The 144,179-nt window shown below is 39.8% G+C and overlaps 7 protein-coding genes and 2 long non-coding RNA genes across 10 annotated transcripts; 5 read left to right on the top strand and 4 right to left on the bottom strand.

Moving 5' to 3' along the window:
* The first annotated feature begins 28,859 nt into the window (after positions 1–28,859).
* Positions 28,860–45,993, top strand: LOC138600812 (GRB2-associated-binding protein 1-like). The gene is made up of 13 exons (XM_069672326.1): positions 28,860–29,224; positions 35,821–35,949; positions 36,344–36,509; positions 37,233–37,407; positions 37,792–38,414; positions 40,278–40,360; positions 40,443–40,552; positions 40,639–40,934; positions 42,167–42,238; positions 42,724–42,820; positions 44,271–44,403; positions 44,587–44,721; positions 45,026–45,993. The coding sequence occupies exons 1-13, from the start codon at positions 29,150–29,152 to the stop codon at positions 45,209–45,211; spliced, it is 2,280 nt and encodes a 759-aa protein (XP_069528427.1). The 5' UTR covers positions 28,860–29,149; the 3' UTR covers positions 45,212–45,993.
* A 1,655-nt stretch (positions 45,994–47,648) lies between these two features.
* Positions 47,649–84,377, bottom strand: LOC138600379 (uncharacterized). Its single transcript, XR_011308751.1, has 3 exons — positions 84,320–84,377; positions 79,572–79,627; positions 47,649–47,749 (listed from the first exon to the last, which is right to left on the bottom strand). It is a non-coding gene; the product is annotated as an uncharacterized lncRNA (long non-coding RNA).
* LOC138601104 (sialoadhesin-like) lies at positions 53,090–55,847 on the top strand. The gene is made up of 5 exons (XM_069672684.1): positions 53,090–53,120; positions 53,458–53,714; positions 53,787–54,066; positions 54,239–54,394; positions 55,771–55,847. Exons 1-5 carry the CDS (start codon positions 53,090–53,092, stop codon positions 55,845–55,847), a joined length of 801 nt encoding a protein of 266 aa, XP_069528785.1.
* Positions 69,521–71,093, top strand: LOC138601204 (CD276 antigen-like). The gene is made up of 4 exons (XM_069672784.1): positions 69,521–69,662; positions 69,845–69,900; positions 70,034–70,393; positions 70,533–71,093. The coding sequence occupies exons 2-4, from the start codon at positions 69,852–69,854 to the stop codon at positions 70,829–70,831; spliced, it is 708 nt and encodes a 235-aa protein (XP_069528885.1). The 5' UTR covers positions 69,521–69,662; positions 69,845–69,851; the 3' UTR covers positions 70,832–71,093.
* A 2,022-nt stretch (positions 84,378–86,399) lies between the features above and the next one.
* Positions 86,400–93,086, bottom strand: LOC138601176 (myelin-oligodendrocyte glycoprotein-like). The gene is made up of 4 exons (XM_069672753.1): positions 93,073–93,086; positions 91,610–91,665; positions 91,117–91,476; positions 86,400–86,512 (listed from the first exon to the last, which is right to left on the bottom strand). Exons 1-4 carry the CDS (start codon positions 93,084–93,086, stop codon positions 86,400–86,402), a joined length of 543 nt encoding a protein of 180 aa, XP_069528854.1.
* Positions 93,087–93,220: 134 nt separating this feature from the next.
* Positions 93,221–94,376, top strand: LOC138601216 (uncharacterized). Its single transcript, XR_011308785.1, has 3 exons — positions 93,221–93,694; positions 93,792–93,878; positions 93,961–94,376. It is a non-coding gene; the product is annotated as an uncharacterized lncRNA (long non-coding RNA).
* A 10,621-nt stretch (positions 94,377–104,997) lies between these two features.
* Positions 104,998–110,547, top strand: LOC138601240 (CD276 antigen-like). Of its 2 annotated transcripts, none has more exons than XM_069672822.1 (4): positions 104,998–105,187; positions 106,116–106,171; positions 106,305–106,664; positions 109,445–110,547. In XM_069672822.1, exons 1-4 carry the CDS (start codon positions 105,141–105,143, stop codon positions 109,600–109,602), a joined length of 621 nt encoding a protein of 206 aa, XP_069528923.1. In that variant the 5' UTR covers positions 104,998–105,140; the 3' UTR covers positions 109,603–110,547. The 2 variants fall into 2 exon arrangements, with proteins under 2 accessions (XP_069528923.1, XP_069528922.1); XM_069672821.1 differs by having other exon boundaries at positions 109,442–110,547.
* LOC138601239 (uncharacterized) lies at positions 109,992–121,325 on the bottom strand. Its single transcript, XM_069672819.1, has 10 exons — positions 121,026–121,325; positions 119,436–119,504; positions 118,723–118,835; positions 117,925–118,099; positions 116,001–116,033; positions 115,133–115,212; positions 114,902–114,992; positions 114,719–114,826; positions 113,266–113,430; positions 109,992–111,551 (listed from the first exon to the last, which is right to left on the bottom strand). The coding sequence occupies exons 1-10, from the start codon at positions 121,057–121,059 to the stop codon at positions 111,415–111,417; spliced, it is 1,005 nt and encodes a 334-aa protein (XP_069528920.1). The 5' UTR covers positions 121,060–121,325; the 3' UTR covers positions 109,992–111,414.
* Positions 121,326–127,827: 6,502 nt separating this feature from the next.
* LOC138600915 (FHF complex subunit HOOK-interacting protein 1A-like) lies at positions 127,828–139,482 on the bottom strand. The gene is made up of 16 exons (XM_069672459.1): positions 139,378–139,482; positions 137,363–137,558; positions 137,059–137,280; positions 136,536–136,698; positions 135,474–135,585; positions 133,048–133,149; positions 132,762–132,818; positions 132,592–132,678; positions 132,308–132,475; positions 132,145–132,224; positions 131,723–131,901; positions 131,524–131,635; positions 130,039–131,420; positions 129,319–129,497; positions 129,077–129,197; positions 127,828–128,185 (listed from the first exon to the last, which is right to left on the bottom strand). Exons 1-16 carry the CDS (start codon positions 139,480–139,482, stop codon positions 127,953–127,955), a joined length of 3,498 nt encoding a protein of 1,165 aa, XP_069528560.1. The 3' UTR covers positions 127,828–127,952.
* Between the last annotated feature and the right edge of the window lie 4,697 nt (positions 139,483–144,179).

The raw sequence follows: 144,179 nt of genomic DNA, 5'->3' as shown, positions 1-144,179 counted from the left end.
ATAATTGTATATTGCCATGCAAAACAGAAACCCAACAAACCTCAACAACAGCACTCCCATTATCACCATGATGGTGCAAAATGCCCTCTGCTTTGATTGGTCAACCCTCTTGCTATCTCTGCCCTTGTTTCCAGGTGATGGATGCCTGAGAACACGGAGGACACAGAGGCTGCAAACGGAGCTGACCAACAAGGAAAGGCATACTTGGGAAACAAACGGGATAATGGGAAGATATGGTAAGTGTCTATATGTCACACCCATCCATCCAAAACCCATGAGCCAAATACAGAAGATGCTGATATTTCTGATCCTGATTCCGCCCGTCTTTCTCAGGCCCAGGTAGGTGATGGAATAAACAACAGCCAAGTAGCGCTCAACGCAGGTCAGACAGTGAAAATAAGTCTGTGAAGGGAGGACTATGGAAAACACTAAATAACCAGACATCATTATCTGCTTTTTTCTCATAAAGTCAGCAATGCCGTATAGGCCAGATGCCAGCAGGGTTAAAATCTCCATGACAACCATGTGGTAGGTAAAGATGTCGGTGTGGCTTGTAGCTCTCATCATAGAGGTGGATTGCTGCAGCCTCCATCTTTGGAATCCCACGTGGAGAACAAGGATGGAGAGAGGGAGGAGCAGGAGGAAGTTTGTGGCAGCAAAGGTGCAGAAGATGAGGGACCCAACTAACGAGCTGTAGCAAATAGCGCTATAGAGATTTGATGGATGGGAGGCATTTAGGGAGGAGGACAAGTTGATGGACATGTGTGATCCCTGAAGGTCTCTGAGGAAGAAAAGAAATTTGAGAAAACTGGAAAAGAGAATGATCATGTTTCAAGACTTCTGGCAACTTTGAGTAAGGGAACACAAACCTGTGTTATTAAGTCTTGTTAAAGAGCAATTGGTTTTGGGCATATTTGAAACTGTAATCGTGCCAAGTCTGCAAAACCAAACTACCAAATACCCTTGATCATGCCATCAATTATGTATGCCACTTATTCTGTAGCGTCGCAGGAGGCTGGAGCCGATCCCAGCTGTCATTGGGCGAGAGGCAGGATACACCCTGGACAGGTCGCCAATCCATCTCCAAACAGAGTGAAAAAAATTAACTTCCCCTCGGGGATTATTAGAGTAGTAAATCTGAGTCTTTCGTCTTCTAAAACTCCACACAGAGAAGCCCCTGCCGGCCAAACCAGGATCTGCAACAAGAACCATCATGCTGTGAGGCAACAGTGCTAACCACAATACCACCACTCTGCCCCAAAAAGATACCCTTCAGAGCTAATGGTTTTGGTCTGCCCACAAATTAAATCTAGAACAGCAGCCATTGTAGACAGGTGTGCCTAGCATTTTGGGTTTGGTTGAGCAAAACCAACAGTTTATGGCAGCTATAAAAAAAAACAGCTATGTGGCAGCAACAAAGTACTTTCTACTACTCTTGATATGCCAACAGATGGGACTATCTTCAGGATCTTCTTCCTGTCTTTGCTTTTTCTGTTTCATCCCAGGCACGCTTAATCAATGTGCGGAGGTAACTCCCCATTCAAAATGAGGTTCCATTCATCCAATACAAAATAAAACAAGCCAATTAACTCTGGATAAACTCACATTTACTCTTTACAAGCTGATATGCTCACAAACTGTTTTATTACAATTCACACACGTTGCATCACTTGGAGATTTATGCACACACTAAAAGAAGGCGCCACCTTCTTTTCAGTGCATTTACACATCACTGCATGTTACCTAGTGTCTCATACAAAGATACAAACCATAACCACATTTAACATAGAAACACGTGATGGCTCCAACGACATCCTTTATATTTTCTGGCCCTGTCCTTTTTTCTGTGCTTTAAGTACTGTAGCTTCTACCTTCATAGCTCCAAGATAATTGCTGATAATTTATTGATTTGTAACCTGCGGTGGGAGTTTACAAGCGGACATTACTTTGTACTAAGAGGTCACACGGCAAAAGTTCTACACCAATTATTTTTATATATATTACTACTCCACATGAGAGATCTTAGCAGGTTTAAAAATAACAATCATTTTTTAAAGACACATGCTCAGTAAACCATACACAGTATGTATTTTGAAATTTTAAAGATTTAACTTTTATAAAGGATAGTCATTAAATGTATTAAGGTTCATTAAACAAGACCAACCTTGACAGTTGTAAGGGTTGCAGGTTTTTCCTTTGTTGCTTCCTTAACAAAGCTGGGATGCTGTACTTAAGGGATTTTATGTATAGAGTGTATAGTGGGTGTGTCAAATGCACAGGCTGTTAAAGTCTTTTGCATGACACAAAACCAGGTATAATCATGAATTCTTAGGTACATTTTCTTTCCATGTGCTTTGCCCAGTGGATTCATGGTGCAATGGGAGATGGACTGAGGTCCGAACAACACGTAGCTTGTGCTGTGGTCATCAAGTTTATAACCACAGCTCAAACAGCAAAGTGAAGTCAACAATGCATTCAAGCTCTGAATTTTCAGTCAAGAGCTTACGAATTTTAAAATTATGGTTTAAACATTTACTTTTCTTTTTTGCAGGTGTTTAATAATTTATTCTGATTTCAAGCTTGTCACCTGCCGGAATATTGATAAACAAAGGATTTTAAGTCACCTATGCACCTAAGTCATGACTATGGTAATCACATAGTTGGATGTCATACATAATGTCCTTTTCCCAGTGACACTTGGACATTCAGACTAGAGGAAACAGGAACTGAAACGCTATTCTTCAAATAATTTAATGTCGTACTCCAGGTTCAAAATGACAATGGTTTAAATTAGTGTGACAGCGCTACAGATGTCCAGATTTTTAGACTCTAGTATGACTTCTTCTTTAAAAAATGCTGGACCCCACATTTCCCATCATGTAGTTGAATAAAAAAAACTGCTTCCAGAACTACAGAAGACGACATACAACTGTTTCCACAGGAAGAGAAGGGCAAGAAAACTGAACAGTGTGGCTTCAGTATCCCTCAGAGCCGACTAGAAAAGCCGACTTTTCTGACGGGCTCTTCTGTCAGGAAAACTACATTTAGTGAAAATTTGAAGATATGTCAAGAAAGTCCATCGATGGTTCTGACCTTGAATTGCTTAGATTATTATAGAGCTAAATGCTGACATCAAGCGGCCCTTTAAGGTACTACAATTTTAATAGTAGCTATCTCCCAGTTAGCAAACCAATGATTGATCAAGTCCTTAAACATACAACAATGTGAACGAACAAACCAGACATAAAACATGATGTTTGATAAGCATCAATATTAGCTGTCAAGTCACTTAAATGGTTTTAAAGATTGATTCATGTCCTCAACAAGTTAACTATTCTGTTAAAGTGGTTATTTGCATGACAGTCCAACTGCTGCACACACACACACTCACACACACACACACGCAGATAAATACAAAAACAATAAATGAAAACAAAAAAAAAAGCACTCAAATTCTTTACAGCAGTCTTCTATCTGTAAGCTTAGATTTGAATACAAACATTTAGAAAGTGACTCTGGCTAAATGACATTGCCTGATTTGAATACAGCCAGTCACTGCCTACATGAAGCAATTTGAATTCTGAGTCATGTTGGTCTAAATGGAAAGATAAAATGACTTACATTTGCATTTGTATTTTATATTATACAAAACTGGCACAAATGTATGCTCAGGGAGTGAAATGGTCTGGCTGGTTAGAGTCAAACACAGTTTAAATATAATTTAAACTTTTGAAATAATTTCCTACAAACACGATGTTTACAGTTTCTGTGTGGATGCATATTTCTTCTCATATTTAAGTATCCCCTGTCAACAATACGGCCTGTCTCTTTGCTGATCCTGTCCTGCACATGGGTGTGTAGTATTGTATGATGAAAAATCTCCTGCTTTATTATACCAGGCTAAAGTACTACTTTCTGTGCATCTTTACAGTGTTTCATGTATTTGTGGTCCCAATAAAGAACGTCTTTGTTTATGTCATGTTGATGCAGAGTCAAAACTTGCAGTTTGTAGTCGGGTCTTACTTGATAAAGAGAGTGTGACAATAGTATTTGCCTACAGAAATGAACCATATGAAAAATATCACAAGTCTGAAATGGTTTTGCAACATGCAAAACCCTCAACAGCCCTGAATCACAACACAAGTACCATGTTCGCACACATCAATGTTTTAACATACTATATATTTGAATCAGGTATCAGTTTTGAGCCGACTGTTACTCTGAAACATCGCCTGAGGAAGGTCAGAGATACCTTGAGGTGAGTGTCCTTTTCAAAAATGTCATGACAGGTTTTAGTTATTCATGTTGAGAGCTGCAACTAACAATTCTTTTCATTGACTATTACCCTGCTAGTAATTTTATTTGATTCATTGTTTAGTCACTTAAGTTTCAAAACATTGTGACAGCCCAACAGGAAGTCTTTACAGGTCTTATTTTTTTCAAAATGGAATAATATTGAAAACTCCATTCAAAAGGATGAACAGAGGAGCTGCATAAAGAGTCAGTATAATATAGATAAGGAAGTGATCATAGTAGTAAAATATATATAGCTTGAAATAAGCATAGTAGGTCCCCTTTAATAGTGATTTGTATGTGTATCTGTGTCAGATCTGTGTGGAGTTAAATAACTTTCTCTGATAATGAAACATATGTCAAGTTTAATGCAGCCTTGGTAAAGGTTGTGTAAGGGCTCTCTAAATGATATTTTCCCACTTCTTTTTGGTGTTTTCTGCAACTTCTTTGATTACACCTAATTTTTTCTCGTTATCGCTTCCTTTCCTTCAGGCCTCCAACATGTCAGACAACTCCTCTTCCTCCTCCAGCGTCTTAATCGAAAACATTTTTTCCAACTGCTTTGACTCCAGAGTCGGCAGAATTATCTTCATCGCCTTCACCATCACCAGCTGCCTTCTCATCCTCCCTCTCGTCATAATCGTTCTTTATTTGGGTCACCAACGATGGCGGCAGAAGCGCTCTGCTTTGACAAGTCACTCAGACCATTTTACCTACCACATGGTGGTGATGGAGATAATCTACATCTTGGCCTCCACCGTTTACTGCATTGGTGTGTATTTTGATCACACAATGGTGTTGGTGGTGGCGTCCCACGTTTTCTACATCAGCTCATGTGGACAGATGTCCTTTCACACCCTCACTTGTGTGGAGCGCTACCTGGCTGTCGTTCACCCCATCACCTACATGCACCTAAAAAAGGGCCGTGGGGTCAGAATCAGAAATATCCTCATTTTGTGTGTTTGGCTCCTGGTTTTTGCAAAGATGATTTTGATGGCTTACAACAGTCTTGACATCATTTTAATAGTGTATATAGTGCAACAGGCCTTTTCGTTAGCTGTCATCTCTTTCTGCAGCTTTGCTGTACTCAGAGTTTTAAAGCGATCAGGGCTAGGAGAGGGGGGCTGTAACAGAGATAGGGTTAACCAATCAAAGCAAAGGGCATTCAATACAATCATGGTGATAATGGGAACTTTGTTATTGAGGTTTGGGGGTTGTTTGATCTTCTTTGCAATATACAACTCACCGTTTATAAGTCACAGTATTCGTTGTGTCGTTATTGAATCCAGTTACTGGTTACGTCTGCCCAGCAGTGTAGTATTACCCCTGCTGTTTCTTCATAGAGCAGGAAAATTGACATGCGGTTGGAGCAATGCTGAGTAAAGACGAGGATCGTTATACTGCGGTCTTAGAGTAGGCTGAATAAAAGAAGAAAAGATCAAAGGGATGTTAACATTCCATTTGACAACGCAAAGTTAGTGTAAAACTAGTTCCATCCAGATATAACCTATAGCAAATTTAGACGTACTTTCCACAAATCTTGAAAAACCATACACCTTAATGTGCTGTTCAATTCACTATAGTGTTAGAAATTGGTCATTTAAGATCATTCATCACTGTATTTACGTTCTCTTTGTATGCTGTAAACTGATATTGTTGCATAAAGAACATTTAGAATGAAGTAACTTGAACAATTTGCTTTGATTAAAAAGTTATAATCTTTGTTTTTGTGTGTCTCTTGGTTTGATGTCTTGGTTTTTGAGAAGTTTTAACGATAGATTGTTTTTATCCCCGTTTCAAACAATAGAAATTTCTATACTCAATAAAAAATAATTCCTAGAAGAATGCTAAACAACTGCTCCCTTCCTGCAGACAGTCTGGATGTGACCTGCCCATTGAAACAAAACCTGAATAGGACATTTGCCTGTTCAGGTTTTGTTTCCTTACTGAGATTTAGAGTATAAAGTATCAATAAAACAGATACCTATAATGGCTTTCTGATATGCAAAAAAACCCTGACTATCTGCAGCCCATCCTCATACATGCAAACACAGTAAAAAAAAAAAAAAAGCCCACCCTCGCACACAAGCATCAATATATATAGAGAGAAGGTAGATACCAGAGCACTAAAGTCCAATTTGGAGATACAGTAGACAGAAGGTCAAGACGAAACAGGACTGAAAAGGTAAGTTTCACTTATTTTTTCTTTGTGTGAACTGTGAATAATAGTTTGTTTTTCCTGACCATTTAATCTATGAATCCATCTGTTTCTATTTATAGAAATCACACAAAAGTTATGACATTTTAAATATAGAGCAGCTTAATCCACCGAGAGGAAGCATTAGCAACTTCCTTTGGTCATTTCGCCCTCTCACATAATTTGATATCTTCTGTTTTTGTCTCCACCCTCTTATCTCATCCTTTCAGTTATGTTTTTAAACTCCACCACTTCAAATGCCTCCCTTCTTCCTCCTCACCATGCTTCCTCAAATTCCTCCCTTCTTCCTATCTCAGTCACCTGCTTTAACCACAGATCCAGCTTGTTCAGCTTTACCGCCTTCTCCATCGCCAACATTGTCCTCCTTCTCCCTCTCTGCATTCTCATCATCTGCTTGGGTCTCCAACAATGGTGGAAACAGCGCTCAGCATCCATGGCAGCAACGAGCCACTCGGACATTTTCACCTATCACAGTGTGGGAATGGAGATGATCGGCGTCTTTGGATGCGGGCTCTACTCTTGTGGCATCTGTGTTTATGAGCCATGGTTGGTTTTGACAGGTGTGTACCTCTTTACTGCCACCTCAAACGGACAGCTTTTCTTTCACATCCTAACCTGTGCCGAGCGCCACCTGGCTGTTGTTTATCCAATAACCTACCTGGGCCTGAGGAAGAGGGGCGGGGTCAGAATGAGAAACATTACAATCAGTTGTGTTTGGCTGCTCTTTCTTGGATTGTTTGGTCTAATCAAACTGGCTGCAAATAACAGTGCCCTTCCATTTTTGTTACTCACCGTTCTTTCAATAGCTGTGGTCTCTTTCTGCAGCTTTTCTGTTCTCCATGCTCTGAAGCGTCCAGGGCCAGGGGAAGGGGGCGGGAAAGGGGGGAATGTTGACAAATCAAAACTGAAGGCTTTTTACACCATCATGGCCATAATGGGAGCTCTCGCGTTTAGGTTTGGGGGACATGTGCTTGTGCTTGTGATTTACATCTTCTCTGACTTGAGTGAGAATGTGAGGTGTGTGCTAGTGGTGTCAGGAGTCTGGTTTAACCTCCCCAGCAGTCTGGTGTTACCGCTGCTGTTTCTACACAGAGCAGGAAAAGTACTGTGTTGTAAGAAAAACGCTGAATCAGGGTCAGAGTAGAGCATCTTAAGTTTTACTTGATTCAACTTTAATTAAAGAAGTCTGTTGAACTGTAGTTATATTATCCTCAGGAACCCCAGATTGTTCCCCCTTATTTCTTTGCTTTGTCACCACAGGCCACAGGTCTTAGATGGATTAGACTAGGAAACATATTTTCAAATGTGAGTATGTTGATGCATGTTAGGTTTAAGGGGCCATAAATTAGTTTAAATTAATCAAACAAAAGACATCTTCGCTATATGAAGAAGTGAAGGCTCAGCACGCTGCTTTTATTTTCGCACTCAGTCTGTTCTGGGTCAAGCAACATAAAAATGGACACATTTTATATCAATCATAAATTCATTCTCAGAACCCCTGACACATTTTTTCATTATTATTTTTGTTATTTTGAACATGTACAAAATAAATAAATAAAAATAAAACAAGACAACAAAACAAAAACAATTGAAGAAAAAAAGAAAAAAAAACATCTCCAGTGTGATTCCACCCATTGTACACGTTCAAAAAGGAGTAGGAAGAAGCAAACACTTGTCGGGTCCTACCCCCATGTTCACTCATTATTCATATAATAATAATAATGATGATAATAATAGTAATAATAGTAATATAACAAAATTAATAATATTAGTACCAATTATAAAATTAGTATCAATAATAACAATAATAACAACGACAACAATTTACACTATTTAAACAGATGTGCACAAATACACAGTACGACCCAACCCAAAATGGCTGGTGAACATCAAGACCTCTCCTCCCTGTATTTTGTGAAGATTATGCGTTTGTAACGGTTTTTAAAGTGAATCATGTTGGACACATTTCTTTGTTTATAATAAAAAAACTCAGCTAAGTTAAAGACTAAAGACCAAAGTCTGCTTCACAGTCTGTTTGGGTATTAGGGTAACTAGTGACTCACGTAGACAGACAAAGGATGTGGACTTAATGACACTTTGATTTGAATAAGCAATCGGTTTTACGTTACAGCTCATTTGAAACTTGTCAAACATTGAATATTGGATGCATTAGGTAAAGCATGGTTAAGAATGAAGGCATTTTATAACACCATAAATTGTATCGAAAAAGAAATATACAGTGTACAGTATATATTTTCTCTGAATGTGTTGTTGCCTGTTTAATTAAACAAATGTACTTCTGTTAAACTCTGGCACAGGAGGTTGTTTGAATAATTTGCGGGGTATTTTTTAAACACACAAAGGAAGTGTCTTAAAGCTAGGTAATGGTGCGGTGTAATGAAGGAGACTGATGACAGACTGCAAACTAAGGTAACCTAATAAAAAAAAAAAAGGGTGCACGGTGATTGAGCGCTGTTTACAACATGCAAAAGCAAAAGCCACAAACAACTCAACAGACACACACATGATTATTAACATCTACTGTATGCAGACGACACAACAGTTCACAGTCCAGAAAACACACGGCACACAACATCAGAAAGATTGAAATTTTAAAACAACTAACCAGGTGAGTGTATTTAATGATGTCACCATACATGTTGTTGAATGCTTTTTATATAAAAATGCATGTAAAATAAAATAAAATAACGCTAAGTAGGTAAATCCTAGTAACCATAGTAATAAGATTAGTTAAAACGCTTTATGAATGTCTATTTTAAAGGTTGCACAGATTCTCAAAATGTATGCATGTCTTTGTTTGTAGCCTCCTGAGACCCGAGCTTTTGTTTGGTATGCATTTTTAATTCCTCCTACCTTTTTGGGATTAAAAGGAGCTAATAAGTATGAAACCTAAGAATTATCTTTGTGTTACATTGAAAAAGTCCCAAGTCCTCATGTAAGTACCTTGTGTGTAACGGTGTTGTAGCTTGTTGCTATTGATAAAATTAGTCAAATTTGTCTGCCATATCAAGCTACAACTATTAATATGCATTAAATAAACAAGTTTCAATCATAAAATCTGAAGAGGTTTTGTACCTGGTTTTCTGTAGAGACCGACTGTAACAAATTTTGGTCGGGATCACAGCCATCTTGAATGTACACTGATCAGTGTAATTTGCTTTTGTGGTGGTGGACAAAGTGTCCATGAATGAGACCAACGGGTCTAAGTTTCGCAGAATTAAATATTATGGTGCTGTGAAGCCAAAATGTAATGTCCCTGTTGTTTCAATTTTTTTCATATAAACAAAACCTCTTTCATCAATAACATTTTTATCAATAAAACTACCTCATATCATGTTATGGGATATGCTGTACATATAAGGATATTACTCATTCATGTGGAAAGATACAGTCAATCATAACATATAACAATCATTGTCATAACAACAAAGCTTAAAGAAAAGTTTTAAGCCTAATAGAGGGTGTCTCCCTGCTTAATACAAACTGGTAGATAAGTCCACAGAAAAAGGCCCTGATAATTTAATAATTCACCCTTGAGTACAGGACATCACTATTAATGCACAATGGAGAAATCCAAAATGACCTATTGCTTTAGCCTAACCACAAACTTTTTCTAAACCTGACCAAGTTGTGTTTTTCGGAAACTAATCAAACTGTAATCATTACACAACATTAACCACGTACTTTGTTAGGTGTCCTTTATAAAACCTTTACATTCAGGCAATAAAACTACTTACTACTTCGTATATTTTCCTTCAACTAACCAATGTTGACAATTTGCTGTCTGTGTACCGTTCGAAACCATCTCAGGTGAAAGTCCTGTGTTTGACCTGTTTGCTTTTCTTGTCAATCCCAGCACATTGGTAGTTGCCAATCAAAGCAAAGCTCGGCAGGACTAGAGTGAAGTCTATCGGAAAAAACTTCCATTGAAATACCAAAATATTAAACTTATCATGGTTATGTTTGCCACGTAAAGTATTGGTTAAGGATAGGGAAGTATCAAGGTCTTAGTTTAGTCCTTAATGGACTTGAAGCACCAGATGCACCAGGTTTAATAACATGAATTGCTACCATATACATGACATTTTTTCAAGACAGGTTTGTAAAGTTATTGGAGACATGTGTGAAGGAATGTTGTCACTTAATCAAGAGCAACATGGTCTGACATACAACCAATTTGATCCAGTGAGAAATATCTCAAACTACTGTTAAGATTCAAAATATGACCTGATTTTCTCTCTCTCTTCTTCTTCTTTCTCACACATTTTCCCTGCACCAGGCCCATAGCTATGGCACTGAACTCCTCCACCTCCTTAAATGTTCTGCCACTTTATTTGACTCATGGGTGCTTCAGAACCCCAGCTGGCATCTTCAGCATCACCGCCTTTACCATCTCCAGCATCCTTCTTGTCCTTCCTCTCTGCATACTCGTTCTCTACCTAGGTTTCCAACGGTGGCAGCAACAGGGCTCCAGACTGACACTGAGCCACTCTGACCTCTTTACCTACCACATGGTTGTCATAGAGCTTATAAATATCTCAGGTTGTATCCTAATCTGTTGTGGTGTCCATGCTCATATCCTGGAAATGCAGTGGTTGGGTTACAACCTCTTTGCCATAAACCTTTCTGGACGGATGTTCTTTCACATCCTGACCTGTGTGGAGCGCTACTTGGCTGTTGTTCACCCCATAACCTACCTGAAACTAAGGAAAGCGAAGGGGATCAGAAATATCACCACTGGCTGTGTTTGGCTCCTGAACATTGCAGGGACAGGTTTTATGTCTATGGCAGACCAAGTTTTCATGGTCATCGCCTCATTAATGTTTACATGTTTCGCCTTAATTGTTATTTCTTTCTGTAGCCTTTCTGTTCTCTGTGTTCTGATTCGTCCAGGGCCAGGGAAAGGGGGTGTGGGCAGACAGCAGGTTGACCAATCAAAGCTGAGGGCATTCTACACCATCATCGCCATACTAGTAGTGTTGTTGCTCCACTTTGGGGGAAATTTGCTTTGCTATGCTCTGTCTGTCTCACCACTACTGAGGGAGTCTGCAAAGTGTGGTGTGGGGGTGTCAGGAGTGTGGTTCTCCCTGCCCAACTGTCTGGTGTTACCGCTGCTCTTTCTACAGAGAGCAGGAAAACTGCTATGTTGCAAAAACAATGGATGAGGACAAGCGCCAGGTTAAGATATAGTTTAACATCTAAGAACAGAGAACAATCATTAAGAGAAATAAACTCTGATGATGACTCTCAATCCATGGTATTTTGGTCACATAATGAGAACAAGGCAATAAAGCTACTAGGTAAAAATAGATACAGAATTATACTTATTTAGCCATCTATAGATGCAGTAAGAGGAGGTCTAATCAGACCCAAATGATAGCACAGTTGGCCAGGACATGTCCCCTTATTCACTGCACTCACCTGTTAAGTGTCCCATTTAAGCATGACAATGACAACTGTGGGAGATTTGATAGTCAAATCATTTTATACCAGGATTTTAGGTAGACCGAAGCAACTGCTCATTTCTAAGGTTGGTTTGACCAAGGAATTTGTGCCATCAGAAGGTTCTCTCAGAAAAGCTTCTAAAAATGTAGATCCATGAATTGTTTGCAAATGTTGACAGCTGACATGTATTAACATAACGTGTTAAATATGCACTTCAATGATGTACTAAAACTGTGGCTACAAGTTTTCTTTTTTTAACCAATGCTTTTTTCTTGAGACTCTGTAAGTTTTCCCAAAATGTCACACTTCCATGCAAAAAGAAAAAATCTCGGCTATACTCTCAATATGTCGCGCTAACCAAATTATCTTGCTTCCTACTACACCCCTCTTGGATGGTAATGTGTTGGCTGTGTTAGATGTTACGACTGCCAAGCTATGATTGGACAACCACTGTTCAGGTTAAAGCATATCTAAGTCAAATTTTTGTCTGACGGAGTACCAAAACTGTGTTTGCACAAAAATAAGGTTTTGTATATCATTGAACTCTTGAATTTTAATCGATCATTCTCACAGAAGTTGAGTTTCTTGGATCATGTGAAAATTTGCATTGGATTTTGGAGAGAAATGATCACTGTAATAAAGAATAGAAATCATGTTTTGTCCAGTCTTTTGTGTATAAGATAACTTCTATTATTTATGAATGTCACATATCATGTGTCTGTGTTGTTTAATTATGTTGCAAAGTAGAATGTGTTGTGTAAAGAATAAATTATAAATATATTGGTTCATTGTCTTAATGTTTTATTCTCAAAATGTTCTTTTGTGTATATGGTGGGTGTCCATGTTGTCTTTGAAGATAGATGTTAAACATTTGGAGAGCAGTTGGTGCTTAGACAGCCTAGATTAAAACATTTCAAGTTTTGACGGATAAAATACAAAATCACTATGCAACTTTTGTGCAGGCAACCCTGTTAATGGAACCCAATGTGTGTTCATGGGAAAATAAAATTTGCCAAATTGTATTATAATTATATCAATTTATTTTACAAAATGCAAACGCTTACATCACTACTACATCATCATGTTGTTTTTTTATTTTATTTTATTTTTTCATTTACACGTAAAACGATAAAATACACAAACACACACATTGTTTTTGGAGCCAGTTCAGAGGGAAGGTAGATATTTATATTGATATTTAAGAGACCTAAGATCATTGTATCTTGCTTTTACATATTCCAGTGGTTTGTGCTTGTTTTGTTCTAGATTCAATTTAGAGATTTCACTAACTACTTTATAGCAGTTGACTGCCTGGTACCAGAACACATTTGAGTTACCGTCCTGTAACTTTATAGAGCCTAAGCTCCTTGGAAAGGAAGCTCTGGACTGAGTTGAAATCGTTTTTGTTTTTTTTAAATATAGTCCAAAAAATGTGTATTTTGTTGTATTAAGAAAATGTGTCTTCATTACGTCTGATGTTTTTTTCTCGTATTTTCTCTCATTTTTTTAGTAAGTGCATTGCAAATAGATTCTATTACTATTGTTAAATTGACATGGTGGGTTAGAATGATAACAAAAAAACAAACTGGTTGACTTATGCAACTGATGAGGGTTGGAAGTCTATAAAACAAATCAAAATGTTAATTTTAGGAGTAATTATTGGAAAATGACTGTGAGATTGATAAGGTATGGAAATAACAAGGGACACAGTGAGACGTGTCTTGTGGTCTTAATGACTGTTTGATTTGAATAAGCACCAGTTTTAGGTAACAGCTCATTTGAATCCACTTAAATGGACATATAGAGTGATGAATAGGATAGGCTATAGACATTTCTCAGAAAGACTTTGGGTTTACAAGCATCAATTAATAATCTGTAGTGGACAGATATATTTTAAAATAATGGCAAAAACAAAATTGTGCCGAAAATAATCGTCATCTTTGGATAATCTGGAATCTTCTCTACAACTAGTCCTTAAAATAAAAAAACTAAACATGTTTTGTTATGATTGGTTTAGTTTTAAATGTCATGACCCTTGAACACAGGTTTTCCAAGCTGATTTGAATGAGAACCAGATTTATTACACATTTGACTGTCGTATACAAATCCATGTTATGGAAATGTTTTGCTTAACTTAATATAAAAAACAAAACAAAAATAATGTTAAAGCCAAACCCTCCAATTGGATTTTATATGATACATTTCTTGTTTGGTTTGGGCACAGTTGTCTATATTGTAAGCCCTGATTCCACCATGTTTTCCAGTCACATTTTCAAAATTACAAGTTACAATTCCATTTTGGGGCCTTCTGTGTTCAACATTTAATGCTCCCACAAGCACAGATGATGACAAATATCTGTCCATAATTATGCAATTCTGCTATTTATATATATAGAATTATATAAGACTGTTGAATGGTAAATGGACTGTGCTTCTAAAGTGTTTGTCTAGTCTTCTGAACACTCAAAGTGCGAGACCTACTCTACCAGTAAGCCACAGCCACCCGATACACAGTAGGTAACTGAGGTCCATTACAATTTCTCGGTAATTAAAGGGTATAGGATTAATCCGTAATTGGATGTGCCAAAGTTTCCTAAATTATACAGGGTAACAATTTAAAAAAGAAAAATTAAAAGTCAGGGTTTACCTTCCGTCGCTAAATTTGAAGACTCCTGGTATCTTGGTATGGTCATGGAGCTATATTTTACCATCCACATCAAGGCCATTGCAAAATCAGCCCAAAATCACATACAGAACATTTTTACATCATTAAGTATTTTTAATATAGAAATACGTTTTTGATGTGGTGTTTTGTATCTTGTCTTAATGATGTTAAGTCTTATGTAAAACACTTGAATTGCCTTGTTGTTAAAAGGTATTATACAAATAAATTTGCCTTCCCTGAAGTGTCCTTGGTGAAGACACTGTATCGTAACCAATACTGCTTTTCCACGGAAAATTTGCCTTCTAAATGCTGACACCATAATTACCACATTCGTTTTTCAACATGCAAAATGCCCACTATCCTACTCATCACACAATTTAATATTTAGACAAGATACCAGTGTCCAGCACTCAGTGCTTCTGAAGACAAACGGAGAGGAAGATTGGAGATCCTGAAGTGCTCCTGACCAAGGTTTGCATCCTTTAATTTTATCTTTCGCTTTTTAGTAAGTAATGTTTAGTTTAATTAAATTGTCTGAATGAAGCCATCTTTTGCTTAAATATTATAAGAATGTACATGCATTTGATGAAATACTGCAATAGGCTATTTAATATTGCACTTTAGGAATGGTAACCCCACATAACCACAAGAAAAGACAATACATTTTTATTTCATATGTTGGTTTATTTAATTGCATTGTTATTTTAATGCTAACATTTGTGGAATTTATAGTTTAACAAATTTACAGATTACATGTGAGATGTACATATATCCAACATGTGAATTCATAAACCATCAACGCATAATTTACTTTCATGTTTTTGTTTTATATGATGTCGGCAAATGGTATACCAAATTTTTCTTAGATTATGAGTTGTTGTTCTGATATGAGGGGATCTTTGCGTGAAAGTGCGGGTCAGAAACCCTTATTTCTGATTATTCCAACAACTCATAAATGCAAGGTAAGTTAGGGTTCAAAACATTATTACTGGGATATTACACTAAATTAACCACGTGAGCTGTTGTGGGATGCAACATCTTTTCTAACCTAGTCTCGATCAGAGACTGGCATTTGTTTTGTTTTTTGTATTATTTAAAAAAAATCTTTTTTGATAAACACTATGGTCATATTTTTTATACTGTTTTCATTATTGCTCTTTTATACTTCTTTATGCTATCTTCATCTTTTCAGGCCCATGGATATGTACATCAAGACCTCTTCCTCCCTAAATGTCTCCCTCCAGTCTCCAAACCACAACTCTTCTCACCATCCCTTCTATGACAGCTGCTTCAACTCCCCATCGGGTTCCCCCATCTTCACCGCTTTCACCATCACCAACATCCTTCTCCTTCTGCCTCTCTCCATCTTCATCCTTTACCTTGGTTTCCATCAATGGCGGAAACAGCGCAGCAGCGAAACTATGAATCCCATAGATGTCTTCACTTATCACATGGTCGCAATGGAGATGATTGGCATAAGTGGGTCCATTGTCTGCTTCTGCGGTGCCTTCACTGATGAGGGGAAAATGATGTGGGTGGGATGTAACATGTTTGCCATCATCTCATGTTTAAAAATGTTCTTTCATGTCCTCACATGTGTCGAGCGCTATGTGGCTGTTGTTCACCCCATGACCTACCTAACTCTGAGTAAATCAGGTGGGGTCATGTTCAGAAATATCAGCATTGGGTGTGTTTGGATATTATGCTCTGGCCTGGTTGCTTTAAGGCTCCTTCTGAAACAAAACTTCACTATGATCCTGTTTTTCTGCAATTTGGTTTTCTCTTTAATTGTCATCTCTTTCTGTAGCCTTTCCGTTCTCCGCGTCCTGATGCGTCCAGCACCAGGAGATGAAGCTGGAAAAAGTGGAAAGGTTGACAAATCAAAGCAAAAGGCTTTCATCACCATTACTGCAATAATGGCAGTGCTGTTGTTGAGGTTTGGGGGGAATCTGGTGTGCATGGCTCTGGCGAACTCATCTGTGTTGAGCAGGAGTGCTGGATGTGTGATGACGATGTCAGGAATTTGGTTCTGTCTTCCCAGCAGTTATGTGCTACCACTTCTTTTTCTTCACAGAGCTGAAAAACTTCTGTGTTTGAATTACAAATCGGATTCTGCATGAGGACCTTAAATGAGCACAGAGTCATTTTATGATTGATAGAGACTGTCCTTACATGGCAGCAGTAAATGTCAAGTCAGGACATACGGTATGACAAGCAATAAAATCTGTTAGGGGCAGCTGTCATGTATTCATGTAAGTAAACCAAAAGTGTAGAACAATTAGTTCTAAATATATGTGGGTGAAGGGACGTGTAGCATGCCATCAGTAGGGTCACTCATTTTTAATGCTGCGGTGGGTCATATTAGATAGGAGGAACAACCTAGGTAGTTGTATGGTTGGAGGACTCATTGCAGTGAAAACAGGGATGCGGGACACACTGGTGGCTGGTAGTAATAGCACAAACCCTGAAGCAATGGTTTGCAACTGGAAAGGGTCCATTGTTTCTTTTCAATACCCATCTCTGACCTTGTTCTCTATTATCATGCTGCCATCAGCTATCTCATAAAGGCATGCAAGGACCCCAAAAAATTTCACGAGATGTATGTGTGTGTAGTGAATAATTACTTATGTACATATTGTTTTATTGTTTTCCCTTCTAACTTGAATATTCATATACAAATGTTTGTTTTAGTTTATCATGAAGGGGGTACAACTCTTCTTTCTTTGAGCTTATCTTGATATAACATTATGCATTCTATAATCAACAGCTGTTTCTGTTGTGTTTTAGTTGGCCTTTTACAACTTGACTCTTCATTATTATGCATGGGTACAGGGTACTAGATATTAGAGCCCGACAGATATTGGATTTTTGGGGCCGATGCCGATTCCGATATCAGGGAGTTAAAAAATTCCGATATCGACATATCGGCCGATATATTCACATATGTTCAAAATGTATCTGAAATTAAAATATTAAAATTCCAAATCTGAAAATGTATTGTCACATTTGCATGACATACAAAATTCAAATAAAATAGTGTTTCTGTAGCATCTTAAATAGCACTGTACGGAGGAGTAGACGTGTAAGCTTGTTGTTTAGGGTGTAACCGCTGTGAAACTAGCAGACAATAAAGCTTAAAGCTCCTGTGCCTTTGTTACTATCAAACTTCAAACTAACTGAGAGCCAGACTGTACACACAGGATCTCGTCTGTGCAGTTTAGATGCACAGAGGGTAGAAACAGCGGTGCTCTGAAAGCAATCTTTCTTTGGCTGATTACTGTGATTTTAACATGAGTTTGTTGTTCACAAATCTTAGTGTTTTTAATGTGTCTGTTTAGAACTTATGTTCTGTATATGTTGGTATTTGTCATTTTTGTGCTGGTTTATAGTTTAACCATGAGTGAGGAGGCTGTTACATCTCTTGACTTCAGCCGTATTTTGTAAAAAAATAAAAAGAGAGCTCATGTAGTTAAAGTTAAATCTGCGCCCTCTGTTTGTCAGAAGGATCAATGGCTCTTTCCCGCAGTACTGCAAAAAGTTAAATTAATTTATATCTGAGCATGTCGGAGGACATTTACGCCGACACCGATACATCTGCGAATTGCGAATATCGGCCGATATAATCGGTTGAACGATAAATCGATCGGGCTCTACTAGATATGATTTTAAATCTGTACATGTACTTATATCAAACCATTCAAACAACATTTCATAATTTATTTGTAATTATTCTGTAAAGCAAACAAAAACACATACATGTATCATTTAACAGAAAACTGAAGGTATACATTAAGAGAACACAAAATGTTTAGTTACCACATGTCAAAAACACACTTTTTTATACAACTGATCGAGAAGCTTTTTTGATTCTGCCATGGATGGTCCTTGTTCAGTAATGATACTACAGCAATGTTAAAAGGGTTTGTCTCCACACTGATTTGCTCTTTGTCTCTATGATGTTCTTTATCTCTCATTTAGGGTTTTAAAGTTTGGTGTAAAATCTGTTAACCCTGATGTGTTGTTGCATCTCTACTAAACATTTACACAGTGGCAATGATCGCTCAGTTTAAACCAGCTACACTTGTACACATTTAGAATTGCACAGACAAAAATGAATTAAAAGTGTGTTGCGGTTATGGCTGGTTTCATTATTTTCACTTGTGATTGGCCTGTTGTGAAAAAAATAAGCTCAGCTAACCCTTCCTTGGCTGGATTTTTCTTTAAAGAGAGAGAGCTTAGCCTATGCCATGGACCGATGTTGACACTACAGTTAAGTTCCAACTTTAACTTGGAGATAATTGCGGGTAACAGGTTGCTTCAAATATAACTTTTTTTTTCATATAAGAGAGGGTCCTGCAGTAGACCCTGGCAGGACTCTGCTTTGAAGTTATTTAATGCAAATCATGTAGATTTCTTATCCTCATTTGGGTTTGTTTTTACAACATCCTAATATTCCTGCTCTCTGTAGGAATAGTATAGGTAACACAAGACTGCTTGGAAGAGTAAACCAGTATTCAGAAATCATAGCTACACATGTAGAACTATGTCCTCTTAAATTTAAAACAACCCAAGCTATACAGTAAATAGACCTCAACAACAGCACTGCTAGTATGGCCACAATGGTGTAAAAAGCCCTCCGCTTTGATTTGTCAACCCTCTCCCCACCTTGTTCCCCTGGCCCTGGACGAATCAGAATACGGAGAACAGAAAAGCTGCACAAGGAGATTACAATCACAGACGAAGTCATGAGGACGAAATCCAAAGTTAAGGAAACAGAATAGAAACTCAGACTTGTTGCTCCAGAAGAAAGCAGCCAAACAAACCCAATGCTGCTATTTCTGAATCTGATTCCTCTCTCGCTCCTCAGGCTCAGATAGGTGATGGGGTAAACGACAGCGAGATAGCGCTCCAAACAGGTCAGGATGTGAAAGAACGTCTCTCCATACCAGGTGAAGGACGAAAGACAGTACCCCAGCCTTAGCAAATCAAAATTGATCATAAAGATACCATAAAAGCACAGGGTGCTCCCTAAGGCACCAATCAGTTCCATGGTGACCAGGTGGTAGGTGAAGCTGTCCGAGTGACTCAGAATTGTTGCTGTGGAGGTGGAGCGCTGTTGCTGCCATTGCTTGACACCCAGGTAGAGGATGAGTATACAGATAGGGTAGAGGAGGAAGAGGTTTGCTATGTAGAATGTAATGAAGATTACATTGCTTGGTGTGGAGATCAGGCAACGGTTAAAAAAGATGGAGTCATTGGCGTTTACGGACATCTGACAAAAGACAAAAATCAAATGAAGCAAAGGAAAAATCTGAGGTTCGAGACTGCTACTTTTAAAAGTATGTTCATAGTAGGTACAGCAGTGAACAACTTAGGTGTTTGTTAAATTGTCGTAGTTTTATACCAGACCCTAAGCAACTAAAGACTTTATACCACTGTTCTTACCTGTAGGTAAGTGAAACAAGCCATAATAATAAACTGACCTTCATGTGTTAAATTGTTGGAAATCCCCTCTTTCTACTCAGTGCTGTCTTTAAAATATAGAATGGGCAGTGCAAGTTTCCAAACTGCTAGATAGTTTTTCTTGTACATTTTGGAAAATGACAGTTTTGAAAAGTAAAAAGAAAACCAACCTTATGTTTCTGATCTTCCTCACAGTGCGTCTGCTGAATAGCTGTCCAAATTTCCTTCATTGGCTGCCTATTACAGCCTCACTGCACCTCTTGTGCTCGAATTCATTTTAAATTGGGGTTATTTGAATAAAGAAATGTGCAATGACAACCTGGGTGACAAATGGATCTGTTGACTTCGAACAATTTCGGTACGCATAAAAAGGAAAATAGAACACTGTAATATACATAAAGGTGTTTATGTTTGTATGTATTGCTGCTGCCTGTTTTGGCCAGGACACTCTTGAAAAGGAGATTTTTAATCTCAAGAGTTTTTTAAATGGTTTTTTGTTAATGTAAACTTAAATTAACACATTCAGACATAGCCACTTTTATAGACCTACTCGGTATCAACAATATTATAATACTTTTATTTCTTTGTTTGGGTACAGTATCACAATATTATGCTATTATTGATACATTTTTAACATAACTGAAATCGTGTCACTTTAAAAATGTTTAACCAACTGTATTTTCCCCCCCAAAATAAGTGAAATAACAACTCATATGATGTGAAGAAAAAATCTAGTGTGTATTCAAATCAAATAAAGTCAACTGTCTGTGTGCATTGTTGTGAAATTTAAATTATGCTTTTTACCTTTTCATATTTGTGTGTACATATAGTCGGGCAAGTGTGCTGTAAATCAAAACGTCAACAGTCTCTCTCCACAGAAAGTATTACATTTATAGACAGCTAATTCAAGCATGTGAGCTCTTAAAACAATTACTGTGCAATAACCCTGTATGCCATAATATCTACTATATATCATATACAGTGTAATAAAAATGACAAATATAATATTTATTTTCTGCACAAGACTATGCAGGCTCTACATAATGTTCAAAAACACCTATATATTTACAGTATGTATTAATGTGCTGCATATACACACACCTACTGTGTTAAACTGAGTTAAACAGGGATTGAGAGAATGTAAGGATGGTAAATTTGATATGTCTTTATTTCCTTAATAAACTCTGTATCAGTATTTGGAAAGAACCAGAACTGGGCAGGGCAAATGTTTTACTTCCTAACCTAATCGTCATTGGCATCGCAGCCCCCCCGCCCTACACTCCAACCCCACCCTATTTTTTATAGTTTTTTTAAACTGAAGTTATTTATTCTAAAGCAATTTCATACAATCTATTTGCTCATTTGATATTGTTCCTACAACACACTGCAAACCCTGCTTTGTGCAGAAACAGGAATGGTAGAAGCAGACTGCTGGGGAGATTAAGCCAGATCCCAGACGACATCATCATGCACTGATTATCGCCCAATTCAAACAGAGCAGACAATATTATCATATATCATTACTGCTGTGGCGGATGAGCGCCGTTGAACACCCAGGTAAATGATAAGGATACAAAGAGGGAGGAGGAGGATGTTTGTGATGTAGAACGCAGTGTAGATTAAAGAGCTTGGAGGGCAGATCAAGCACATTTTTAAAGGAAAGTTGGAATTGATGCAGGAAAGATTAGGATGACGAAGGGAGTCATTGTTGGAGGAGGAGGAGGAAGAGTTAACCAACATATCTGGAAGAGAAAAAGACATGACAATCAAATACAGCAAATTTGTAAATCAATCGATTCTAGAGAGGGACCTCTCAAATGGTGCTGGCTATTTGTAGCTAAAAGCTATATAAAAGCTTGATATAAACATGTTGTACACAGACAAAGTAAGAACATTTCTGGTGAACATTCTGAAAAATGTTTTAAATATATAAAAATTGCTTCATTAAGTACTTATAGTGCTTTATGTTGCCAATGTATAACGGATCAATTATAACATAACAATTAGACATTTCCCATCCGATCCAAAAGTCCATCCCTATCCATGAAACTTTCTGGAACCTCTCTTTTAGTCCTCCTCTAATTTATGAGGCAAGCAAATCTCCAATATATTTTTTCAAACACAGAAAATGCTGATAATGAAGCATTTTACAACACAAACAAGAATAAAAGAGCTAATTACTGTCTGCAGTTTGTTATAGGTTAGAACTTAACTGCCCTCTCTATTTGGTTGGTGGGGACAATTTAAGTTGAAATAACCAAACAGTGCAGTCTAATGCAACACTATGGTTTTAAAAGTAAGGTACAGTTAGTCAGGATAGACGGTATAGATGCTTTGAATGACACCGTTCTTGGCTCTACAAAATATTAAACAATCTTGTGGTTCTGGTTTTATATCATAGTACACTGAATATCTCTGGGTTTGGTAAGGCTGACATCATTTAACAAGACATTTGAAGATCTAGAAAGATAATTTGATAATGACAATAATTGTTGGGTTAAGCACTTAATATTAATAACTATAAAATTCATGGAAATTTTAAGGACACCCACCTTGTCAGTTGTATGTAATTCTGACCTTCCTCCAGGTGTGTTTCAGATTCAGAGATGGCTCAAAACTGATAACCGATCCAAATATACAGTATTTTAAAACATGAGCTTGTGTAATCGTTTCTACGCGGTTCATTTCTGTAGGCAAATTTTTTCTCTTCACATTTACGTTTATGAACCATAAACTCTGTTGCAAATATTAAGACTACAAAAACATGTAGGCCTAAAACTCTAAACTCTTTTTATAACAGAGATGTTTCTGGAAAATGTTAATTTACTATTTGAGTTTCTAATTATGTGTGTGTGTACAAATGTCACTCATTTAATCCATTAAGACAAAAATTCCACAGAATTCAAATTACCTTAATGTTACCAATGTCAGGTGTGTATTCAAATCAAGGAAACTGCTGAAGTCACAGCTGCTGTTTGTCATATCATATTCAAATACACGCACGCAAGGCAAGACCACTGTATTTATACAACACATTTCATACCTGAAGGCAACCCAAAGTGCATTGCAGAGTACACAGGCAAAAGCACAAGAAAATAGAACAAAGAAAGAAACTTTCCAATTAACGATTACTTGAAAAAGAACATTTTTTCTTGTTCGGTGTTTAAGGGGTTGCTGGACTTTCTTACAAATAACCACATTATCTTAAGAGTAACTGTTTTAGGATCACTTCAGGACTTCAGGAGATCACTAGTCTTTTAACTTGACAGTCTGTGGGTTGACTTTTTACTTCCTGTAAATTGATAGATGGTTGATATCAACTTTATCTCTGAGTGGTGAGAGGAATTTGTTTTACGTTAGCTTCAACATGGGGGGGTAAGGTTGCTTGGTGTATGGTCAATTGTCTCAAAGCAAACAAAGCACAAAATATATATTTCTTAAAAGCACAGGAGAAGCACACTAATGCTGTCGCATGCTTTTATTTGTTGATCAAAATGTTGGTAGAGGATCACAAAGTGAAAAAAAAAACAGACAGGACATTAATTAGGTTAAAATGTGATACAAGTAGCTTTATAGGCTTCTCTTAATAATGTAACCCACATGTCACCGAACACAGTCCAAGGTTTTGGTTTCTCAGTAATAGTTCTGTGATCTAACACAGAACTATTACAGCACTCTAAACTAGGGATGCACGATATTGGATTTTTTTGTCGATATCCGATATGCCGATATTTTACAACTCATTAAGCCGATTACCGATACCGATATTTTTTCCCCGCACACCTAATTGCAGAGGAATTGGATTTAGCGTACAGTATAATGGAGATACTCTTATCACATTTGTTACAACAGTCGGGGTGACGGGTCTTGATATGGTTAATCAAGTTTGTAGTGTTGAAAGACTTTGCCTTGGCTCCTCATCGCATCACCGAAGCTGAGCAGTCATTGCAAATAGCAGTTTTGCTCTCTATTTCGGACACTTTGAAAAACTTCCACACCACGGACATTTTGGCTTCTAACTCTCTCATGCTGCAGGTAGACACACGTGACGTCATCACGCTGCGCCACGCAGGTCTTCTTCGCGCTGGGGACATTGCGCCGAGGTCAGGCATTTAATCAAGTATGCAGCAGCCCATTATTTTATCGGTTAATTATATCGGCGTGTTGGCCGATATCCGATAACGTGCCGATAATATCGTGCATCCCTACTCTAAACTAACCGGACGCTTGTCCTGACTCAGTGCCGTTTTTGCAGCACAGTAGTTTTCCTGCTCTCTTTACAAAGAGCAGCGGTAACACCAGGCTGCTGGGCAAAGAAAACCAGACTCCTGACAAAAACACATCACACATTTCTCTCTCTCTCAGCTTTGATGAGGCGTAAAGAGTCGTGGAAAGCATTATCCCCCCAAACCTGAACAACAGCACTCCCAGTATGGCAATGATGGTGTAGAAAGCCCTCCGCTTTGATTGGTCAACTCGCTGTCTGTCCCCACCCCCTTCCCCTGGCCCTGGACGAAGCAGAACACAAAGAACAGAAAGGCTGCAGAAAGTGACAATAATTATAAAAAAGATAGCCACAGAAAAAGAGAAGATAGAAATTACAGTTTGGTCTGTCATCCAAATGAAACCTGACCTTAACAAGGAAAGCAGCCAGACACAGCAAACAATGATATTTCGGATTCTGATCCCCTTGGCCTTCCTCAGACTCAGGTAGATCATAGGGTAAACAACAGCAAGGTAGCGCTCCAAGCATGTCAGCATGTGAAAAAACACCTGTCCAGTTATGTTGAGGGAAAAAAGGTAGGTACCGAACATCGTCATGTCTCTCAGATTAGCATGGATACCACAACAGATGAGTATGCTGCCAAAGACACATAACAGCTCAATGACAACCATATGGTGGGTGAAAAAGTCAGAGTGGGTTTTCTTTGAACAAAACCCATGTCGTCGGGATCGTTGGTGACCAAGGTAGAGGACAAAGACGCAGAGAGGGACGAGGAGGAGGATGCTGGCAATGGCAAAGGCAGTGAGGATGAAAGCACCAACTGTGCTCTTGAGGCAATCGTCGAAGGAATTGATGTTGATGACAGAAGATGGAAGAGAGTCATTAGTGGTGATGGAAGAGTGGACTGCCATAACTATGGGCAAGAAGCAGGGTTGGAGTTAAAGTGAAAATTGTAAAAGCGTGAAGAAAAACTGCTTGTCCCTTTATTGACACAGGTTAGAAACCCAACACACTACAGTAGAAACACAGATCTACCAATCTGCTTTCTTGACAAATGAAGACTATTTAACATTATTATAAGTTGTCAACCAATTCCTAAGCGGACCACCGTCTGCTAAGCTGTGACTGCTTTGCTACATGCGCTGCAGACAGCGCTTGGAGTACTGTAAACAATGGAATCCAAGCACAACTGCAATTGCAAGTTTTTTTCATTCGATTTATCAGAAAACTAATATGCCGATACAAGTATATCTGTGATGGACTTATAAACAATATATTGGTTGAGTTCTTTTAAAAGTTAATATATTTTACAGCTCACTTTCCATACATTAAATATAAGTATGTACTTTGCTGTATGCAAGACTGATGATATTGACTAACTTTTATAGTTAGATATAGATTACATCGAGAGTCTCTGAGTTAATTACATGAAAAAATATGGTTAGTATTTCATGATTATCGTCTTTTTATTTATGTCGTCTTTTTATTTATTTATTATAACCTTTTATGGTCTTTCATTGCTTTTATTTTTATCTAATTATTCAATTTATTTTTCTCTTAATTTGCATTGCTTATTGCTTGAATTGCCTCTGTTCCTGTTTTCTTCTTTTGAATACCCTCGGTTTGGCCTCATTGTTGAAAGTTCCTTAAATCTGTTTTGTATTCCGTAATCCTCCCGAGTTCCTGCCTTTGCTTTGTCTGTCAAAGCAATTTGTAAACATTCTGTTTTTAAAGGTGCAATATAAATAAAGTTATTATTATTATTATTATTATTATTATTATTATCATCCATGTAATAATGATTTCGTCTTCAAAGCATAATATGGTCTTGAGAGTGATTTTCATAAGCGTAATAAGGCTGAAACAATTAGGCCTAGTTGATGTATTAATAAGTAGAGGAGAGAAAAGTAATCACTATTTTATAATTAATTAATCAGCTCAGAAAAGCGAAATGACCTGCCTTAAGTTATTAATATAATACAAACATCCCCTGGTTCCATTCTCAAATGACTTGGCATATTATTATACGTTACATCATTGTAAACTGATGAGTTTTATCTTTATCTTTTTTGTGAATAAAACAAGTCATTTGACTCCTGATGGGCTTTCACAATATTTTGAGCGTTTTAATTTAGTTTTAAACATGAATAACCGAAAGGTTACATTTTTAAAAAGGACACCCACCTTATCAGTAGTATTTGATTTGGACCTTCCTCCAGCTGTGTTTAAGAGTCAGAGACGGCTCAGGACTGATATCAGATCCAAATATACAGTATATTTAAACATGAGCGTGTGTCTGTCTGTGTTTGGAAATTTGCTCGTTGCAAAAACAATACAGACTTGCAATACTTTACGGTCAATTTCTTTAGGCAAATTTTTTACTCACTCTTCTTTCCAGTAAAACCAAAGCACAAACGATTTTACAAGTGTTAATGTCTGCATGAATCTAACACCTGAAAAATAAACAAATTCATCTATTCATTTTCTTTTTACCAGAATATGTTGTATATGTTATTTAGTCTATCTTAGCTGTGGTTGTTTTGAGTTAGATAATATACCTTACAAATGTACTTTTATGTGAGCAATGACTTGTCTATATTCAAATCAAATAGTGCAAAGAGATTGATTTGAAATTACTTATTGTATTAGGATTCATTAACCTATCTGCGATATGCTTCAAAGTAAATATGCCGGAATTAGCACAATAGCTAAATTCCATCCATAGTCCTAAGGCAGGTAAAAAAACATACAACAAATACAGCCTGGACAGCTGTCTGTATTATTTTATTCAAATGTTAGAAAATAAAGGATTACATGGTAAAGAATGTCAGTAGTAATGTTTTTTTGTGTTGTTTAAGGGGGGTTGTGGGACTCTCATGCAAATAGAGTTTATAGGCTTGTATCATGGAATATTTTTTCTTATCAGTTGCTTAAAGCCAACTATCGTGTTTTATCTAATATGTAATTGCTTTTATTTCACTTTATTGCACATGTTTTAAGACTTGATAAAATATTGCTTTATTCTTTACCAATTGGGGGAAAAATTGCTATTAAACCAGTAGTACTTAAAAAGGCCACTAGATGTCAGCCTATATCACAAATTGCAGCTCTCAGTGTTAGTGGAGATATCGGGAGATGCCACATGGGTGTCAGATCAAAACAGTAACTATAATGTCATATTGTCAATATATTGTATATTGTTAAGTGTCAAGGCTATGATAGCTTAGAATGTGAATGGTCCAAAAAGGTTCATCTCGTCTTTAGTGAACTTTTGTAATTGTTGAACTTATTAATACTTTTGTTATCAATAGACAATGATTTTTTTTTTTACCTTGACATGTTTCTACTGCTGTCGAGTCATGTGTCAGCTGTTGTTTATGCACGGTTGATTGTCCTGTCACGCCCGCTGCTGTCCGACTGCTTCCTGAGAATAGCAGAGATCTCAATGGCCCCGATCCAGCAGCGGTACTTGTTGCTCTCTGACTAAATGACCTTGGCCTTTTCCCAGTTTGAGATATGATTTTCCTTTTTGCAGTGGTCCGATATGGCTGTCAGGGAAGCCGCCGAGACCCGGAAACGGGCCCAAAGGACAGTGAACCGGGACAAGGGGGCATACATGTTGTCCCACACCTGGGATGCTGTTCTCATGAAACGATCGGACAGCAGCGGGCGTGATCGTGACATCGAAACATGTCACTTGTCAAGGTAAAAAAAACACCTTAAAATCATTGTCTATTGATAAGAAAGGTATTAATAAGGGTGTGAATGATTTACATTAGTTGTTGATGGTCAGTAAATAACAACAAACCATTGAATGGCTGCTGAGGCAGAGGGGGAGAATAAACAAGGTTTTGAGGCCTGATATTTAAGCATCCACCTTGACTAGTGCTCTTTTGGCTCATGTTCCACAAGCTAAGATAAAGAAAGGTTATAAGAGATAATTTGACACAATTAGCTTTAAAAGTGTATTTTGCCATCTGCTTTTTTTTTTAATACAAGGAGACTAAACAAGAGCGTATTTCTTGTGCTGTTTAATAACTATGTAATCTATTCACTTTCTATGTGCAATATGTGAGTCATTGTTTTTTTCATGTAACAACAGAAAATTATAATTTTTTATTTTGAAGCAAAGATCAAACCTTTTCTGAAGAACAGCGAGTCTTTTTGAGCATGAGAAAACTGTCTCTCTCACACAGACGTACACACATATAAACAGGGGGGGTTTCCTGTTATACTTAGCAACAGCAGAAGGGGAGGAGTGAGGAGAAGGAGGTGGATGGAAAAGTGGGAGGAGAGGAGAGAAGGAATGTCCGAGCGAAGGCATTGTTTTCGGTTGTTGCACGGCCAGAGAGAGAGAGAGAGAGGAAGGAAGGGAATGTGGGAAGAGGCAGTCTGCTGGGAAGTAGAAAGCCTCTCAGAAGGGGGTGTGACTCAGTTGTAGACAGAGTAGCTGCTCCTTCCTGTAAAGACCGAAGCTGAACAAACAGACCTGAGTTAATTCATCACAGAATAAGTTCACCGATTGACTGGAGGCTTCTTCAAATAATTTCTCAAAGGATTTTTAGTTTAGTTGACAAACTGTGAGTCTGATATACTGATTTGAAGGTTATCGGATTGTTAAGAGGATTGGAAGCATTGATGATTTTGCTGCCCAATTTACCAACCTCACACTTGATTAGTTGAGTCTGATTGATTGCTGGGAACTCTTATTGACTTGAAGTTTGTCAACACTGACACCAGATTGGATGCCTGATCAACTGATTGGAAACCCAGTTGATTGATTGGAAGCTGTGTTGGAGCCGGTTTTGTTGGCATCAGGATGAGCGGAGCAGAAGAGGTGGTGTGTGAAGGCTGGCTTCGAAAGTCACCACCAGAGAAGAAACTACGGCGTTATGTGAGTACTTCTATTTAAATAAAAAATTGCTGAGAATAAGTTTAACTGAAGCACAAAAAAAAGACTTACATGATATCAAAATAAGCACATTTCTAAATACTTGCATGTCTGCTGTGTGTTTAGGCTTTTATGGTGTCTGTGCTTTGCTCAAGCACACATCAGTTGCTACAGTTATCTCGATCTTTACAGTGCACCGACAGTGCACAAAAACTTCTGAGGAGTGTTTAATTAAGCCTGAAGATTAGCTTTCAGCTTCATCACTGTTTACACAGGCATTACCTAAAGTTGCAGAGTCAACATATAAAACATTCAGCAGAAAACAGCTGCCTGCCAATCCACCTCGATAGTTTTAGAGACACCCGAAAACTGTAGGTTCAAATCTGAAAACCAACAACCTGGCAATGTGCCTGGAATGGACAACAGAGACTTGCTCTAATAAGTGAGTTAGACTAAACTAAAAATTTCAGATACATAAATAGATATTTTGAATAAAAAGTTGCCATACACCAAAATCGAATAAATCCGCAAGCAATTCAAATCAGCGCGAGGCTTTTTCTCAAACAGCAGCACAGCATGCTTTCCAGTAAAGAAGCAGCTTAGGCATTTATTCACGCACACACACACTGCATATCTGGCATGCCTTGCCAGTGAGTTGAGCTAATCTCATCTCTCCTCTCCATACTTTCCCCTAATCTTTCTTTCCAAAGAAAACGTTGGCCCTTTTGTTCGTAGACCTCTACATCTGTATTTCTTAAAAATATTAACTATTTCTTCCCGCTCCCTTATCACTTTCCATTCAGTGTGTGTGAATGGAACACCAAGGGTGAAGAAGGAGTTAATTTGGCAGAAGAGAAGTTATTGTTTAAACAGAAAAAGAAAGAACTTTCTTTGACAAACACAGTCAGATAGACAGACGGGGTAAGAAAGAAAACAGGGCCCCAAAAAAGAGCCCATTGTTCAAAATGTGTATACTTCCAGCCATGATGGTATATACAACCTACTGTGTACACACACACACTGTCCTCACAGCTGTGTGTCTACTGTCAACACACACTCACACGGAGCACCATATAATGGCTGCACCAGGCTGTGCTCAAATGTTCATATTAAGTATCGGGCCAGAGTGTACCTCATCATACCCTCCCTGTTCTGTCGAAAGCTGTGTGTGTGTTATGTAATAAACTAATCACTCTCAGCTGGGCCTGGTTGTAGGAGGGGGCGTCCCTGAAGATTTAGAAGATTTGGAAACACGGTCACACACCCATGGACTGGAACAGAACCAAGGGGAGTGATACATTTGGTACTCCGTCATTGCAAAAACAAACATCACAGGCAAACACACAGATAAGGTTGAACACAGTGTCAGGAAAGCTGTATATGTAAATGAAAGAGAGATGCTCATGTGTCACTGATTTCACTGTGCTCCTCAATTTTAAATAAAAACACAGGTAAATGCTACACCCATTGCAACTGTAGAAATATGTCATTTCAATTTAATGCAGCGTTTACAGCAAATGCCATCAAACTGAAACTGTTCTGAGGTCTGCAGTTTAGAGAACCGAATGTGATGGTACGAGGAGGAATAGTTTCTTAAATGAGGAAATGACTTGTGGGCAATCTGTTGTTCAATTCTGGTAGTTATTTTGGTTTGAACACAGGATGGAGGAAGTGATATTTTAGACCCATTGTGCCCTCTTCCTGTCGAGGTCAGAGGTCAAAAGAGGAAACAAAGTGAAAGTAGGTAAAATCAGAGACAATAGGTGGAGGGGGATTTGAGAATTTGTTTTGGGGGAATTAATGTTTTAAGTTGGTTAATTTCAGGCAGCTTACTGTGTAAAATGAAGTGTCAAATGTAATTTTACCTTAAAGACAAGCAGCAATCAAATCAGCCTAAAGTTGAATAATGATATAAAATTAGAAAATAAATTCAGGCTACTAACATTATAAGGAAATTCACTGTAGAAAAAGTAAATACAATTTTAGTGCAAAATAAGTCTCTCTATCTTGAAATGAAATAAAGACAGATTAACTCTTGCTATACGTACATAGTTATGTCTAAATATTAACACCAGGTTGTAATCATTATGTAACCAATTGAACTAGCTAACACACTGGTGTCCCTGCAATCTAACTAAACTAGCTTACTGTCAGATGTAAATGTTAGCTTAGAAACTGGAAGAGGTAAATGTTACAAAATTAAATAAAACAGCTTACTGCCAGGTGTAACTGATACACAGCTAACTGAACTAGCTAACTACCAGGTGTAACTGTTGTGTAACTAATGTTACAAGTTAACCCCCAGCTCTAAGCAGCTAGCTTACTGTCAGGGGCATCTGCTACTTAACTATCTAAACTAGTTTACTGTGAAGTTTAAAAGATAACTTAACTAGCTAATTGTCAAGTTTAACTGGTTAACAAACTGAAGTAGCTTACAGTCAGGTGTAACAGTTATGTAACTAACTGAACTTGCTAACAGTTATGCGCAACTGTAGCATAGCTTACTGAATTCTGAACTAGCAACTATCCAGAGCAAATGTTAAGTAAATAACAGACCTTACTAACTGCAGAATGTTACTTTGACGCTCTAACTAAAATAGCTAACTGCCAGGTGGAACTATTACTGAACTAGCTAACTAATGCATAACTGGTTGTAAACTGTTAACTTCTGAACTAGCTAACTGTCAGATGTTACTGTCACATAACATCCTGAAATAGCTGACAACTGAGTGCAACTGTTATAAGTTACTGTTACACATCTAACTGGCCTAGGTAACTGTCAGGCTTAGCTACTACACCAACCTGAACATGCTTACTGTCAGTTGTAACAATTCTATAACTTACTAAACTACCTAACTGTTAGGTGTAACTGTTTCAAAACTAACGCTAGCTAACTGTCATGTGTAACTGTAGCATAGATAACTGAACTAGCAACTACCGGGTATTATTGTTACGTTACTTATTAAACTAGCAGGCTGCCAGGGGTAGCTTTTATGTGACCAGCTGAACTAGCTAACTGTCAGATATGCTGGTATGCAACTAGTTACATCTAAACAGGCTAACATTTAGGTATAACTTATGTAAGTAACTAACCAAGCTAACTACCTTGTGTAACTATTACATAGCTAACTGAACTATCTAACTGGCAAATGCAACTAAACTGCAAATGTAACTTGTATGTGACCAACTCAACTAGCTCACTGCCAGCTGTAACTATACCTAACAAATTAAAGTAGCTAACAAATGTAAAAGTTATGTTACTAACAGAGTTATGTTCCGAACAGAATTAGCCAACTGCCAGGGGTTACTTAAGAAGAAGACTACCAGGTGTTACTGACAAGTAACTAGCTATTCATGCTATCTGCCGGATGTAACCATCACTTAACTTACTAAACTAGCTAACTGCCACCTGGGCTGTTGTGTAACTAACTGAACTATGTAACCATCAGGGTTAACTCTCAGGAACTAACTGAGCTAGCTAACTATTGTTGGTAACTGTTGTATTATTCAGGTAACTAGCTTACGGTCGGTGTAACTATTCTGTAACTAAACTAGCAAACTGCAAGGGTCCACCATTACCTAAATAACTGAACTTGCTAGCTATCACGTTAAACTATTATCTGACTCACTGAATTAGCTAACTGTTAGGTGTAACTGTTCTAAAACTAACTGAACTAGCTAACTGTATGGTCCAACTGTTATGCAACCAACTACACTACCCAACTGCAGGGGCTTACTGTTTATAACTCAGTAAACTAGCCAACAAGCAGGTGTTAATGTAATGTAACTTACTAAACTAGCTAAACATCAAATGTAACCATAATATAGCTCACTGAACTAGCAACTACCATGTGTAGTATTTTCAAAAGAAGGAAAAAAATACTCACTGAAACTTTGCTGGAGAAAATATCAACAAAGGCTCTTTGAGTCTTAATGCTGTATTTCGCATCCACAGAATCCAACCCGGTGGCATTAAGTAACTATATAGAATATAGTTAATAAATAGAAATGGTCATCTTTTAGCTAATGGTCTGTTTTGGTCTTGTAGACCAGACAGAGGCATCAGAATTACGTTAAATCAGTTTCATAATCACTTAAAATCTAACAGTATTTTTTAAGAAAAGTCAGGGATGTATAAGGTGTTATATTCCATATTTTTATCCAATTACTTTGTAATATTGATTTTGAAAAGTTTGCTATCAATAGCCCTTACTGGATTAAATGAGTGGCTTCACAGTAGCAGGTGAGAAGTCACTTGATTTCACATCCTGAATGCAGGCCTGTGCCATGGCTTGGAAGCAAACAAACATTGAAACATGCTACCAAGAAACGAAACAGGTGTAATGTGAATTTGTACTCACGAGCCCCTGGGATGTTACCTGAAGCAACGGGGGAGAGGTGGAGAACAGGCGAGGCATAGTGGTGATAGGCAGTGGATGGATTTCCTAAGTCCAACATGGTGGGCTAAATGAAGCTGTACACACAAGTTACTCCTCACAGGTCATATCTAGATTTCACAAACTTATCAGAGGTAGTTTTTTAGCAAACAACACAAAAACACCATTAAGTCCACAACGACTAACCAGTGACAAGGACTGCTACAACACTTATGCCGCTAGCATGCTACTGCCCTAACCGCGGCTAACGCGCTAATCGGAATTAGCGCAATAGCATGCTAACGCGATAATAACGATTAGCATCACAACTTTTACAAACTGCATCTAATTGTTAAAGTGTTTAACACTCACACCAACGCAATTACCTTTCACACATTGACATTATTCCCTGTCAAGGCGGTATTGTCCTCTGTTAGCCGAATTAATTTAACTTACATGTATTTCTCTATCTTCAACTGTGTTCACATAATTAGCTTGGCCTACTTTGTTACAGGCAAGCAGTAGCTGTAGCAGCTATTTGTTCCTCTACACATCTTGTTAATCGTTCAACATGGCTTAAACTTGGATTTAAAAAACAGTGAAAGGGTACCTACTTCTTTTATGTTCGTGTAACTCCTGGGAGCTTGGGTGCAGACAGGCACAATGACCCCAGCAAAGACGATGCACTTGAAGCAACACCAGTTTTCACCGGTTCAGTCATTATCAAGGGGACAGACACATTTGATTTAGACCAACGTTTTTAAAGTACAGTGAGGAGTTTTTTAACTTGTCATGAAACAGACTGAAGTTAGTACTTTTATAGGTTTTCCTAACTGCCATCCAAGGAAGAGTTTCTTATAGTAGTAATCTTCTATTATTGTAAGTCAAATATAGAAATTACATTTTTATTAAGCCTCTGTGACCTAATGAAAGTTCATTTCGGCCATGCAGCTACATTAATTCAGTGAAAAAAAACAATTAGTATAAACAATCTGCATTGTGGGCTGAGAGTAAGCATCTATCATGTGCTGTGTGCCTCATGCTAACATTAGCTATAGTTGCTAATAGCTACACAGTTGAATATTCCTGTTTACTACAGTAAGGCAAGATGACTCTGCTTGTACCACATTAGAATTCTATTCAAATTATGGCCGTTCATTAATTATGCTTGCATCATACATTTAGTAACTAGCATTTTAGATTATATGCCCTTTGTAATTGAATTGTTTTCCTGTTGAAATGTCACTTGTTATTGTTTGGTTAAAACAATCTTTAGCATCTGTGCCTTTTAATCAGATGTAATAGAAATAACATCTTTACCATAGTTGCTGCCACCCACTGAAGACGACAGGGCAAGACAGCGAGGGGGACAGACAGAAAACACATCCATTGTGATCTCTTACTGGCATTTCCTGTCCAGCTATTTCCTCTTCCTGTACGTGTTTGGGGGTGGGGGGGAAACATGCTCGACAGTATTTAATTGCTGTGCACTTTGATCACACGCACACTTGGGCATGCCTTTGGAATCACGTTGGTTTTGTTGAGAAACACAATGAAACAGGGATCACAAGGGATAGATTTGTTTGTTTTTTTTGCACTGTTGGGAACTCACACAGACACGTGCAGACTGCAAAAACAAAGCTCCCTCCTTTGCTTGAATCCCCATCTTTGCACTTTGTGAATTAAAATCATTCTTCACGCTCTGCCTCACACCTTTAAATAATCATGACGTGACTTTTACACACACTATCTACACATTAACACTTACCGAGCACACACAAGCACACAGATGGTGAGTCATGTACGAAACATGAGGTGTCATCCCGTAGATGGCTCATGGGAGATGGACCCTTCCCCCTTCCCATAATGTTTAGCGTTAATGGCAACAACCTGAGAGGAGTGTCAAACATTTAGCAAATTCCCTCTGTGTGTGTGTGTGTGTGTGTGTGTGTGTGTGTGTGTGTTTAGTTAACATTCATGTGCACTAGAGTGTAAAACTCTTGACATAGGACAGAGACACCTCTCAAAGTTCAAAATTTACTTAATCTACCAAAACTTTTGTTTGTTTGATCTCATATGATTGTTTTTTAAGGTTTTCAACATTCACGCTGGGGGTTTTCATGCACAGCTGATGTTTAATTCCAAGTCAACAAGGAATAAAAGACAACTTAGTTAAATACTTTATTCCATTTGATAATAAGAAGTGTCTCTCTCTGTCTCCAGGCGTGGAAGAGGCGTTGGTTCGTGTTGCGAAGCGGTCGACTGAGCGGGGAGCCAGATGTCCTGCAGTACTACAAGAACCAGCAGTCCCGCCGACCAATAAGGACCATCAACCTGAACCTGTGTGAACAGGTAAACAGACAGGTTGTCAAGTTGTCAGTAACACAGCGTACTCAATTGCAGGACGTTTAGCCTTTAAAGGAGCAATCGGCACCTGGAAAAAGCCACTGTCACATGACATCGGAGGCGGGCGTCTTAGATTGAGGAAGTGTAGTTTAGCAAGCTCCCTGGCCTCCGCCAGATGACGCGTTTAACGTCGTCTGGCGGAGGTTTTCCAGGGCCCATTGGAGAAGCGGATAGCGCCCTCCAAAGGCACAGAGCCAAATTGCATTTTCTTTCTACCATAATGGCATTAGCTCCCCATAATGGCATGATAGGACTGAGGTTGAAAATCGGCGAACTGGCCCTTTAATGCTAACTGAATGCTCCAGCAGCCATTTATCTGTCTGCGTCTGAATCCGTTCAGGTGGACGCTGGCCTGTCGTTCACAAAGAAGGAGCTGGAGAGCAGCTTCGTGTTCGACCTGAGGACGGAGGAGAGGATCTGGTACCTGGTGGCCGAGTCTGAAGAGGACATGAACCGCTGGGTGTCCTCCATCTGCCTGCTCTGCGGCTTCAACCCGACAGATGACGGTGAGGCAGCCGAATGTTCCTCTCACCTTTCGTGTTCTGCATTTGAATTGGATGTGTGGGTTGTGGCTGAGTCAGTGTGAAAATCAGTGGGAGGAGAGCGAACATGCAGGAAAAACATTTTCTCAGGATTGTGAATGTGGTGAAATATTTAAGAATATCATAAAATATGGTGTTTTTTATTCGCTTTGCTTCTAGATTGAAAAGAAGTACTGTGTTGCATTAAATTGTATAAGTGCACCTTGTTTTCAGTATCAAAATCGATACAACAGAACCAGAAATATTCTTTTCTTTATTCTTTCTTGTCAGAACCTAGCACCTACATTACCCACAATGCAACTCAACTGCTGACAGCTCAGTCAGAGATGCTGGTGTGTCTTGCTAGTAGCAGCTAATTGAGTAGGTAGCCTAAAGCATGAAGAGGGGTGGTCCAGAGAAAAAATCATCCTGTCCGTTTTTTTATTTTTTGTTCAAACCTGTAGTTTTCAAACTGTTGCTGACTCGTGTGACATCACTTGAGGCCGACTTTGTAGTTCCTTCTGGAGACACAAAACTTTATTTTCAATTCTACTAAGACTAACATATTCATTTAGTTATCTCTGCTAACCTGCCAAAACTACAATACCCATAATGCCCTGCAAGGAGACATGGATTTGGAACAGTTTATCTTCTGTTTTAATTCATGCAACGAGTGACATAATCTTCGTTTAATTTTTTTTCCTGCAGTTCCAGACAGACCATCTGTGTCCGTTTCGTCTTCCACCAGAGGCACCACCAACATCACCATGGTAACAGGGTCAGTCCCGCCCCCCTACGACCCGGTGAGTGTGCGCAACATGGAGCCTGGCGGCAACGCAGAAGAAGACTACCTGTGGTTATCACACTGCCAGAGTCACATCAGGTAAACACACAAATGTGCAGCTCGATACAGGAAACAGTTCATTCATGACCTCCAGTGTCTTGTGGAGAAGCTACTAAAACAAGACAAACAAATAATAAAACATCAGAAAAGTAACTAGAATTATATCTTGTAATGTTAAATAAAATAAGGATATATAAAAACACAAATTCGACAGCTGAAGATGAATCTAGACTCTCAGTCAGACTTGCAGGTTCAGACATGTTGAATCTAAGATCGAGGATTAGAGGTTTATTCTGGTCTGGATCACACCCACGGGTTGACACCTATTTCTCTCTTCACCTGTAAAGATTTAATTATATTTCAGTGAAACGTCCCTTTAAATCCTGATTTACCTGATTAATTTTGGTACCTCTTCATCCCCAGGCCTCCTTTAGGTTCCTCCACCTCCCTTGAAACCGACTACAACGACAACCTCTACCCTCCTGCCTCCGCCACTTCCTCCTCCTCATCCTCGTCCTCCTCTCCTTCCCTCCTTCCCAACGGCGTCCCGCTTCCTTCTTCCTCCGGCTCCAGGACGGCTCCTTGGAAAGCCGCCACCATGACGGGCCCTTTCAGCCAGTCTCTAGATGCCAGCATGACCTCTGACCTCCAGAAACGAGCCGACAGACTTCGTTGTCACCCGTCTCCTCATCCGAGGAAGCACTCCCTCGACATCCACCTGCGACCTGTAGCGATACCTGATGATGTAAACTCCGCCACGCATATTCACTCCTACACCACCAGCGGTTACCAGGTCCCTCGTGCAGCATCCACCCCGTTACAACGCCCCCCTCGCCGCCCATCCTCCACCCCCAGTGTGGACTCACTAACCCAGTCAGAGCTCCACAGCTCCACCCCGACTCCTCCTCCACGCCCACCAAAGCCTCCGAACAGCGCAGCCCAGGGGGAGATCTCATCTTTGGGTACGCTTCCAAGATCCACCTCAGAGTCAGAGCGGAGGGACGGATGTGTGGACTCTGTGACTATACCAGGACGCACGCTGACAGGTATGAAGAGAACAGACTGTCCTGATATGATCCCCAGTTTGTCATTTTTACACTTTAGATTTTGTATGTAAAAACAAGATATAATGTGTTAATTATAGTGTTTCCCCACCCAGCAGGACTCAAATGATCTGTCCAGAAGCCCCTGATCTTCCTGGTCGAAAATCTGCCCTTTTGTTTTTTAGCTGCATCACTGTAGAGCGATTCAGGAGCAACAGCAACCCTGCAGCCTTTAACAAAGTTTTTACCACTAGCTAGAAGACTTATAGTCTCCCAAACACACAAAATCAGTAATTACAACCTCTAAAAATGTAAATTTAAGCAGTTTAACGTTAAAAATCTGTATTTCTCCAAAGCTTTTCGGTGGCTACAGGACGTCAGGAGGGGACTGCTAGCTGAGCTGCTGCTAACTATTTTGTCGCTGCTTAGCTAGTTTGTGGAGTCAGGACTACTTCAGTGTTTATTGTTCACAAGTTTTTTTTTAGTGTTTTCTGAAGCTCCTTTTAGTTATTTGGGGTCTGCGAGCCTGAAGCTTAGCTAGTTTTTAGGTTAGGTTCCTTCAGTGTTTATTGTTAAAGAGGTTGAATTATTAGCAGGTCAGAACCAGTAAAAACACTGAATTAAGCAGTGAAAAATCAGCTCCTTGTGGGGCTTTGAGGCCTGCAAACCAAGCTGCTGATTAGCTAGTTTTTAGGTGAGGATTACTTCAGTACCCATCGTTGAAGAGTTGAATGGATTTAAGTTATTAGCAGAGGTCTCCTCTTCTCCAAAACAAACAGACCTGGTAATTAAAACCAGTAAAAAGCACTGAATAAAGCTGTTAAAAATGCTGGAGGGGCTGCTAGCCAAGCTGCCGCTAACTTTAGCTCACAAGCTGACTAAATTCCTTTATCCGGTTAAAAGATATACTTAAAAATGAAAGTGAAGTGACTTAAACAATTTAAACAATCAAGTATTCTGTCCTTGTTAATTTGTTAGCTTTAGAGCTGCTAGGTAGATTTTGTTACGTTTGGAGTGTGGCTAGCTAGCTGGTTCCCTCTGCTAAAGTCTTTTGAAGCTACACTCTTGACCCTAACAAAAGATGGTAGCCTTACAAGTAAAGAGGTATAGTTTATACCATCATTGTATGATATTTAACACATAATATAATGCTGTTTTAGGATAGTATACCCTTAAAACTCTCAAATTTAAGATGCTAAATATACAAGAGGCACAAACAGATGCTAACTTCCTGTCTGGCGTGGCTGCCCCAGCCTTTTTGGTACCTGTTATGTAAATCAGTTCTTTCTGAAATAACTCAACAGAGATGGACGTTGGCCCCACTTCAGTATAAATTTACAATGGCTGTGAAATCCCTCCAGGAAACCGCGCCGTCACTGTTAGCCTGCAGAGAGTTTTAGGCCTCGTACGTCAGAGGAGATCCGAGCACTCATGTTTTTAAACGGCTTTATTGTGCAGGACTGGCAGGATTATGTCCTTACAGCTCAGACAACGTGTGCCTGTTAGGGACATAATTTGCTTGGTTGCATTTAGAAGACTTGAAACACACTTTGCACCTTAAGAGCACGAGGAGTGTTTTAAGCCAAATCTCTGCTTCCAGCCTGGTTGGGAGAAATTGACGTTGCACAAAAACAGGCAATTCGCTAATGTTCCTTATATAATGGAGACACAGCATTGCAAAGAATGTAATAAGGACATGATGCTTTGCTGCACAAATGCTGCGTCAGGAAGGTTTCAGATTCATTGTTGGAACTCTTGCATGGCACTGATATTTCCAGCCTTTATGCTAAGCTAAGCTAACTTCCTGGCTCCAGCCGTGTACGTTTTGCACAGACAAGCGTATCAAGTATCTCCTCTGTGTTTCAGGTTGCGACTCCTTCTACATCCCTCGGTCGTTGTCCGACAGAGCGAGCATGTTCGAGTTCAGTGAGAGCTTCAACAACTACTTTGTAAGTTAAAACAATTAAAGTATTTTCATGTTTTTCATCTCATTCTGTGCGTCATTTCAAAATAAAAGCCTCTTTCTTTCAGTTTAATAAAGGCATGGTACCTCTGGGTAGCGTTTGCTCCGAGGACGACGATGTGGATGAAAACTATGTTCCTATGAGCGCCGCTACCACCGAGCCTCCTGTTGCACCACGGTTAGTCACATGCTGTGTTAATTTAATGATTTATTTTGAAAGGATTCAAAACGATAAGGCCTTTCTAAATCCTTTTTTATTTTCAGGGTTCCTTTTCCTCCTCCTTCCGACTCCTCCGTCCACCTCCAGGATACCAACTACGTGCCCATGACGCCCATCGCGCCTTCCCTCCCCATTCATCCCACCCCTGCCACAGGTGACCCGGCGTCCCTTGGGAGGCAGGTTCCCCCACCTGCCCACATGGGTTTTCGTAACTCCCCCCTGACTACCCTCGCTCCCCACACCCCGCCCCTCCGGAGGAATACAGTAAACACTGGCAGAGGAGTGAAGGTGGAAGCCATGCCTCCGCCGATTCACCGCAACCTGAAACCACAGCTCAGAGGTGAGGCTGCGTTAAATTCCCCAAGTGCTGCTTCAGATCTGGAACTGTCTCTTGGTCAACCTTTTTGTTTCTGTCAAACAGAGGTCTATTTCATTCAAAAATATGCTGAAAAATCTGCGCGAGGAAAATGTGCAAAGTTTTCTAAATTGAAGTCAACAACTGAATGCACATTTGTCATCAAATTTCATTGATATGAACATTTTTATTACTATTTTTTCCCACAATTCTAGGCTATAATGTGTAACAAGTGTTTCAAAACAAACCCAAATAAGGAATCAATCAGTTAACAAATTTTTTTTTTTTGTTATTCTGGTTTGCACAGAAAATAAAATCTACATCGTGCATGTTAACAGTAGGAATTTTAATGATACCACTTTGAAGGGGTCAAAAGGTGATCAAGCTTTTTCTGTAATGGCACCTCAGCTCTGAAACAGTCTTCCACTTTAAAGCCGCTTTCCCACTGGTCAAAGAACCCGCTTACACTCTGCTTCTTTGCTTAGTGTGAAAGGTTACAATCGGCATTCAGACCCGGGTCAAGTGACTCTGCAGTAGACCCGGGTAATTATCGCCTCGGCTCCGATCGGCATTGATGGGAACACAAAACCTGTGTCGACACGCTAATCTCCGCCCCCTTTCCGGCATGATGCTACGCTCCGTCGGTAACTTCTGCGACTCTTTGTCATCTCGGCTACAAATTCCGCCCTTCTCCGTCCGAGCAGTGCTCGAACATCGTTCCACATATGTCGGCGCCAAGTTTGATAAACAGACTGAATGAGTAATAGATACAATAAAGACCGTAACATCTTCACTGTTTACTAACCCTGTCTCTGGCGCGTTTGTGAGGTCAGACGGTGGCGCAGCAGAAAAGAGACAGGAGGATTCACTGGCAATGGGAAAAGAGACAATCGGCATCTAAAAGCAGGTCTTCCTGAAAAACCTGCATCAACGCGTTAATTTTAGTGGGAAAGGGGTGTTTGTATTCGCTCCGCGGACACTTTTTCTGTTTTTTAGACTCATTTTTATAAGCTTGCCTTTTTAACTGACTAACTTTATTCGAGCTCTGAGAGGGGGAGTTATGTGTTTATTCATGCTACAGCTTTGCTCTGATTCTAAACCTTTATTTCAATTAATTTAAATCAAGAAACTGTTGTCTTCTTCATTCTTTTGTACACGTTCAGTACAAACTCCTGGTTGATGCTTTCTGGTCTTTCTGGTGTTGTGTGTCGCTGCAGGAGTTTCTGCCGGTCAGCCTGCGGAGAGGACGGACGGTCAGGCTGCTGGAAAGCCCAAACACAAAACAAGAGGTACGAACTGAACACAGACGTCTGTGAGTCTTAATCAGCAGATGGAGCCACTGAGAAAACGCTGTCCCCTGATAGAGATCGTTATAAACCATAAGGAGAAATGTGCGTGTGATACCACAGAATAAATCCTGTTTGTGGACTTGTTTCTGTCCGACTGTCCAAACCACAAGCCTCTCATGAAATATCTGCAAGCGTGAGGTTTCTGTTCCTCAAATAGTCGATGTTTGTCTCCATATTCGCCCTCTATGTCTCTCACTGCTCTCGTCCCTTTAGCCTCTTTTAGTTTTAATTATTTACCTGCTTCCACTTTGCTCGACAAGGCTGCAGAACAAAGTCATGACAGCTACACGCTCGAGCTCCGTATATATAGAGTTGTAGCTTATAGAAATGTTCACATTGAATATTAATAAAGGTTCACAGTGAGGGAGCTGTTTGTGTAACACTCAAACTGCTGCTTTATTGAAATTCCTTTCTCTTTTCCCCAGTGAAGCCAGCTCCTCTTGACATCCCTGCAGTGCAGCAGGACTGGCAGGAAGTCCCGCCCCCTGTGCGCTCGCCTGTCACTCGCACCTTCACAAGAGAGTAAGTGTGTGTGTGATAAAGGAGCGGCGGCTTCATGTTTTATTTGCTGCGTCAACAGAAAACTACCTGACACGTCAATATTTAATGTCACTGCACAGGCAGAGAGAGAGGTTACAGGGAGCTGTGCTGCACTCTGCTGCCCCCTTGTGGTGCTGAGGGAGCACTGCAAGGGGGTAAAAGTACAAGTAGATAAGTGCTCATTGATGGATTGATTTAACTCATATTATTCTAACAGCTATTTTAGTAAAGACACTGTATTAAACATATTAGGGCTGTTATTACAGTTATTGTTTCCTCTCTAAACTATTAATTATCAATAACTTTAACTTGTATTATTTTAACGCTTATTAAACCTGCATGTTATTCTCTTGATAGATTAATTTACTTTTGTCAAAACAGTTAAAAAAAGAGTCTAATCATGATTTTCCAAGAAGCCAAAACCTTAAATATTAAAGTCACTGCAGTAAACTGTTAAGACGATTAAAAAAAGCAGAATTAAAAACAAGAAAATGCAGAAGTTCTCTTTTTTTATACTCTCAAAACAAAGCCGGAGTAGCGGAGTAATTTTCCAAAGAAAATTCAAAAATTCCAATTTTTTCCAATTCGTAAATTTGGCCCCAAAAAAAGGCAAATTTTTGTGAATAAAACTTTTATCAAAGCCAAATCGATTTAAAGTATTTAGTTTATGTTCTGTGTGTAATGCAGGTTTTTTTCCTTCTAGTATCCCTCATGAGGTCGTAGTGTAACTTGCATGTGTGAGGGTAACAACTGGGGCAAACGTGTGTTTCTGCAGCAGAGGGTCGCTCAGTCTTTCTCCTGTATGAAGTCTGCTTCTTGTGTGCAGAGAAAACTAAATATGCTCCGAGCTCCGTGCCATGCACGCCTGTGTGAGCAGCAGAGCCAACAGGGCAGAGAAGAGACACGGGTGAACTGAGAGGGAGGGGGCCGCGAACCACAATCTACTTTTTGGGGGAGTCGAGGCTCAAAAAGGTTCCTATGAACACGATTTTACTACTAGCTGGGTTTTTTTCGCAAGTTTATAATGTCAGAATTTTAAATTTTAAACGGCTTTAACTTCAAAATTTTTGGGGGGCAAATTTTCCACTTAAATCCCGGAATTTTTGAGGGTTTTCTGGCAAATTTACAACTTTAACCTCAGAAATTTTGCTTTCTTATTTTTTTGTTGTTGTTCTTTTACAATGGCCTCCCTCTCCCTCGTATACATCAGAGTCAGTAGTTTTATTATTGTTTTTATTAATTCTCTGTTATTGCTCTCTTTTTAACCGGGACCTGAATATGTGGTTTCGTTCTCTTTTTTCTGTTTCTGGAATGACGATAAAACGTCCTCAAATCCTGGGATCCTTGAATCCTCATTAGGGAAAAGCAGAACGTTTGGATTCTTGACTAAAAACGACTGAAACGTTTAATTGTGTGTGTTTTTGTGTGTCAGTCCATCCACTCGTCGCTCGGTCAGACCAAACTCTGCTCAAAGCTCCTCCCCCTCCTCCGACTCTGACGACCCGGACGACAGCTACGTAGCGATGACGTCGACCTCCAGCCTCAGTTTCAGCACTGGGGAGCCGGTAAAACACCTTTCTTCCTTCCTTTGCTACTCTCTTCCTTTTTTGCTTCTATCCGTGCTGCGTTTAATGTCTCTCCTTCCTTTTAACATCCTTCCATCGTTACTTCCCTTCTTTCCTCCTCCATTTTCTTTCTCTTCTGTGTCACTAAACTTTATGTGTGTGTGTGTGTGTGTGTGTGTTCAGTCTCTGAGGCTCATGCTGCACCGTGCGTCGGAGGGCGGAGTCAGCAGCCCCATGCTTTGGCGAGCGAGAGGCCACAAACAGGTGGAGTACCTGGACCTGGACCTCCACACTGGGCGATCGACAACAGCAAGACAGGTAACACTGCTCTCTCTTTCCCTGTGTCCTTTCAAAATAAAAGTAAACATAGACATCACGTTTGACGGGTAGGATTTTTCACCACTAGAGGGAGCCAAGTCAACACTTTCTTGATGTGTTTAAGAGTTACATAAATAATGTTTTGCTTCCTCTTTTCGTCAGTATATTTGATGCATTAGACTTTTTTTTGCATTTAACTGCTCTGTCTTGGGCTGCATCACAGTTCTGCCTGCATCCATCAACCGACAGAAGCAGGTGATTGACACTTTTCTCTGTGTGTGTGTGTGTGTGTGTGTGGAAACAGAAACGCAGCCCGGCAGACGGTGAGAGCGGCGACGGCGAGCTGGCCGGAGCAGGCGAGGAGCGTGCGCGTGGCCAGCGTACACGTGTGGACTACGTGGTGGTGGACCCCAAGAGGACCAAGGCCCTGAGGAACACCAGAGAAGCATGGCATGATGGGAGGATGTCCACCGAGAAAGAGAAATGCTAGGAAACGCACAAACACAGAAGAGCAGTTAGGAAGCTTTTAAACTGTTAGAGGACAAAAATAGAAGGTGATGAATTCTTTACATCCTTTGTCTCGTAGAGGATGTTTAAATGTGGAGTTTTCTTTCAGTGTGAATGGCTGTGCATAAATATGGCCGACGCGTCTCCACCTCCTCTCGTTGCACAAAAGTGAAGCTTAAACAATTGATTTTATAGTTTGACTCATGTCCCATCTGTTAACATGGAGGGGGCGGGCTTTATGAGCTGTACTGCAGCCAGTCAGCAGGGGGCGATAGAGAGGTTTGGGAGCTGTCATGTCGGCCATCTTTTAATACAGTCTATGGACATTTCTCTATAGGGTGATGAACATGAAGCATCTGTTCAGCTTGAATTCGTCACTTCCTGGTGGACAACAGGCGGAGATAACACTTTGATAATTCAACTAATTAGCTTAAGTCTGTCGTCATTTGTTCTTCTGGAATGAAACTCTTATTTCTTAAATTAAAACACCAGCTTCAGAAATAGCTCCTCTCTCAGACCGATCAGGTTCTTACAACAGCAAACAAAGAACCTGAACGTTCTCGTTCTTTTATTCTGAGAACTTTTCCTGCTGAAATCAGTAAAAAGACGTTAAAGACTCAGAATGAAGTGATAATGATCTCATGTAATCGTCCCAGCCGCTCCGTGAGAGGTGAATGATCGTGTCTAATCAAATGATGGATGTAACGTTTCTGCTGAATCATTCTGTGATTTCTGTGACAGAGTCAGTGAATAAATGAATAAACACTTCACATCACTCTCTGGGCTCCGAGTGTCTTTATTCATTTTCCTGTGACACCAAATATTGTTTAAATGTGTTTATATGTCTGTAAATACTTTAATCTTTTTGTAATCTCTCTTTGATCAGTGAATCAAATGTTAAACATCGTTATAAAAACACATGAACTTCTTCTCTGGTCTTCAATGTGGCCTGTGAAGCAGTTTGTCTCTTGTTAATAAAGTTTATTATTAATGTCTTTGTTTTTGATGAACTCTTAGAGATGTTTCAAAATAAAAGTCTTACACGCAGTATGAATAAATAGGTATTTATTACAAGTCTGAACACATTAAAAACAGTATGTTATCTGTGGTGAAGTCATCTGTGCTTTTGTCTGATGGTCGGCAGGATAACAGAACAAATACTGTCCTGGTTTTAATGACACTTGGTGGAAAGTTGCAGCTTGGACCAGATAAGAACCCACTAAACTCTGGAGAGGATCCGACATGGTGAGTTCTGTAGCTGAACTCACCACTTTGGTCCAGTCTGTTTGGAACCAAGTGCTAACTATCAAATGTTAGCATGCTAACTATGTTGTGTTTCGGTCAAAGCCGCACTGTTCATTGATTATGTTAAAGAGTTCTTCTGAGTCGTCTTACCAGTCACATCAAGTTGGCATCTGCGAAGGCTCACACCATAGTCTGTTTTCACTTCAGGTGTACCAGCCCGAGTCATCAGTCCTGAGTGAGGACGCGTGGAGTCTGATTCGTCCCTCTGTGAGGACGTCTTTGTCACACTGGACTCATCGCAAAACTTTAGACTGTTTGTCTTCATCTGAGCGTCGAGTTTGTTTCTGTCTGTAAACTTAAAATCACATCGATTTACGTTTATTTTCCAGAAACGTCCATTAAAGAGCAAAAACAGTTTAAAGTATAAAAGAATAAAAATAAATATTAACAAAGACTCAATCTGGTCTTGTTTGCTTTTGTAGGTCATTGAGGCTCCATTATAACCAGTTCATAATTGTCCACAGGAGCTTTAAAGTTGTTTGTCACCTGTTCCCTCTGATCATCTGCTGAGCGGTCACTTTCCACACATCCATCTCTGGACTTCAGAGAATTAATATTTCTTGCATGGCGCGGGCGAATGAACACATAGTAACAAACACACGGCACAACTATCAGGACCGGGACCAGTATCAGGCAGAGACCGATCCATCCCCACCTCCATATGTTTGTTTCCCCAGCTTCAGTCTCAGGTTTGGGTCGATCCCTCGCTGCTGTGAAGAGACCAAACAAATCAGTGTCACTGATGAGAAGAAGAAACATTTCACTGAACATAAAAACATTTAAATCTCCACATGACTTCTCTTCTGCTGAATGAAACGTGTTAATAAAGTTTAACTGAAGTTTAACCTCAACTTACCAGTCACACTGAGGTGGTGGCTGCCAGAGCTCACACCATAGTCTGTCATCACTTCACAGGTGTACCAGCCCGAGTCCTCAGTCCTGAGTGAGGACACGTTGAGTCTGATTCGTCCCTCTGTGAGGACGTCTTTGTCACACTGGACTCGTCCTACAAGCTCTCCATCCTTCGCTGGGACCTCATCACCTCCATGTAGATCAAACAGGACTGAGACTCTTTGACCCTTGATCATGTTACAGGAGATAAAAAAAGAGCGGAGGGAGCTGCCAGGTTTGGTGGTGAACGTCCACTCCAGTGTGATGTCATCGTTCTCCTCGGCCTGATAGGACGTCTGAGTCACGTTCACTTCAAATGTTCCTGCTGAGGAGACAGAGAGGGACGACTTTAACATGTGAGCCTTTAAACATGTTTAATAATGAAGTGTTGAAGTGTTTCAGTGAGTCTGAAAGTGTCTCTGCTCTTTGTGGAGAATAAAGTGAAGGTGTAAACTAACCACAGACACAGCAGGTCAGCTTCAGCAGCAGCAGGATTGTGCAGATCATCTTCTCCCTGTGAGACAGAGGTGAACACACCTGAGGTCAAAGGTCAGTCCTCTCATGCGGGACAACAAACACCTCAGCAATTTTCTTTTAGCCCAAACTAAATTCTCTCATTGTGTTCATCAAAGTTTTGTGGTTGTTGACAAATTTTATAACCCAAAGAAGAAAAATAAACTCTTGTAAAGTTTCCAGATACAAATCAAATGAATTGTTGTGAGGGGACAGAAAACTTTAGGTAAAAACAGCGATGAGACGAGTCTTCAAACAGCATCAGTCACATGTCACAGGAACAATGAACTCATGAAGTCTACAACACACAAACTCCTTTAACATGTTCAGAGCTAAGTTCTATGAACAATATAGAAGTATAAGGATATATAAACATAATATGAGCACAAACATGAGAACATAAACTTTAATATGGTAAAACCACATGATAAAGATTTGTTTTACTTTTGAGAAATGAGAAAGCACCGCTGATCCTCTATGTTCGAGCTGAACCCTGCCTTCACAACAACTTCCTAAAATAAAACATTTACCATGTTGTCTGTGTGATCAGTGTCGTCTTAAATAGTGAACAGTGCTCATTTACTGTTTGTTACATGTTTGCTCCAACGTTGACACAGATCAGAAATGGTTCAAACTCGCCCTGAAACATGTCAGCTTTAAAATAGATCAGGTGTAAAAGTTCAGGTGTTCTAAACAGCAGCTGTAACAGGGCTGAAAGACCTTTAGTTTAGCTGATGTTTCCTCCTCACATATATCACTTAGTATTGTTTTTACTCTGGATTCAAGTTCCGCTTCTTTATCGTCACAAACACTGTGTACTCCACTCCAGTGTAACCATATTTTATTTTTGCAAAAGAAAGTTTTCAGGGTATCGCATAGTATCGTTTCTTTTAAGTAAAGTAATACTGGATAGTGTCATAATGCAGTCATTTTTGGTGTTGTACTCTACAGGGATATTCTCTTACACTGGACTCAGTCCCACAATCTTGAAGCCTCGCAGATATGACCATTTCAGATGCTGATTTCGGCGTCTTTGGCCCACATGAACTCAGCCGTGTTGCGTTTGCTCCAAGTCGAAGATACTCTGGCTCGTACGGAATATGTCTGTCCGTGAAAAACTGTCGCTTTACGGTTATTCTCATTTTGACCTCACCGCATTTTACTTCAAGACCGACTTTTTCTCGTGTTGATACATCACTCTCTTCAACATTGGAAACGCCGCTGGCAGACAATAAAACCGTGAAAATGGAGACGTATAATGTGCATTTTACACGGGTCATCATTTTGAAGGAAAATAAGCTAGCGATGTATTAATTAGCGGGAAATAATTAAGAGTCAGGTGTGAAATGTGCTGCTGTCGCGTGCACTTGATGATGCTTGACATTATGCCCGTTTCAAAGTCTGCTGAAAAAGTAAAATGTCGACAGTATCTGATGATCAGACAGGACGCGTTTTAGCAGCTGGGGGCGGCTTTTTTGTCACTGTTGAGTGATTGTCAATGAGAGGGACGCTCTTTGCGCACTGCTTTTGCGTTGAGGAGCGCCTCGCGTTTTTGAGGAAACGCTCAGAGCACCTCGAGTTGAAAAAACTTCAACTCAAAGCAGAAAAGCGCCCGACGTCATGGGTGTTTTTTTTCTCATTGTCCAATCGGATGAATGGAGAGGCGGGCCTTCTGTGTGGCTGACGACATTCGGTTGATTTCCATGGAAACATCAAACATGGAAGAGAGATTAGTGGTGGCTGTTGTGGGATACCCGTAGCCGTAAAGGACCATGATGTCAACAAAAAACAGCTGGCCTGGAGGCAAATAAGCGTTGTTCTTGAAATTTCGGGGAAGTTGTTTTGATTCATTTCAACTGTAGGCTAAAAATAGTTAACTTATTCCTAGTTTAATGTTCCAGTTTGTGGTTTCTGTTGTGGTTTGTGTTGTGCGACCGTTTGCTCACTTTCAACATCGTTCTCTGCAAACTGCAAGACATATGAAAACAAACTGAGTCTCAACTACTTTCTAATGTTAAGGGTTAATGTTAGGGAGCTGACTAGCTGTTCGCTGACATCCTTTTTTATCATGTGTTAAGTGGAGGAAAGCACGAAGAAATGGAAATATCTGAGAGATAAATATTTGAAGGCAAGGAAGGCAGAGAACGAGGAAAGGAGTGGGGCAGAAGGAGGCACTCAGAAGAGGTGAACATTTGTGGCAATCATGTCATTTCTGGAGCCACACGTGAAGGAGAGACCAACAACTTCAAACTATGCAGTTAACACAGGCAGCCATGACTGTACTGTTGAGTCTCTTCTTCTCCTCAAGTTGAGGTGCATAATTTTGCAATCTTTGACAGGGTAAACACAGGGGTAAATTAATCAAATAAATTATGGTCCCATTCCATTTAGGTGTGTCACAGCTATTCCAGATTCATGAGACGTGATGCACAATACCAGGGCCCTGACTCTTAATTGAATGGCACTTTAAATAAAGTTATTAATCATAGCAGTGTTTGCCCTGTGACTACATGTAAAAATGACAGCTGTAAAAAACACCACAGTTTAACACTTGTGTATGACATTCTCTTAGGTGGATGACCCACTACCTGGGACCTCTGACCTGTACCATCTGTCTGCTATACCACCTACATCCAGGGTATCAGAATCGCTCAGCACACCTGCACGTCCTTCACCCAGTGCACCCAACGCTATGGAGACTTCCGTCCGACACACTACTGCCAGAGATACACGGAGGGGTTGCAACAGGACAGGAGACCTATCTGAGTACCAGAGAGAACTGCTAGCAGCTGAAAACAAGCCTCTTGATGAGGACGAACATTTTTTTATGAGCTTGATCCCTGCAGCAAAACGCTTGCCACCAAGAAAAAGAGCTGAAGTGAAAGTACAATTTATGCAGATCCTAATTGAAGCAGAGTTTGGCAATGATGACTAATGAAAAACTAAACCAAATCATCAAACTCTGCTTCAATTAGGACTTTAGTTTTTGTCTCTCATCTCATTTTCTCTCTCCCTGTCTCTCTCTCTCACAAGACGCACACACTTTACTATAACAGGCACATAGATGATTGTAAATATTCATTCTAAAGTCCGTTAAATTATTAATACTTTTAAATTTTCTTGAATATAACCAAATTGTAAATACTAGCCTAGTTTCACACTTTTTAATCTTTTACTGAAATTATTTATTTGAATTCTTTTTTGTACAATTATTGAAATTATTGTAAATACTACTTTGTCTTTCCCTTACTTTAAAAAAAATATTAAAAAGAAACAGTTGAATCACTTGATATGTCTTCATCATGTTGGCTGTAGTTTGCTGTTAAAACACATCTTACTTTTGAGAATGTACTGTGTTGTCAGAGGGGTGGTAGATGGTATTAAGACATAGCTGCATGTTGCCAGGACACTTCACCAGCCGAGGAGGAGAAGTAGGTGGCAAACTTCTTTCTCACAGCCAGCGCTTCTCTGGAGGCGTTGTTGCTGCCAACCTGGGTGATACCCTGCATCCCAGCTGATGGCTCAGTGCACAATGCTGTGCTGCTGGGGTCTTTGTCATCAGCATAGTGCCAGCGGATTAAGTTGTGAAGGATGCAAGTTGCTTTCACGACAACTTCAGCAGACACTCCAAGGACTCTCCCGTACAGTCGCCACTGTGAAGCCAATATGCCGAAGGCACACTCAACCATTCTCCGGGCTCGAGACAGGCAGTAGTTGAAAATCCTCTGCTCAGGTGGTAAGTTGTGCCCAGGGAATGGCCTCATCATGTTCCTCCGCAAGGGAAATCCTTCATCTCCCACAAAAACAAAAGGTGTGGCTACTCCAGCTCCTGGTAGAGGCGCATCTGATGGGACGTCGAGGGCATCATGACGGAGTGCTTGGCCAAAGGCTGATGAAGAGAGCGTACCTCCATCACTGCTCTTGCCATATGCTCCCACATCGATCATTCTGAAACGATATCTTGCATCCACCACTCCCAGCAGTACAACGGAGAAGGAGCCTTTGTAATTGTGGAACTGGGAGCCACTATTTGCTGGGGCTTGGATGGTGACATGTTTCCTATCAATTGCTCCAACACAATTTGGGAAATTCCACAATTTCTGGAAGTCGTCTGCAATGGCCCTCCACTCCTCTGTTCCAGGGAATGGCATGTATTCTGTTACCAGACATGACCGGAGTGCCTCACACACCTCTTTCACAATGCCACAGTGTTGAGAATCCAACCCTGTAGCTGAAGGCAATAGTTTTGTAGGAATCCCCAGTGGCCAGAAATCTGTAAAGTAAGAGTGTGTTATAGTTAGAATGGGTAGTGCAAGAAATTACACTTAATATCAATTCAATAATTTGAGCAATTCTGTTAATACATAGCACCAGGCCTGGGTCAACTAATACTTGCAACTCTTTCAGCCTGCTTTTGACGCTAGTCGGGTGGGATGTATCTATGCATAATTCATACTATGTTAGCGAGATTAAGGGGGAATTTACTAAAGGATTGTGCGGCTCTTGCGCACACAAAACCTTTGCAAACGAAGCTCCGTTACAGAGAGTAATACTAGTAAACACCTGTTGAGTCTGGACTTTACAATGAACTGTTAAAAGAGCTGCCCCCTCCTCTCTGTGCTCATCATCGATCTGTGCTTAAACCCTAATTGGTCTTGTGTCTGTCCCAAACAACGTGTTTTTCATGCTTGTCTGGTACGCCTGCCACTGGTACCGTCTAATGGTCATACATGTCTATCCTTAGTGTTATCTAGGTATGAGGACGTGTTGGTTTCATTTTTTTTTTTTGGCTGCTACATTTTGACGGTTCCTCAGAAATACTCCTACGTGATTTATAGGTCACTTCTTTTGTGGAAGTAGTGATTCTGTGGTTTTCAGGTTAAAGTTTCTAAAGCAGGTGATACAGATCAGAAGCTTTTCAAAAGTAAGTGGGAGATGTTCAGATCGGGTGACTCTACAAAGGCTAAGGCTAAAAGCTAACTTCTATCTAAAGCATGGATTTATTACTTGAAAAAAAAGAGAGCAAACACGTTTTCAGAAGTTTCACCGAGGGTCAGTGATTTTCTTTATAATTTCCTGTTTGTTCAGGATGTGGTTGACTTCCTGTTAACCTGACTCGACTGACAAAGGCAACATACTTCACATACACATAATGGAGATCACACCGCTCTGCCTGATGCTCGGTAAGTAAAGTTACTTTTTAATACATGATCCAACCTTTCCTTAAATTCAAAGCTTGGATAAAGAACAAAGCTTGATGTGTTACTGTGATGTAGTGCAAACACTGTCTCCTGCTCACCCTTTTATTGTGAATTTAACAGCAGTTTAAGTCTTATATATTTAAAAATGTTCAAAGTTATTTTGCTTATTTTATTTGAAGTGTTATCTAAAGGGAAAACATTGATTATAAATACAAAAACATGATCAATGTTTTACATTGTACCATCTAAAAAGTGCCTGCAGTAAACACAGATATGCCTTCAGACGTAATTTGACTCAGCTCATAATGATTTCCTGCAGCCACACTGAGGCTCACTCCCAACAGATCTCAGTTCTTCCAGAATGAGCGCCTCGACATGAAGTGTGAGGTGTGGGCCCCCTCCAGCAGCTGGACAGTGAAAAGAAACAACTCCCACAGAAAGTCTGAGCCATGTACGACTGGCTGGGGGATACCAGGTGAGTCCTCCTGCTACACGAAGTATCCCGACGCAACTGACACCGGAGTGTACTGGTGTGAGTCTGAGAACGGGGAGTGCAGCAACATCATCAACATCACAGTGACAGGTAATACCAAATATGCATGTTTGGCATCTGCTTGATTGTTACATAACTCGAACTCTACTGATCAGACATCCTTATATATTTCAACCGGCGTTGTGATCCTGGAGAGCCCCGCACTTCCTGTGACGGAGGGAGATGAAGTGACGCTTCGCTGCTCCTACAAGGAAGAAGAGCAACGTGAATCTACATCAAATTTCTCTGCAAGTTTCTTCAAGAATGGTGTTTTTATTGGTACTGAGCCTGCCGGAACGATGATCCTGCCAGCAGTGTCCTGGTCTAGCGAAGGCTTCTGTAAGTGTGAACACCCCAAGAAAGTCCAATCACCGGAGAGCTGGCTGGCAGTGAAAGGTGACATGAAACTCTGCACTTATTATACGTGTGTGATTAGGACACAGACTAGCCTCCTCAGGGCTTAGTTTCCTCCACATACATGATATTTAACAACATTCTCTTCCAGTGTCTCAAAGAACCCCATTATGCTTCATGTTTAATGCTTCGACCCTTGTTTTCTTCTTCACAGCTCGGCCTACTGGTGTCCCCACTCTTCCTCCTCCTCCTCCTCCTCCTCTTCCTCCTCTCATGCCTCTGCCCAAGGTGGTGTGCACCATCCTGCTGTTCATCCTCTACACTCTCATACTCACAGTGTGTATATACATGTACCGACAGAGGGCTCGAGGTAAGAACATAATGATCCCTTTGTTGACCAACATCTCTTTTGGCCCTCTGCATAGGGGTCAGGGGTCAGGGCCAATCAGAGAGAGTAGAGATCAAAGACCGTATATGTGTGACTTTGGTTTGTTAACTGACGTTTTGAAGCCTCGAGTTTGGCATTTTGGCTGTTGCCATGTTGATTTTATGGAGTGGCAGTGTTTTGATGGAGACTGGAGCTGGAGAGTGAGTGGGCCCACAATGCCCACAATCTTTGCCAAAGGCTAACTCATTAGCTTATAAGGCTTATAAGTTAGCGACATTTTGTCAAACAAAATGAGACTTTTGGTAGATTTTTGATGGTTGCTGACCGGAGTTTTTGGCTAAAAACTTTAATGAACTGCTCAATCAATCTCCAAAAGGCTCCAACAGCACAAACATGGCCCAGAGGTTATGTCCAGTGACTGAATGAGCTGAGGTGACACCTAGCAGACAGCTAGCAGCTCCCAGCTGTCCCTCAAAGAGGCCCCTAATGATGCATCACTTTAAGCCTTAATATAATGTAAACAGGTGCGTTGTATAAAGATTCTCCTCGTACAGTTGTCATGAAGAGAGAAATGAGCTATAGAAAGCCAAACTGTTTTTTGTACCAGGCTGTAAACATGTTTATTTCTGCTGTAAAGTTTAACATGGGGCTCTATGGGGACTGACTCACTGCTGGAGACATTTGAAATTCAAATGTCGACCCTGTAGATTAAGCATTTTCCTGTTCACTTCCAGGAACTATTTATGGTTTTCTAATTTTTGTTTAAATTGTGGTTTTAACGATGGTTTGGAGTTTTGCATACTCCTTTGTGTATTCTTAATGAACCCTTATGTGTTTTAATGTTTTTTGTAACCAAGTCTATGTGTTTGTGTTTTCTAAATGTTTTTCATCTTACCTGGCTGCAAAACAAATTTCCCCTCAGGGACAATAACGTTAAAGTTGAAGTTGAGGAGACAGCCTCAAGTGGACAAGAGAGGAACTGCAGTTTTTGGCACTTTGGCATTGGCCTAATTTTTGAGTCCCAGTTGTCGTTACTTAGAGTAGACATGTAAGTGTTTGCGATCTGAAAAAGGTTTCAATCTCATCTGTAATTTGGTCATGAGAAGATAAGCCCTTCAGAATACGTTGCTATGGTGATATACTTCAGTAAACTCACAAATCCCGGATAACCACGGGGCAACAAAGCTGGTTATGAGCAAGGTCTCTTTTGTGGCTAAAGAGGTGACGCCAGCAGCAACAGAGCTGGTTGTCACAGCAGCAACAGTGCACCACTATTGGTAGAAAACAGGAAGTGACGCTGAAGCTTTAACAAAGGTTTTTTACTCTTGAAAACTGACTCTTTCTTTGGTTTCCTGCAGCTCGTGCTAAAAGAGAAGCTTCTGATCATCTCTCACTGCACCGAAGAAGAAGAGATACTCCTGTTGAAAGCAGGTGACGGGATAGAGGTCAATATTTTGTGCACCACACACTAAAAACTGCTGGGTTAAAAAAGAACCGAAATTTAACCCCACCCCTTAACTATTGGACAGAACACATGCTGTGTTGGTTTGACCCAAGTGCTGGGTTGTGTTTTTAACCCAACTTCTGGGTTGTTTAAATGACCCAATCAGGGGGTGAAATTAACTCTATTCCTGGGTAAAATAACCCATATGCTGGGTTATTTTTTTCCTCATTAAATATTATTATTATTATTATTATTATTAACATTACTATTATTATAAATATCTTACATTTTTGGCAAAAGGACTTACACTCCGCTCTCTGGGGTGGTCTGAAGACTTCTCCTCTGCCTTGTAGATGGATCAGGGAAGACAGCTGGTTTGACCTAGAATTTGAACATAAAAAAAAGTGTTGTATTAACAGTCAAATAGTATGGAACATATAAGTAATATTTCTGAGGCAGTATTTTTTACTTTACTGCCCTGAGAGACATACATTTCAAACTGTAACAGAGATGAAGGCAGAGCTGGGGGGCGGGAGGGAGCTAGCGTGCTAACTATCTTACTATCCAGTTCGCTAACTAGCACGCTAAAGTTAGCTGATGCTAATGTTCAGTGAGACAGTTAAGTCAGTTGACTAATAAAGCCAGGAGACAGACGCAAATTAAAGTGACAACTTTAATAATGAGTGCAGATAAGCTATATTGTGGTTATCAGCTAACATTAAATCAACCGTAAACTAGCATCTAGTAAAGAGCTTCAAGCTAGGTCGCTAGTTAATAAATGTCACAGAATAAAAACCGCTCAATGATACCTTTTCATATTTGTACAGTGAAATGAGTTAATGACCACAACTTATTAAAATAAAGATAAAATATTAATATTAACCTACCATTTCATCTTTTCATCTGTGTAGCCTGTGTCTCAGCCTCTGTAAGAGAAGGATCCAGATCCATCCAGTTTAAGTGGGAAAATGAACAACCCAGCAGTTGGGTCAAAGTGACCCAACCAGCTGTTCTGGCGGGAATTAACCCCAAACATCCCCTATGACCCAGCCTGAACAACCCAACAATGTGTTTAAAGTCACTAAACAACCTAGAATTATGACCCAACACAGTTAACCCAACAATGTGTTTACAGAAACAACCCAGCACTTTTTTGAGTGCAAGTAGTCAAAATAAAGCGTTTTATGGTTGAACTAAGAATGATGGAGCCTGAAGCTACACATGTAATTTTGTTTGCTTTTATTACTGCTATCTTTATCTGTACTGCTCTTTCTACATTCAAACTAAGAAATCAATAAAAGATTGTTATAAGTTGTCTTTTAGTACGCAGGCTCAGTTCTGCCATTTTTACCAGCAGAAAGCTCAGAGGAGCTGATCGTTGTAGAGCTGAAACATTTCAGAGGCATCAGCCATTCAGGATGTAAAAATGGATGTCATTATTATCCATGTTTTCATTTGATATCTGGTACATCATCATCTTTTCTCCTTTCAGAGGAGAGTTCATAACGACACTGAGATTGTCTCTCACATTATTTTGCTCTTCCGTTTCCCGGCTTGATCGAGTAACATTCATCCTTGTAAGTCATGGAATAAATTAGTGCATCATGAGAATCCATACACGGGATGTTCACTGTGGTGTCTCTCCCCACCACTGTTGCTTCACCACCAGCAGAGGCCACCAGAGAGCAGGGCGGAGCCGGCACCAGCTGGGCACGGTTTGTAATCAGACCTACCTACACTGCCAGCTCACCCAAACCTGGAGGTGGCCCAGCTGAAGACAACAGTGATTAGAGGCTGCTGGGAGAAGAGGAGAGGAGGAACAGACAGAAGCAGAGAAGCAGGGGAGCTGAAAGGACTGGAAAAAAGTTGGGAGAAAAGACACAGAGGCCCTGCTAGACTCTGGAAGCAAGGTGAGCCTGGTGAGGCCGGAGTATGCCGTGGAGCCAGCCCTGGATACCGTCCAGGTGTCCTGTGTCCACGGCGACCCTATCCCGTCACCCTGGTAGAGAGCTGGCTACCTTGCTGAGAGCTGGAGTTGCTGAGAACCTGCCAGTGCCGGTCCTGATAGGAAGAGACTGCCCCTTGTTTGCAAAATATTGGGGGCGCAGAGCCCAGGCCCCCCAGTGGAAAAGAACCCGGAAGAAGGGTCCCCAGCCTGCATGTGCTGCACTCACGAAAGAAGCAAGCTCCGAGGAATCGGAGGCCTCGGCATATGAGGATGCCCTGCTGATCCATTACATTAGTATATGGTGGGCAAGCCAGGGAACTTTTCTTGAATGTGAAAGGCTGTATTACCCTCCCTCCTTGTGTAAAGTTCTGGGAACTAAGCAGCTGCTGTATGACAGATAAACATATTTCCTTTATGAACATTAAAGAAACAGAACTTGTTTATGAGGTTGCTCCTTTGTTTGTACTGGTGATGATGTCACAACAATCACGAGATTCAAAAGAGGGGAAAACAACTGTTGTATTTTCTGTTGTTTCACCCAGTGTTCATTTTCTCTTCAGTGATGTATGGGTAAGTTTCTGGTGAAACAGTTTCAGGGAACTTTTAAGCAAATTATTCACCCCTTTCATTGGTGTGCTGACATGGTGATTTTTTTCTTTTCTTTTTTTTAGATCCCAGGTTTTTAGCAACAAAGGTGACATCTAAAACAGCTTTTAAAAGATTTCAGGTCTTAAATAGAATTTTAAAATAAAGCCATGAACCTATTATTGCTAAAATAGTTACATATATAATGTTTATGTATGAAAGAAATTAGCCTCGTTTTTAGTTTGTAATTCAGTTGTTAGTCATTTTTGCTCCTGTGGGAGCGACAGGCGGGGGCCATGATGTTTAGATGTCTCAATCTTGTTAACCGGCTAGCTCAGAAACAATATGAGGAAATATCTTCAAATTTTACACAAACTTCACCTTGGACTCAAGGATAAACTTCTGAAAGTTTTATGGTAAAAGGTCAAAGTTCAAGCTCGCACACACCTTCCATCCCTCCAGTCATGAACACAATATCTCAGCAACATCTGAAAGCAGTTTCTTTTTATTTTTTAACACAGAGAGAGATGGTAATATGCATCTCCTGTAAATGATTACTTATGCTGCTGATATGTTTTCAGGGTAATATATTCTTAGATATGTTTCCAACATACAATTGTATTGCCTGTCCCAGACACAGTTACCTGGGCAACCCTTGGTAAACTTAACTGCTCAGCAAACTACCTCGATGTGGTAATTCTCGTATAACCTGTAAATCATCAGCTCATTCAGTCGCCGTCAAGGTTTCCTGAGGGCGTGGACTCAATGAGGGAATCCCTGTGGCTGACGTCAGACATCACATGAAGGGAGTGGAGGGAGGGGAGTGGAAGGATGACGTACGTAGGTTTACCCATTTCGCACACATAGACCTTCTGTGGTCGAATATAGAACCAAAGAATTTCTACAATCATCTAAAACTACAGGAGACAAAGCCAAAGTGTTATTTAAAGCTGCACCCTTTGAAAATGATTCTATAAACGATTAAGTTACAGAAAGTTTCTTTCTTGCAGTTTATCAAGTTTGTTTCCAGATGCAGAAAAGCTCTAAGAGTCGAGTCCAGGGGCTGACGTGTCCCGTCAGACGCTTTCTGGTTTCACTGTTGAGTAGAAGGTCGGCACAGCGTCCAGATCTGTGGAGGAAGGACAGACACACACGGTTACCTTCAGTACTGTGTTTATGTGTTCATGTGGAAAAAACAAACTTCTGGTTTAAGTAGAAAAATAATAGAAACATTATGATATATTTCCCTGTTTACTGGAGTTCTTTCACATATGAACGTTATGACCACATTATTTTTTATTTTATTATTCTGTGCTGGCACACTGACAGAAACCAGAGTTTCACAACTAAAGCAAAGTTCTGTGGGTTTTCTGTGAAGTTGTGAAACAAGTTCTGCTTCAAGTGTGAGCATGCACGTTTAGACTTGAAGTCTTCTCCCACTACTGGAACAGTCCACCTGCTAAATACAGAGAGAGCACTAATAACACATCTTAAAACAACAACTTAACATATGGCCAAACATAAACGAAACGCTCTGACTCGACACACTCTCACTCCTACACACGTCTGTTACTTCTCAAATATATTCATGCTGATATTGATGTAATATTGTACTTGTTGAGGTATTGTATAGGTGGCATCATTTGCTCTAACCTAGATTGAGATTAGCTCGTTGGCAAATTTATATTGATGTGTAAAATATGGATAGATATGCAATGTGCCTGTGGGAAAAAAAGGTTAAAAAAATACAATATGTAGCTTTATAGTCAAACATTTTGAATTGGAAATAAATAAAACCATACCATAGAAACATTATACAAAAGTAAATCTATGTGTTTTTATCAGTGTCACATGTCAAAGTAAAGTAAAAATAGAAACAGGGTCAGTGTAAATGTTAACTCAGTGACTCATCAGAGTTTCTCCAGTGCAGCTATGGCTTTGGGCCAACTTTTTTTTCTCCTTTATTTTACTGTCACCTTGGAGACTGTTTCCGGAGTCATCTAGCTGAACCAATAAGAGCTGGTGAAAAGTCAGGACTTCCTCCAACAAACCCACATGCCACAGCAGTGTAATCTAACAGCCATTACATAGTGGAAACAGTGACTCAGTGAGACTTTAAGGCAGAGAGGTGAGTTGACATAGATTTATTACTCCGGACTAAAGTTTCACGTTTGCTCGGTTTGTAGTTCAAAACCTCATCTGAAAATTGTTTTCTGTTATTTAGGCAAAGAGGTGTAAAGACATGAACATGAGAGTGCTTTCTGTTTACCTGTGATCCTGTTTGGTTGCGCTCCCTGTGTGATGATTACATCAGTGTACGGGATATCAGGGTCCACTTTACCTGCAACACAACAGCACACAGGCAGCTGACGTCAACAGTTACAGCAGATGTAGAATGAGTTAAATTTATGAAGATTCAATTCTGTTTTTTCCAGGGCGGTTAAACATAATGTCAGAACACTTTCTGTGCCTTTTTTGTGTATAAAGCTTGTTATCTGTGACGAATACATTTCCTCATTTCAACTTCCTGAATCCCATGCTGCTAAATAAAAACGGAAACATTGTAGAAACCCTGTTTGGTTGGTTTGTTTTTACATTAGGAAGTCTGAATAAGAACTAAAATCCTGCAAACTGTTACAAAAATCCACATACTGATGTTAGCTTATCATGTCTGAACGCAGAGAACATATGGCAAAAATTATTAATCTGTGACTATCAATATAAATAATTTGCTATGCACGTGGATTGTCTCTGTCCAGAGATGTGACATAAAGAGCGGGAAAGCACTTGGTAGGATGGTTGGTGTTTGGATGGGTCAAACACAGGACCTCCACCAGGGAGATCAGAATGACTCATATTGTTTGGTTACAATTACTCTCAGGAGAAAACCTGTGCGTCAACTACATACGACATACAGCAAACTTTGGCAAAGAGAAATGGTTATGTCTTGTTGTTTTAGGGGGTGATGGAGGACAAAAGAGTGTAGCTAATGCTAGGCTAACGTAACTTTAGCATTAGCATTGAAAGCTGCGTGTTTACATTAGCGTTAGAACCGCAGCAGAAGACAGATACAAGAGAAATACAAGTGTGCAAGATTGACTTGGTGCTTTCTCCATAAACCGGCTGGCTATCTCTGACAGTTGTCTTCTCACATGTGACTGTTCTTTTTTTAACGCAATGTCACGACGATTCAGTCTCAGATTCATAGCTAACGTTGACGTCTTTTCAGTTGAACATGAACTTTAGTTACGCAATAAGTGTAACATACTTACTTTCTCCCAATCCATAACCAAAGATCGGTGTTGACTTCGACCAAAACCATGTTCTTTTCTCACTGTAACCTTTAGCTCTGCTTTTTAAATGTGTTTTTATTATTGCTAAATTCACTGTGAAGCCCAGCACATCTTAACCACAACTGTGAGACTACCCTTGATTCTGTTGCCCCCTACAAAAACAAGAAGTCTTTTAAATGATGAAACAACACAAGAATTAAAAAGGGACTGCAGAAGAAAAGAAAGACAATGGGAAAAAAATGGTTTAAATGTATTTTATGAAATTTGGAAAGATGCAATGAAAAAATATCAAAAAGCAATGAAAGAAGCAAGAGCGTCCTTTTATTCTAATTTAATTTTATCTAATCCCTCTAACCCCAGAATTTTGTTTAAAATTTTAAGACTCTGTAAGCAGCCCCTCCCCCTGTAATTTTAAAGATGCCTCAAATGAGCCATGTGAGAGATTTTTAAAATTCATTACAAATAAAATCAACGACATTAGGCAACAGATTATCCCCCCTGACCATGTTTTACAACCCCGCACACATTAATTAATAACTATTTTAGCAATTTTACCCTATTTCAATGCCAATTTTATCAGAAATTTTATCTCGTATGAATCCAACCACCTGCAGCCTTGACGCCTTCCCTTCTAAATTTCTCAAAGAAGTTATGGACACGGTTGGGCCCTGTATTTTATTAATTATCAATAGCTCGCTTTTAAATGGTCATTTTCCTTCTGTTTTTAAACATGCTGTGGTCCAACCTCTTTTAAAGGAACCAAATCTTGATTCTGATGTTCTTAGCAATTTTAGGCCAATTTCCAAACTCCCTTTTTTATCCAAAGTTTTAGAGAAGTGGTTTCAACACAGATTTTAGCTTTTATGAGTCAAAATAAGATTTTTGAGAAATTTCAGTCAGGTTTTAGAGCATTGCACAGTACGGAAACTGCCCTCCTCTAAATAACAAATGATCTTCTTTTAGCTGCAGATAGAGGAGACAGCGCAATTTAAATTCTTCTAGATCTGAGTGAGGTATTTGACACAGTAGACCTTACTATTTTAATCATACGTCTCGAGATCTGGGTTGGCGTCAAGGGACCTGCTCTTGGTTGGCTCTTGGTTGGTTTTATTCCTATCTTTTAAACAGAACCTTCGCGGTCACCATGGGTAACCACTCATCCTCCACCTCTCAGATTGCCTGTGGTGTACCGCAAGGTTCAATTTTAGGTCCACTCTCTCTTTACATTGCTACGCAGACGACACACAGATTTACCTTCCGCTGAGACCTGGTGACCAAAAAAGCCTAGCTGCTGTTTTGAACTGCCTCAGGGACATTAAAAGTTGGATGGCACAAAGTTTTTTGCAGCTCAATGACCCAAAAACAGAAATCATACTCTATCATACTCTCTACTCATAACTACCCCAACTCGCATATCAATCAGATTGAAAGTTCCCTTGGCCCACTGTCTTCAAATATCACACCCACTGCAGGAAACTTAGGAGTATTTTTTGATTCAGATTTAACATTCCAACAACACATTAAGAAAGTCGTTCAGTCCTGTTTCATTCAATTAAGGTCCATTTCCAAACTCAAATCAATTCTGTCACACGCCGACCTGGAAAAAGTCATTCATGCACTAATCTTTTCTCAACTCGACTACTGTAAGTCACGTCTTTCCGGTATCAATCTTAAATCTCTCTCGCGCCTCCAACTGGTCCAGAATGCAGCAGCTAGGCTTCTTACTGGTTTTAACAGACGACAGATTTTAGAATTGATTTTAAGATTTTAAGATCACTTTTAAAGCTCGTTTGGGTCTTGCCCCGATTTACATTTTAGAAATGCTGACCCCTCATGAGCCATCTGGCGCCCTTAGATCCTCGGATGGGGGCCTTCTGGTCTTTCCAAAGTCGAGGCTCAAATCTAAAGGTGACCGTGCTTTTGCCGTCAGAGCCCCTCGGCTTTGGAACGCCCTGCCTGAGGAGATAAGGCGTGCAGAGTCGGTGACTTCTTTTAAATCACTTCTTAAAACTCATTTTTACAGACTTGCTTTTATGTGATGTTTACCTTTTTAAATGCATTTTGAAAATGTTTTATATGCATTCATCTGTTCCTATTCCTACCATCATTTATGGCTTTAATTTAATTTTAATTATTGTACTTATTTTTCAAAACCTGTGCAAAAGACTCATTCTCAGAGCACACGTAGAGGGTTGAATGCAGTTCAAAGAGCTGCAGCGTCTCTGTGCTAAGGTGCGTTTCTTTTTATTTAATTCAAGTCATTATGCAGACATTCGGGGCAAGTTTGGCCCCTTTCTACGTAAATGAGCCTTGTGGCAAAAAGCACCTAATTCACAAACGCCAGAGCTAACAGCACCGCGCAGTTAGAGAGAAAATACTGTATTACCACCTGCAGAGAGTTGGTGGTAACTGCGGTGATAAGGGCTGTCATGCTCAGAGTCTGTTACAGTCTGTTAACCCTTAAATGGGCAAGCACATTTCAATATTTTGGAAAATTAATTCATTGCTATTTTCTAATGTATCTAGGCTAACATGACACAATTTCATGATTTTTTTGAAAATATGTTTTTTTTTTCCAATTTTCACTCTGTATCTCCCGAGATACCTCGTCCATTTAGGGTATAAATTTACCATTTTCCCCTTTTAAAACATTGTATGAACAATTAATTAGCTAGTTTCTTTCATGTTTTCCATACAAAGTTTTAAAAAAGTAAAAAAAATTGACTCACTTTGCACTTCTGACACATGATGGAGGTCCACCTAAGTATATGTAATTTTACACAAACTCGTGTTTGTGTGTGTGAATGTGTGTGTGTGTGTGTGTGTGTGTGTGTGTGTGTGTGTGTGTGTGTGTGTGTGTGTGTGTGTGTATGTGTGTGTGACAGAGAGAGAGAGAGATAGAGAGAGGGGGGGTTCCTTCCCTCCACTCATTTGCTAACACACATCACTGTGTATTATTGCAGACAGACACATACAATATGCACAGCAAAACTAGATCTTTCAAAAAACAATTTGCAGTACTCCTTGAATCATTACCTAAACATCTTTTGTCGTTTATTCTGGTTTGCTGCCTCCTCTGCCTCATCACTAGAGCTACCATTCAAATCGTCACTGCTGCTGTTGCCATCCTCACACTGTCATCTGTATACAGTTCATCTTCCTCATCTTCCTCGCTGGTTCCCTCCTCTGAATCTGATGAACCATCAGGTGGCAAAACTACAGTCTTCACCTCGCTCTTTCTTGAATTGTAGAAACTGCTGACAGAAATCCCCTGAAAACATGCGTACACTGGTGAATTAATCAATAATACACATTTAAGAGTAAAATAAAGAGTAATCAAGATTTCACACCTTTATATTATTGATCATCTGTAGAGTCCAGGCCTCAAAACATAAGTATATCTGTGAGTGATTATCCCTGTTTTATATCCTTATCTGGGCAATGTATCCTCCAGGATACAGACATTCAGTGCCTAATTATCAAAGTATTACTTTTCAACAAGAACATATAAAATCATTCTTAAAAAACTATATTTTCTTAAACAAAATCCCACCAAAATATAATAAGCATGAAAAAGTAACAACACTTACCACATGGCCAGTGTCTTTGTCCAAATAGGCTACCATCTTGGATTTTGATACAAATTATAAGTATATTTTTGAATGTTGGCATGAAGTCACATGACCTGAGTACTTGACCCATCCCCACTTCAGTGTTTGTCATGAAATAAAGTGAACCCACTTCATGCCCCTCCCCCCACAGCCTGTCAAATGACCATTTGAGGGTTTTAATATATAATATATTAATATATATATTAATATTAATATTTTGTCATTATTATAATCGGGAGACCAATCAGTTTGGGGCTGTGCGAGGCTCAACCCCAGCACACTTTGTCCACATGTGATGGTGATTATTATATGGACTAGCTGCTGTTGCACACTCATTTAAAAAACATGACACTGCGTTACAGACAGTTAAACTAGTAAACACCTTTCGAGTCTGGACTTTACAGTAAATGTAAAAAGAGCTGCCCCCGATCTGTGCACGGAGCTCCAAATGTAAGAAAAATGTCATACTATATATTTAATAGAGTCAGTGAAATGGCAGAAACAGAAGAGGCCATATTTTTTCAGAATGAATGTGATCTGACGGAACATTCATTCTAAAAGCTGCAGCTCTAAAATGATGGACCATATGGAAAATGTTTTATTTAATTACCCGCGTGTAAAGGCAGATTATTATTGTGATTAAGTGTTCTCTTCTCAACATATATTTGAACAGTTATTACCTTAGATCTTAATACATATAGACAGACAGAACATTGCATAACTGAAAACAAAGCTGACGACATTTACATGTTATTTATTCTCATACAGGTTCAGAATTAAGGAAAACAAAATAACAACATGTTAGTAATCAAATGTGCGTAAGTAGGCTATGATCTTAAGAGTCCATAGATTTTGTTCTTAGCCTGTCTAAGAACAAATAAGAAAACATTGGTGAATGTCAGAATCTTCTTGAAAACTGGTTTAATGGGTTGGTTTAAACTTTTATTCAAACCCATATGTGGCAGCCGGAAATCTCAGTCCGTCAGGTGCTGAGTCAGGCACACAGGAAACTCAAATTGTATTTTAATGATTCTAAAACTGATTCTAAGACTATGATTGAATCTTTCCATAAGGTGGCTCCATAAAGGAATGTTCAGAGAGCCCAAGAAGCAGAATTCTCATCACTAAAAACCAAAGATAGTAGCCTAAATGCAGAGTCAGGTGTTTTCAAAAAAAATTGCCTGCACTCTACGGGAGTGTGCATACCTCAAGCTACCTTGAGCTGTGTACGCTCTGGTGAGTTGCATGAAATACTTGGTGGGAAGATACAACCTGGCGAACACCGGAAACTGTAATGTTTCACCTGTTGTAGCTGTACCTGTAGCAGCACTAATTTCCTTTTATTTCAGGATGATCTCATAGTCTTACAGCAATTGTAAATCGTTCCTGTGATGTGATTGAGTACCAATTATTCTTTGTCTCTTATTAGGATACTCTCAGTGAGAAGCTGATTCAATAATTCGGCATGACTGAGGGCGCACCCACATAGGAGGTAAACACCTTGTTTGTACAACTCCTAAGATACATCAAATACAATTGAAAAAGTCTCCATCCAGGTTTCTATGACAACCGATGACAGCCTGCTGTAACACCTGAACACACGAGTAGGTAAAAGAAAACACAGCTCAAAAAATTCAAGCAATAAGTGACACAGTCCTTCCCCAAAGTGTGGATGCAGTGACTTTGAAGAGTACTATAAAAGAATATTTATGGGTGATAGCGATAACATGGATAGGCTACAATCAAAACACAAACCTAAATAAAAAACTAAATTAAAAAGAAATAAAAAACTATCAAAGTGAAGGGATTGAAGGGATTGGGGCGGCTGTGGCTCAGTGGTAGAGTATATCATCTTTCAATCAGAAGGTCGGAGGTTCGATCCCCAGCTCCCTCAGGCTACATGTTGTAGTGTCCTTGGACAAGACACTGAAGCCAAACGGGTATGAATATGATGATTATTGATTGACAGATGGGCACTTTACGTAGCAGCGTCTGCCATCAGTGTATGAATGTGTGTGTGTGAATGGGTGAATGTGACATGTAGTGTAAAAGCAGCTTTGAGTGGTCGCAAAGACTAGAAAAGCGCTATATAAGTACATTCCATTTACCATTTACCATTAAATACAGCACTGAGCTTTGAAATTAAATCCCCTCACTCCAGTGGAGACAGGAAATGTGTGTATGCCCTGCATGTTAACGTTCATCACATTCAAATGTTTTCTAATGTCCACTGAAAAAGCAAGATCTGTAACCCTGTCTGGCTTATCTTACTCTGCCACTTGCTTTGTTCTCTGTGCCATGAATTGAGCAATCTCTGTGCGTGACTGAAAGAATCTTTTGAGCACCGCTCCTTGGCTCAACCAGCTTACCTCAGTGTGAGGGCAGCTCAGGCCATTGCCGCTTGTGTGACGCCAACCCCTCTCTAACGCCCCCTGCTGACTGGCTGCAGTATAGGTCATAAAGCCCGCCTCCTCCATGTTAACAGATGGGACACGAGTCAAACTATAAAATCAAAATATACGTCAAATACATTTTCCTCAAACATGGTTTCTGTCATTATAGTTAGTTCTTATCATGCCGATTTATGTCAAAGTGTTCATTTTTCGGACAAGTTTATTTTTAATTAGTTATTTGATGCTGTCAAAATGATGATTGACAGCTCTGTTTACAAAATACCCCTCCTGCAGCATTCTGTTCTGGATTAGCAGACTAGAGGACGAACGGCGAGAGTAAACGCAACTAAAACAATAACTATAGTCATTGAAGTCTCCATACCTGTGAATGTTAACCTCAGACCAACACAGAGAAGCTGTTCTGCTGTCAAACACGCCGGCGAGCGGGATCCTGTGTGTGTGTTTTGGTTAACGGAAGTGGCTACGGTGGTGCCACCTGCCGATCTCTACTGCGCTAACTCTGGCTCCAAATTACATCACCATCACAAGATTGCAGCGTCTATCACAGGGGCTATTTTGGCATCACTTTAGTACAATGGGAACAGCTGGAGACGCATCCTCCATCTATATACACAGTCATTGGTCTAAACATTTTATTAAAGTTAAAATTCTCCTAATAATTACACTGTGCTGTCGGTTTACCCCACAATAAGAGTTATCAGCCAGTTTTCATCACTTTGTAATGTTCCATGACACATTTAAAATAGGATTTATGTAGGCCTTTTCTGTAGGCCTCCTCCTTGTCTTTCCACATGTTTAATTATGTAATTTAGCGTGTAGCCTCTATGAAATGATTTCATAGACACAAATTGAGCTTAATCCAGGGCAGAAGATAAGAAATATATTTTTGTCCAGTACAAGGTTTAGGCCCAGTTTATGTCTGAAATGATCTCAGAATGTACAACAGTGGCCACAGTTGCGTTATCACTGTCTACGGCCAATCAACAGTTTCCCAAAACCACACGCACAGTGCCATAACCCCACCTATCCCAGCTCCAACAAACACCATCACCTCAGCTGCAACAAATGCCACCAACCTGGTGGCAACAACTCCCACTGCCACCCTCTCAGCACCAACGACCTCCAGCACCCCAGTGACAACAACATTGTATTTTTACTGCTGATGTATATTGGTTCTAAATATATGTAATCATTGTCCTTGATTAGTAATAAGTGGTATTTCAGTACAACAGTGCCTTAATTGCTGTTTTACATTTGTCCAATAGGTGGCACAGTCGCAAAAACACAAGGATCCGTGAAATACGGTCTGGAAACTGCAGCCTCCAGCTCTGCAGACACACACTGTTGGAGGGCTTGAGAGTCTCGTGTCTTTCGTTTCGTAAACTAAACCCGCAGCACAGTCTCTGAACCAGCGGCTCACTGACACAGACGCGCTGCTGTGGTGATCGGTGCTCCTGCTGAGCTCAAAGTGCAGAAGAGATCATGTTAATATGAAATGATCCACATGATGATTGAGTGTGTCGGATACAGAAAAGTGAAAGGGACCTGACTTTGTACATTTATGCACTTTGCGCACTAGGACACCATTTGTGCTACAATCTAACTCGATCCGAGCATCATGACGATAACACAGTTTGCTTAAACACTGATCATTGTAGACATGTAAAGTAAATACAGCCTGTGAACAGCCTGTTTATACAGACTGTAGAATAGTTTCAGTCACTTTGAGAACTATTAAAATGATGCAGTAAAATGGTATTTCATTGTGTGATGTATTTTCTGTTGTAGTGTGGATGCTGCTGAGCTTAGCCTCCTGAGGAGAGGAACAGAAGGAGGAGAGGAACCCAGAACACACACAACCTACAACATCCCAGCAGAGAGCACAGAGGACGGGAGGGACAGTGAACGCCCCTTAGTCATGAACAGAATCAACGTGAAGCTACAAATCACTTCAGGTACGATCCAGAGGAATGTCTGCAGCTTCCTGTGTTGACTGTTTGATCTCAGGGTTCACAGTGCTGTGCAGTTCAGGCTCTGCTGTTACACCAGTCCATTTGCACCTCAGACTGCAGCTGTTTGTTGTCCCGCATGAGAGGACTGACCTTTGACCTCAGGTGTGTTCACCTCTGTCTCACAGGGAGAAGATGATGTGCAGGATCCTGCTGCTGCTGAAGCTGACCTGCTGTGTCTGTGGTTAGTTTACACCTTCACTTTATTCTCCACAAAGAGCAGAGACACTTTCAGACTCACTGAAACACTTCAACACTTCATTATTAAACATGTTTAAAGGCTCACATGTTAAAGTCGTCCCTCTCTGTCTCCTCAGCAGGAACATTTGAAGTGAACGTGACTCAGACGTCCTATCAGGCCGAGGAGAACGATGACATCACACTGGAGTGGACGTTCACCACCAAACCTGGCAGCTCCCTCCGCTCCCTTGTTATCTCCTGTCACATGATCAAGGGTCACAGAGTCTCAGTCCTGTTTGATCTACGTGGAGGTGATGAGGTCCCAGTGAAGGATGGAGAGCTTGTAGGACGAGTCCAGTGTGACAAAGACGTCCTCACAGAGGGACGAATCAGACTCAACGTGTCCTCACTCAGGACTGATGACTCGGGCTGGTACACCTGTGAAGTGATGACAGACTATGGTGTGAGCCTCAGCAGATGTCATCTTAATGTGACTGGTAAGACGACTCAGTTAAACTTTATTAACACGTTTCATTCAGCAGAAGAGAAGTCATGTGGAGATTTTTAGTGTTTTTATGTTCAGTGAAATGTTTCTTCTTCTCATCAGTGACACTGATTTGTTTGGTCTCTTTACAGCAGCGAGGGATCGACCCAAACCTGAGACTGAACCTGAGACTGAAGCTGGGGGAACAAACATATGGAGGTGGGGATGGATCGGTCTCTGCTGTGTACTGGTCATGGTCCTGATAGTTTTGCCGTGTGTTTGTTACTGTGTGTTCATTCGCCTGCGCCATGCAAGAAATATTAATTTTCTGAAGTCCAGAGAAGGATGTGTGGAAAGTGACCGCTCAGCAGATGATCAGAGGGAACAGGTGGCAAACAACTTTAAAGCTCCTGTGGACAATTATCAACTGGTTATAATGGAGCCTCAATGACCTACAAAAGTAAACAAGACACATTACAGGCGCCCCCCCTTTTATCAGATAAAAACACTGACAGGTCAAACATATAAAAACAAATTAAGCTTTAACACAGGGTCAGCTGAGGATGTCACCAGAAAAAAACAAGAACAAAGTGACACCAGAACAGGGCCGTGCAGAGACCTTTGGAGGGGCAGGAGCTCAAAGTTAAAAGGGGGCACATGGAGCACGAATTTGAAACACCATACAGAAACATACCTTACAATATAACTGGTTGAATTGTAGCAACCCATATTCATAAAGAATGTAACATGGAATCACAACATACCATATCATTGTCCACACCTCATATATTTGTTAGAGGCCAGTGCAAAGCAAAAGTAGTCTATGTTTTACCTGATGGAGTACACTGAACAGCTTCTGTTGAAGGGGTTGGTGAGGAGGCTGCTGCTGCTGATATTGCTGGAGGTGGGCTGTATTGATCTGAGAGTGTAGACACTAAAAAGAGCATGGGAGAGATAGTAGCTGATTAAGCAAGTGTTATGTGATCATGACAAGATGCAAAGATAACTAACATTGAAAATGGCTCACTGTGACTGACCTGCCATACTGCTAATAGTTTGGAGGAGACTACTTGCTGAGAGAGGCTGCAGCCAAGACTGCTTGAACTAAACAGAACAAGTTGCTCATTCATAAACTGAAAGGGGAACATTAATGGGGGGACGAGAATAAAGGAGGGGTGGAGGTACAGCCTATATCCACAAAACCATAATTCAAGCTTTGCTTTAATTTAGGACATATGAAGATAATGTATTAAGTTGAATTTAGATCACCATTAGACACTGGACTGTTTAACTGTGGCTACTCTTCCTGGAGTCCTTGCTTTTCAGTTTTAATCAAATTGGAGTACATTTACCCGGTGGGGATGTGGAAGGGGGTGCGTTGCATAAAAAGTTTGGGAACCGCTGCTTTAGATCACACACTGGGTAACCGCTGCTTTAGACACTGGGTAACCGCTGCTTGTGTCATTATCCTGTTATCCTGCCGACCATCAGACAAAAGCACAGATGACTTCACCTCATTGTGCAAGAGATCAAAGTCACATGTGGATTCTGTTACAACGCTCTGCCTCAGATAACATACTGTTTTTAATGTGCTCAGACTTGTAATGAATACCTTTTTATTCATACTGTGTGTAAGACTTTTATTTTGCAACATCTCTAAGAGTTCATCAAAAACAAAGACATTAATAATAAACTTTATTAACAAGAGACAAACTGCTTCACCGGCCACATTTAAGACCAGAGAAGAAGTTCATGTGTTTTTATAACGATGTTTAACATTTGATTCACTGATCAAAGAGAGATTACAAAAAGATTGAAGTATTTACAGACATATAAACACATTTAAACAATATTTGGTGTCACGGGAAAATGAATAAAGACACTCGGAGCCCAGAGAGTGATGTGAAGTGTTTATTCATTTATTCACTGACTCCGTCACAGAAATCACAGAATGATTCAGCAGAAACGTTACATCCATCATTTGATTAGACACGCTCATTCACCTCTCACGGAGCGGCTGGGACGATTACATGAGATCATTATCACTTCATTCTGAGTCTTTAACGTCTTTTTACTGATTTCAGCAGGAAAAGTTCTCAGAATAAAAGAACGAGAACGTTCAGGTTCTTTGTTTGCTGTTGTAAGAACCTGATCGGTCTGAGAGAGGAGCTATTTCTGAAGCTGGTGTTTTAATTTAAGAAATAAGAGTTTCATTCCAGAAGAACAAATGACAGACTTAAGCTAATTAGTTGAATTATCAAAGTGTTATCTCCGCCTCTTGTCAACCAGGAAGTGACGAATTCAAGCTGAACAGATGCTTCATGTTCATCACCCTATAGAGAAATGTCCATGGACTGTATTAAAAGATGGCCGACATGACAGCTCCCAAACCTCTCTATCGCCCCCTGCTGACTGGCTGCAGTATAGCTCATAAAGCCCGCCTCCTCCATGTTAACAGATGGGACATGAGTCAAACTATAAAATCAATTGTTTAAGCTTCACTTTTGTGCAACGAGAGGAGGTGGAGACGCGTCGGTCATATTTATGCACAGCCATTCACACTGAAAGAAAACTCCACATTTAAACATCCTCTACGAGACAAAGGATGTAAAGAATTCATCACCTTCTATTTTTGTCCTCTAACAGTTTAAAAGCTTCCTAACTGCTCTTCTGTGTTTGTGCGTTTCCTAGCATTTCTCTTTCTCCGTGGACATCCTCCCATCATGCCATGCTTCTCTGGTGTTCCTCAGTAGTTCACACGTGTACGCTGGCCACGCGCACGCTCCTCGCCTGCTCCGGCCGGTTCGCCGTCGCCGCTCTCACCGTCTGCCGGGCTGCGTTTCTGTTTACACACACACACACACACACACACACACACACACACACACACACACACACACAGAAATGTGTGAATCACCTGCTTCTGTTGGTTGATGGATGCAGGCAGAACTGTGATGCAGCCCAAGACAGAGCAGTTAAATGCAAAAAAAAGTCAAATGCATCAAATATACTGACGAAAAGAGGAAGAAAACATTATTTATGTAAGTGTTGACTTGGCTCCCTCTAGTGGCGAAAATCCTACCCTACAAACGTGATGTCTATGTTTACTTTTACTGTTTTTTACGATTGAATAAACACTAAAATCAAAAGTATTACACAATTATCAAAACCTTACACTCAAGGAGCAAAACTCGGCCCAGATTTGCACCACTATAAGCACAATAAGTCAGCTCACACTTTTTGCAAAACAATACACACACTGATTTGCAAAACACTAAACACACTTGTATGCATTACACACAGACGTACATCAAGATGTCACTTCCTTGCAATTCTAAAGCACTGACTGTCAAATTACCACACCTATGTGCCAATTGGTTAAACACAGCCATCAGGTGCGCAAACACAAGATTGCTTAATTGTAGACACACCAATCAGGTTTAAGCACTATAAATATGCAGCAGGTGAGTTCACCTGTCTTCAACCAAAATGGAAGGAAGGAGAAGAGTGTGGGTGAGAGGGGGAATCGGAGGAGGAGGAGGAGGAGGAGGAGGAGGTAGAGGAGGAGGTAGAGGAAGAGGAAGACCTGCAGCAGGAGGAGGTGAAGCTGAAAGAAGAAGAGGATCAAATTTAAGCAACGAAATTCACGCAACTCTTGTGGACCATGTAGTGAACCATGGATTGACGCTGAGGGAGGCTGGACTGAGAGTTCAGCCAAAGCTCAGCAGATACACAGTGGCATCTGTCATAAGGGCATTTAGACAAGAAAACAGGTGAAAAATAACCTGTTTACAGCTGCTTATTGTATGCACCATATCAGCACTTTTGATACCCCTTCCTGTGACATTTTACACTTGGTTACATGTATTTTGTTCTACATAGGATTGAGGGTCGAGTACGACAAGGAGGAAGGGCGCCCATTTTTACACAACAGCAGGAGAGAGAGATTGTAAACATGGTTTTGGCAAATAATGCCATAAGGCTCCGTGAACTCCAGGCCAACATTATTGGAGACCAAACCATTTTTCATAATGTGAATCAGGTCTCTCTGTCCACAATAGCACGCATCCTGAAGACACATCAGGTGCAGATGAAGCAGATATATCGAGTGCCTTTTGAACGGAACTCGGAGAGGGTCAAACAGCTGCGGCATGAGTATGTGGAGGTATGTATTGTTCACTTTAGCACTCTGATGTTGCATACTGCACACATAACCTTTTTACATGTAAATGTACTGTACACTAAATCTATGCTGAACTACACAATCTTGTCTTTCACTGTATTTCAGAGAGTTTTACAAATGGATGCTGAGCCAATTCCACATGAATTCATATATATTGATGAGGCAGGGTTCAACCTCTCAAAGGTGAGAAGGAGAGGAAGACACATAATTGGCCAGAGGGCAATTATCAGTGTCCCGGGGCAACGTGGGGGTAACATCAACCTTTGTGCTGCAATTACCCAGAATGGGGTCCTCCACCGTCATGCCAACATGGGTCCATACAGAACACCTAACATCCTCACATTTTTGGACAGATTATACAACCTCACAGCAGTTAACAACATGCACCAGATGCAATACGTTGTCATCTGGGACAATGTATCATTCCACCGCTCTGCTCTGGTCCAGAACTGGTTTCAGCAACATCCACATTTCACAGTCCTATTCCTGCCACCGTGTTCTCCTTTTTTGAACCCAATTGAGGAGTTTTTCTCGGCATGGCGGTGGAGGGTTTATGATCTCCAGCCCCAGGCTCGGGTACCCCTCATTCAGGCCATGGAGGAGGCCTGTGACCAGATTGAGCCCACAGCCGTACAAGGATGGATTCGGCTTTCAAGAGGATTCTTTCCACGCTGTCTTCTGAATGAGGATATTGCCTGCGATGTCGATGAAATTCTCTGGCCAGATCCAGCTAGGCGAGGAGACGACCTGTAGCAATTTCTGTACTGTGTTTTCATTCTTTTTTTTGTACTGGATAAAATGTTATGTTTGTCAGAGGCATGAAAACTGGGACATGTTTTTTTGTTTTTTTTGAGTCTCCATGTCGACTAAATTGAGTATATGGAGAAAAATAAATTACATTTTCATCAGTCTGCAGCATTGGTCTTGTGTGGTGTCTAATGCATACAAGTGTGTTTAGTGTTTTGCAAATCACTGTGTGTATTGTTTTGCAAAAAGTGTGAGCAGACATTGTGTTTATAGTGGTGCAAATCTGGGCGATGTTTTGCAAATGCACTGTGTACTTCACCTACACTACTCTATTCACTCAGAAGCAGAATTAGCCAGAAGTGTTTAAGGTTTTCAACAGCAGTGTGTAACTGGTACAAACAGAATTAAGTCATATGCAACGTGTGTGTTTCATATGGTAACAAAATATGGTTTTGATAAATTAGTGTTTAGTTTTTACAAGAGTGTTTCATTTTGCAAAGGATCTGAGGTGTTTTGCTAATTGGGTTTGTGGGTGTGCTGATTGTGTGTAGTGTTTTGCAAAACAAAACGATCAAAATTGTGTTTAAGCAATCGAGAAAAACTGTATAATGTGTTGTCATCAGCGTGACACTGGGACTGGCATGTTGTGTGTACCATGAGCGCCCTCTGCTGGAGCCCTGCAGGTGTTGATGTGTAACAAGCTCTGCTAGAAGACATTCAGATGAGTTGGTTTCTCCATGTGCTGTGTTTGACACAATCTCCACATTCGATATCAGACACATGATGATGTTGATGGTCTGTAGCTTGTGATCGTAGCCTCATCATGAACCTCCGTGCTGTCGCTCACTTACCCACAGTTAGCTGCATTATTTACTTCTGTGTTTCAGCATCTGTTGGAGCTTCTTGCTACAAAGGTGGCTGTGAGAGACGTTTGAGATATGTTTCTGTTGTTGTCACAGTAAACACAGTGTTGGAGCCAAAAGTGATGTTCATGCCTGGTTCATCACACAATACAAGCGAGAGTAGGCCTACACACCTGCTACACAAACAAGTGATTATATTGTGCGCACAAGACAAAACTGATCACCGTTTGAGACTTCAGGGGCTCCGTAGATTTCTGCTCCCAGTTTGTATGAACAATAAACCAATAAAACCCTGTTGTCATGTGTTTAACCTAAACCATTCTGTCTTCCTGTCCATCTGCTCATTTTGTGTTTCTTTCTGTTCCCTTGTTTTATTTCACGTCGTTACAGCAGCTGCTGATGAGCCCCAAACTCAGAGACCAACAGTGAGACCAGAAGCACAGAGTCGGGGAAGGACTGGCCTCTACGCTGGACTGGGACTGACAGCAGCAGCTCTACTGGCTCTCTGTGGCGTCACAGCTTGCAAAAAAAAAAAACGTCTGTGAACAGTTGGAAACAAACCCTCAGGAGCTCCAGGAAGTACGAGTCCTCGGAGCCGGACTTCAACGCTTGAACCTTTAAGACAGTGGAAATGGTTGTGGTTTTTTATCTTATTCTATTGAAGCCTGATTCTGACAAATGTTTACCTGTAGCCTTGAGCAGTAGCAAATATTTGTGCTATCACAGTAGTCACTTTAAAATGACACTCTTCAGCACTGTTTGTCAAAATATAATAAAACTAGCGTGTTGCTAGCAAGCTAATAAAAATCTGTCTCTTGTAGCCTGTTTCTGTGGTGCAATGTGTCAAAGTGATGTTTTAACTGCACAACTAGAGAGCCACAGCTACTGTAAATATGTAAGCTAACAAACTAGCAAGCCAGACAACTCAAAAATGTTTAGCTGTAGCCTTTAGCATTAGCAAGCCTCTCTGTTTATTTAGTTGTCTCTTTAAAATGAATGAAGAGTGATATTGTCACTCTTTAAGCGCTGTTTTTGAAACTACAAAAATATGTTGCTAGCAAGCTAATAATAATCTGTCCCCTTTAGCCTGTTTCTGTGGTGCAATGTGTCAAGATAATATTTTAACTGCACAACTAGCCACAGCTACTGTAAATATGATTTCTTTATTAAATATAGTTATTAAAGACATTTTAAATCAGAATTGTGTGAGGTACTTAATGTATCCATGTATGATACTAAAAGTTGAATTGCGTTAGGACCAACCTGGTCTCACAAAATTACGTGAAATGAGCACGACTTCTTAGCACCGAATTCCGTGCTGGCTGCACGTAGAGGCGGGAGCTGCTGGGAGACATTTTGGGATCAGTCACAGACTTGTGATGTAACAACACCAACATCTTTTACTTTTTCTGAACACAAATCGCTTCGGTGCAGTCAAATTACTAGTTTGGCTGTACTGGATATTTGATATAGCACATATATCTTTATAAGATAAGATTGACTTTATTGATCCCCCATTGGGGGAAATTCACTTGTTACACAGCTCAAAGTAAAAGACAGGATAAAACATGTGATGAAGACGAAAAGGCAATAAAAAACAAAACAAATCACACAGATAAAATATAAAAACAGTCTTTGTGATCAGCTGTAAGTAGCAACATTTATCCTTAATACCAGAGTCAACACATTTGAAAGTGAATGGAGCTATAGTGACTGGACAAACTGTTCAGAGCGGATTTAAAAATAATGACAGCAGAAAACAAAACCATAAAATCTACAAAAACAAACAAAAAAGAACAAATAAATGCTGAATCATTTTCACCTCCACAGTCAAAATCAACACAATGTTAATAAAAGGCCTGGGTCGGGGGGCAGACAGTCTCTATAACATTAACTTTGTGGCTGGCAAACTGCTCACAGGGAGGCACAGAGGAGCGTGTAGGACTACAGCTCTGCCTCCTGGTCTCAACTCTGGGTTGTCAGATTTTACGTCTAACAAACGTACCCATATTACGAGACAAAAGAGCTGCACCATCCAAAGTGGGATGAATGCAGTCTCTTCCGATCAGACCAGGCTTTCCCCAGAATGTCTGCCAGTTACCTTTGAAGCCCACATCGTTTGCTGGGCACCACCTCGACAGCCAGGGGTTGAATGATGACATGCGGCTATACATGTCATCACTGGTCAGATTAGGCAGGGGTCCAGAGAAAACTACAGAGTATAAAGTACAAATATAAAAAATAATATGTAAACTTAAAATCACATCGATTTGTTTCAGGCGACCAGAAACGTTCATTAAAGTGCAAAACGTGTTTAAAGCATCAAAGAAAATGTTTCAGCATTCAATTATTGACATGAGGTGTCCAAATTAGAAGCAGTGAGACGTGAGATTCCATGAAAGAAAAGGACTTCATTCACAGTTGCACCTTAACTTGTCGAGTGGTGAAGTCTGTGTTTAAACAAAAAGAAAAGTAAATAATGAAAAAGGGTCAGTTCTATGTTTCAACAACAAATATGTTCTCATCAACACCTGTTTCCTCTGATCATCTGCTGAGCGGACACTTTCCATCTCTGGACTTCAGAGGATCAATTTTTCTTCCAGAGAGCAGACGGAAGATTGAAAAGTGACAAACACACAGCCCGACTATCAGGGCCAGGATCAGTACACCGTAGAGACTGATCCACGCCCACCCCAATATGTTTGTTCCCCCAGCTTCAGTCTCAGGTTCAGTCTCAGGTTTGGGTCGATCCCTCGCTGCTGTAAAGAGACCAAACAAATCAGTGTCACTGATGAGGAGAAGAAACATTTCACTGAACATGAAAACACTTAAATCTCCACATGACTTCTCTTCTGCTGAATGAAACGTGTTAATAAAGTTTAACTGAAGTTTAACCTCAACTTACCAGTCACATTGAGGCGGTAGCTGCCAGAGCTCACACCATAGTCTGTCATCACTTCACACATGTAGATGCCCGAGTCATCAGTCCTGAGTGAGGACACGTTGAGTCTGATTCGTCCCTCTGTGAGGACGTCTTTGTCACACTGGACTCGTCCTACAAACTCTCCATCCTTCACTGGGACCTCATCACCTCCACGTAGGAGAAACAGGACTGAGACTCTGTGATCATTGATCATGTGACAGGAGATAACAAGAGAGCGGAGGGAGCTGCCAGGTTTGGTGGTGAACGTCCACTCCAGTGTGATGTCATCGTTCTCCTCGGCCTGATAGGACGTCCGAGTCATGTTCACTTCAAATGTTCCTGCTGAGGAGACAGAGAGGGACGACTTTAACATGTGAGCCTTTAAACATGTTTAATAATGAAGTGTTGAAGTGTTTCAGTGAGTCTGAAAGTGTCTCTGCTCTTTGTGGAGAATAAAGTGAAGGTGTAAACTAACCACAGACACAGCAGGTCAGCTGCAGCAGCAGCAGGATCCTGCACATCATCTTCTCCCTGTGAGACAGAGGTGAACACACCTGAGGTCAAAGGTCAGTCCTCTCATGCGGGACAACAAACACCTCAGCAATTTTCTTTTAGCCAAACTAAATTCTCTCATTGTGTTAATCAAAGTTTTGTGGTTGTTGACACATTTTATAACCCAAAGAAGAAAAATAAACTCTTGTAAAGTTTCCAGATACAAATCAAATGAATTGTTGTGAGGGGACAGAAAACTTTAGGTAACAACAGCGATGAGACGAGTCTTCAAACAGCATCAGTCACATGTCACAGGAACAATGAACTCATGAAGTCTACAACACACAAACTCCTTTAACATGCTCAGAGCTAAGTTCTATGAACAATATATAAGTATAAGTGTATATAAATAGAATATGAGGACAAACATGAGAACATAAACTTTTAATATGGTAAAACCACATGATAAAGATTTGTTTTACTTTCGCTTCTAAAGGGAAATGAGAAAGCACCGCTGATCCTCTATGTCTGAGCTGAACCCTGCCTTCACCACAACTTTGTGTCTTTTGACTGTGTAATCAGTTTTTTCAATAGTGAACAGTGCTCATTTACTGTTTGTTACATGTTTGCTCCCACGTTGACACAGATCAGAAAATGGTTCAAACTCGCCCTGAAACATGTCAGCTTTAAAATAGATCAGGTGTAAAAGTTCAGGTGTTCTAAAGCAGGCTTAAAACAAAACATAGAGCACTCTACACATGGACAATGACATGCGTATGGCACTGACAGACATTAAGCCCAGGCTTGACAAACTGTGTAGGAGCCACCAAGCCCATCCCTCCCACTAGTGTAATCTCTGTCTGTCACTCCCAGACACACACACACACACACACACACGAGAGGTTTGATTTCTTTTGTTCTGTTCTTATCTGTCAACGGTTTGTTGAACAGTTTATTATTCAGTGGGAATATACAGTGCTGAAAAGATGTTCGTTAATAATTTTCTTATGCTAAACAAATGTAATAATTATTGAATAGTGAATAAAAGTAAGAAAATACATTCTAAAAGTTGATGTTTATTTACATATTTTGTAGCATTGTCTGTGGGTTTGGGGGTCCCCGGCCAGAAGCTAATGCTGTTTGGGGGGCCTTGGCATGGAAAAGTTTGGGAACCCCTGCTCCACACATATATCACTTATTATTGTTTTTACTCTGGATTCAAGTTCTGCTTCTTTATCGTCACAAATGTGAAGGAAATTTTTATGTTAACCTGTTTGATCATGTGTTAAAATTTCTTAATATTATAGAGTTAATAATCATGGTATAATCAGCCAAGGTTAATTTTAAGGATATGTACTGTCTATTCCTCTCCAGGGTCTTGTGCATGATTTACTGTTGCTCCTTCTGTTTTAGAGAGATAGTTGGTGGCCTTGTCTGGGCTGAGAGCTCCAGGGCAAGGGGTAAACTCTAGATAGTCAGGCGCTTCAGCTAAAGTCATAACAATAACACATTAGTTGGTCTCTGTGAGAGGGAGTTCTTTCTGTAATGTATAACATACTCTGTGAACCTTGAGTCTGTGTCAGTCAGTCAGACAGCTGCGTTCTGTGTAGTACTGGTCTGACCCAGCTCGAGTTGTTAATTGCTTTTACTCATCTTTTAATATTCTTCAATTAAATGACATCAAAAGACAACTTTGTTTCCCTAAGAACTTTAATGGTCTCGTCATCAGAAAATTGCCACCACAACTTGGCGACGAGGATGGGATTCGACGCCTAATCGGACTCCGTCGGACTGGCTGAAAAGCGCAGCTGACCGCCTCGGATCCTGTCGAAAGGGAAAAGAACCAGCCCAAAACCGCGTGCAAAGAAACAATACAACGGTGAGAGAAAATTTTAATTATCAACAGCTGACTCAAAATTTGCTAAAATTTTCCATCAGGCTCCACCCTCATTCAGTACATTCGATCTAAAGGTGTGTAGCCCTTCAGCTGAAGCCTATCAAGAAGACACACTCGCACTGCTGATGTTCCTAGCAGAAAATGGCCACATAGCAAGTCTCACAAAACTGCAGTTTGCTCAAACTAAAGAAACCTATCTGGGACATGTGATCACAGCAGAGGGCAAATCCCTCTCTCCCAAACGTGTTCAGGCTGTATTGGAGCCCCCAAACCGGTAACAAACAAACAAATGATGAGTTTCCTTTGCATGACGTCATATTCCTGACAATGGATCCCTAACTACTCTGAACAACAAGCTCCTCTCTCATCTTTGATTCATGACAACAACTCTCTGCCCATGATAAGATCACGTGGACACCTGAAGCCCAACAGGTTTTCACTGATTTAAAATCCACACTTACAAGTGTTCCAACTCTAGGTTTACCTGACCCTGATAAACCATTTGTACCGTTTGTACATAACAAAGCATAATAATAATCTCTCTCTGTGTCAGAGCTGCAGCAGCTGCAGGAAAGCTGCACTAGCCTCTGGATACTCAGTAGAGTACTCTGATTTGACTCTTATGTTTCCACATGCTGTCACACACATTCTGCACACTCAGAAAACATCACATCTCTCTGCGCAGCGCTGGTTTAAGTATCACACTACCTTATTGGACATCCCTAACATCACTGTAAAAAAAAGTTCTGTTCTTAACCCCGCCTCCCTCCTGCGCACTGAGGAGGATGGAGAGGCTGATGACTCACATGATTGTGTTCAAGTTTTACAGGAAGTTTGCTCTCCCAGAGAGGAACTGACAGATGTACTGATTCCAAATGCTGACCTCGAGTTTGTCGTTGGTTGCTCTGCCTCATGTGATGAAAAAGGGAAGAATCAAACAGGGTTTGCAGTAGTTACACAACATGAAGTTGTGATATCTGGTAAATTACCCTCACACTATTGTGCTCAAGCAGCTGAACTTGTCGCCCTCACAGAAGCCTTTAAACAAGCTGCTGGTAAATCTGTTAACATCTACACTGCCTCTCGATACGCATTTGGAATAGTGCATGACTTTGGTGCCCTCTGGAGACACGGAGGATTTTAAAATCCTCAGGTAAACCTGTTTCTAACCGTTCTTTTTTGGTCTCATCACTCCTTGATGCTGTTTTGCTCCCCTCAGCAGTTTCTGTAAATAAGTGTGAAGCACACACACGACGTGATGATGCTGCTTCTCGTGGAAATGCGTCAGTGGACGCAGCTGCGAAGGCAGCGGCCCGCTCTGGTGATGTATTTAACATGTTCTCATCCTCACATTTGTCTGACACTCCACCTGATCTAACAGCCTTCACTCACATGGCTACACAATCTGAGAAAACACTTGGGTCAAAATCTGGTGCTAAATTCACAAATGGCATTTGGCAACCTGAAAGAAATAAAGGCTGAAAAGCCAAAATTTGAGACGCTGAGGAAGACAACTGGGAAGTGAGCCTAGCGCCCCCTACAGCTGCGTTGGAACCTAAAGTAAGAGGCAGGGGTGAAATATGTGCCCTCCTCCAACAGCAGCGTGCCAAGCTCCATCTCATTAGTGGCCTTTGGTGCTGCCCCAGAATGGATCGTCAACGACGGTGGTGACCATTCCGGCAGCCTGGAGATGTTGTTTAACTTTAGTTTAGTTTAGTTTATTAGTTTATTTCGGACATGTAAAAGGAAACAAGAAAACAAAACAGTAATGGACAGACATAAAAAATAAATAAATAAATACTTTACCATAGACAACATGAAAATTGAAAACAAAACATGATGTTTAGATTTCCCCTATTCGAAAAGGAGTGGGAAGAAGTGAAACTTTAGTAACATTGATCGTCATTTTTCCTTTGTTATGGTTTGAAATGCAGCAGAAGACAACCAGAGTTGATAACCTGACTAATAGTGTGACACACACACTTGACCTGACCAATAAAACAAACCAGAATAGTGCGTGAGTTTGATTAAACAGCTGACGTTCAAAGCACTGATCCAAACTGACTCTGACCTCCCTAATGACCCCCGCTCACCTGACCTTTTCCCTTTCCCCAACTATGACACAGACATGATATCACACATGGGTAAGTATTGACAATTCTCACAGGACAGCAGATATCACAATGATTTTTACCATGATTCTTTTACTCCCCTTCTGTGTGACGAGTGTAATTAAACCTCTAAAACAGGGTTTACATTATGATGTTGCTGAAGGCTAATATACTCACATACACAAATTTAATTATCAGTTAATGATAAAAAGTGGAGAGTTGTGAAGGAAATTTTTATGTTAACCTGTTTGATCATGTGTTAAAATTTCTTTAATATTATAGAGTCAACAATCATGGTATAATCAGCTAAGGTTAATTTTAAGGATATGTACTGTCTGCTCCTCTCCAGGGTCTTGTGCATGATTTACTGTTGCTCCTTCTGTCTTAGAGAGATAGTTGGTGGCCTTGACTGAGCTGAGAGCTCCAGGGCAAGGGGTAAACTCTAAATAGTCAGGCGCTTCAGCTAAAGTCATAACAATAACACCTTACTTTGTCCGAGTTGTTAATTGCTTTTACTCATCTTTTAATATTCTTCAATTAAATGACATCAAAAGACAACTTTGTTTCCCTAAGAACTTTAATGGTCTCGTCATCAGAAAATTGCCACCACAACAAACACTTTAGTTACGTTCAGCAGCGGTTCACTGGACAATTCAAAGACGCTCAGATGAAACTTTGATCCTCAGTGAACTTCTTATTTTAGATAAAAACACGACAACATACCTTGTGTGTCTCCGGACTGATGAGGACCAAACCGCGAGAGAAATCATTTATATTGGAATGTGTCACATCTTGCATGCAGCGAATTAAATAATCCAGGAAAAGAGGCGGGACAACACGATAGACCTATGTTCGTGGTGGCTATTTGAAGTTGAGATGTGCAGAGAGAAGTAGACGCAGTTTCCCTTCCTGGTAAGATTTATGATCTCATATGCATTTATAGCGGTTTGATTGACAGACGTCTGCACACATTTACAACTTGAGACTGAACCTGAGAGAACAAACACAGAGAGTCGGAGATGGATCATTCTCTGCTGTGGACTGGTCCTGATAGTTGTGCTGTGTGTTTGTCACTTTTTCTTCATCCTTTTGCGTTCTGCAAAAACATTAGGCTCTAGAGTCCAGAGAAGGAAAGTGAGGTGAAGTAAAAAAAAAATAAATTAAAGCCATAAATGATGGTAGGAATAGGAACAGATGAATGCATATAACACATTTTCAAAATGCATTTGTAGCAGCATAGAAATATATTTATTTCTTTATGCAGTGTGCTGCTTCAATTAATGGAGCGACACTGGTGGCCAATTATTGAACTAGGGGGAAGCATTTAAGCAGCGACTACACCCCTGCGTCTTTCTTTTGCGCTCCCGTCTGTCGCTTCCGGCTGCGACAGAGCGACTGGTGTGCCCCCTGGCGCGTGCGTGTCTCTCTGCCGGCTACTGTGGTGAGTGTTCTCATCTCTCTCTCTCTCTCTGCGTTTTTGTGCATGCTCATAGCTGGCCAATGCAAGTGTGGTCGCAGGTGAGATGCTGGTAGCTGCCTGGGTCTCTCTCTTCTTTCCTCCTCTCGTGTGTGTGTGTGTGGGTCTGCTGCTGCTGAGAGGTATGTAGATCCATCAACGTAGGTCGCAACCGCATTGTCAGCTAGATTGTAAATGCTAATATTTCTGACAGGTGAAATTGAACAGAGTGGCTGTAAATACCGCCGCTATACATCACGTCACCATCAGCTCAGCTGACGAGGAACGCTGCTGCTTTGTTTCGAGGATCCTACTGCTGTTTGCCCAGGCTCTGCTGTTCGGAAGTTGTTTGGTTGTCCGTGTCTTGCCCTGCGTGCTGCTCGTCTGGCTACCTGCTAGAGTTGGCTGCTTCACCTCCTCACTCAGAGGGAGACGGACGCCATCCATACCGCTTATTGGCGTTTAATGTACATTTTAATGTTTTGTGATCGAGTGGTGGGGATTTATATCCCTTTTTGTTTAGATTAATTTGTATAAGTGTACTCCTGTTGTTTGGTTATTTGGATTTAGTTGGATTACCTGTTCCTTAGTACCTTTCTTTTCCTGTGGGTGTGTAGGTAGTTTCCTTTTTGTGTGAACTGAAGTTGTTTGTTTTGTTTCATTTGGGTAGTTAATTAGTATAGTTTGTTTAATTTGTAACCTGCAGATTAGTTAGTATAGTTTTGTTATATTGTTTGTTTTATTGTTTCGATGCCACTAAATGTGTTATTCCTTTTCAGTTGCTGAGGGCCGGTGGTGGTACTGGTGATCCGGGTGGCGGTATTCCCTCCTTTGTGTGCTGTGCTCCCCTGGGATTTGGTTACTTCACCATCGTGTGTGTCACATGTGCCTGGGTGATTTGTTTGGTTTGTTTTGGTGGATCCCTCCCCCCTTCACTAGTCCCCCGTCCAGCTGGTAAGCTTCAGCACCTGATTGGGTTTTTCTTTATTCCCCCCCCCCCCCCCCTTTGTGTGAATGTGTTTTAAGAAGTACTTTTAAAAAGTGATTTAAAAGTAAAGTTTGTAATGTAATTACTGGAACCACGTCTCTGGCCTCTTGAGTATACAAAACTGTGTCCTAAGTGTGGGTAAAATAAATAATTCTCTGGGTGAAACTCCCAGAGTGGCGTTGTCTGGCAACCTAAATATTCAATGGATTTGATAACGGTCATATCATTGGACAGATATTGTTCCAATTCTCTTCCACTCGCTGTCACTGCCGCACATTTAAAAAGGTAAACATCACATAAAAGTCTGTAAAAATGAGTTTTAAGAAGTGATTTAAAAGAAGTCACCGACTCTGCACGCCTTATCTCCTCAGGCAGGGCGTTCCAAAGCCGAGGGGCTCTGATGGCAAAAGCACGGTCACCTTTAGATTTGAGCCTCGACTTTGGAACGACCAGAAGGCCCCCATCTGAGGATCTAAGGGCGCCAGATGGCTCATGAGGGGTCAGCATTTCTAAAATGTAAATCGGGGCAAGGCCCAAACAAGCTCTAAAAGTGATCTTAAAATCTTAAATCTTAAAATCAATTCTAAAACGGACAGGGAGCCAGTGAAGGGAGGCAAGGATAGGAGAAATGTGATGTTGTCTGTTAAAACCAGCAAGAAGCCTAGCTGCTGCATTCTGGACCAGTTGGAGGCGTGAGAGAGATTTAAGATTAGTGCGTGAATGACTTTTTGTTTGGAAATGGATCTTAATTGAATGAAACAGGACTGAACGACTTTCTTAATGTGTTGTTGGAATGTTAGCATGTTTAAAAACAGAGGGAAAGTGACCATTTAAAAGCGAGCTATTGATAATCAATAAATACAGGGCCCAACCGTGTCCATAACTTCTTTGAGAAATTCAGAGGGGAAGGCGTCAAGGCTGCAGGTGGTTGGATTCATACGAGATAACATTTCTGATGAAATTGGCATTGAAATAGGGTAAAATTGCTAAAATAGTTATTAATTAATGTTTGTGGGGTTGTAAAACATGGTAAGGGGGGGATAATCTGTTGCCTAATGTCGTTGATTTTATTTGTAATGAATTTTAAAAATCTCTCACATGGCTCATGTGAGGCATCTTTAAAATTACAGGGGGAGGGGCTGCTCACAGAGTCTTAAAATTTTAAACAAAATGCTGGGGTTAGAGGGATTAGATAAAATTAAATTAAAATAAAATGATGCTCTTGCTTCTTTCATTGCATCTTTCCAAATTACATTTGACAAAATACATTTAAACCAGTTTTTTTCCCATTGTCTTTCTTTGTCTTGTTTTATTTTCTTTTTATTCTAGTTCTGTGTTAATTGTTCTGCACCAAAATCACCAAAACAAATTCCTTGTATGTGTAAATCTACTTTGGAGTAAACCCCCATTCTGATTTGTTTGTTCAGCTATACTAGATTACTGTTCACTCACAACACTTGCAGAGACCGGATTAGCAGCCGCTTGAACATCATCAGACTATTTTCTGGTGAAACTGTAATTGTTTTGTGTTTACAACATAAATGTAACTTTTTGTTGGACTTATACATTTATGTTCCTAATCATGCTTCCGAATAAAAACTTATTTCAGTGGAATAAACACGTTCAGTGAGTGATTCATTATCAGATAAAAACATTGACAGGTCAAATATATAAAAACACATGAAGCTTTAACACAGGGTCAGCTGAGGATGTCACCACAAAAACACATGAACAAAAAAGAGCTGTTTGACAAACACCAGTCATCTGTTGCTGCTCCCTTCATTCTCCTACAATCACACCTTCAATCTGCACATTAAAACCACAAACAAGTTCACATGTTAGAGTCAGGTCACAACTGTGGCGTCATTCATGGAGAAAATGTAAGAAAAAGTCCTGATAGAGATGTGAAGGAAATTTTTATGTTAACCTGTTTGATCATGTGTTAAAATTTAGAGAGTTTAGAGTTAATAATCATGGTATAATCAGCTAAGGTTAATTTTAAGGATATGTATTGTGTGCTCCTCTCCAGGGTCTTGTGCATGATTTATTGCTCCTTCTGTTTTAGAGAGATAGTTGGTGGCCTTGTCTGGGCTGAGAGCTCCAGGGCAAGGGGTAAACTCTAGATAGTCAGGCGCTTCAGCTAAAGTCATAACAATAACACCTTACTTTGTCTCTGAGAGAGGGAGTTCATTCTGTAATGTATAACATACTCTGTGAACCTTGAGTCTGTGTCAGTCAGTCAGACAGCTGCGTTCTGTGTAGTACTGGGGTCCGTTTCACAAAGCAGAATCAACCAACTCTGAGTCTAACCCTGAACTCTGAGTTGATCTTCTCTGAGATAGGAAACTCTGAGTTTGTTAACCCTGACCCCTAACATGATGCTGACTTCACAAACATTATAATTCATGTTGATTAAACTGAATTGTATTAGTTTAAAAAAATAAAAAATCCAATAACTTACGGCGTCTTATTTGAGTGCTCTTGGGAGTGGTGGTGGAAAATGTAAAAATGATGACTTTGACACAGTTTTGTCTTTTGATTTTTTTTGATCATAATTATAAAAGACTTTTGCAAAGCGGTCAGAGCAGCACAGAGACGCAACGTTTTTTTATTTTATTTGTAACCGCTCAAACACACACGTGAGACGGGCTGAATGAATGAGGAAGTCGAACGAGGGTTTTATATGCTAGAGGGAGGAGACGGTGCGAAACTCTGAGTTTCCTGAAGAAAACCTGCTTCGTGACCAGGTTAGGTTCACAGACTCAGTTACCATAGTAACCAACTCAGAGTTAAAGTGACCTCTCTTTCTGAAACGGTAAAACCCAGGTTTCCCTCATTTCAGGGTTAACAAACCCGGGGTTTTCACTAAACCCGCTTTCTGAAACTGACCCCAGGTCTGACCCAGCTTGAGTTGTTAATTGCTTTTAATCATCTTTTAATATTCTTCAATTAAATGACATCAAAAGACAACTTTGTTTCCCTAAGAACTTTATTGGTCTCGTCATCGACTTATTACAGTGTATAATCCCCATGGGGGGAACAAATGTACAAATGAACTTTAACACAGGGTCAGCTGAGGATGTCAGCAGAAAAAAACAAGGAACGACATGAAGTAAAACTAAAAGGACGTCTTGTTTCGAGACAGCTTTTCTGTGGTTACCCATCAGTCATGAGAAGGTTCTCTGTTGTACTTTCATGTCACCGTATGAAGTGACTCATTTTTCAGCATAAAACTGGTTTGTGGTTTTCTGGACATAAACACGTCGCATACGAATGTGTAACTGCCTGCAGATGAAGGAATGAGAATACAAGTTTAAATAAACCTGAATTTAAACCAGAAATTAGTTTCACTGAATTTGACTTAATGAGCTTAAAAACAAATAAACAACGTAAAATATTCAAACAGTAAACAACACAAACAATGTGGAGCTCTTGTCAAAGGTCACAGTAACAACACATCACATGTACAGAGTGATCTGTGAGAGGTTCAAGTGAGTAAAGCCCCACAGCCAACAGTCATCACGTCTCAGTGACAAAAGCCCTTTTTACTCTGCGGTTTGATCACAGCGCTCAGCGCATTGTTGTGATCTGTTGAATATTTTGAAGATCTTGATTATTTGTGCAGGGTTAAACTTGATGCCTTTAATGTGCATATAAATAGGCTATGTTGTTTGTCTTTAAAGTGTCGGGAGTTGGGGTACATCTACATCATCTGTCTTAGAGAGATAGTTGGTGGCCTTGTCTGGGCTGAGAGCTCCAGGGCAAGGGGTAAACTCTAGATAGTCAGGCGCTTCAGCTAAAGTCATAACAATAACACATTACTTTGTCTCTGTGAGAGGGAGTTCTTTCTGTAATGTATAACATACTCGGTGAACCTTGAGTCTGTGTCAGTCAGTCAGACAGCTGCGTTCTGTGTAGTACTGGTCTGACCCAGCTCGAGCTGTTAATTGCTTTTACTCATCTTTTAATATTCTTAAATTAAATGACATCAAAAGACAACTTTGTTTCCCTAAGAACTTTAATGGTCTCATCATCAGAAAATTGCCACCACAACAGCCACCTTTGTAGCAAGAAGCTCCAACAGATGCTGAAACACAGAAGTAAATAATGCAGCTAACTGTGGGTAAGTGAGCGACAGCACGGAGGTTCATGATGAGGCTACGATCACAAGCTACAGACCATCAACATCATCATGTGTCTGATATCGAATGTGGAGATTGTGTCAAACACAGCACATGGAGAAACCAACTCATCTGAATGTCTTCTAGCAGAGCTTGTTACACATCAACACCTGCAGGGCTCCAGCAGAGGGCGCTCATGGTACACACAACATGCCAGTCCCAGTGTCACGCTGACGCCAACACATAAACAGTGTTCACACAATGAAATGAGCAAATCACTGGACACATGATGTCAAGTGGAATCATTAACACGGCTGTATTTGCACAACATAACAAGTTAAAGAATATGACCCTTTGGGACTTCAGGGGCAAAATATTGGTGAACAATTGATGTTGTTAGAACGTGAAACGCTTCATGTTACCACATGATAACTTCTATTTCTATCACATTAAATGTTTCATGTTGTAACAACAGAACTGGTCTCGGGCAGAGTCAGTCTCTCTCCTTCCCTCTCCCTCTCTCGTGCTCTCTCTCTGTCTCTTTCTCTCTCACTCTCTCTCACTCTCTCTCCGCCTCTGACTTCCTCTCCCTCTCTCGTGCTCTCTCTCTCTCTGTCTCTCCCTCTCTCTCCGCCTCTCTTTGCTGCCTGCCTGCCTTTCTTCTTCTCTGTCATCCTTAATAAAATATTTTGGGGTTTTTCTCTGTTGCTTGGACAAACGAGGCAGTTTGAAGAGGAAGACTTTTGTGTTCGGGGTCATTCTTATTCAACTAAGCATGTCTGATGATTCATGATCCTGTTCCAGTCTGTTAGGAACCAAGTCGGGGCTAATTATCAAATGCTAACATGCTAACATGCTAACATGCTGAACTCCAGTATGTTGTGTTTAGGTCTACACACAGCTGTTCCTTAGACCCTGGTTTTAATATACTAATGTGTTCATGACATCAACTTACCAGTTACATTGAGACGGCACCTTCCAGAGCTCCCACCATAGTCTGTCATCACTTCACAGGTGTAGATGCCCGAGTCATCAGTCCTGAGTGAGGACACGTTGAGTCTGATTCGTCCCTCTGTGAGGACGTCTTTGTCACACTGGACTCGTCCTACAAACTCTCCATCCTTCACTGGGACCTCATCACCTCCATGTAGACGAAACAGGACTGAGACTCTGTGACCATTGATCATGTGACAGGAGATAAAAAGAGAGCGGAGGGAGCTGCCAGGTTTGGTGGTGAACCTCCACTCCAGTGTGATGTCACCGTTCTCCTCGGCCTGATAGGACGTCTGAGTCACGTTCACTTCAAATGTTCCTGCTGAGGAGACAGAGAGGGACGACTTTAACATGTGAGCCTTTAAACATGTTTAATAATGAAGTGTTGAAGTGTTTCAGTGAGTCTGAAAGTGTCTCTGCTCTTTGTGGAGAATAAAGTGAAGGTGTAAACTAACCACAGACACAGCAGGTCAGCTTCAGCAGCAGCAGGATCCTGCACATCATCTTCTCCCTGTGAGACAGAGGTGAACACAACTGAGGTCAAAGGTCAGTCCTCTCATGTGGGACAACAAACAGCTACAGTCTGAGGTGCAAATGGACAGGTGTTACAGCAGAGCCATTTTACTGCATCATTTTAATAGTTCTCAAAGTGACTGAAACTATTCTACAGTCTGTATAAACAGGCTGTATTTACTTTACATGTCTACAATGATCAGTGTTTAAGGAAACTGTGTTATCGTCATGATGCCCGGATCGAGTTAGATTGTAGCACAAATGGTGTCCTAGTGCGCAAAGTGCATAAACCCACGACGAAACAATACTAGTTATTAACACAGCAATGTAAAGAAAAAGATTCACTTGATTGATCCCCCATTGGAGGACAGATAATAAAATACAATAACAATGATAATAATAAATACAAACACTTTGTGTTTTATGGACATAAACACGTTACATCTATTAACAGATGAAGGAATTAGAATCAATGTGTAAATAAACCTGTTCACTCCATTTAACTAACAAAAACCTGTCGTTGTTCAGTAGGCTCTTACTGATCGTCAAATATTTTAGATCATAATAATAGTTCTAATAAAACAACCGGAGAACATACCTTATGTGTTTTCATGGGTCCGTGAATCACACCACGAGCGAAGAGGAATGTGTGTGCAAGATAAGCAGCAGACTTGTTAGCAAGAACTGCTATCTTTGGCCATTTTCAGTCCTACTAGGACTGAAAGCATGGATCTATAATAAGACCTGGATATGGCGCCGCCTCTCAGCAGACACGCCGATTTTTCCCAATGGCCACTCGTGGTATTGCAACAAAAAATCCCATGGGGCCCAGAAAGCATTTTTCCCATAGACCGCAATAGTAAAAGAGAAGCCTGTAAAACTGTTCTCGGGACACCTCCAGCTGTAACCACTGTTAATTGCTAATCTTTGTATTCCATATTTTTAAGTCATGGACTTTAAAACCGTCAAAAAGGTTTCTAAAGACCAGAAAAGCCCCCCCAAAGTCTCATTTTCCATGGTGACGTCACAGCTGTGTGCGTGCACTCCCAAGCGCGGTCGTGCTGCGGGGTACCGGATGCGATGGCAAACTCAAACTCGAAGCGGAATTTCAGCTCTCAATCTCAAGGTAAATGGCATCAATACAACTATTGTCATCCATATATTATTATATTGATCGTTCGCGCCATTGTGGTTAGCGTCTTTGAGCCAAATCCAGTTGTCGGTATAAAAAAAAAAAAGACCGACAGTCGTCTTGGTTAACACGGTCGATGTCTTCATTCACTACAATGATTATTGTTGTCAGAGTTAGAGACGTGTAAGTTATGTTTGTATTGTATTTTGTCGTGTTACATCGTCATGCATCCTGTATCTCCGCACGTCGTTGTCGTATCACCTCGATACTAACGTTGTTGAGGCCATTTCGGCTAAGTTTTTTATATACAGAATATAACATTGCCCTATTTCATGAGCTTATTGATTATTTATTAACATCTCGTGGAGGGAGGGGTCAGTTACTAAAAAAGAATGGGGAGTTTTGCTGTGTGGTAGGCTAAATAACAATTTCACAGTAACAGTGTTTTGTTTACAGTATGACCTTATAACTTATATATACTTCTAATGAAACTTGAATTATTACACACAACATGACCCTTACTGACCCTTACTTTTACCTGTTGTACCCTTCGTTTATGTATTTTTGCCCTATATTCCATGCTTAATCGCTATGTTTTATTAGTAGTTGTGAATAAGTTAATTCCACATATCTATACTATATTAACATTGACTTTGTTCTGTCTTATCTTACCTTATGATGGTAGCATTATGTGTTAAGATGGTGGGATTTGATAGTGTACATTTTTTCTCCTCTTTGGCCACAGATGGCTTCAACACAACAAAAACACAGGACTATGGGTGATGATGAATGGATGTGACGCCTGCGGAGGTTTGCTGCCGCAGGTGTTTGGCCGTCCGATGCAAGAAACAGGCCTGCTCCCCGCCAGAAGAAGTGGCATGACCTCTATCAGAAGGTAGAGTTGTATAAAGCAATTAGCATACAGTTATAAATGATGAAGCTAAATGTTTTTAAAAAGACACTTGCTTATTTGTTGTCATGAAATATTACAGATTGAGGAATGCCCAATGCAGCTGAGGGGGCAGGCAACTCTGTTCAAGGGCCCACAGACATGTGACTGTGGTTTCAATACTAAGAAGGTATTTGTAAACTAATATCAAATTGTCATGTGCAGATTGTTGATGTTGTATTCTTTATACTAATGTTTCTGCTTCTCTTTAGCCTCCCAAGAAAGTGTAGCCACCGAAGAAAGCGGCCACAGACCATCTACTGTCAGACCCACGCAGGGATGCCACTGGAGCAGTGGCTGGAAGACATTTAGTGGAAAAGGGCAGACATTTGTATTTTATTCTTTTTTTTTGGTATTGTATTTATTCACTATTGTGTTCTTTGCACTACTGGAGTCATTTGATTAATAATTTTTGGCATAATTTTTCTTATTTATTTTGTTGTGTTCAATTAATTGTCGTTCTATAATGTTGTGTGCGTGTGTGTGGAGATGGGGTGCGTGAAAGAGAGGGTTTGGGGGGTGGGACGTCTTTGTTTTCACTGTGTTTTCTATTTATAATAAATATGTGGTTTGTTTCTACAACAATTCTTTCATTTGACTTATTTAAATCTCAGTGTAAAACCAGGAGTCAAACAAGGTTTTGCTTTTTGCCCCACCATGCAGATGATAACACAATACAGTACCATAATATTGTGACTATAAAATTACTTAGATGGAAAAGAGACAATAAAAGCTAATATTTTCAATTCATTAGTTCGGAATAATGTCTTATAACTTATACAGTTCTTTGAATTAATGTCAATAAAACTATAAAACAATAAAACTAAAAACTGAGGTGAAATGAAAATCACACTATCACTTTCCTGCACATCATGAATGCATAATAAAATACAGAATGACAAATAGTATTGATTTCACTAAATCTGAATACTAATAAGTGTTTTCTTATGTCATATAACTCATATAACTCATTTAACTTATTTCACTTTTTTAATCTAAACAATCCAAAGCACTTTGGGTGAAATTTGTGTTGATCCAGGCAGGGATTGAACCTGCGACCTTTGGATCCATAATTCCTATTTACAGAAACCACAAATATTCAACATTTGGGTGATTTCTGGAATTATTATAAAAAATTATGAGCTGGAGGGGCTTTTCACATGCAGAAGAGCCATTAAGAGTCCTCATTTTCTCTCCTTTTCTCTCTTTTTCTCTCTTTTTCCTCTCTTTTCCCTCTTTTTCTTCCTTCCCCCTTCTTCCCCTTCTTTCCTCTTTCTTCCCCCCGCCATACAGACTATTGTTCCCCAGCTTGTTCAAAGACAGAAACTCAAAAGCCTGGTCTGCAGGCCTACTGCAGGTTGGCATTTAGAAACAACTGACGGACCTTGGAGGGGCAAATTCTGCTACGCCTGTCAGAGATGATCTGTTCCGTTTTGCTGAAAACTGCAGCATTAAAAACTTAATCTGTTTAACCACTAGTGGTGCTACTGACCAAATATTACACACGGTTTGTTACGACTCCTCGCAATGCCAAAGGGTTACTTTAGGTCAGGTATTCCCCATGTAGGTTGAGCAAACTTCTGAAGGAGCGTGAGGACTGGTGTAATATTGTATTAATTACACCAAGTGGGATTTTTCACTTGAAAATCCTCACATGGATCTGCTTTCTGTCCATGTGATCTGTTTCTGAGCCTCTGCATGTCACTCTAACTTTTCTTTACAAACTAGATATTGTGCGTTTACTTCTGACCAGATATAAAATCCAACCTGATTCAAAACAATTCAAGTGTTTCTACACAGGGACAAACACTGTGAGTGTACACAGGGCCGGCTCTACCTAATTTAGTGCCCTAGGCGAGATTACTCTCCGGCGACGTCTGGACTTCCTTGCAGCAAAAGCATCTATGGTATCATCAAATGACACCTGCCTAGACACTTCACGGTTGATGCTTATCAGTGCAAGTCCATTTAACCGCTCTTGAGCCATGGTGGATCTCAGGTAGGTTTTGATTAGCTTCAATTTGGAGAAGCTCCTCTCTGCAGCAGCCACTGTCACAGGAATGGTGACAGCAATCCTCAGGGCCACCCACATGTTAGGGTAAACTTCCTTCAGTTTCTTCTCCTGTAGGAAGCTGAGAAGTTCAAACGTTGTCATTTTTCCTTTTTCCATGTCTGGGAAACTCTGCAACTCCTGTGCCAGTTCCTTCCAGTCCAGGTCTGACTGTCCATTACAGCTTAGGGTGTTGCTCAGTGTTTCACAATGTCTTCTTAGTTCCTCATTGGGCAGGTCAGGGAAGTTGACAAGAACACCAAATGTCTTCTACATTCATCTTGCCACACATCTCCTTGGCACACACTTGAGCTGAAGCAACCTCTATAAGTGCATCTCTGACTCCTGCAGCCTGGTATCTCACAGCCTCTACACTGTTGATTCGACTCTCCCATCTTGTATCTGACCAGGATTTCAGGGTTGTGGTCACATGTTTTTTTAAAATGGACCATCGCTGAGTGGAGGCAGAAAAAAGTGTGAACAGCTTCTGCAGGTAGCCAAAGTAGCAAGTGGCATCTGCAGAGCTTTTTGCTGCATCAGCTACCACCAGATTCACTGTGTGTGCTCCACATGGCACAAATAGAGCCCTTGGGTTTTTTTCAAGAAGCCTGGCCTGGACTCCTTTCTTCTTCCCTTTCATATTTGCTCCATTATCATAAGACTGCCCTCTACAGTCTTCAAATGGGATGCTGAGCTCTTCAAGTCTCTTGAGAATGAGGGTTGAAAGGCTTTCTCCTGTGGACTCCTCTGCCTCAAGGAACCCCATAAAATGCTCTTTTATGTGTGGGGTGTCTTCAATTGATCGCATTGGTGGAAAGATAGTGGAGGCAATGGTCAAAGAAATTCGACAGATCAAATACTTTTCAATAATTTTGGATTGCACCCCTGATTTAAGCCATAAAGAGCAACTATCTGTCATCATTCGACATGTTGCAGTTGAGGACAGTTTAGGAGGGGCTTCATGCCGCTCTCTCTCTATCACTGCGCACTTCCTGTCACAGTTACAGCAAAAGGAGAAGAGAGGTGCATTCAGGTCCAGTTGGAAAACTCAAAGTCCATGTTTTTTACAGAGGGGATGGTGAGAAGTTGGCCTCTGCACCATCTCAATAAGTGTTGATTCAAGATTTGATGTGTATATATTGTACGTTCTGTTCTTTCATTAGCTTAACCGACTCGTGTAATCTGTGAGGGCAATTCTCCTCCTGAAGATAATTTGTGAAGAACAAGCAAACTCAATGTTATGAATCAAGTCTCTTTACTTACATTTTACATGCAGCATGGAGAGAAGTGCGAAAGTTCTGGTACTTCACTCAGCCACATGGCCTTCATCAGCAAGATAAGATGATCCTTCTCTGCTCTCCAGGGGAAACCAGGGGAAACCGGGGTTCACCAAGTCAACGTCATAAAATAAATTGCCCCCCCCATATAAATTAAAATTTAGACAAGTTGCCCCCTTGATGATCCCTGGAAAATTCCCACAACACACCGGATGCCAAAGCGCCGTGAATAGCCACGAAGCGCCAAGAAGCGGAGCCAGTTTCCTTTCGGCGCCCATGTAAACCAATTGTGTCACACCAGACGCTGCGGCGCGCACCTCTGCGGCCGGCTCGCGCCCTGCAACGATCGTTTCGGCGTCTCGTCTATTTTTTGCACTGACAGGAGGAGCTGCTGCTGTGCTGTCTGCTCTTTACCTTGTATTCATTCAACCTCCGACTGTCAAACAGAAGTTACAGGAGTCACGTGATCAGCTTGGCGTTCAAGGCCGTGGCTCAGAGCAAGAGTTGCAGCAGGTTGTCTTTTGATTGGTAGATCCCTGGCTCCACTTGTCCTGACCATAGACTGTATAAAAAGATGGCCGACATGACAGCTCCCAAACCCTCTCTATCGCCCCCTGCTGACTGGCTGCAGTATAGGTCATTAAGCCCGCCTCCTCCATCAAATCCATTTTTCTCGAACATGTTTCTGTCATTGTTGGAACCTTTCATGTCTGCCATGATTCCTCTATGTTCTGGGAGGAGCAACATGCACACCTGTGCTGGCTGGACTTAATTATACACAGCTGAATTTCATCTCCTCACAATCAAGACTCCTATAAATGGGGAGAGAGCACGTTGTTCAGTTTGCTCTTCAACCAACCAGACATGTGTTCTCCTTTGCCTGTCAAGTGCTTCAAAGGTGAGTTATGAGCTAAGGACTATTAGTTTGATGATGCCATTTATTTGTTCAGCTCAATGTGACTTTATTTAGTATATTATTGATATATTGATATCTTGTATTTACCTGTGTTTAGAGCTTAAGTTGATTTGTCAGGCTAATGTTAATTCACATGTTGATGAGAACATATTTGTTGTTGAAACATAGAACTGACCCTTTTTCATTATTTACTTTTCTTTTTGTTTAAACACAGACTTCACCACTTGACAGGCTAAGGTGCAACTGTGAATTCTTTCATGGAATCTCACGTCTCACTGCCTCTCATTTGGACACCTCATGTCAATAATTGAATGCTGAAACATTTTCTTTGATGCTTTAAACACTTTTTGCACTTTAATGGACGTTTCTGGTCGCCTGAAACAAATCGATGTGATTTTAAGTTTACATTTTATTTTGTATATTTATACTTTATACTCTGTAGTTTTCTCTGGACCCCTGCCTAATCTGACCAGTGATGACATGTGTAGCCGCATGTCATCATTCAATCCCTGGCTGTCGAGGTGGTGCCCAGCAAACGATGTGGGCTTCATAGGTAACTGGCAGACATGCTGCGGAAAGCCTGGTCTGATCGGAAGAGACTGCATTCATCCCACTTTGGATGGTGCAGCTCTTTTGTCTCGTAATATGGGTACGTTTGTTAGTCGTAAAACCTGACAACCCAGAGTTGAGACCAGGAGGCAGAGCTGTAGTCCTACACGCTCCTCTGTGCCTCCCTGTGAGCAGTTTGCCAGCCACAAAGTTAATGTTATAGAGACAATGGCTGCTTCCCAAGTCTCTTATTTGATAGCTCCTCGCTCCTCGCTCCTTGCCCAAACCGGAAGTAGTTCCGGAGCCGCCATATTGAGGACTGTCTCAAAGCTCTTATCGCTGCTCGGAGGAGCGAGGAGCGAGGAGAGAGGAGGGAGTTCCGAGGAGCGATAAGCAAGGATACACGAGAGCAGCCTCTACGGAAGTCTTTTACTGGCCGACACGCCCCCTTATTACAGATCAGTTAGTGATTGGACGCTGCAGCAGATCGGACTTATGTGAAACTTCACAACATCACCGGAGTTTCATATCGCAGAGAGGAAGAAGCGGACCTTAATACAGACTTTACAGGGCGCCTTGAAACAGACTATAAACAACGTCGGTACAATGAGTTGGTATCTGACAAGCTGAGATCGTTTAGAACGAAATATTGATCATAACTTGTCGTAAAATATATAAAATGCAGTGAATAACTGAAGATTTGATTTGTTTTCTGAGTCAACATCTGAGAAAAAATTAGTTGTCTAAAAATCAAAAGTGGCAAAAACAGATTCATTTCTATTAAATTTAATCTAAAAAAATACCTCTTGTCATGATCAGTTATTTCCCTGCTAACTTTTATTACAGATGAATGAATGAATTCAGAGGGAGCAGGAGAGTCTCTCTGTCAGCAGGTAACACTACGTGTGAGAGTGATCATCAGTGAGGTCGGGTTTGATCAGCGTGACGTGATTTCTATTTATCCTGAAACTTTGAGCCTAATCAATAATGTTCGTAGTTCATGAACAGACAGTATTTGGGCTTATTAAATAATTAATTCAGATCAGATTATCAGTGATCGAAAATGTAAATAATGAACAAATAATATGAAGACACAGTGCTGTAGGAAATGTCCGTATGGCTCTGCAGCAGGAACACAGACTGCAGCCTGTTCTTCATGTACAGGTGTTTGTTACACAGGTAACAGGTTACAGAGAGAAAGCACTGTTACTGTGTGTTTTATTAGAATTAATACAGAGCACATGTGTGCAGACACAAACAGCTGTTAAAGCAGACTGACAGCTGATCCAGCGGTGATCAGCTGACGCGATCATCACAAACGGACGTCGCAGCACGTGACGCTTCATCGAAGGACGTCTCATGTCTCTTAAAAAACAATACATTATCTTCATATGTCCTAAATTAAAGCAAAGCTTGAATTATGGTTTTGTGGATATAGGCTGTACCTCCACCCCTCCTTTATTCTCGTCCCCCCATTAATGTTCCCCTTTCAGTTTATGAATGAGCAACTTGTTCTGTTTAGTTCAAGCAGTCTTGGCTGCAGCCTCTCTCAGCAAGTAGTCTCCTCCAAACTATCAGCAGTATGGCAGGTCAGTCACAGTGAGCCATTTTCAATGTTAGTTATCTTTGCATCTTGTCATGATCACATAACACTTGTTTAATCAGCTACTATCTCTCCCATGCTCTTTTTAGTGTCTACACTCTCAGATCAATACAGCCCACCTCAGCAATATCAGCAGCAGCAGCCTCCTCACCAACCCCTTCAACAGAAGCTGTTCAGTGTACTCCATCAGGTAAAACATAGACTACTTTTGCTTTGCACTGGCCTCTAACAAATATATGAGGTGTGGACAATGATATGGTATGTTGTGATTCCATGTTACATTCTTTATGAATATGGGTTGCTACAATTCAACCAGTTATATTGTAAGGTATGTTTCTGTATGGTGTTTCAAATTCTTGCTCCATGTGCCCCCTTTTAACTTTGAGCTCCTGCCCCTCCAAAGGTCTCCGCACGGCCCTGTTCTGGTGTCACTTTGTTCTTGTTTTTTTCTGGCGACATCCTCAGCTGACCCTGTGTTAAAGCTTCATTTGTTTTTATATGTTTGACCTGTCAATGTTTTTATCTGATAATGAATCACTCACTGAGTAAGTTTTTATTGTGAAGTGTCATGTCTGGTCTTTTTCCTTTAGTTAAGTTACCATTTTTGTCTCGTTCTTTCATGTTTTGTAATTTCCTGTTTTATTTTGAGAGTAACCTGTTCCCTCTTGTTTCAGATCACTTTACTTCCTGCCCCTGCCCTGCGTCTGGTGATTGTCTGGCCCCTCCCTCCTTGGGAGCACTTATTCCCAAGGATCTCAACTTCATAAGGAGCCTGTAAGTCTGTAATAAAAGTCTAATATAATAATATTTTATAAGTCAATGAATAAATAAGATTTATACACGTAAACATTAAAACAAAAAAAACAAAAAAATCAGGTTGGGGGGTTGTGCCTGTAATGTGTCTGCATACCCCTCAGAAAGTAGCTAGTTGTGCCCCTGAATATAACAAATAAACTGTGAACTTAAAATCACATCGATTTGTTCCAGAAACGTCCATTAAAGTGCAAAAACAGTTTAAAGCATAAAAGAATAAAAATAAATATTAACAAAGACTCAATCTGGTCTTGTTTGCTTTTGTAGGTCATTGAGGCTCCATTATAACCAGTTCATAATTGTCCACAGGAGCTTTAAAGTTGTTTGTCACCTGTTTCCTCTGCTCATCTGCTGAGCGGTCACTTTCCACACATCCATCTCTGGACTTCAGAGAATTAATATTTCTTGCATGGCGCAGGCAAATGAACACACAGTAACAAACACACAGCACAACTATCAGGACCGGGACCAGTACACAGCAGAGACCGATCCATCCCCACCTCCATATGTTTGTTCCCCCAGGTTCAGTCTCAGCTTCAGTCTCAGGTTTGGGTCGATCCCTCGCTGCTGTAAAGAGACCAAACAAATCAGTGTCACTGATGAGAAGAAGAAACATTTCACTGAACATAAAAACACTAGAAATCTCCACATGACTTCTCTTCTGCTGAATGAAACGTGTTAATAAAGTTTAACTGAGTCGTCTTACCAGTTACATTAAGATGACATCTGCTGAGGCTCCCACCATAGTCTGTCATCACTTCACACATGTAGATGCCCGAGTCATCAGTCCTGAGTGAGGACACGTTGAGTCTGATTCGTCCCTCTGTGAGGACGTCTTTGTTACTGGACTCGTCCAGAAAACTTTAGACGGTTTGTCTTCATCTAAGCGTCGAGTTTGTTTCTTTTTCTTTTGATTTTCACTTATTTTTGAAGTTGTATCTGTAGTCATCAATCTTTTCTTTGTTTGTTCAGCCATATTAGATTACTGTTTATTAGCAGACGCTTAGCTCCGCCTACCCTCTCTGGCAGACCAACCACTGCTGGCTGATGGAAAACGCGTCACTAACTGGGCGCCGCTTGTGATTTTCTCCAGAAAAGTCGCCACAGACACACAGTCCATAATAATACTATATACTGTATGCAAAGGCTTTCATCAGTGGGCCATGGGCTCCATCACCATTGTGTTACCTCATTAAGAGATAGATAGAGACTGAACAGACATTTATTTACATGAACATCTTTAAGATTATTACTTTAAATAGCTGAAAATCAAATAGAATCAAGGAAAAGATGGAAGTAGGGAATGTAGTATGCTAGCACTGTAAGTCTGATTACACTAGCTGATATGAGCCCTTCTTACATTTCGCTTCTGTCACAGCGCCGAAACAAACATCCACCGTCTGCAGGCTATGTTGCATCAAGTTTAACCCTGCACAAATAATCAAGGTCTTCAAAATATTCAACAGATCACAACAATGCTCTGTGCACTGTGATCAAACCGCAGAGTAAAAAGGGCTTTTGTCACTGAGACATGCTGACTGTTTGCTTTGGGGCTTTACTCACTTGAACCTCTCACAGATCACTCTGTACATGTGATGTGTCGTTACTGTGACCTTTGACAAGAGCTCCACATTGTTTGTGTTGTTTACTGTTTGAATATTTAATGTTGTTTGTTTGTTTTTAAGCTCATTAAGTCAAATTCAGTGAAACTAATTTCAGCTTTAAATCAGGTTTATTTACACTTGTATTCTCATTCCTTCATCTGCAGGCAGTTACACATTCATAGATGTGACATGTTTATGTCCAGAAATCCACAAACCTGTTTTATGCTGATGTTTAACAAATGAGTTACCTCCTGCAGTAACATGAAACTACAACAGAGAAACGGTTTCATGATTGATGAGTAACTGCAAACCGACGTCCTTTTAGTTTGACTTCCTGTTTGCTTCTGGTGTAACTTGGTTCTTGTTTTTTCTGGTGACATCCTCAGCTGATTTTATCTAATCCCTCTAACCCCAGAATTTTGTTTAAAATTTTAAGACTCTGTAAGCAGCCCCTCCCCCTGTAATTTTAAAGATGCCTCACATGAGACATGTGAGAGATTTTTAAAATTCTTTATAAATAAAATAAACGACATTAGGCAACAGATTATCCCCCCTGACCATGTTTTACAACCCCACACACATATTAATAACTATTTTAGCAATTTTACCCAATTTCAATGCCAATTTTATCTCGTATGAATCCAACCACCTGCAGCCTTGACGCCTTCCCCTCTAAATTTCTCAAAGAAGTTATGGACACGGTTGGGCCCTGTATTTTATTAATTATCAATAGCTCGCTTTCAAATGGTCATTTTCCTTTTGTTTTTAGACATGCTGTGGTCCAACCTCTTTTAAAGAAACCAAATCTTGATTCTGATGTTCTTAGCAATTTTAGGCCAATTTCCAAACTCCCTTTTTTATCCAAAGTTTTAGAGAAAGAGCGCAATTTTTATTCCTCTAGATCTGAGTGCGGCATTTGACACAGTAGACCATGCTATTTTTCTTGGTTGGTTTTATTCCTATCTTTTAAACAGAACCTTTGCGGTCACCATGGGTAACCACTCATCTCCACCTCTCAGATTGCCTATGGTGTACCGCAAGGTTCAATTTTAGGTCCACTTTTATTTTCTATTTATATGCTCCCACTTGGTAACATTATTCATTGCCACAATCTCTCTTTACATTGCTACGCAGACGACACACATATTTACCTTCCGCTGAGTCCTGGTGACCAAAAAAGCCTAGCTGCTGTTTTGAACTGCCTCAGGGACATTAAAAGTTGGATGGCAGAAAGTTTTCTGCAGCTCAACGACCCAAAAACAGAAATCATACTCTTCAACTACCCCAACTCGCATATCAATCAGATTGAAAGTTCCCTCGGACCACTGTCTTCAAATATCACACCCACCGCAGGAAACTTAGGAGTATTTTTTGATTCAGATTTAACATTCCAACAACACATTAAGAAAGTCGTTCAGTCCTGTTTCATTCAATTAAGATCCATTTCCAAACTAAAAGTCATTCACGCTCTTTTCTCGACTCGACTACTGTAAGTCACGTCTTTCCGGTATCAATCTTAAATCTCTCTCACGCCTCCAACTGGTCCAGAATGCAGCAGCTAGGCTTCTTACTGGTTTTAACAGACAACATCACATTTCTCCTATCCTTGCCTCCCTTCACTGGCTCCCTGTCCGTTTTAGAATTGATTTTAAGATTTAAGATTTTAAGATCACTTTTAAAGCTCGTTTGGGCCTTGCCCCGATTTACATTTTAGAAATGCTGACCCCTCATGAGCCATCTCGCGCCCTTAGATCCTCGGATGGGGGCCTTCTGGTCTTTCCAAAGTCGAGGCTCAAATCTAAAGGTGACCGTGCTTTTGCCGTCAGAGCCCCTCGGCTTTGGAACGCCCTGCCTGAGGAGATAAGGCGTGCAGAGTCGGTGACTTCTTTTAAATCACTTCTTAAAACTCATTTTTACAGACTTTTATGTGATGTTTACCTTTTTAAATGCATTTTGAAAATGTTTTATATGCATTCATATGTTCTTATTCCTACCATCATTTATGGCTTTAATTTAATTTTAATTATTTTACTTATTTTTCTAGTTCACCTCAGTTTCCATCTCTGGACTCTAGAGCCTAATGTTTTTGCAGAACGCAAAAGGATGAAGAAAAAGTGACAAACACACAGCACAACTATCAGGACCAGTCCACAGCAGAGAATGATCCATCTCCGACTCTCTGTGTTTGTTCTCTCAGGTTCAGTCTCAAGTTGTAAATGTGTGCAGAAGTCTGTCAATCAAACCGCTATTAATGGCATGAAGTATGAGTTCATAAACCTTACCAGGAAGCGAAACCGCGTCTACTTCTCTCTGCACATCTCAACTTCACACAACCACCACAAACTTCATAGGTCTATCATGTTGTCCCGCCTCTTAACGGATTGCTTCACCGTGCCACCTCTGGTAGCTTTTCAGACATAAAACACATACGGGTCTCTCTTCATCTCCTACCATATTCGCTGTAAATCCAAGAGCAAGATAAGCGTCAGTGTTGGAGTAACGGCTCGGTCTCTTGTCAACACCAGTTTTGCCTGGATTATTTCATTCGCTGCATGCAAGATGTGACAGATTCCAATATAAATGATTTCTCTCGCGGTTTGGTCCTCATCAGTCCGGAGACACACAAGGTATGTTGTCGTGTTTTTATCAAAGATGTAAAAGTTCACTGAGGATCAAAGTTTCATCTGAGCGTCTTTAAATTGTCCAGTGAACCGCTGCTTAACCTAACTAAAGTGTTGGTGACGATAAAGAAGCGGAACTTGAATCCAGAGTAAAAACAATAATAATTGATATATGTGTGGAGGAAACATCAGCTAAGCTAAAGGTCTTTCAGCCCTGTTACAGCTGCTCTTTAGAACACCTGAACTTTTACACCTGATCTATTTTAAATCTGACATGTTTCAGGGCGAGTTTGAACCATTTCTGATCTGCGTCATCGTGAGAACAAACATGTAACATACAGGAAACGAGCACTGTTCACTATTTAAGACGACACTGATCACACAGTCAACATGGTAAATGTTTTATTTGAGGAAGTTGTGGTGAAGGCAGGGTTCAGCTCGAACATAGGGGATCAGCAGTGCTTTCTCATTTCCCTTTTAGAAGCAAAAGTAAAACAAATCTTTATCATGTGGTTTTACCATATTAAAAGTGTATGTTCTCATGTTTGTCCTCATATTATGTTTATATATCCTTATACTTCTATATTGTTCATAGAACTTAGCTCTGAACATGTTAAAGGAGTTTGTGTGTTGTAGACTTCATGAGTTCATTGTTCCTGTGACATGTGACTGATGCTGTTTGAAGACTCGTCTCATCGCTGTTGTTACCTAAAGTTTTCTGTCCCCTCACAACAATTCATTTGATTTGTATCTGGAAACTTTACAAGAGTTTATTTTTCTTCTTTGGGTTATAAAAGTTGTCAACAACCACAAAACTTTGATGAACACAATGAGAGAATTTAGTTTGGGCTAAAAGAAAATTGCTGAGGTGTTTGTTTGTCCTGCATGAAAGGACTGACCTTTGACCTCAGGTGTGTTCACCTCTGTCTCACAGGGAGAAGATGATGTGCAGGATCCTGCTGCTGCTGAAGCTGACCTGCTGTGTCTGTGGTTAGTTTACACCTTCACTTTATTCTCAACAAAGAGCAGAGACACTTTCAGACTCACTGAAACACTTCAACACTTCATTATTAAACATGTTTAAAGGCTCACATGTTAAAGTCGTCCCTCTCTGTCTCCTCAGCAGGAACATTTGAAGTGAACGTGACTCAGACGTCCTATCAGGCCGAGGAGAACGATGACATCACACTGGAGTGGACGTTCACCACCAAACCTGGCAGCTCCCTCCGCTCTCTTTTTATCTCCTGTCACATGATCAATGATCACAAAAAGTCAATCCTGTTTCGTTTATATGGAGGTGATGAGTTCCCAGTGAAGGATGGAGAGTTTGCAGGACGAGTCCAGTGTGACAAAGACGTCCTCACAGAGGGACGAATCAGACTCAACGTGTCCTCACTCAGGACTGATGACTCGGGCATCTACACCTATGAAGTGAAAACAAAATATGGTGAGAGCCTCGGCAGCTGTCGTCTCAATGTGACTGGTAAGTTGACCAGTAGAACTTTTTATTATTTTTTTGTTTGTTTTTTATTTGCATTTTTAGGAATTATTTAACAAAAAACAGAAAATACATAAATACCTATACAAAACATAAAAAAACAAGGGTAGTAAATAAATAATGATAACACGTTAAGAAAGTTAACAAAAAAAAAACAAATAAACAAACAACAAAAAATACAAAAAACTTATACATTATTTCATAGGATATTATTAAATAAACCCATAGATATAGATTTAAGTTAAAGGATACTTTATACAACAACTAGGTATATCATAAGCACACACAGATTTTAATACCCATGATATCAACAAAATCGTACATGCTCATACACATGAGTGTGTGTACCCAAACATAGTCACACACACATTCATGTGAATGGTATAGAAAGAGAAAACACTTCTATGCTGTCAGTCACATTATTTCAGCTGTCATCTAATCAAACATCATTAGGAACCTCATCTGTTATATATCTCAACCATTTTTCCCATCTTTCTTCAAAAACACGCACTTGATTTCTAACTCTCATGGTAATTTTTTCCAGTTCATATATGTCCTCCACAAGATCCTTCCATTTATCATTGGTTAAGTTATCTTTTAACCAATTCCTTGTAATCTGTTGAATTATTGCTACCCTAATTATTAAAAACAAGTGAGAGTCTTTCTTATCGATCACTTCTGGCGTTTTCCCAAGTAACAGAGCTAGCGGGTTTTTATTTAAAGAAATGCCAAGGATGTTGGACAATTCTCCAATAGATTTTTCCCAGAAGCCACTTATCACTTTACAAGACCAAAATATGTGAGTGTGGTTTGCTGTCTGGTCGCCGCAATCTCTCCAACATCTCGAGGTTGTGTTTTCTTTATACTTACTTTGAATTAGTGGTGTCTTAAAATAACGAGTTAATACCTTCCATGAGTATTCTTTCCAATAATTTGAATTAGTTGTTTCATGTATATTTTTACACATTATTTCCCAATCAGCGGTAGATATACTGCATGAGAGCTCGTTTTCCCATTTCTTTTTAATATTAACATACATTTCTTTGTTGTGATAGCTAACCTGAATTAATGTAGCCATCTTAGTTAAGATTTTTTTTTTCAACCCCACATTCACACATCTTAAGTAAATATTTTATCAATGAATTTACTTCTTGAATTGGTCTCTTTTTTAAAACATCAAAAAGATAGCTTCTCACTTGAAAAAATCTAAATAAATGAGAATTAGGTAGACCATATTGTGCTGACAGCTGCTCAAAAGATTTCATTCCTTTATCTCCAAACATTTGTCCAAATTTACACAAACCTTTAGAAGCCCACATTCTAAAAATTCCATCTGTTTTATTGGGTGGGAAGTCTGGATCAGTTGCTATTTCTTTTAGATATATTAAATCTTCATTCAATTTTTGAAAGATTTCCCTCCCAACTCTAAGTGTAGCTACTACCCACCTATTGTCTAAACTTTCAACATATGATTTTTTATATTTGGAGAAAGGTAAAACTGTTAATGGAACATCTCCACAATTTAATTCCATTTCTCTCCATCGTATATGTGAGCTTTCTAGCATCCACACTTTGATACTTTGTATTTGTGAAGCTTGATAGTAGGCTTGCAGGTTTGGCAAATTTAGACCACCCATTTCTTTTGGCAATTTTAGAAATTTCATTTTTAATCTTGGTTTCCTGCCATTCCAAATGAATTTCATTATAATAGAATCCCATTTCTTGAACAAGTTAGATTCAATGAATATTGGGAGTACTTTGAAGAGGAACAAAAATCTTGGTAAGATATTCATCTGTATAATTTTAACTCTTTCCCAAAGGCAAAATGGAATTATAGACCATTTGTTTAAATAATGATTAATTTGACTTATTAATTCTCCAAAATTTCTTGCATACAAATGATCCAGGTTCTTTGTTATATATATTCCAAGATATTTAATCCTTTCCACATCCCAGTGAAATGCATATTTATGCTTGATTTCATCACAAATTGTACAACCCATAAGCATTACTCCTGATTTAGTGACATTCAATGTATACCCTGAAATAGAACTTTTTGTTCAGTTCAGCAGCATTTTTGTGTAAATGAGGTCCTGACTGACACAAACACAATCCTTACTCATTTAGAGAAATGTTACACTGTCTTTGTTTTTTGCTCTTATTTACACAGCGTCAAATCACAGCAGAAGTTACCTCAGGACACTTTAAACCAGGTCTAGAACGTACTCTTACAGCATGAGCTGTGTGTGTCAGATCCCCGGCAGTCTAAACCTGTAGCAGCATAACTATCAAAGAGGAAAGTTTTACTCTTAAACAGAGAGGGTGTCTGCCTTCCGAACCTTGACTGGTAGATTGTTCCAGAGGAGGGGGTCCTGATAACACTTAGAGACTTTAGGTACCACAAGCAGGCCTGCATCCTGGGAGCGCAATGTTCTAGAGGGGTAATATGGCACTATGAGCTCTTTAAGATATGATGGAGCCAGACCCTTGAGAGCTTTGTAAGTAAGAAGAAGGATTTTAAATTCTATTCAAGATTTTACAGGAAGCCAGTGCAGAGAGGCTAATACAGGAGAGATGTGATCTCTCTTCCTAGTTATTGTCAGAACACGTGCTGCAGCATTTTGCACCAGCTGAAGAGTCTTTACAGACTTATTAGAGCAGCCTCATAGTAACAAATTAAAATAATCCAGCCTAAAAGTAACATTTGAGTGAGACGTTTGTTCCTCACATGAATAACAAAGACTGTATTTGTCTCCTGACAGCAGCGAGGAATCAGACCGCGTCTGAGAAGGACCCTGAGAGAGCTACAGCGACAGGTTGGATCGATGTCGTCAGTAGACTGGGTCTGACAGGAGGAGCTGCTGCTGTGCTGTCTGCTCTTTACCTTGTATTCATTCACCTTCCGACTGTCAAACAGAAGTAAAAGGGGTCATGTGATCAGCTTGGTGTTCACGGCCATGGCTCAGAGCAAGAGTTACAGCAGGTTGTCTTTTGATTGGTAGATCCCTGGCTCCACTTGTCCTGACCATAGACTGTATAAAAAGATGGCTGACATGACAGTTCCCAAACCCTCTCTATCGCCCTTTACTGACTGGCTGCAGTATAGGTCATAAAGCCCGCCTCCTCCATCAAATAGATTTTTCTCAAACATGTTTCTGTCATTATAGTTGTTCTTATCGTGCTGATTTAAGTTTACTTTTAATTAGTTATTTGATGCTGTAAAAAGGGGGCGTCACAGGGGCTTTGGCTTCTTTTTTGTACAATGAGAGGAGATGGATTTTTAAAAATGTTTTATTTGATTATCAATGTAGAACTAGACAGATCTGAAATATGCACTGTGTCTATCTTGTGTGTTATGTAGCTGAAACATTTTCTTTTATGCTTTAAACACTCTTTGCACTTTAATGTACCTTGGCCGCCTGAAACAAAGCAATATATTTGTATATATATTTTCCTTTGTGTCTTATTGACAATTTGCCTTTATGAACATTAAATCCAAACTGCACATTAGGAAACAGATCAATGAGGGAATGAGCTTTTTGTCGTGCTCATTTCACGTAATTTTGTGAGACCAGGTTGGTCCTAACGCAATTCAACTTTTAGTATCATACATGGATACATTAAGTACCTCACACAATTCTGATTTAAAATGTCTTTAATAACCATATTTAATACAGAAATTATATTTACAGTAGCTGTGGCTAGTTGTGCAGTTAAAACATTATCTTGACACATTGCACCACAGAAACAGACTAAAGGGGACAGATTATTATTAGCTTGCTAGCAACATATTTTTGTAGTTTCAAAAACAGCGCTTAAAGAGTGACAATATCACTCTTCATTCATTTTAAAGAGACAACTAAATAAACAGAGAGGCATGCTAATGCTAAAGGCTACAGCTAAACATTTTTGAGTTGTCTGGCTTGCTAGTTTGTTAGCTAACATATTTACAGTAACTGTGGCTTGTTGTGCAGAACAACATCACTTTGACGCAGCACCACAGAAACAGACAGATTTTTATTAGCCTGCTAGCAACATTTTTTATTATAGTTTGACAAACAGTGCTGAAGCGTGACTGTGTCTTTTGTCAGTCATTTTAAAGAGACTACTGTGATAGCACAAATGCTTGCTAATGCTCAAGGCCACAGCTAAACATTTTGTGCTGTCTGGCTTGCTAGTTGGTTAGCTAACATATTTACAGTAGCTGTGGCTCTCTAGTTCTGCAGTTAAAACATGACCTTGACACATTGCACCACAGATACGGGCTACAGGAGACAGATTTTTAGTAGCTTGCTAGCAACATGTTTTATAGTAGTTTGACAAACAGTGCTTAAGAGCGACAATAGCAGTTCATTTTAAAGAGACTACTGTGATAGCACAAATGTTTGCTAAAGCTCAAGGCTACAGCTAAACATTTTCTTTTGTCCATGAAGTTAGTAAGCTAACGGTTGGTTTGGCTAACTGAGCTAATTGAGTGTTTGTGTGTGAGTGTGTGAGTGAGTGTTTGATGGAGCTGTGGACAAGATTGCAGTTTCAAAATAACCTGAACTTGAAGAAAATATACCTTTTCAGACTTTTCAGTTTGTGCATTTTTATCTAAACTCAAAACAAAATATACTTCAGCTAGCTTGTCATGTTTTTGGTGGGATATGTACAATGGATATGAAAGACAATAATCTTTGTAGACCCAGTCATTGCTCCCTTGTAGAGTTGGGGGGTCTGTCATCTGAAGGTGCTAAGACGAAGAAGAGGAGAAGGAGAAAGGAGAGAAGGGGAGGACAGAAGAAGAGGCCTCTGGAGAGGAGAGGAGCTGATCGCACCACGCCGGCTCATCCAGGTTTATTTCAACGAACGGGTCACTGGAGCAAACCGCTAAGGACAGAACACACAGAGACAAAAGTTTAATTATAACATTTTAACGTTAAATATAAACATGTATAAAAAGAGGAGTTCAATATGACATGACAAACGACTAGAAAACTCCCTTAACCTTGCTTAGAAAAAATATAGCACTTTGCCAACTCTCCAACCACAAAGACTGCTTTTTCATATTTCAATCCTTTCTGTGAAGTTTTGTACACTTCCACATTATTCATGGATGTGTTTGAATAGCCAACAAGATAACAGAATACAAATATAAATAATACAAATTGGTATAGGGTCGCCATTTATTTATTTTTGGCCTTTAGACTAAGCAGCTAGGGTAACAACTCTTAGGAAAGAAAAAAAGGGGGTTTTCTCCTGCCTGTGTCTTTATTTGTTTTTGTGAGCAGGCATGTTAAGTAATTTTAAAACCTGAATAACGTATTTTATTTCCACACAAAGTTAAAAGAAACAGCTGTATATATACTACAACATTTCTGACCACTAGATGGTAGTATACACCTAGTCTATGAGGTCACATCAGTCAGGTGATGTTAGTCAGGTGTTTTAAGGTCAAAGGTGAATGGGAAATGTTTGCATGGTTTTTTCTGTAAGTATGGCAAAGCATCAAACATCATATAATCTGGATCCCTTCATGTAAGTGTGAATATCATCACAGTAATCTCTTTTTAAAAACTCTTTCTGTTTTTAACCGTCATCATTTTGTAATAAATAGAAACATCATCTTAACGTGTGATTGTTCTGGACATTTGAACATTGTAATTGCATTACTGATAATCATTCTATATGTTTTCGGCTGTTAAACAACCTTTGACATAACTTAAATATATTTTAAATGTTTACAAGAGTGTTTAAAGACTTTTTCAGTCGTGTGTACTTTCTCTTTATTTGAGCATGAATAATTTGTGTGTAATGTTTGTAAGTGGCTCAAGGAGAAGCTTTGGTTTCAAGAATACAAATGAATACAGAAACTGTGTCATAAACTGGAGGCATAAAGCTGAAAGGAAATGGGCATTTACAGTAGGGATAGACTGATTATCGGCCGGGCCGATTATCGGCGCCGATATTCATGCATTTTGACGCATATCGGCATCAGCCATTTTTTTTTTTTTTTTATCCGATGGCTGATAACAGTGCAGAGTGCTCACACACACGGCGGAGAGGAGAAAAAGTTGCATTTCATTGCAAATTTTATTTAACTTTGTTTTATTTACTTAATAAAACTTCAGGAAGTTATTTATTTATTTATTTAAATTTTCAGTTAACTTTATAAGAGATGCTGCTGACCCTGGGAACTCCCTGCGCTTTTTGTTTGTTTGTTTAATAAACATATGCTTAAAGGCATTTAAACAAAGTCAAGTGTTGGAGTTTGTATGATTCAAAATTTTGACGCCAATATTTTCACTTTTACTGCAAATGCATATCGGCTCCAAATATCGGTTATCAGCCTCCTTGACTACTAATAATCGGTATCGGTATCGGCCCTGAAAAAAACATATCGGTCTATCTCTAATTTACAGGCATTGATGGTCTAAATAAAGACTGCTTTGCTGTAGAATGGGAGAATGGGAAGTGGTTAGCATTTACTAAGATCCTCTTTAAGGTCCCTCAGTTTTATGGGAGTGTAAGACCTAATGAGTGGAGTACTCCTTTAATTAAGATATGTGGTACATGATGTATTTCGTGTTTCTATCTTTCTTACATGGATTGTTGTTGTTTTCGTTCTGCTGCTCCTCTCTGAAAGCGTCAAAGAACAGATTGACACTGTTGGTAGATGTGTTGTCAGCTTGTTCATCGCCCAGTGAGGGACTGGTGTTACTGGTGGGCGAAGCCTCCAAACCATTTGCATCTGACTGTTCCTGTTGAGCTGGGATGAGGTACAGAGGAGAGGGAAAGGTGAGACAAAGTGTGATGTTTTCTGATAGTACCAGGGTATGTGAAAGCCATTACTTTGAGGTCCAGAGGTCATCCATTTAGGGGGTACTGTTGTAAGCTTCAAGATTAGCAATTTGTCTGTTAGCATCTTTATTTTCTGGAGATTGAAATGGCCTAGAGGCGGAACACTCAATAGGTCAAGTTCAGTGACTACTCCACCCATAGGCATTTAGCGACCACCGCCTGTCACTCAAAGAAGTCATGCCCGTTTTATTACTTTTGGCCTTTATATAATGAAATCACGTGCAACATAAAAATGTACCCCTGTACAGGAAACAAGCTGTACAGAAACAGGGAGTTGTTCTGGTCTGTAAACATGTTTATTTCTGCTGTAAAGGTGGTCCCTGTAACATGTAGCTCCATGGGAATTGACTCACTTTTGGAGCCAGCCTCAAGTGGCCATTCTGGGAACTGCCATTTTGGCATTTGTCTTAACTGTTATAATTTACAGGTTGTTGATTGATTACACCTCTTAAGTCTTTACAACTTAACAACAACCACACATATTACTCCTGGACATCAGGACATCTGTGTAAAAAAGCAATTTGAAAAACTGACAAAGAGCTAAATGAAAAGAAATGAGTAAAACGGACTGTGGTAGTTGTACATTTCCTTTTCTCTGCAGACAAATTGAGCCCACTTTACTTGATTGAATTTTTACCTTCCTCCTAAAATGGGGCTTTATGGGAGTTGACTCGCTTTTGGAGCCAGCCTCAAGTGGCCATTTAAGGAACTGCAGTTTTTTTGCACTTGTCTTCACTGTCTTGATTTTTCAGCCAAAGAGGTTACCGCTTGATTTAGATCTCTTAAGTCTTTACAACCAGACATTTCAGAAATTGACCAAGTGCTAAATGAAAAAAAAAATGTAAACAAGTTACAACAACATACAGTAACTACTTTAGTGCACATGTGTGGCAAACTCTGCTCCACACTCTCAATTTAGTAGCCAAGGGACTGTGGTAGTTGCACAATTAATTCCTCTAAAACCCTTCTAGACCGAATGTTTACCTTTAACTTTAAAAAACATTGAAAAGGTGGTGTTTTGATGGTGTCATTGGACATTGAACACAAACTATTGTTTTTATCTTGATATAACAAGTAACAAGTAGCCCTTACTGGATTAACGTTATGCTACTTCTCCTTGTCTTCAACCACTGGTTTTGCTGGTTAACAAAATAGATTTTAATAGCTTCATATTATGTTGTGTAAGTATGTTGTACCATTCTCTCCATTAGAATTCCTTTCCTCCGTTTGTAGAGTTGTGCCATTGGCGACTGGCTCAGGTGAAAGTTCCTCTGTGCTTTCTTGGTCTTTAGCGGTCGATGGATCTAATACATAACACACACGTCAGGATATGTCGACATATTGTCGCGTCACAGTATTTAAAATGTATCCACTCATACCGAGGTCGTCTAGGTACACTTGTCCAAAGGTGCCGGTAGGTTCATTGAGATGGCTGGCAGGAACTGGACGCTGGAGGTCGAACGAGTAAGACTGAACAAGCAAAACAAGCATTTATTAATACAACAAAGGCTACATATGAGATTAAGTGTGTATTAGTTGAAATAGATTTTATATAGATAACCCAGAATTAATCTCTCCAGGCAATTAACTTAATTAATTAATTTTGTTACCCTGGAGACTCTCCTGAGTAAGTAGAGGATGACACTCAGAACAATGATCACCATGATGATCAATATCAGGACCACATAACCTAGAGACAGGTAAAGGGAGACAATTCAGTTTTATTATAATCAAGGAAGTATCTATTTATCAATTTAACAATTTCTTAGTTTAAAATGTACATAAAACAAAAATTAGTTGGCACCTACAATATATTTGATTACTATAAAAGTATGGAGCCCCAAAGTGTTCAATAACAGGGCAGATTTACTGTAGGACAACACTGCCTTCATATAAACATTGACATAATTCAATACATAAAAGGGATGTCATTGGGAAAACAAACAGACTTCTCAAATAAACTTTTAATCAATTGACACATTTTAAAACTTACAAATGTATTATTGCAAAAATAAGATTTAAGAAGTAACATTTTGTAAAGTAAAGATTTTACACAATTTATGTAATTTTTGTTACGGTATTTTATTCCTCCAACACTTAGGAAGGCCAATGCATTCATTTAAAAAAACAAACTGGGGGAGTTAATTGTTCATATTGTTTTATTCTGACTTACTATCTTAAAATTCAAACATCAGAATTATATAAATTCAGCAATCAGTCAAGTCATGATTAAAAAAATGACTAAAATTAAGAATAAGCTGTGCACAAAGCAGTAAAGTGCAGAGTTATAAAAAGGGTGGATAAATACAACAAGCGGGGAGGGAAGTTTATAATATGTTAGAATATATACAGTAAGAAAAAAATGAACAAATGCAGCATATTGGGTTCTCATGACCTGGGCACAACGCTTAAGAAAAGCAGAAAGAAAAATGCTGGTTACGTTTATGCTGGTATGAAATATTACAAGTATATCCTTACCCCAGGATGAGATGTTCTTGCCTTCGATTGGAACTACAAGAGACAGACAGCTGGTTAGAATAGAATAGAATACTTTATTGTCATTATACAATGTATAACAAGCTAAAAAGGGCAACTTCTTTAAAGTGCAACACCACAGAAAAAACAAACAACCACCAACAACAAACAAAACAAACAGTATTTTCAAACAAATACAATTTTAATTCATGACTCATGTCTAGATGGTAACCATAGATTTGTGAATTTCTCGCACAAGCCCATTGTCTTAGTCCTTTTTCCATAAGATCACCATTCGTGGCCCATGTGGCACAAAATGCATTGACATATCATTGTAGTCCAAACCTCCTCGAACTAAAAAAAGCTGTTTTTAATGTGTAAACTTTACATACTTTTGCCTACCCGTCACTAAATGGCAATATTTTTACAAGTTGGTTAAGTTAAGGCATAAAAGAAAGAATAGGTTGGTTTGGGCTAAAATGATAAGTCTACATTGGAGACTTGCAATGTCCTGCAGATCTGAACCTATACCCTTTATGGACTTGTGACACTTACTACTATTGTAAACAAAAACAAACATTGGCATGATGAAAAAACAAGGCGTATGAATCTTGCAAGAGTTTCCATATTCTAGGGTAACTACCTCGCATCAATGTAATTCACAGTGTTACCACACCAGCCCCCTAGTGGTGGACAGAAGTGAGTGAAATAAACAGGCTGACGTGTCTTATATCACTGACTATCAGGGGCGTCCTGGTGCCATGTCATACCCCTGTCACCCTGTTTCCTGTCTAAGTCTAATCTTTAGCTATCCAACTGTGTACTTTCCAATTGTGTGAATAATACATTCCTGCTGGAGTTCAGACTGTTGCTGATAATGACGCGGACAAAGTGTCTGTTTTTACGCTGATGATACAGCCTTCTCTGCAAAAGGTTTGGCTCCAAACCTGCCCTCCAGAACTCTTTTCTTTTGACTTTTTTTGTAGCAATTCTGACCTGTTTAAGGTGACATTGACGTTATAGACAGGAACCACGAGAAAGAGAGGGTTTGATGTGCAACAAAGATCACAAAGTTTTTGTATTTAATCATAAGGTCAGCCGGCCGACCCCAGGGGTATATTTTAAACTCCCTTAAGAAAGTAGGCTGTCTAACAAACTTTTACTCCACTCAAAAGCACTAAGTATCATCTCAAGAATAAAATACATCCTGATGGCTGTTAAACATCTCTTTTGATTTCTTTCTTCTCTTTCATCATGACCAAAACATGAACTAAAAATAATTTTCTCTGTTGATGTTTTTGCTGATAATTTTCTGGATTAATCCATTGGTTGTTTTGGCAGTGTTTTAAAAAATGTAAGAAATTAATGAATCATGCATAATTTAAAAATGGGTTTTTCCATAGAGAGCACACAAGAGGGCTAATAGTAGCACTGCAACTTACAATTCATTGTATTATTTAACCTGCAGACTATTTTCTACATTATTCAAGTAGATTTTAAGTTTATTAAATATTTGAACATATTGAAAATGTCCAATATAATCTCCAAGAGCCTGAGTTGATGCTTTTCTATCATATATGTCAGGAAAAGGAAAGTAATTGAATTCCAAACAACATATGTCAGGTAATTTTGCTTTGCTTGCTTTATAAAACTTTTTATTTCAGATCTAATCATTTAAATAGAAAATATTGTGTATGTGTGCCTGTTAGCGCTGACGTAAGAGCTAATGTACCAGCCTTTGCGTGTGAGCATGAACATTTGTGTGTTTGACGGTTTCACTGTGTTTCAGTTTGTATTTGCGTGTGAGCCAGCCTGCTAGCAGTTACAGAGAATATGAGCATGTGATGGCTGTGGTTTGACACACAGGAAGACAAACTGAGGTGCACAGCTCGCTAAAATGCCTTTTGCATCCGCAGTAGGGAGGTACCTAGCTTTGATGAGGTGCTGGTCGTTGCTGTAAAAACAGTAGTTTTAATGTCAGCATCCTTCGTCCAGCTCTCTGCTACACCTGCCGAGGCTGTCGTCTGTGCTGCTGCGCTGCCACTGTTGTCCTTTGTTGTATTAAGAGTGTCATTATGGTCAACACCTGTACTCGATGTTTCCTGTAAAAAGACATCAGATAGAGATCCCAGTGTATTGTTAAATCATTTAGATCCAACGTTTAGTCTTCAAATCTACAAAAAGATAGATGGACATAGCTTCTGGGTCTGAAAAGTGAAGCTAATGCTGTAGTGCCTTCAACTGCATCGTATCAATGTCTAGAGTCAAGTCTTTTTCAATACAAGTTGAATATCTTAATGTCTGAAATCAATCTTAAAAACAGTTAGTTTAGAGAAATTGTCCAACATTTTGGAAACATAGGCACTGAACAACAATTTGTGGGACTAAATGTGTTAAATGTGCTTAAACTTTGAGGTGAGCCAGGCTAGCTGCTTTCCCCGGCCACTAGTCTTTATGCTAAGCTAAGCTAATTACCTCACAGTTCTAAGAATAATCATATTCAGCTAGTTTGAGGCCACTTGTAACTTGTCCTAACCACAGAAATAATTTGAAAATAACACAAGGTACCAGTAATTTCCCATTCAAAGTAGTTCATGTCCAAGCTAGCTAGCATCGCTACCATGCTAAGAGTTTATGAAGCTGGTGTCATACAGGCGAGGAGTTGTTAGATGGTCACATGATATAGGTACAGAGGTGCAACTCTAGGATGACTTGCTCAGGATACCTGTATGAGCTCTGTCCCATTTCCTAATGCATTACTCTGAAGAGATGGTGTGGGTGGCGTGGGGCTGTTAGCTGCAATTCTAGCATCACCTGGTGACACTGTGGCTGAGGTCTCTGTGTCAGACGTGGAGAAGACGCACAGAATCAGTAAGATGAACATAACTTAAATACAGGACAGAAGCAGGATGTGGGCACTGCTACGAAGGCTACATGCTGGAACACATTGATGCAGGGTGCCATAAGACGACACAACAATTTAGCATAGTGATGTGGCAAAACCTAACAACATAGCATACAACAAACCACAAACACTGTTGGCTAAATCTTATGAAATAGTTTTTGTACCTTAACCTATCCAAACTCTGAGCATTTCACATTAACCATGATTTAGAAATAAAGAAAAAAGAAGCACAAGTGTGTCTTTAAACAGACGCTATAGGCTCTTTTTTGCATCTATATGGCATTACATTGTACAATACACAGCTCAGGACAGGCCGATGTATAACAATACACAGCATGAAAACACACCACACAACTAAATGACATCGAAAAACATTAAATTGTAGCAAAAAAAGATTAACAAGACTAAATATCGCCCTATTATACCCCATGTTAAATGTGCAATTTTGCCACAACGAGGGCATTTTGGCAAGTCTCCAGTAGGTTGTCATAGTAACAAAACACTCTCTGCCATACATGTATCATTCACTGTACCTTTTGTGTCATCATTCGGTGGTCCAATAGCATTGTTTTCTCCTCTGGAAAGAGAAGAAACTGCAAGAACTGAGACAGAAAGAGAGCGATGTAAAAAGTTATTTTGCAAGTTTCTATAGAAGTCTATGAGAAAATGGTCCTACTTCTCTCTTGATTTATTCCCTCAGTAAACATTTCCGTAATGAGTTTATGGTCTCAATCTCTAGTTTCAAGTCTTCTTCAACACAGTGTGATGTTCATTTAGTCAGAGATGCTCCCATTTAGAGTCACAGAGACCAAAGCTTGGTATGCAATGGGGTGTGTTTTGCTAGCCTAAATTAGCCTTTGCAGTAACCATGCAGTACTGATGCCGCAAGCTAGAGCTGCTAACCTGGTGTTGCTCTCGCACAAATGAGGTCACTGCTGCCTAAAAGAAAACTAAGATGGCGATAGCACAATGTGGAACTCCATAAGTTGAGTCATGGAAGCTACATCTACTTCTTATGAAACATGTATCAGATCTTTAACCTTTGATACAACCTCTGTGCATATACTAGGTGTTTGTTGGTAGGTAAACTTCGTGACTGTATACAGCAGAAGTGTGAAGCTGCAACAAGTTTTCAAATGTGTGAAAAAGACAAATGCTGGCGTGAAAATGAGAGCTGGGACAAAAGCGGGGCAGAAGAAGTTAAAAAAAGGGTAATTAAGGAATTTGTTTATCTTATATACACACTAATAAATCTACTGTGTGACCTCTGATCTTTGACCAATACGATAGATTGTTTGGTGAAACTGAAGCAAGTCATGCACAAACATTATCCGATTTATTTTATATTTCAATATGTAGTGCATTCATTTTTTCTGCACTGTATCTGTTTTATATTTATGTATCGAATCAATTTCACCGTATTTACACACTGACTGTTTCTTTGGTTTGACAAATCAGACTTCTAGAGAAATGATTGGATAAAGTGATCGCATGATGCCCTGAAAATATGCAATATGACTTCTTTGTAGTTTTATACTGAGTAGAGAAACTAATACATTTGATAATACCAACAATGTTTGAGGTGACCTAATGTGAGTTAATCTAAAATGAAAAATGCAGAGTTTGTTTCTAAATTTGTACATTTACTTTTCAGTTTCCGGTTAATTCACTTTAAATCAAGCTTTCTTTTCTAATCTGTATTTTGAATCTTTGCACACCATATCACTTCCTGTAAACGACAGGAGGTTCCAGAGTCCTTATAGAAACCCTTGAGTCATACAAGCATGTTCAGGTTTAAATCTGGTCGAAGCCTGCTAACTGTGGAAGCAACTAATTACAGATTCTACCAGTACCTCTTGAATCAAAGTGATCAGGAGTAAAGCTCACGAGGCTTCTGCAGCGTGTGATTCAACTGATGCCAAAACAATCTGTACTTGAGCTTTGACGGTTTGAGTGCCAGTGAGCGCGGGAGTTTCATTTTTGACTTTTTAACTTATCAATTAATCAAGTGTTATGTTTTTACATGAGTGATTGTTATAACTCTGGAAAACGTCTTGATGAAACAGATCTAAGTTTGAAATTGAAAATTCAAGTTGTTGAAAGTAAGTTTGAGGTGAACTCACCGAGGAAGCAGAGACGACGCCAACACTTTATCATGGTGACGAATTTGTTTTCTTTGTCTCTAAAAATATGCTCTTAAAGATGGTGGATGATCATCCGCAAGGCTGCAGAGTTTCCTTTTACTTTCTTTAGTTTGTTCCCTTTTCCAAAACACTCTTCCTCTGCCTCTCGGCTCTCACTTCTTCTGTGAGCTTTCTGCTTTGTGCTCCCTCTCTTCCTCTCTTTCTCTCAGTGTCTCTCAACCTCGCCTCCCCTCTCACTCTCTCTCTCTCTCTCTCTCTCTCTCTCTCTCTCTCTCTCTCTCTCTCATTAAGCTTTAGTGGTAAGTATAAATGGGAATCATCTGCATATTAATGAACATTTATAGTTTTTTTCTGATATAGCCAGGCATAGATACAGTAAACAACATTGGACCTAGTACTGAACCTTGTGGGACGCCATAACTAACATTGGCATGCATGTAGGATTTATTTTAAGACAATATAAGGCCATAATTATCTGGACCAGAAAAGTATCAATAAAACAATTTATGTATTTGTCAGAAAACCAAATGTGAGGCTTTAAAATGATATTCCTCAAACAAATTAGCGTGGATATGTCCACTTCTTACAGCCAACTTGACTGGCCTGCGCAGAATCCTGACCATCAAACACCTGTAGTTTGAACTGAAACAAGCCCGGCCTTATCCCCCAACATTAGTGTTGAACCTCAATGCTGCCAGGTTCAACATCAGTTTGGAGGACTGAAACATGAAGAGTGGAGGCTGTTATAGCAGCAGATTGCTAGCTTGATTTTGGAGTTAGATAATCTTCAATCACAAAGGGTTGTAATATGAAATGTCAATTAAATGCTTTTGGCCATGTAGTGTTTCTTTACTTTTCTTCTTTCTCTTTCTTGTGCTTTTTCTTTCCATCTGCCATCCCCTCGCTATTTCTCAACATTTCTCTCTACCCTGTAAATCTCTCAGTATCAGTCAGCATCCAGGAAGTCATCGACCGCACCGCAAGCTCCAGTTCAGCACAGGATGTTAGCTCAGTTTTCAGCTTCTTACCTCAGTAACACATGGGTTTTGGTGCTTGCCTCTGTAACACTCTTTTATTTGTTGCATCTTCTGTCTTACTTTGGATTTCAGGCCAAACCAAGAGGATATGATGAACTTAAGAAGACTCAGTGGAGAATTAGTTGAAAGGTTTCAGGTTCTAGAGTCAGCAGTGGTGATAGATGTGCTCGGATCCTAAAAGTAAGTGAAACCAGCAGTACCGCAAAATATGTACTGTAATGTACTGTGATAATAAGAACAATCTTGTTACCAATCATCAAAAGTATGACCACAGTCTGAAGTACTAATAATTATATCAAATTATCTTCCCTCCTCACAGTGTTTTAAAAAAAATATGATGTTCAACAACATAACATACCCCACTATGTACTCAACGGAAAGATATGAATGAACCCAAAACAACAATCATGAAAGAAAATGCTTTTTTCACATAACATGGCTAACATGACCAAAACCAAGAGAACATGGACCACACGAAGCGGGCAGAGGTCGGCTGAGGGGGATGGGAGAGAGGAATCATTTGCAGAAGCTGTAGGAAGAGAGAGACAACAGGTTAGCCTTTAAATGTTATGAACACCAGTTTAAAACATATTTTATTTCCAAAGTCCAAGTCAAACCAAGTGATTCCAAAAGCTTAGCGATGTAGGGACTATTTGGTGAACAAATAAAGTTGTCAAACTGGCAAACTGAAGAACAGGGAGTAGTAATAGTGGACGTATTTTTTAAGTTGGGTCGAGAGGGTTGAACAGCACTGATATGCCTTTAATCTACATTTACATTCAATCAGTTTTTTTTTTGCAGCCACAGATGTCTCACCTTGGACAAACTCAAAAAGCAAGAAAACCTCTGCTGGGTTTGTTTTAGTTTTTTTAGATAAGGATAGCTGTCCAATATCTAAGTGAACATCAAACAGATTAGACTTAACTCACCTGCATAGGTTAGGTATTCTTCTCCACTTTCATAGTAAGAATACACTTCTTCATATTCATACTCTCCCTTTGATAAAATGACTGCAGCCCCTACAGGTAAATAAAGAAAGAAAGTATGATTACAATTTGTCAAAAGTGCAACAACTAAGTGCATAAAAATCTTTTTTCATTGACCCATTTAAGAAGCAATATCTTAGCTTATGGCCCCATGTCAAAATGTTAATATCTATAGTTTGTGAGCAGTTCAATGTAAGAGAGATTTCCCCTTTTTAAAGAGTTTTATTTACAGTCTTTGAAAGAAAAGCAGGACAAAGACACCAAACAGAAAGTTATGTTTTACTAACCAATCAATCAATGAAATAGAAACCCATTTTAATGGAACGTTCACCCAAATATATGTGGAAGTTCAAAGTTTCTGCACCGTACGCTTGTCTAGCTTATTTTATTATCTATTACTGTTGTGGTTATAATAATAGACACATGCATTTTACAGCTGCTGGCATCTCCTTCATAGGAATAAAAGAGGCTCAAATACGGAGCCTTATGGCACACCACTTACGACATTCATAATTACAGCCATGAGTTTTTCATGTACAACTGAACAGTGTAATAGTGTTTAGGTTTATTACCTTTGGATTGAAACAGAATAGCTATTTCCCCCTATTTCCAGTTTTATGCTAGGCTATGCTAGCCAGCTAACAGCTGTAGATTTGTCCTTTTTTCTAATGACGTGTGACTGGTATTAATCTTTTTCACTACTGTTAGGGCAACTGTTAGATACCTTTAAGCCTTCATAATATAGTGTCTAAATAAAGTTTGTTTGCTAAGGTTACACTGTCTCATGTAGCTTAAATGTGCTATTGATTTAAAGCAGAACAGTAGGTTATATTGCCATTATGTAATTCAAATTTTCACACAACTTTAAATGAACATCAGCAGAGAATCCTCACAGGATGTCAGTAAAGAGGTGATGTGTGCACTTTAAAAACTGTGTCAGTGACCTCAATCACCTAAACATTTCAGCTAGCCTGCGTGATAAGGGGAAGTTGAACATGAGGAAGTGAGTATGATGTGAAGGATGGGCTTCGACGTATAGCATAATTTCTAAATATTCAGAGCAAATTGATTGAAAAACCCATAAAAGATTTATTTTTCTGACTTGAACAAAATAAATGTGGATTTAAAAGACTAGATACATTTAAGTCAAGGCAAGAACACACAATAAACCAAATTTAGGCGTTTTGTTTCATTGACTCACCAACAATCCAAAATAACAGGTAGATCTTCATCGTCACCTCCTGTCCTCTTTCCTCTTCTTCGTTGTCTTCTTTTGAAAAAATCTGACCGCCAAAGTTTCTCCAGCTGACTGAAGGTTGCCTCAGTTTGTGTTTCGGACATCTGTCTGCTCAAACCAATGTCTATATATAAGTTACCAAGACAGGAACTAGCTACTCTCAGTCTCTTGAGATTGTGACTTCCACATCAACAGTCTCCGCTGTTTTTGTTACTGTATCAGTATTTCTATACTCGGCTCTATTTTGCAAAACAAAACTTTCTTATTTTTTTACTGATCAGGTTTAAATTGCTGCACCTGGCAGCCCTTTTACCTTATGTCATGATGAAGACTCTGCCAAGGTGAAACACGTTGACTTGACCTACCCATGATTCATTAAAGGATTTTAATTAAACATCAGAGTTCCTCGGATACCTGTTGACTGCCTCTTCACACCTAGGATTCATTTACCGTCAGATAGCTGAACAGTCATTTTTTTTGTCTCTATTCATTACCTGCCTTATCCTTGAAGAGCACCTGGTTCTTTCCTATATTTTTCACTACAACATCATCTACACCAGTTTTTTTTTTTTTGACCCAGTGCAGCACTCACTTAATTTTTTCAAAACTTTACTTTTTGTCTGTTGTATGCATAGGACATCACTGAATAGCTTTGTTGCAGGAATTTCTTAAAAGTTTGAGTCATTGATCGATATTTTCGGGGGACACTTTTTTGCTTTTTGTCTGTAAAAGTTAGATATGAAGATTGACACCTCTCATGTCTGTGTGTTAGCTTAGCATAGCACAATACTTGGAAACAATGGTAAATAGGCTAGCCAAAGTTACCAATATAAGCGGACTAGAATAAACGAGGTCTCATAGAAAGATGAAAACACATTGACTTATTAACGCAGAATTATGTGGCAATAGCACCTGTGTTAAAATTATTAGCCACCACCATGGAAATATATGTGATGGAAAGTGCAGGTGGGAGAAGAATAAAGGTTCATTGACAAACAACCATCTCTGACCTCCATTCCAGACTTTGATGCTCTTTATATATCACCTGACTTCCTAAAGGCATTATGGCATTGTTTAAACATGGTGCAGGCGTGAATTATTATTACAATTTACTAAAGATGAGTTTGAAATTCAAGCTGACAAATCTACAGACTACATTTTGGACTATTTCAAGGACTGCCCTAGGTGATCCTGAAACAGGGAAGTCATGTTTTCACTCCAACATTTCACTTTCTATTGGCAACGTTTCAGCAGTGCCAGTATGTCATTTCTAACACATTGTTGTCACTGCCACTTACTGTGGTGTTAAGAGCTCATGGTTGATTCATGCGTCTTTCAAAGCAGGTTTACAGCACCTCTAAGGCTCACTAATTTAAACAACCCTAACCCTAACATGCTAATGTGTGAGCTTCAGAAGTGCTGTGGACTTTGTTTCCTTTAGATTGAGCCAACTGGCTGTTTCCTATTGTTTGTCTTTGTGCTAAGTTAAGCTAACTATATGCTAGCTCCAGCTATTATAATGCAGATATGAGAGTGGTACTAATTTCCTTATCTAAATCAAAGCAAACTAATGTTTTTCCCAGAATGTTGAAGTGTTGCTTGAACTCTTCTGCTAATTTAGGGGGTCTTAAAAAAAAACAAAAGTTAGGAAATGGAAATGATAGCTGTCGTGACTTGTCCCCTTGATTGTACTGTTTCAATGTTAATTTATTAATACAATTTTAAAATGATGTTGTATTTCATATCTATTACCACAATAAAGATTTTTCCTGCAATATACAAGACAAGCGAGAACATGCAGGAGGTTTGTTTTTAGTTGTTTCTATCTAACCTAATTTTAATTACCTCCTAATGCGTATTTTGTTTTAACATGTAGAGTGTCTTTGATTACTTTTTAAAGCACTAAATAAATACAATGTATTATTATTGTTATTATTATTATTATTAATATAGAACATCTGATGCATAATAAAGATTTAAAAATAGATGCAAACAAACAAAAGATTTATTATGGCCTTTTTTACTATATGTAAAAAAAAAAATCATTATTTTCAGGTTGTTTTGGCAATAATTTATTCCAAATGGAGAGACAAGAGACATTTAAAAGAAGAAATAAGTCCCAGCTCTGGTTCACCAGCAGGTGGCAGCATCAACACACAGCAGGGGTTAAGCATTGCTGAGTCCAGATTTGTTAAAGACACCATGAACATCACAGAAGAGTGTTTTCTGATGTTTCTAAAGGTTCATTCGAAGGACATTTGATATAAACAGGAACTCAAATCTACCTTATTATGCACTTGACTTGAATGCAGCACAGGTGAACACCATAGGAGCAGAACAGCAAATATTTTTCCAGGTGAGAAGGGACAGAAAGTTCTTAACAAAAATCACACACATTGTGTTAAAAACAATGAAATGCACGTTAACAGAAGTGCAAACGAGATAAATTCAGATTTGATATTTGCATAAGACATAAAATACATCTTGGTTTTTGCACTAAAATCTCTGTGTAGGTTAAAATAAGGCTTTGTCATATTTACTCTGTGTGTGTTTTTTGTTTGCATATAAAGACACATCAGGAAAACATGATAAACAGGAAGACACAACAGAGGCTTCACCTTTTGATGTAAGCTTCAGAGTTTGTCACTCATTTTTCTCATTTTAACTTAAAACGCAAATTATCCTCATTTTTGTTACTGGACAGGTGGAACCATCAGCTGTACTGACAGCTTAAATACAGGTGAAGCCTTTTTAGACGCACAATAACACAACAGGAAGGACAAGATACGTAACTGAAGGGCTGCTCTGAAAAAACAGCTAATTTCTATTGTTGAGCCAAAAAAATAAATAATGTTAAAGTTCTGGTCCTCTTTCTTCTTTCACCATTTACGGTATCAATTTATCTCCTAATGTGAATACAAATTCCATCACTTGGTGGTAGTGCTGTTGTTAACTTAGTAAAACACATTGGGGCTTCAAGTTTGAAAGTTGTTGCTTCATTTCCTATAAAAACATACATTTTTGAATTCAATTTGGTTTACTTTTAAATATTAACTTACTTTTAAATGGCTTTTGCAAACTTTTAGCCTCGCATTAACCTTTAGCCCAAAAAGCCTACTAATAAGTAGGCCAGCAGGCTTGCATAAAATAAAATATGGTTGTAATTAAGGTTTTTAAATGTTGAATCTACCTTATGTGAAGTCAGTTTATTAAGTTTTTCCATCCTGAGTATGGATACCTTGGTTTAACATGGGTTTCATGTTTACCACATTAAAAAGTAATGCAAGTAAAGTAATTTCATAATAGAGCATACAAAACTATTTGCACCAATCTCTTAAATATATACATAACACTGATTCATGTTGAAAATATTCTACCATCAATGAATAAATATCATCCATATTCACATGAGGACAACTTCATAAAATTCAAGTGCTGCCAGGAATATAAACATTGTGTACATAGAAATGTTTGCATAAAAACAGTATCAACATTTATTACTTACATCTGTTGCATTCCTGTTTGTGCATTTTTAGTGCTTGTAATTTTAGGGCTTTGAGAAACTAAGTCTTCAGCACTTCCTCACTGGTGAATAAAAACCAGATTTTCCCAGCTGGACCGGTGGTTTGCACCAATGTCACTTCCGTTACTCCTCGGCAGAACAGTCCAGTGTGATGCTGTGCTCCTGGGCAATGGAAGCCAGCTCTTTCAGGAACTCGGCGTACAGGATGATGGCGAAAACTTTGCTCTTGGCGTGGTGGGGAATTGGAGGGCAGGGCGGTAGGACACCAAGAGGAGGCAAAGCCAGAGCGTTCCTCACAGAACCATTAGGAAGAGATGGGTCCAGAATGATGTCCCCGTCATGACACTCGAGGCACTCTGAGCAACAAGAGTAAATGTGATGCTGTGATTGTAGATCTAATAAGCACTTTGGTTAATTTGTACTGATGCCTTTACCATCATATTTACAAACAGTGTCTGAATTTCCCCCTTCTAAACTTCAGATTTGAAGGGGCAGCATACAATTGGGGAAGCAAGGTTTCCTGGAATCCAAGGTTCCCAGGGTCCTATATTCCTGAGGACCTACCATATGTTCTGTGGGTTCTTAGTTCCCAAGACCCTAAGATTCCTATGTTCCCAGTGTCCTATTTTCCTAAGGTCGTATGTGTCAAGGGTCCTGCGTTCCTAAGGCCCCAAGTTCCTATGGTCCAATGTTCCCAAAGTCCTATGTTCTCATTGTCCTCTGTTCCCATGGTCCTAAGTTTCTAAAGTCCTCGAATCCAGGGGTCCTAAGATTGCAAGGGCCTATTTTCCCATTCCTACCATATGTTCCAAGGGTCCTTTGTTCCCAAGACCCTAATATCCTAAGTCCCCATGGTCCTATATTCCCAGGGCCATATGTTATCAAGGTCCTATGTTCCCAGGCTCCTATGTTCTCAAGGTCCTAAGTTTCAAGGGTCTTATGTTCTTAGGCTCCCAAATTTCAATGATCCTATTTTCCCAAGGTCTAATGGGTCCTATGTTTCCAAGCTTCTATATTCCAAGGGTTCTGTTCCCTAAGGCCTTTGTTCCCAAGGTCCATAAGATTTTTCCATTAATTTGTCACCTAGATGTAAGTAGAACTGGGGAACAAGGACCTTATGTCACATTTCTTTATGTATACCCCAGCAGTAGGTAAAGCTTAATTTAGCATAGACACTGCAGGACTTTCCTTTCAGCTACACTATAACAGCTGTTGGGGTATTATATCACGCTTGTGTGTTAATTTACCTCTAAACTTGCTGTCCTGGTCTTTTACCAACAAGAACCTCCAAGCCTGAGTGACCAGGGCGGGATAATCTGGTCTGGCGGCCACGTAGCGCTCGATCTGAGTATGCACTGACACCAACACCTGCAAATACACACACAAACATACACAGAAATAAAAGTAAACATAATGTCTTCATTAGAACTGCTGAAACAAGTAAAGAAGAAATCAAATGACACTAATATGACGTGTATGTGGAAGTTACCTGGTACAGTGTTCGTACGGTGGGTTGGATGTGTGCGTCTGTGGTGAGCAGAAAGGATCTCAGAAGAGGTTGCGGGTAGGACGCCAGCTGGGCAAGGATGCCTGTCACCAGCAGGTTCACAGCGATGGAGTTTTCCAGCAGGTTCTCGAGTCGTGACAACAGGACACTAATGAATGGACCTGGGGCATCATCGAAAACTAGAGGTCAGTGTATGGGACGGAGATCAAATACAAGTAATGCATGCAATACATGTCAAAATGATAAAAATAAATATGGCTACTGTAATTCTGCTTTATTGGTATATTCTTTATCCAAAATCATGATGATCACCTCTAGATGTCACTGTAGAACTGTTGAGACTTATCAATATTGACATTATGCTAGCTAGCAATCTGATTTAAATATTAATTTTTTGAAATACTTCAAGTACTTTTGGAATTGATCCAGTGGGTCAATTCCATCAGCAGGGCCGAAACAGGCCATAATGTCAACAAAGTAATTTTTGGGGGCAAAAAGGAAGTAGAGATCCTATCCATGCGTACTTTGATCAGTCACATTTGCAGCCAAGGATTACGCCGCAGACATTGGAGCTGGTTTTTCTGCTCCTGGCTAAAGGGATCAACTGGAGCAAATCTAAAACTTGTTTTAGCTATTAGTTATTAAGACCCCAAAACATGCATAAATTCAACATCTAATTCCATTTTACTTGAAAACACAGACCTGTAAATGGAACTTCAGGCCTCTTGCTGTCTTTCTCACTGCTGCTTCTATTCTCCTCTCCTTCCTCTTCCTCCTCTTCCTCCTCTTCCTCATCCATCTCCTCCTCCTCTACTTCCTTTTCTCTGGTATCCCACAAGGAGGTTACAGCCCAGTCTTCACCATGTCCATCCTCCTCTTCCAGTTTTTGCCTCAGCGCTCGGACCCGCTTCCTGAACGAGCCTATGTCATCTGTGCTGTTGTCACAGTCTGGCTCCACCCCCAAAGAAAGCATGAGCTCATAGTATTGGGACAGGAAGTCATTGTTATTGCTGATTTTGTTAACAGGCACACATGGAGACTTGGCATCAGCTGCTGATACCAAAGGGTCATGTGGCTCAAATTCTGAATGGCCATTGGGTAAAGCGTTTGTCAATGAACATGGTGTTTGCCGGTGGTGTGGTGTCTGCATGTGATTGTTAATAGTTGTGAAGTTGCTCAGGTTGTATTTCTGCTCAAATGCCTTGCTATCCTTTTCAGTATCATCACATTCGTCGATGATGTGATTCTTAGCAGTAAAGCCATTTGTTAAAAACTGATGCCTCTTTGGCTCTGCTTCTTCATCTATCCTCTCCATCTCATCTTCTCCTTCCTCCTTCCTTCTCCCCATCTCCTTGCCACAGTCCTCACTCCTCCTCCTCACCTCCTGCCCACTACCCTCACCCCTTCTTTCCTCTTTACCTCCGTCCTCGCTCCTCCTCCTTGTCGACATTATACTGTTAACTGTTTCCATTACCGTCCTCCCTGTTGTTGTAAACATTGTTGTTATATTTGTTGATGTCGCTGCTGTTGACGCTTGTTGGCCATTTGAGATGCTTCCGCGCGCTCGACGATTTGCTGCCATGATTCGCTCCATAATGGCTGCCTTCGTATCATTCTTGGCGACAAGATCATAGACAAGAACGTCATCCTGAAACTCAGATTCCTCTACATACGAGCCATGCACCAGCTTCGTTGCAGTGCGTCGCATTTCCTGAATGTGTCCAGGAGGTGAGGGTGTGGAAGTGCTTCTGTCGATCTCCATGGTCATGCTGCCGTTTGTAAACACCATGTTCATCACCCCTGGTGAAGAAGGATCGTCGTCTGCAAAAATGTCATCCCACTCAAGTTCTAGGGCAGAGCTGACTCTTCCTGCCTGGTTGCTTGTGGAGAGGGTATCTGAAGAGGACAGGGTGGGGGAGAAGGCCAAAGGTGGAGGATTGATGTCCAAAGAGGAGATGGAGTCACTCTTTACTCGCCGTACGATCTCTTCTTCATTCTCTATGTCGTTCCCTGGTGTGTCTGATCGGTATTCTAGAGGTAGAGGGTTTATTCCGTCGTATGGAGCTGACCAGCGCAGACACGCCCTGCAAAAAAAACCAACTAAAATCAAACTGAAATATAAAGAAATTTATATATTTCCCATCAAGTCATTATCAACTTGGACTACAAATGGAAGTTGAGACCGACCTGTGGGAAGTTGAGATGGCCTGGCGGGCATCCCAGAGGTAATGGAGATAGTTTACATCCATCAGAAAGTCTAAGCCACGACAGTAACCAACACTGTCTGATACTGACAGATCTGACATGGACAGAAAGATTAAGTTAACATAAATATGATGATATGCATTTTACTTGAGTTATGTGTTCTTGTGTTGGTCGAACTGACCTGCTCCTTTGGGCCAGTGGATGTGCTCTGAGTGTGCATGTGAGTTTGTGTTGTAGAAGTTTCCAGGGCACCAGGAGGGCATGAGGAGCAGGAAGGAGGCAGCGCTGGAGGAGTAGCAGTCCCTCTGCTTTAGGGACCACTGCTGCTTCCTGCTTAGGTGGCTGCAAGGAATCAGATACCTGAAGACACACAGATGCTTCCTGCTCAGTCCCACTATGCATCACTACCAATTTTGGTGCACGCTTATTGGTTGGACAAAACATCTTTGTAAGCTTAACCTTGCACTTGGCGGTGCGGTTGGGACTCCCTAATTGTCAACGACTTATCTATTTGATTAGTCCTATTGTGGAAATCTACAAAGGAACTTAGTTACAACATTTCAAGCCCTATTGTCTGCCAATTTATGAACCTGTGAGACTGACCTGAGCACCAGCTGCAGCATTACGTCTTCACAGAAGAGACCAATCAGAGTCCTGAACAGAGCCAGAGACACCGTACCCAACTGAAGGACAAGATAAGTCAATGTAAAGCTCACTCACATGGCTCAAGAGTCATCAAACAGTGGACTGCCGTTCGGTGTTTTACCTGGAAAGGTGTGTTGACCCTGCTAACGAGAGTGTCCAGTATGTGCACATTGTCGTGTGTGTGCAGCAGGATGAAGGACAGGAAGGTCTGGAGGAGGGCGGGCTCAGGGATGGAGCGCAGGAAGAGATCCAGGTACGCTGTGGTGGTCATTACCTCCTCTATGGTCAGCTACACACAAACACACACATTAATGTTCATATAGCATAGATGGGATGTTAAACAATCTGAATTAGCAACATGGTACTACAGAAAATACAGGATCCAGTAGTGATTAGGTCTGATACCTTGTGCAGAGCAGGTGCCAGTACAGGAACCAGGAAGCCGTTATAAATATAATCCAGCAATTGAGTCCGGATGGAGGGATGAGCGACCTGAGCGAGGTCAAAAGGAGAGTTAGCTGTAAGCACTATTCATTGCATTTGTGTGTCTGTACTTTAGTGTGTGCATTAGTTACCTTTGTAACAGCACTACAGAAGTCGAGTGAGTGCAGGAAGTGGACAAGAGCTGGAACCTGTTGACCAACACACCAATTTTTTCATACATAATGTTTTGATTCATTTATAAGCATTATTATAAAGTGAATTCACGCTATTCAAATATCATCATCTCTTAACCACTTTGTATATTTTTTTCTGTCCTATGTTTACTTTCATTCAGGTATAAACAGCGATTTATTACTTTCATGGTTTAATTCATTCACTCTTTCACTCCCTCCCTCACTGTGTGTTCATCATGGTTACCTGCTGCCAGTCAGCCTGGTCCAGACAGTGCCAGTCTTCACTGTAAACCTGCAGCCTGGCTGGAAGAGATGAGTACAGGCCGGACAGACCTGTGGCCAGCACCTGTAATCACATTAATAAAGGTCAGTACGTTCACATAAACACACACACAGGCTTCTGAGGAAATCAAATTCCTGTGAAGATTAGTGTGTTCGTTTTAAAAATAGCAGAGGGCAGATATAAACAGGAGAGAGACAAGAAGAGAACACCTGTCTAATTACACATTATTGATTAACTAAAAGACCCAGTAAAGGTATAGTTTAACATTTTAGGTTTCCTGTGTATACCTGTGTCTGTATACCTGTGTGTGTATACCTTTTTGTGTACTTACCTGTATGTGTATATCTATTCGTGTGTATACCTATCTGAGTATGTATTTGTATAAAAAAGGTTTGGGGTATTCTTACCTGTGTATATGTGCGTGTGTATACCTGTGTGTTGCACCTATGTGTGTATACCTACTTGTTTGTAAGTATATTATACCTATTTGTATACCTACCAGAGTGTGTATACCTATATATTTATACTTACATGTGTTGTTGTGTACCGTATACACCTGTATGTGTATACCTCCATGAGTATATTTGGTTGTGCCTGTATACCTGTGTGTGCTCTTTCAAGACATAAATATGAATATGCCACAGCTGATTAGCTTAGCTTAGCTTAGCATAAATGATGGAAACAAGGGGAACGTACTAGCCCGAATATTCTCACAAAGGTAAAAACAAACAAACATTAATCGTTTGAATGGATTTAGTTGTTTTTGGATAAAGCTAGCTAGCTGTTTTACTTTATTTACAGTCTCTATGCTAAGCTAAGCTAACTCATCATGAAAGCAACTAAATGCCTTTCCCAAAATTCTTAACTATTCCTTTAATAAGAGATGAGGAAAAAAGAATATGGAGAAGAAAGACAAATAAAGGAAAAACCATCAACATAAACAACAACGTCAACGGCTGCATCACCGAGTCTCACTAACAAACAGGCAACTGTCCAATCATGTACAGATTTACTAATCCCTCCCTGTGTAGCAGCCAATCTCACGCTGCTTTACTAATCTGCTCTCTACATAAAGATTGAGGTCAGAGTGCAGTTACATGGGCTTAAATCTGACGCGCGCGCACACACACACACAGACAGACAGAGGTAGCACGTGCTTTGGTCTCTTTGCTTGCCCTGTCACATACAGACTCCCTCATTTCTTTCTCTCATATAAAGGGAAATAGCTGAAACTAGCAGTGATGGAGCCAACATGGCCGACACAGCAAGCGTAGATACCTGAAGGACATGAGTAAACAAAGCCTTCATCTTTTAATAACATTAAGTATCTTACCTGTTTTTGTTTTTTTTGAGTCTCTTTTGTAAAAATTATTTTGTTATTGTTTTACTGCAAATTTTTTACATCTAATGTTAGCAGTGTAAGTGCTCAGTTCACAACTTCCTCCCATTATATACTATATATTTATGTATATAATCTGCATGCTAGTATTGCTTTCGGTAGCATGTTAGCATGGTGATGTGATATTTTAGCTTGAACCATTGCTAAATACAGCCTCACAGAGCTGCTAACATAGCTGTACACTCTGATTTTGTATGTTTTCTTTGTTGTATTTCTGAGTATTTTTCTTGTATTTCCCGATTTTGTTATATCTTAAAAACTCAGAGGTTATTTAGAGAGATTACTCTTTTCTGTCTCTTTTTCTTTAACTTGTCCTTTTTATCTCCCCATAATCTCTCTTTTTTGCTGTCACACATATGCACATACACTCTAACACTCCCTGAGGAAGCAGAATGGGCTCATTAGTTTATTACGTAACTTGTGATAATGAGATTACAATGCAGAGCGGAGATGAATGGAGAAAAGGACCCATCCACTGCACAGAAAAACTACAAATACACTCATTTAAACAGTCATCTCATTCATAAAATATCTGTATGGTGGGCTTTTAAAGGGGTTTTTAATTCTGTTAACTCCAAACATTTGCATACACTCAGAGGAAACCCCATAAATGCCCCTTTTATGTCTCTTCACACATTTGGAAGAAAGGTAGAGATTAACATTTTATTTTAACTAAAGAGGAAAACAAGAGGAAGAGGCAGAAGAATTCTCCAGTGGGTTTATCGGTGTAATCCACATCTGCTAAGCGATGCTGATCCTTTACAAATCCTTGACGGTTCCAAGACTAGCCGACACTCCAGCAGACACAACATGACCATGAAACTTGTGCCAACACACAATGAGCAGAGTCATTGTCTAGTCAAGAGTCTTAGAATGAACCATGAAGGTTTAGTGACGCAGAATCCAAACTATCTGTCCTTGATGTGAGATTTCAAAGGCTTTAAATCACCAAAAGTTTAGGTTTGTGGGTGTGTGTGTGTTGACTCACGGGACAGAAGTAGGTGTTCTCTGCGATGTGCTGGGCGACTCGAGGGTCAGAGGCCGACAGAGACATGATGAGCAGCAGAGCGTCTCTGGCCTGCTGACCGACCGAACCCTGTCTGAGAGAGAGAGAGAGACAAGAAAGTTTTCTGTTTTCTCATATTTATGATCAGGAATGTTTGCGTGCAATGCCAAAAAAATCTCAAATCATAATATACCCTAAATGTGTGTATACCATTATTGTTTGATACTTTGCCCTACTAGTGTCTCTGTACCTGTTCATGTCTATATCCTATATCTATATGATCTATTTCTCCTCCTCCATTGTTAGTGTGTGAGTACCTTTGTGTAAACCTGCCAGTGTATTTTTGTAGAGTGTATATACCTTTGTAGATAGCTGTGTGTTTAGATATACCTGTGCACACATCTGTGTGTATACCTTCATGTGAGTGTATACCTATATACATGTGTGTACCTTTGTGTGTATACTTGCGTCTGTATACTCATGTATACACCTACTTGTGTGTGAACCTGTGTACATACTTATCTGTTTGTGTATGTCTACCTGTGTGTGCATACTGACCTATGTGTTTTGGAATACTGCATATACACCTGTGTGTATACCTTCGTGTGTGTGCTTGTGTGTAAACCTTCCGCACCTGAGTGTGCGTGTGTTTATATACCTTTGTATAATCCTTTCTGTGTGGGTACTTGTGTGTTCATGTGTGTACTTGTGTTTGTACACCTGTGTGTAAATTTATGCACATGACACTGTGTTTACCTACCTGTGTGTATATCACTTTGTGTACCTACCTGTGTGTGTGTATACCTGTGTGTACCAGCCTGTGTGTGTATACCAGTGTGTGTGTAGCTGTGTGTATACCTGTGTGTGTGTGTGTGTGTGTGTGTGTACTTGTGTGTGTAGATGTGTGTGTACCTACTTGTGTGTATACCTACCTGTGTGTGTTTGTGTGTGTCTGTATACCAGTGTGTACCAACCTCTGTGTGTATACCAGTGTGTGTAGGTGTGTGTCTACCTACTTGTGTGTGTAGCTGTGTGTATACCTACCTGTGTGTGTATGGTATAAGCAGGGAGAACAGCAGGAAGTTGGCGGCTCCCTGGTCCTCACTGGTGTGGAAGAACAGTTCCAGCACTGAGGGATCTTTGACCAGAGCCACACACAACTGATTCAACAGGAGCACCAGCTCCGCCTCCACTGCACCCCCACTGTCTGGAAGAGGGAAGCAGGTGATTACCTATCCAGGTAACTGTTGGAATTGTTTTACCAGCAACACCTTAACCACTTCCCGAGTAAACACTTAGACCCAATTAGATGTCATTAGAGAGGTGAACCCGCTTTAGGATTCCTTCAGTGTTGAGAGAAGTTCATCTTTTAACATGAAACTACAACATTGAGTTTTTTTACGCAAATTTTGTTTGTGTTATATAAACAAGACAAAACATGAGATTCAGGATAGCTTTTACTCCCTATTTCCAGTCTTTGTGCTAAGCTCAGCTAATCATCTGTTGGTATATTTGAGATTTAAGACCTAACTCTTAGATATCGTAAATATTCCTGTATTGTTCTCACCGGTTCCGGCTCCAGCGCAGGAGGCCAGCAGCATCATGAGCGGTCGTAGAACTGGTTTATGGTGCAGTAGAGGCTGTCTGGCCTGAGACAGAAGCATCTGGTACATCCTGAGCTGCTCCAGCTTCATGTCTTCAGTAAACTGTCTCCTCAGGCTCCACAGAAACAGCCTCTCCATCACACCCTCCAGGACCACAAACTCCAGGATGGGACCCATGGCTCCTCCTGGTAACAATGTGTAACAGACATGAGACAAGTGCAACACAAACATCATGGTATGATGAAACATTGTCTTTTGCTCTCCGACCTTGCCCCGCTTCTTCCTCCATCAGCAGGAACAACATGTGTTCCACGTAGTTCTGGACGGCACTGGCCTCGTCAGCCGGGATGGGCCCAAGGCGTAACGATCCGGAGCTGCTACTGCTACCAGAATGACCTGAGAGGAAACTCAATGCACTGGTGCCACTGCGACCCGGCTCGTGTTTCTCCAGGATCTTCACTACCTGCGGAGAGAGGACATTGGAGACATCAAGGGTATATCAATTCACCTTGATTATATCCACATAAAAAGGAGGGGAAACACCAGATGAAAAAAGTTCTTGCAATTTGTTTGAGGGGATAAAGTTGCAGAACACTGAAAAATGCTTGGAAAACAGACTAAGCATATACATCAGGAAATACATGAAGCATTTAAACTCTTCTTCTGCAATGGTTTAATGGTTCCCAACTGTTGATCTTGAGAGACAAAACTAATATTCGCATAACAGTAAAGTATGGACACAAGCATGACTACCAGTTATCATCTTTTTGCACGTTTCTTGAAGATTGGTTGGAAATTTGACTTGCAAATCAGCAAACCAATAAGCAACTATCACAGCAGTTTGTTGAAGGTATATGAGCAGCTGTTTCTGTAATGACTCCAAGGAACTAGGCACCAGGACTGGGTTGCACCAGTTGCTCCTAACTGCTAAGTCACTACTTGTTAATACCCGTCATTGGAATGGACTTCAATCGCACCAACAAACTAAAGCCTTAACTTTGCTGTTCCAATTAATTTACGTCCATGTGAATACCAATATGTCTGTTGCTTCTAAAGATGACATTGTCTGTTTCTAGCAATCTTCTTCTTCTGCTTTTCTGTCGCAAATCATCCCAAATTTTCAACGTTATGGACGTTGAAAAAGAAAACATATTTAACAAACAATAAGAAATTTGATAGAGCTGTACATCCAGCACAAAAACTTACAACTTAGCAGTTTAATGTGATAATAAATAATGAGAAGAAGTCAACTCTGGGAGAAATAATGGGGGTTATCAATGGTTGTTCAGACTCGGACAGCAGTGGAACAGTGGCAAGACTTTCTTAGCACTACAGAAAAAGACATATCTTGGAGGAAATTCCATAAAACCAGCAGGGGTTCCTCCAATGTATTCAAGGCCTATATTTTGACTTTACACCTGCTCCTAATAAAGCTTCAAATTTATTCCCAGTTTTAGCAAGAAGACAGCAAAGTGTAGGCTGTGCAACTGGCGTCAAGTAAGGACCGATTTGGCTTAAGAGCAGGCGTACGTCTTGTTGGTGCAACCGAGGGATGGGAAAACCTTCAATAAACACAGAAAATAAATTATTTCCTATAAAAGACTCTTTAAGAGGCATCTTAATATATTGTGCTAATTTGAGTCAAAATGTTTATTTTTCTGGGGTAAAACCTGAATAAAAGGGGTTAAAGGGGTAAAACCTTCATAAGATTCCTTTGAAAAGCATTGGAAGTGATTACATCACCCATGTTTTTCTACAATCTAAAACCTGCTGCAATATTTAGGGATTTTATTCATTAGGTTTATTAGATTATAGCTCTGAAACTTTAATCTTATTACTTAAGTTACAGCTGTAAACAACAAACAATGAAATGTTTCTAAGAACACTAAAACAGTGGATAAAATATCACCGAACAAGGGATGAACACATGAATGAAAAATGAGACAGAAAGAAGAATGTAATTCACTGTCTGGACTTGTGTTAACCTTTGACCTTCAGACAACGACCACACACACACACACACAATACACTTGTACACACACAGACATGGAGTGTGCGTGGGTTTTCTTGGCGGGCGTAGAGAGGGGTTTGTTCTAAATGGATCCTGTGTTTAAGGGCCAAAGTCTGGGTCAGTAATGCACACACACACACACACACACACAAAATGTCTGCCAACCATTATGAGAAAAACAGGACGGACTGGAGGGACTGAGGGACAGAAAAAGAGACAAAGAAAACAGTAGGACAGTTACTGATTGATGGATATTGGATGGCTTTCTTACCTGCGCCCAGTGGTTCTTAAACACTATCATGCAGGTCTCGGGGTCCACCCCTCTCAGCGTGAGGGACTTCCTGCGGTTGCCCCCCATAATCACAGAGGCCATCATTTTGATTGGCAGTCAGGTGGCTATAGCATGTTCCAGCTCATTGGTGTAGTGGGGGGCATTAGCTGGCTCTCTCGGCCCAGGATCAGGCTCCTTTCCTGGGCTTGTAGGGCAGCTGCTGGCCTGCAGGAGGTGGAAAAAACAAATACTGGTTACTTTTCTTTTGCAAATATATAGCTGACATTGGTCCTCTTCCGGAAATATAATAATAATAATGAAACACTTATTAGTATAGCAGCATGCATACGAGAAAAGCAGCTGAAAGTGCTTTATGTAAGGAAAAAGTTGCACATGAAAACAAACAGAATGAACATTAAAACAAGGATAGAGTGCCATAATTATAAGATAGAAAGTAAAACCCAACAGTATATTATGTTTGGTCTATAAAAGGTCAGAAAATCCAAATGAGTGTTTCCCAAAGCCCAAGATGACGTCCTCAAGTGTCTCGTTTCGACAAAACCCAAAAATATTCACATTTAAAAGGCTGGAATCAGAGATTTTCTTTCTTAAAAGTGCTTAAAAGTACATGCTCTTAGAGAGACTTTTTCTCTGTTCTCTTGGTCAATATGGAAAAGTATTTCTGTTTCTGATAACCAATCGATTAATCTCGAAAGCAGCTCTATTCTTTTCTTTCTTCTTGAGGCTGTGATCGTCACTGTTATGTATGTGTAAACGTAAAAATAAAGATATGCTAAACTGCAGTATGATCCCATATAAAATATAGTTTAACTTCACTCTGTCTATTACGGGAGCCCTGAGTGGCAAGTGAGAAAAAAAATCTTGTGCTCCATTTTTCTAAATCTGGCCTAAATTGATTTTGCTTCTTTGTTTACAATTTAAGAACTGGTGAAAAGATGTTGCCAGCATACTTTCAGTAAGTCAGAATCTGTTTTTTTGTATGTTTTTTTTTTAATGTTATCTGTGAAAACGAGTAAAACAATAGTCCCAGCAGGAGAAAAAAAAGTAAGGATAATTTCTTTTACATTGCTTCTTTTCTCTGAATCAAAATTGTTTTTCCTCCCATGTTTACAAAACTGGTGCAAAGGCATTGCCAGCATAATCTCCATTAATCTCCATTTTGTTTTGATCCTCAAAAACAGGTGAAAAAATGTTAATGGAAAACATTTTAACAAAAATTTGACATTCTTTTTTCCATCCAGGACAGGCTAATTTTTCAAAGTCTGCTTTATGTTATACACATTTTGGCAACTTGTTTTTCTAGATGAAAAAAATTTACTTAGAAAATGAACTAAGGAAAGTTTTTTTCCCCACCTGAAAAGTAACAAAAAAAAGGTACCATAAACACTGACAAAGAAAACTTTTAGAACGGACTTAAGAATTAAAAACAAAACAATTCTATTTTGCCTCTCAGGGCCTCCGTAGTCTAACACTGAATTACACTGTATCGCTTTGTCACTGACACATTTTTCTGCTCCTGCTGTCAGAAATAGAACCAACAAATTAAGGGTGTGTTCATGTTCATCCTGTTTATTTAGTTCTTCTGTATTTTTAACAGAGGTGGCAAAAGTACACACATTATTTGCTCAAGTAGAAGTACAGATACTATGGATATAAAAGAGGACTCTTGTAAAAGTAGAAGTACTGATTAAATGAAGTAAAAGTTTAAGTCTATGCTCTAAAACGTCCCTAACAGTATGAAGTCTACCAGCTGTTTCTGTGCTAAGCTAACTGAAGCTAACCTCATATTTGGAGACTATTAAACTGAAATTGTTGGAACTTCAAATCAAAAAACAACATAGTGAAAATAATGAACACTAACAATGTGTAAATCACTTGGATGGGGAATGTCTTGAGTTACAAGTCTTTTAGATCCTTTTCTTCATGTTGCGTGTATCTTATGTGATTTGCATCGATGGATACACCAAATAATAATCGGGTTTTTTTGTCACTGCTCACCAATAGGTTTAAATCGGCATTGATGTTAGGAAAGAGGTGCTAATTTATACACAATAAAAATAATTCCCCTCAGATGCATTAAGGTTATACTGCCTTGTTTTGAAAATGTACAGTAAGGAGTAGAAAGTACAGATATTTTTGCTGAAATGTAGGGAGTAAAAGTGACAAAAATAGACACTAAAGTAAAATACCGACACCTGAAAACTTTACTGAAGTACTGCAAAAAGTATCTGTACTTCCCATCTTGGATTTTTAACACTTAAAATGCCAAGCAACTGATCATGACGCTTAATGTATCCTTTGCTGTCTTCTTCTTCTCTGCCTCTCAAAGGCCGGAACAGGAAGTGAGGGTCGTCAGCGGTAACAAGCTAAACAGGAAAAATGGGGAAAGCGTCTGAGTCCCGCCCTGGGCGTTCCAGGACATTCCAGGAATTCCGAAAGAGCTCTCCAAGAAGAAGTAACCCCCCAAACGAAAAATACAGCAGTTTACCTACCTCTCTGCTGCGACATGGGCGAGCGAGCCTGCTGCCTATTGTCCTGAGAAAGAGAGACAGAGAGAGAGAGAGAGAGGGACACACATTTTAAAAAATCCATCCCATCACCATCTGGGCCTCTAATCTGTGTGTGTGTGTGTGTGTGTGTGTGTGTGTGTGTGTGTGTGTGTAATAATCTGAGATGAGACAGTGATGTTAAATCCCCAGCCACCACCGCATGTGTGTGTGTTGAACTCAGACGGTCACATGCCATCACACAAACCAGGGATTAAACACACACACACACAGACACACACACACACACACACACACTGAGTGACCTGATGTGTTCAGGTTCAGATTTTTTGACCTGGTTTTCCTTTTTTTTATCACTTCATGTTTTTCAGGTGTTGAACTGATTGAGTTTCGGAATTAATTATTAATTAATCAGTTTTTTACTTAACAGCACTTTAGCAGCACACACACACACACACACACGCACAAACACATACACACACACAGCCTGATGTGGGGATCAAACCTGCAAGCTCAGAGTTACGGGAGAGTCTGTTTTGAGCAGATTTTTTAAGTAAAAACAGTAAGTACATTTTTTTCTCATATGGAGTCATCGAAGTGCCAAAAAAATAATAATTTACTTTAAAAATAAGAACATAAATTGGGTTATATGAAGAGGAATATATAAAAAGTGAAAAAGTGACCAAGAAAAAAAACAAAAACATTGAAATATAAAGACAAATAACATTATATTGAATATAGTCGCATAATTATAAGAATTTAAATTTAATGTCACATTTATTTATTCATCTATTTTTGTTTTATTTGTGTATCAAATTTCAAATAGATGTATTTACATTATTTATACAAATGTATAAATCATTTTTATAAAAATTTACTTATAAATGTATTATCTATTTTTTTCTTTGTATTTTTAATTGTTTTTATTTGTTTTGTAAATGGACAGGAAGACTCGCCCAAAGCCAATTGATTGACAGCTTGGCCCTTCAAGAAATAGCAAACAAAATAGGGAGAGAATAAGGGGGACCAAAGGTGTACTAACAAATAAATAATATAAAAATATACCAAAAAAAAGATAGCTATATACTAATAAAATCAATTAATATGCATTTCTTAAAACCTTTTAAATATATATATAAAAATGAACAATTTAAATTGGTCTTGTAATCAGTTTTTTGGCCTTATATTATATTCAGTTATTATCCAATTATTTTTTTCTTATGGCATTTTTATGACTCCATAGAAATATAGACAAGTTCCATATCTACATCACAGAGGCTGCTGTGTTTTCATGAAGGTAGAGTATGTGGAAAAACAGCTTTATTTTGAAGGATTGTTGAGCTGCAGAGATGATCTGACCTAAAAACACGTGTTTGTTTGATCCAGGCCCAAATAAATGTCCCATCGTCATGTTTATCTATTTACCTCTTTTTTTTGTTGCCCTACATTTTATAAACAAGAGCATGGTCTTTCACACAGCTGCTCTCGTGTTAATCTCCTTCATGGACAGCAGCCACTGGATTCAAGGTCTATACTCAGCTCTCACAGCTGTTTGCGTCTCACAGAAAACTGCAGGTTTACAGCAGGCCCTGAACGCACCGCAACAGATATAGTGTGTATAGTGTGATATAGTGTAGGTGTGTGCAGGTCACAGAGGTTCACCATCAGGCTGTGAGTGTGAGCACCTGCAGGCTTCACCTTCTTTATGCTCCTTACATCACACACACACACCTCAGTGGAGTCCCAGCGTTACTCAGCAGAACTCTCTCCCACACACACAGACACAGACACCTGATGCAAAAGAGAGCAAGAATAAAAAATAAAAGAGACAAAATACCTCTATTATTTTCATTTAATGATTTTTATTTAATATTTTTAATGTTTTTTGTATTTTGTTTAAAATATGTATTGTTATGTTTATTGTTTATTTTTTACTTTCATCCCATATTATTGTTTTCAATTTATTTCAGTCTGTTTTGTTCTACTCGTTTTTATAGTTTACCTTCTTTTAAATATGTATGCCTTATATTCTGATTTTCTTGTTTAAGCTGTCTGTAAAACACTTCTAAAAACTCCAGTCTGTAAATATTAAAGTTGTATATCTAGTTAAACAAAGACTATGATGATACAATAAAATATCTAATATAACACACAGTATGCTGTTTTATTTACAAGCTGAACTGCACCTGCAGTAAGCTAACAGACGGATCTTACCTCCGGTTAGTCAGAGATGAAGTAATGTCAGTCGGTCTAACTGCTGTTTCTTGTTCCAAA

The sequence above is a fragment of the Semicossyphus pulcher genome, unplaced genomic scaffold, assembly GCF_022749685.1.
Source record: "Semicossyphus pulcher isolate SPU_LCO1_2020_fin unplaced genomic scaffold, fSemPul1.0.p SCAF_21, whole genome shotgun sequence".
Lineage (NCBI taxonomy): Eukaryota > Metazoa > Chordata > Actinopteri > Labriformes > Labridae > Semicossyphus > Semicossyphus pulcher.
The sequence above is the reverse complement of the archived record's forward strand: the minus strand, read 5'-3'. Positions and strand labels throughout refer to the sequence as shown.

Coding starts and splice junctions, on each gene's coding strand:
- LOC138601104 (XM_069672684.1), top strand. CDS start 53,090: ATGGAGATCACACCGCTCTGCCTGATGCTCG. Junction 54,067..54,238: donor GAGCTGGCTGGCAGTGAAAG/GTGACATGAAAC, acceptor TCTTCTTCACAG/CTCGGCCTACTGGTGTCCCC. Junction 54,395..55,770: donor GTACCGACAGAGGGCTCGAG/GTAAGAACATAA, acceptor GGTTTCCTGCAG/CTCGTGCTAAAAGAGAAGCT.
- LOC138600915 (XM_069672459.1), bottom strand. CDS start 139,482: ATGATGGCCTCTGTGATTATGGGGGGCAACCGCAGGAAGTCCCTCACG. Junction 133,150..135,473: donor AGAACACCTACTTCTGTCCC/GTGAGTCAACAC, acceptor ATGTGATTACAG/GTGCTGGCCACAGGTCTGTC. Junction 132,679..132,761: donor TCTGTAGTGCTGTTACAAAG/GTAACTAATGCA, acceptor GACCTCGCTCAG/GTCGCTCATCCCTCCATCCG.
- LOC138601239 (XM_069672819.1), bottom strand. CDS start 121,059: ATGATAAAGTGTTGGCGTCGTCTCTGCTTCCTCG. Junction 116,034..117,924: donor CAGCACCTCATCAAAGCTAG/GTACCTCCCTAC, acceptor TGTCTCTTGTAG/TTCCAATCGAAGGCAAGAAC. Junction 113,431..114,718: donor GAATTCTAATGGAGAGAATG/GTACAACATACT, acceptor ACCTCATCCCAG/CTCAACAGGAACAGTCAGAT.
- LOC138601176 (XM_069672753.1), bottom strand. Junction 91,477..91,609: donor GCTGACCTGCTGTGTCTGTG/GTTAGTTTACAC, acceptor CTGTCTCCTCAG/CAGGAACATTTGAAGTGAAC. Junction 86,513..91,116: donor GTGCCGTCTCAATGTAACTG/GTAAGTTGATGT, acceptor TGGCGCCCTTAG/ATCCTCAGATGGGGGCCTTC.
- LOC138601240 (XM_069672821.1), top strand. CDS start 105,141: ATGATTTCTCTCGCGGTTTGGTCCTCATCAGTCCGGAGACACACAAG. Junction 105,188..106,115: donor TCAGTCCGGAGACACACAAG/GTATGTTGTCGT, acceptor TCTGTCTCACAG/GGAGAAGATGATGTGCAGGA. Junction 106,665..109,441: donor CTGTCGTCTCAATGTGACTG/GTAAGTTGACCA, acceptor GTCTCCTGACAG/CAGCGAGGAATCAGACCGCG.
- LOC138601204 (XM_069672784.1), top strand. CDS start 69,852: ATGATGTGCAGGATCCTGCTGCTGCTGAAGCTGACCTGCTGTGTCTGT. Junction 69,901..70,033: donor GCTGACCTGCTGTGTCTGTG/GTTAGTTTACAC, acceptor CTGTCTCCTCAG/CAGGAACATTTGAAGTGAAC. Junction 70,394..70,532: donor ATGTCATCTTAATGTGACTG/GTAAGACGACTC, acceptor GTCTCTTTACAG/CAGCGAGGGATCGACCCAAA.
- LOC138600812 (XM_069672326.1), top strand. CDS start 29,150: ATGAGCGGAGCAGAAGAGGTGGTGTGTGAAGGCTGGCTTCGAAAGTCA. Junction 40,361..40,442: donor AGAGCTTCAACAACTACTTT/GTAAGTTAAAAC, acceptor TCTTTCTTTCAG/TTTAATAAAGGCATGGTACC. Junction 44,722..45,025: donor GATCGACAACAGCAAGACAG/GTAACACTGCTC, acceptor GTGTGGAAACAG/AAACGCAGCCCGGCAGACGG.